Source organism: Leptodactylus fuscus, chromosome 11 (genome assembly GCF_031893055.1).
Source record: "Leptodactylus fuscus isolate aLepFus1 chromosome 11, aLepFus1.hap2, whole genome shotgun sequence".
In the NCBI taxonomy this organism is placed as follows: domain Eukaryota; kingdom Metazoa; phylum Chordata; class Amphibia; order Anura; family Leptodactylidae; genus Leptodactylus; species Leptodactylus fuscus.
Window position 1 is genome coordinate 57,395,792 of NC_134275.1, and position 144,179 is coordinate 57,539,970.

The 144,179-nt window shown below is 41.4% G+C and overlaps 1 protein-coding gene across 1 annotated transcript; it reads right to left on the reverse strand.

The window, feature by feature from the left end:
• Window positions 1-13,773: 13,773 nt before the first annotated feature.
• KLHL4 (kelch like family member 4) lies at window positions 13,774-108,140 on the reverse strand. Its single transcript, XM_075259257.1, has 11 exons — window positions 107,449-108,140; window positions 49,376-49,549; window positions 48,098-48,234; window positions 42,251-42,447; window positions 35,410-35,622; window positions 29,365-29,551; window positions 23,937-24,161; window positions 22,857-23,019; window positions 17,007-17,219; window positions 16,174-16,345; window positions 13,774-13,977 (listed from the first exon to the last, which is right to left on the reverse strand). The coding sequence occupies exons 1-11, from the start codon at window positions 107,865-107,867 to the stop codon at window positions 13,918-13,920; spliced, it is 2,160 nt and encodes a 719-aa protein (XP_075115358.1). The 5' UTR covers window positions 107,868-108,140; the 3' UTR covers window positions 13,774-13,917.
• Window positions 108,141-144,179: the final 36,039 nt, after the last annotated feature.

Genomic DNA, 144,179 nt, shown 5'->3' on the forward strand with positions numbered 1-144,179 from the left:
GGCGGAAATGCGTTGTTGATGCCAGAGGTCAGAGGAGAATGGCCAGACTGGTTCGAGCTGATAGAAAGGCAACAGTGACTCAAATAGCCACCCGTTACAACCAAGGTAGCCAGAAGAGCATATATATATATATATATATATATATATATATATATATATATATATATATATATATATAATTATAGTGGATGTGTAGATGGATATATGCTTTTACAGATTCCATATAACCTTTTTATATTCTGGCTTGTCCTGTGAGGTAATAGCATTGCTGAGATCAAAGTAACCTATGGCACTATAGTTGGGGTATGGTATGGTGCCACTTGGAGTAAATGTTAAGCGTACTACCAAATACTTTGCCTTGTTAGAAACACAGGTCTGTACATCATATAGAAACATTTAAGAACAGTGCACAAGTAATACTGCCATGTAAGACTATTGGGAATTTTACCTATTATGAGAGACTTAACCTTCAGACACCTTTGAAAATAAACACAAAAGACCTTGGTGTGGTTAAAGCTGGGTTGGCCACAGCGTATTTAATAATAATTTAACAAAATGAACAATTAGATTTACAAACTTTAACCCTTGCATGACCCGCCCCTTCCTTCAAACTTCTGGCGAATCCAGCCCACTGCTGGATATCGGTCATGTGGGCTAATATCATCCTCGAGCGGGGCATGTAACTTCCGCCATGCTGTGACAAAACTGCAAAACAAGAAAAGAAAAACAGCAAAAGGAGGAAAAAACACAAAAAACGCAAAAAAACAAACGCATGGGTAGGGTGGGAGGGATTTCTTCCCACCACGATCTGGCTGAAGGTGGTTGGCCCCGCCCACATACCCAAGTTAAATAGAATAAACTCCACCTCTTAACCCCTTCCCGACATGCGCCGTAATAATACGGCGCATGTCGGGTCTGTAATTATGGCGACCGCCCGGGAGCATGCTCCAGGGCCGACGTCACGTTGCCATGACAGCCGGGAGCCTTGTACAGGCTCCCAGGCTTGTCTGCAAATCCTCTCTTTTGCAGGCTGGTCTATGCAGCCTGCAAAAGAAAGGATGCTTTTTTGCAATGCATTGCAATGCATTAGCATTGTAATGCATTGCATTAGTGATCAGAACCCCTGGGGTTCAACACCCCTAGGGGGTCTAATAAATGCAAAAAAAAAAAAAAAGTTAAAAAAAAATATAAAAAAAATATAAAAAGAATTAAAAGTTCAAATCACCCCCCTTTCCCTAGAACACATATAAAAGTAGTTAAAAACTGTGAAACATATACATGTTAGGTATCCCCGCGTCCGAAATCGCCCGCTCTACAAATCTATAAAAATATTTTTCCTGTTCGGTAAACGCCGTAGCGGGAAAAATAGTCGAAAGTGCCAAACCGCCGTTTTTTCACTGTTTTGATTCTGATAAAAATTTGAATAAAAAGTGATCAAAGCAATAACATTTCCCGAAAATGGTAGAACTAAAAAGTACACCCAACCCTGCAAAAAAAGACGCCCTATACATCCCCGTACACGCACGTATAAAAAAGTTACGGGCGTCGGAATATGGCGACTTTTAGAAAAAAAATTTTTTAACACAGTTTTGGAATTTTTTTTAGGGGTCAAAATGTAAATAAAACCATATAAATTTGGTATCCCTGGAACCGTACCGAAACACAGAATACAGGGGACATGTCATTTTGACTGCACAGTGAACGCCGTAAAACCAAAGCCCGTAAGAAAGTCGCAGAAATGCATTTTTTCTTCAAATCCACCCCATTCTGAATTTTTTTTCCTGCTTCCCAGTACATTATATAGAATAATTAATGGCGGCATCATGAAGAAAAATTTGTCCCGCAAAAATTAAGACCTCATATGGCTCTGGGAGCGGAGAAATAAAAAAGTTATGGGGTTTAGAAGGAGGGGAGTCAAAAACGAAAATCAAAAAATGCCATCGGCGGGAAGGGGTTAACACCGCCCAAACCCCATGCCTTTCCATTTGCAAAAAGGGCGCGAACAGCTAAGGAAGAGGAAGGGGAGGTGAGGTGCATTAGATGTAGCAAAAAACCAAGATGTCTAAACACCAGTTCACCTAAAATCCATTTCCCAACAGTCTCTGCCCCTTTTCCCTATTTGGTTCAAGGGCTACCATACTAGCAAATGATGGCAGTGGTTAAAATCATAGTGAAGCTGCTGATTGGAGAGGGGCTGGTGACATCACTGATCCCTCTCCAGGGACCGTCTAATTGGCATCAGCGGTCACGTGTGGGGGAATGAGGCAAAGTGTGCGACCAAACGGCTGCGATGTCAGACACTGGAATGCTGGGGACAGATGAGCATTTTTTTTCTTAATGCTACTCCTCTTTAAGAATAATGTCCCATAGTGACCCCTCCACACAGTATAATGTCCCATAGCGGCCCCTGCACACAATATGATGTCCTACAGCGGCCCTTACACACAGTATAATGTCCCATAGTGGCCCCTAAACACAGTATAATGTCCCATAGCGGCCCCTGCACACAGTATAATATCCCATAGTGGCCCCTACACACAGTATAATATCCCATAGTGGCCCCTACACACAGTATAATGTCTCATAGCGGGCCCCCCACACAGTATAATGTCCCATAGCGGCCCCTGCACACAATATGATGTCCTACAGCGGCCCTTACACACAGTATAATGTCCCATAGCAGTTCCTATACACAGTATAGTGCCCTATAGTACATATATATTTTTAACAATTCAGGTTGTGAATATTGAGACATTATTACAGAATTTGTAATGAATCTGCAAAACATCACACAACATTGTTAGGGCCCCTTCACACGGTGTAAGCGCACTGCTCATTTAGACACGTATACACGTGTCCGAGCGTGGCGCTTCAAAACAGAGCCCATTGATTTCAATGGGAAGCGCGCGTATATCAGCATATACGTGTGCTTCCCATTGAAATCAATGGGCTCTGTTTTGAAGCACCGCGCTCGGACACATGTATACGTATCTAAATGAGCAGCGCGCTTACGCCGTGTGAAGGGGCCCTTAGATATAATGATCAGAAACTGAATCTAATCCAATGCACAGAAGACAGGAAAATATCAACATGAAGGTCTGTGAAGACTTCTGGAAATTTTATATTTTAGTTATCTTTGTAATTGATTTGCACATATTAAATGGGGTAGATTTTATTATTATTTTACACATTTTTTATGGTATAAAAAGTTGCTTTTTAATCATCAGTTGCTAGATAAATAATTGCATGGGGAGGGCAGGCCATTGGTCCCATTGGCTCCTGTAGAGTTTCCTAAAGGTGCAGGTCCCGGAGTAGGGAGACGCCTTGTTTAAAAGGAGGCTTGCAAGTCATCTCAAGACATACCAGGATATGAAGACTGACATTGAAAGAGTGAGGAGAAACTAAATATAATCCAAAGTAAGAAGAGTATAAAAGGAAGGGGGCGTGAATACTTTCTGAAAGAAGTGTATAGAGTTGCAAACCTGGCAAAAAGCCTTCATTGGAAGGTAGAAGATTGCAGGTAACCTCCATCGCCTCCATCATTTTCGAAATCATCAATTTTCATACCTGACAGCTTCCAGGGAGATTGCGGTCCCCTCCCAAAGAGCACAGCCCCAATCCACTGACAAGCCACTCATCCCATAGACCAATATTTGCTTTGTTGTGTAGGAGCTGCCCTTATACACAGAGCTGGACTCTGACACCTCGGAGGAATCTAAATACCAGAATCAGAGGAGAAGGTGATGACTTATACCAGTAATAACCATAATCTCTGAAGGGTCCTTTGTGGAAGCCGCAGAAGTCATTGAGGAAGAGAGTCACTCGGCACCGGACTGTTCAGAAAGGAAAAGATGACAAGAAACAGAAAATACCGCCAAATCGAGAAAGATATCTGAGAACACCTATTACAAAGATATCTCTTCATGAGCTTCTAAGATTAAGATTAGGACTATGTGGAGACTTGTAAAATGATTGTGAATTTGACTGCAAAGAAATGAAGAATATTGGAAATTTTTTTGGCTGACTTTTGCTTTTGCAAACTTGAACAATATTTAAAGGGGTTGTCCCATCACAAGGATCCTATCTATACTGCTAGTTTATGTGGATTTAAGACTTTTCCTAAATGCATTGCTTTATCAATACTACTTTGTTTGGCCGCTATCTTAATTTATTCACTTCATTGTTTATACTCTGTTTCTATGGCCCTTGGGATAATCTGCTCATTTGTCAAGTGATGTAGCTGCCTGCTCTCAGGGGGGAAGGAGGGGCTGGGAGCAGCTCTGAGCTGTTTGTGTCGTTTAAGTAGCAAAGCTTCTCAGAGAGCTCCGGGATTTCTGAGCTCTTATCAGTTGGTTTAATTGAATTTGGCTGATAAGGGCTGAGATAGGGAGTCCATTACCTCTGTATGTAATGCAAACTGACTCAAATCCAGCTCTGCTACTTCAGCTTCACACTGTGGTAATTCATTTACAACCAATCCTGTGCAAGTGAAATCACGCCCACCAATGTGCCGAGAAAAGCGGGAAGTGAAGAGAGCACAACAGCCTGCAGGTTAGTGAACAAGTGTCATGGGAATACCCCTTTAATATCATCACGTGTAGTTTAGCAGCAGGACATAGTGTGTTTGGCCACACAATATTAAAATCACAGAGTAAACCTCACTGTAAAAAATAAATTTACCTATAGAACTTGCCCATTACAAAGATGAATTCGTTATGTACAAGAAGATAAATGCTATAATACTGCCTCCTATGTACAAGAATATAACTACTATAATACTACTCCTATGTACAAGAATATAACTACTATAATACTGCTCCTATGTACAAGAATATAACTACTATAATACTGCTTCCTATGTACAAGAATATAACCACTATAATACTACTCCTATGTACAAGAATATAACCACTATAATACTGCTCCCTATGTACAAGAATATAACCACTATAATACTTCTCCTATGTACAAGAAATATAACCACTATAATACTGCTCCTATGTACAAGAATATAACTACTATAATACTGCTCCCTATGTACAAGAATATAACTACTATAATACTGCTCCCTATGTACAAGAATATAACCACTATAATACTACTCCTATGTACAAGAATATAACCAATATAATACTGCTCCTATGTACAAGAATATAACCACTATAATACTGCTCCTATGTACAAGAATATAACTACTATAATACTGCCTCCTATGTACAAGAATATAACTACTATAATACTGCTCCTATGTACAAGACTATAACTACTATAATACTGGTCCTATGTACAGGAATATAACTACTATAATACTACCTCCTATATACAAGAATATAACTACCATAATACAGCCTCTTATGTGCTAGAATATAACTACTATACTGTACACTAACGAGCAAAGGGTAACAATGCAACTCTTTCGATTGGGTTGTCTGGGAACTGTGAGGGCCAATCCAGCACCTCTAATCCATTGTCATTAAACCATTTCTTCCCTCATTTAGCTGTATGCTCTGGGTCATTTGACTGCTGGAACACTATATTGCCCTTTTCATACCCATAGTACTGGAGTGTACAGTACAAAGTAACTTGTCTTGTAGAATACTCACTTATATCTCAACATTGAGACCACCATCGATCCTGGTCAAGTATCCATTGCCTTTTGCTGTGAAACAACCCCGTATCATCAGGCTTCCTCCACCAAACTTAACAGTTCCTTAAGTTATGAGTCCTTTAGCCTTTAACTCCTCATAGCCTAGTCTATTGACTTTTGTGTCATTGCTCCAAATCACCTATTTCAAATCTTTTACTGTTCACTTTTCATACTTTTATGCAAACTCAAGCCAAATATTCTTAAGAAAATACTGAAGTTGAGCCATCTTCATATTTTTGCAGGCCACCATTCCAGACGTGTGTAATGCGTGTCACGCAGTGGTGTAACTAAAGTCTTGTGAGTCCGGCTGCAAACGTTTATCCGGGGACCCCTACACTTTGCCTAGAGTGAATTCTTGATTGTGGTAGTTCCAGATGCTGAAGCGATATCTCAGATACTTGAAAGGGATACAGCCTTAGTACCCCAATGTATGAGTGAGTGAGTGAATGAGCAGCAATAAACAACACTGGAACAGTATTACATTCTCTGCAGAGGACCTCACAAAGTGTTACATGCTCCACAGTGGTCCCCACACAGTATTACGTGCTCCACAATGGCCGCCAAATAGTATTACATGCTCCATAGTGGCCCTCAAACAGTGTTATATGCTCACCGTGGCCCCCTCACAGTATTATGTGCTCACCAGTGGCCCCCACACAGTATTATATGCTTCACAGTGGTCCCCATAGAGAATTACATGCTCACAGAAGCCTCCACACAGTATTATGTGCTAACAGTGCCCACCAGAGCCAGAAACCTCATCCCCATCTTGCTCACACACAGCCTACCCCCCTATTCCCCTAGTCAGGCCTCTTTCCATTAACAATAACAATAACGATAACATTAACAATAAGTATAAGTATAAGTGTATAAGTATATAGGGAACAAGGCTTTCATCGAACTCTGTGGTGAGGGGCCTGGCCATTGCCAGCTGACCTCGGGCCCTGTGCAACTCCAGGTGTGGTCGCACTACCTGCGACCAAGATTGGTATGACACTGCTTGTATGGATGTTTCTCATCTCACTATTACAAAACATATGAGCCATCTCCACTGTCTTGTTTGTTGCACAAAAACTGATAGACCTTGTTATGAGACGACTTGTTGATGCAGATATTTATTCCTGGATGTCACATCTTGACTTTTGAATGAATGGATGGACATACTTCATTTTGTATTCTTCCCACTGCCATGGCACTGACATATGTTGCTGCTCATATCTAAACTATTGCAGCCTGCACAATTAAAAAAAAAAAAAAAAAAAAAAAAAAAAAAATGGTTATTTAGGTGCTTTCTTTTTTGATGTCTTGCAGCTTGCACTAGAACTTTTTTAAGTACTTGTTTGTAACTTATACAACAAAACTAAAAAAAGACGCACACACTCTTAGAATTGTTGCCAATCACCAAAACTAAACAGTCTGCAGTAAAAGTATAACAGGAAATAAACAGGAAAAGAGGAAGATGAGGAAACTCTACAGCATGTAATAACAATAAGAATAATGGGTGGCAACAGCAACACTACATCTGGTTTTGATGGCATAGCCAGTAAAGACAAGATTGTTTTACTTCCTGAGAATGAAGATGAAGTTTTTGATTATTTTATTAGATCATCTCATTCACAGGAGGATATTAATATGGAGAGTGATGGGATCTTGAGTCAGGCTTTTATTTGTTGCTCCTTGTCCTACATAACATGTAAGTTATGGAATGACATTTCTTGAAAGTCAACCATGGGTTGACAGTTAACACATATCACCAACCCAAAGTAATTTTTCACTGACACAGATCCCTGGTAGTGATGTTTTATAGATGCAGAGTCTTAGTAGTGCTGACAGTGTCATACACTATGTTTTATAGATAGGTTCCTAGGAGCCCTGACAGTGTTATACACTATGTTTTATAGATAGGTTCCTAGGAGCCCTGACATTTTTATACACTATGTTTTATAGATAGGTTGCTAGGAGCCCTGACAGTGTCATACACTATGTTTTATAGATCTGTTCCTAGGAGCCCTGACAGTGTCATACACTATGTTTCATAGATAGGTTCCTAGGAGCCCTGACAGTGTTATACACTATGTTTTATAGATGGGTTTCTAGCTTTCCTGAGTGTTTTGTACAGTATGTTTTAAGCTAATTTAAGGTTCAATTATTATCTACTGAACTTACTCAACTCAAAACAAATTGAATCTTAATTGCCTCACCCATTTCTTTTGATGTCACTGTGCAGTGAATAAAAACAAACAGCTGCTGGCCTTGGTTTCCTAGCTGTGGGAGAATGAAGGGGGGCTGGACAGCACCGAAATTTAAAATCAGGAATGTGTACATGCCAGCACTGCACCTTGCATGAGGCGGCCTGAAGCGACTGCTTCAGGCGGCGCTATGCCAGGGCCCCAGGGAGGGCGGCATTTTTGCTTACCACCGAGCGGTGGATTGGGGAGGCCACTGGAGCAGCGCTGCTCCAGCGGCCAATCCTCACCCTCAGGCATAGAGCAGGTCCTCTCCCTGCCTGCGAACGCCGCTAAGCCCCGCCCCTCGCTTCGCCCCACCCCCTTCACTCCCGGGGGGGGGGGGGGGCTTTCTGTCGTCCGCATCGGGACGGAGAAAAGGGCAGGTTCACCCCTGGTACATGCTGGTAGCTGGGCCCCCTTTCCACTGAGTTGTGAAAGGGCATATGAAGGCAATATTTCCAGTAATGCCCTGATGATAGCCCTGTGTGATCCACATCCAAGGAGGAAACAAAACTATTTGTGTGTTTCTACTTATTATGAAATGTGTGCTTTCATCTCCAAATCAATACAACCGAGTGGCTCCACCCCTGGTGTGTGATGTCATTATTGTCATAGTAACCATGTAAATAGTAATAAACGCACAAACACATATAGGTATTATTTTAATTCCATTTTTTCATAAAATTTATTTCATAAAATCATGCCCAGATATCATTGAAGGAATGTAAAGAACTGTGATTTACAGAAGACATTTCAGAAACTGATAAGACGATCACTCCGTTGGTCAATATTTCATGGAATGAATATTAAAGGGGTTTACCCACGGACACACTCTACGCCACTCACTCTCCTATTAAGGTATGGGACATCCTAGAAGGAGATCTTCCATTTAGGACCTCCTCTAGGAGCCTTCTCTATTGGATAAGGTCCTGTTCTAGAGGAACCAACCAAGCATTACATGGATGTCCATGGAAAATCATCTGACTGTTGGGGGGGGGTGTGCAAAAAGTGTAACCCAGGCAAACATCTGATCTTTTTGAAAAGCATTGTCCCCTTTATTCATATAATTGTCCAAGAGACAACAAACACGCTTCATTCCATGAAATGCAGAAGTGATATTGTATCCCTTCTACAATGGGGTTGACTGCTTTGAGTAACCCAGCTTTGTTAGAAGGGTCCTTTTTAAGTTGGCTGATCACATGATGTGCTTGGAGGAACCAAGCGGCAAGTGTGCAATTTCCCTGCAACACCACCCCAGGTGAAATGGAAACTTTCAATTGTCTGTTGAAGTTAGTGGATTGTCTATAGAGGAGTACTGGGTCCTCCAGCGGGAAAGACACTCTTACTCTTTAGCTTATTGACGGAGATGTAGGATAACCCAGATCTCTTAAAGGGATCTAAACCAGACAGTCCCTTTAATTGGGCATCAGAGACAACATCTGACTTGTGCACCAGCTGTTTGTGTTTTCCTTGTGAAATGCACTACTGACCTAAAAAACAAGCTGCTAATAATAATTCTACCGAAATTTGTACAAAATAATCCTAGTGTCTGGTAACATCAGCCTTGGATGTGCAAACCTCATGCAAATAAAGGTGGATGGCAATTTTTATTATCAATGTGATATTTTTTGTCATTTTTTTCTCTGAATCTTCAAGTCACTGGTTGAATGTAAACATGCGTAGGGGATGCGGTTGTATTGTTCACAGTACAGGAGTTTCTGAGGGTTATGTACATCATCATGACGCAGTCAGCGATGGCACTCGTAATGTGAGGTCATAATTCATCATATATCAATGTGATATACCATACGTATCCATAACACAAGAGACAAAACAGTCGTCAAAAAGTCATACAGAGAAGAGAAATACAGCAGAAACATAAAGACAATACAGTGATTATTTTTTGTTACAATTTATCATGTGTTAAAATAAACAAAATCTGTTCCTGAATTTTTTATTTTTTTTTCATTATTTTTGAATATCTGTTTTTGTCCTGGTGGCAGGTGAAGCAGTCAGGGTTTACATTGTAGCACATAATTCACAGTATCTTACTAAAATTTAAAAAAAAACAAAAAAAAACAAAAACATTTTGTTAAAAAAAAAATCAGTAGGGATTAGTTTTAATTTTTTTTTTCAAAAATTTCTCAAAAATAAAAAATTTTGGGGGTAAAACTTAAAAAGTGTTGTGACTTCGGCCATTCTATGGTGTACATGCTGGAAAAAATAAAGGGTAGGGGGCAAAGTAGGCAGCAAAGCAGAACAGCCCCTTTTTCCAAAACACGATCATCTCCTGTACATCCATAAATGTATCCAGTTTTTGTGGTGGTGACCAGGGCCGGAGTCGCTGTACAAAGAGGGCTCATCTAAGTGGGAGACCTCCCTCTATTATATCCATATGTCTGATACATTCTTTAAAGGGATACTATGTTTCAAAGACATTTTTTTTCTAGCTAACAGGTTGGAATAGCCTTAAGAAAGGCTATTCTTTTCCTACCTTTAGATGTCTTCTCCGCGCCGCCGTTCGCTTGAAATTCTGTTTTTTCTCAGTATGTAAATGAGTTCTCTCGCAGCACTGGGGGTGTCCCCAATGCTGCCAGAGAACTCTCCAGCGCTGTCTCCATCTTCGTCAGCAACGTCCTCTTCATCCTCTTCTTCCGGCGCAGGTTTCAGACTTCTAGGCCTCGGGCAGAGCAGACTACGCATGCCCACAGGCCACAAGAAAATGGCTGCTTACAATACTGTGTAAGCGGCCATTTTCTTGTGGCCTGTGGGCTTGTGCAGTCTGCTCTGCCCGAGACCCGAGGCCTAGAAGTCTGAAACAAACCTGCGCCGGATGAAGAGGACGTTGCTGATGAAGGTGGAGGCGGCGCTGGAGAGAGTTCTATCGCAGCATTGGGGACGCCCCCAGTGCTGCGACCAAAACTCATTTGCATACTGACAAGAACCGTGATTCCAATGGAACGGCGACAACAAAAGGTAGGAGAAGAATAGCCTTTCTTAAGGCTATTCCGACGTATTGCTCAGAAAAAAAGTGTTTGTATGATAGGAACCCTTTAACAGAATAATGGTGGCCTAAAGTTTTTGAAATCTATTTTTTTGTAATTTTTGCAATAAATGTAATCTCTGTTCTCAGTATCCCCAGGACTGATTCATATTATATATTATATAATCTTCTTCTTCTATGTAGCATTGATAATACTGTTAGAATAACCAGAACCTTATTTATCAGATGTACCAACTACACAAGAAATTGTGCCATAAACTCTACATGGAATGTTTTTACACTATGACGGACATTTAGTAGTTCTGATGACCAGGCAAATTTAAAAAAAAAAAAAAAAAAGTCTAATAGAAAAATTGTTAATTTCATTCCATTTTGGTTCAAGTTAAATTTACAAATCACAGGTAAAAATTGTAAAACTGTCTTGAAAAATATTAAGAAAAGGTTAAATTCATGTATAATTTACATTACATGCCGAAGACGACAGTGTCATTTACTGTGTTTATATTTTTTTTAATTTTTTTTATTATTATTTTAGTTTTCAGGACGGATTCTGCTGGAAATGACATTTCTTTTTGGCCTCCTGGCAGTTCCAGTGCTGTCACAGTAGATTTGTCTCTGCACAAGCACCAACGTTAATTGGACTTCAATGTCATGAAAGAAGGCCGTGTGGAAGCACAATTAAAAGTTAGTGGGTTTTTTTGGTCTTTTTTTTTCACACTCGAATAAATGTAAGGTTTTTAAATGACACAAAGAGTTTTCAGTAATAAAATGTGACTTAATGGGAATGTATCATCAGAAAATTCTATATTTTATATAAAAAAATTTTTTTTGAAAATTCTAGTTTTCCCTGTTGACCTCTGGAGCCTGACATTTCAATGGCATACAGAAGGAAGCAGTTTCAGGGCATGTTCACACGTAAATTACGTGTGGCTTATTTTACCGTGTTTTTTGGAGCGATTTTTGGTAACGCCAAGCAGTTTTCCCCTCTCCTAAAGTGAATGGGCCGCAAAAAAGTGACGCGTTTTTCGCCTCCCATTCACTTTTATTGCTTTCTTCAGGCAGAAAACGCCTAAAGAAAGGTCATGTCGCTTATTTTTTCTGCTAGCGGCAAAAAACTGCTAGCAGAAAAAAGCAAGCTAGCGGTCTCCATAGACCACCATTCTACGAAGGCGGATTTTGAGGCAAAATCCGCCTCCTTGTCCCCGTGTGAACCAGCCTTTATGGTTAAAATGACCCCGTGGCTACCCACCAACCTAAATGATGATTAAAAGGCATTCGTCACCAGGAAATTGCCTATCGTTAAAATCCTGTTTTTTATGATGTTTTGTTTTTTTTTCATTTTATTATGATTTTAATTTTCCAAATTTAATATATATATTTAAAAAAATTCTAAAAATCATGCAGTTCCGACTTTGGACACTAAGCTGAAAACACTCTGTGACTTCCGTTTCATGGTTCAGTCTGGAGCAGTGGCTCCCATTGAAATGATTGGGAGGCGTTTTTGCAGGCAGATTTTGAGGTGGATTCCATATCGAAATCCGCCTGCAAAAAACTCAGTGTGAACCTACCTTTAAACCACTGAATATTGGCAGAGAGAAAAGACCTGCACAGACCTTTCTGTCCAACGTCCCCGTGTGACTGCTGTTGGAGCGGTTTGGCTCTCTGTCATTTGGGTCCCCTGGTGGACTAGAACAACAGAGACCACAACGCTAATGTGAACCTAGCTTAAAATGTGATATTGCCTATTTTTTGGGGGGATTATGCGTCTTATTTACATACGCATGATCGCTGTGATCATCAGTGTGCTGTAAGTGAGGTGACTGCTGCAAAGAAATCTCCTACAGAAAACGGGAGGTTTCAGCATATTATATAACCTAGTGCACTAAGTCAGAATTTAAGAATTTTTCAGATTTTTAAAAAATCTAAATCATGTGAAATGTTTTTAAAAACCTCACAAAGATTTGTTAAAAATATACTTAACGTAAAACCTGTTTTTTTTTTGTTTTTTTTTTAAAAAAAAGGGTAACTCTCTGGTGACACATTGCCTTTAAGGGGAACGGGGACCAGTTAACTAAGACATGCTTCCATCAGTACAGCCATTATAATGTGAGGTGGGCATTATACTGTGTTGGGAGGATACCCCAGACTTGATGTTTGCTTTTTCCCCAGGAACACCTCCCAACTGGAAAGTTCTGTGCACGCCCCTGAGGAACTTGCTAACCATCCTATAGGACAGTTGACGTAATTCAGATTAGGCAGAATAAACACTGTTTATACACACAGATAGGGCTGTGTATGTAGCCCCCCTGTCACAAACTGGTCCCTCCTGGAGACTGTAATGGCCCCCATTTGTTGAAGATGACCTAGAGCACCCACATCCCGCTACAATGTGAATGTAATACAGGAATGATCTGTTGTCTAAAAAAAAAAAAAATAATTGGCTAAAAACATTTAAGAAAAGGGCAAATATAATTTATTTTTTTTTCCTACAGACTAGAATTCTGCTGGTGAATTTATAATCTCCTACTGGACACATTCCCTTTAAGTCACTCTTTATGACATCATAGGATGCCTTTAATATTTCGAAACTTAGGGCTACAAATGGCAGAAAATGTCAGGAGAGGAAGATCTACAAAGTCCGATTCTATTCTCTGTTGTATTTCCTCTTAATATAAATCCCCCTATTTAATTCATTTATAGAATGATATATATTAAAATATAAGGCGCCGTCCCTTCCAGGCTTTTATGATATTCCATAAAATATATCTGAAAGAACGTTTTATTCTAGATGTAAAATGTCTCCAGTGGCAATTTTTGTACATTTTTTTTTTTTTTTTTCTTACACGTTCCTGTTTTTTTTTTTTTTTTTTTCAATTTTCTTATAATATTCGTTGTACATCAGCATTTTTACCCGCTGTATAAAAATGGCAGTTTTCTCAGTCCTCTCGGCCACGGCAATAGTCAATCCTGTGGTGTTAAGTCCATTAATGAATTCTGCCCTTCTTGTGCTGTCTGTTCCAGGGACACGTTAGAAATATCTATGGCAGCTTTATGACCACAAGGCATGCTCCGGCCCGTCCAATGTTCAGCGGGACTTCCTGCAAACGAGAGGACAACTTACGGTAAGAAGTTTCTACTCTTGGTGCAATCTTCATGTTGCCCATTAGAGGGCACTACGCCTTCACCATTTTGTGTGTATTATATATAATAAACAAGCCCTAATCTCGCTGTGCGCACCTAAATAAACACTATTAAAGGGATTCTACCATTAAAATAGAATTTTTTTTCTCGTTGACACGTAGGAATAGCCTTAAGAAAGGCTATTCTTCTCCTACCTTTAGATGTCTTCTCCGCGCCGGCGTTCGGTATAAATCTCGGTTTTCGTCGGTATGCAAATGAGTTCTCTTGCAGCACTGGGGGCGGTCCTCAGTGCTCAAACAGCACTGGGGGCATCCCCAATGCTGCAAGAGAGCTCTCCAGCGCCGCCTCCATCTTCTTCAGGAATGGCCTCTTCACACGTCTTCTTCCAGCGCGGGCAGTCAAACTTGGAGGCTTTGGTCCTAGGGCAGAGCCGACTGAGCATGCCCACAGGCCACAAGAAAATGGTCGCTTACTTACTGTGTAAGTACTTAACTACTGTGGAGGCGGTGCTGTAGAGTTCTCTCGCAGCATTGGGGACGCCCCCAGTTCTGTTTGAGTGCTGGGGCCCGCCCCCAGTGCTGCGAGAGAACTAATTTGCATACCGACGAAAACCGGGATTCATACCGAACAGCGGCGCAGAGAAGAAATCTAAAGGTAGGAGAAGAATAGCCTTTCTTAAGGCTATTCCTACGTGTCAATGAGAAAAAAATAGATTTTAATGGTAGAATCCCTTTAAGAGTACTCTAATCGTCACCAGTTTTTGGTTATTGTTTATCGCAATACATAGCGTATGTATTAACAGGACAACTTGGTGCCTCACTTTATACTATTATGGAACTTGTAACTGACAACATCTGAAGGTTTATTAGCAGAAAAGTTGCAGGGTTGACCTCAAGACCGTACAGAAGTCTCAGCAATCATGAATCAATTTATGTTTGCAATGATCACATAGTTGCTATTTTTTTTTTCTTTGTGTCACAGCATTGATGTATACTAAGCCAAGCCTCCAACCTCGCCCATGCCCATTTGGGCCCACCCAATTCTATGCAGATGTTTTGTGCTCCCATATGATATAATGTCCCTTTAGGGGCCCTGACTGGGTATAATGCCCCCTTGGTGCAGCCATACAGAGTAATGCCTCCTCATTGTTGCTCTCACACTGTAATGCCCCCCTTTTTGTGGCCCCCATGCTGCAATGCCTCTGCTCTCTGCTTTACCATTATATTCATCTACATAAGATGAAGCCGGGAAATACCTTATGCCACCCTGGATAGCACCCAAAATGCCGGACTGATGTGCTGAATCCAGCATGCTTCATCTAGAACATCCCTCATGTAATGTGTTACTTTCCAGGCGTCAGCTTCTTACATTCATAGGTCTAAACATTTTTTACAACCATTGATCCTCTGTGATCTAACTCCCTTATACCTGTCCATAGCTTGTGTCTGGTATTTCAAAGGAAAGAGCTGCAATTCCGCCTATAGCCAGAAGGGGGGCTTTTGTACAGTAAAGCAGTTGTGGTAAAATCCTAATTCTCTTAGCCTGTTCCCCAGGTGATATTAGATATTAGACCACCATGGGCTGCAGCATTGATGCCGCTGTGTGGCTGTCGCGGTCTGAAAGTGATTGGGGATTCTTCATCAATTTTAATGTTTTATTCCAGTTATTGTTTCATAAGACCTGTTCTGGGGTCCGAGCCGAGGACCTTCTGTATGGTAAGCAGGCACCCTAAAAGGTGAGGCTAAGACTCAACCAGTCTCAATGGTAAATCTTCTCACTGACAGTCGTTGACTGTGGCTCAACCCCTTTAAGGTACCTGCCGCCCATATGAAACGTCTTAGAATTGAGACCTGGGACAGACCTAGTGAAAAAAGAAATAAAATAAAACCTTGAATAAATGGGGATCCTTCTGTAATATATGTTGTGATGTTTCCTTAGTTTTACTAACGTTTAAAACAACACATTGCCTGTATGAGGCACCAACATTTCTGATTTGCAATAATCCATCTAACTGTAATCTTGAGATGTAAGTCATTCAGGGATTAGGGGGGTTTGTTATCACTTCTACTTATGGCTTGCAGGGATTAATGACCATTCGTGGGGTGTGTAAGGAGACCCTCTATCTATCACACCTCCTCACATATTACAGGTACCTGCGTCCACTCATTGGTCTGTGCATCATAAGATTCAACTGTATTAAGATATGTCTGTCCGTCATATCCGCCCACGGCATACAGTCTGTCACCGAGACAGCAAACACCAACTGCATCCCGAGGCACGCTCAACGGTGCCACTGTCGTCCAGCTGTCCGTTTTAGGATCATATCTGTAGAGAAAAACATGAAATTCTGTCATTTACAAAATTGCTAAGAAATTATGGAACAGGACAGGATAATCACATGCTGACAGTTGGGGTACAGGATGATACTTGGGGTTCAGGATGACACCCTAACACTTGGGGTACAGGATAATGACACTTGGGTTACAGGATAATGAAATGCTGACACTTGGGGTAAAGGACAATGACACATTAACACTTGGGGTACAGGATAATGACACTTGGGGTACCGGATAATGACACATTGACACTTGGGGTACAGGATAATGACACTTGGGGTACCGGATAATGACACATTGACACTTGGGGTACAGGATAATGACACTTGGGGTACCGGATAATGACACATTGACACTTGGGGTACAGGATAATGACACACTGACACTTGGGGTACCGGATAATGACACATTGACACTTGGGGTACAGGATAATGACACTTGGGGTACTGGATAATGACACACTGACACTTGGGGTACAGGATAATGACACACTGACACTTGGGATACAGGACAATGACACGCAGACATTTTGGGGGTACAATGGTAGAAGTATCCCAGATCTATCTCATCTCCTGCTACTGGAGACGTGTTGTCTCCTATAAATGCTGCTGCAGTGCCGGCTCTTCCTTCCTGCGGCAGGATCCACTCACCTCTCCATGCAGTCTGATAGCCGTGAGCACAGGTTTGATGCTGGCGCATCATGGCCCCCGACAGCATACAAGAATCCGTTGTAGGTCGCCACTCCCACGCCTCCCCGTCTCTTTGACATCGGCGCACACATGCTCCACTTGTTTGTGTGAGGATCAAAACATTCCATGGATTTAAGACAAGAGCTGCCATCTCTCCCCCCGACTGCATATAACCTGAGGGCAAGAGAGGAATACATACATGTTATATCTTACGTATCTGAGACATTAGAGGGGTTTTCTCCTAAAACCATTTATCCACTCTTCAAGGGAGAAGATTGTGATCTCTGGGGGTCCTCACATTTGGCCATCAGCAAAAAGGGCTCATATAAAGCAAAAAATAATTATGTAATGGAAAGTTCTGGTTCTTTCTCATATTTTTATTTCCATTTTTCACCATTTCAGGCTTTGTTCCTCCTTCATAAAATCTTCACCCACTGTGAAATAGAGGAGAGGAATGGAAGGAGGAAGGGCTGAGTGGGCAAGAAGCAGAGACATGGGGACACCTAGAGTCTGCTGCAGATGGCAATACGTTTTCTATCTCACCCCAAGTGCTTTATTCCCCCAAAGTATAGGTCAGGGGTCAGCAACCTTCGGCACTCTAGCTGCTGAGAAACTACAACCCGCAATGTGCTCCATTCACTTCCATTGGAGTTCCAAGAACAGTAGAGCAAGTGTGCATGCTGGGAGTTGTAGTTTTAGAACAGCTGGAGTGCTAAAGGTTGCCTATCCTTGGTATAAGTCATTACTATCTCTATAATGTCTTATATCATGCTGCTGCAGAGTGTGAGAGAGTTATGGAGCAGAAGCTCCTGATTTCTCCATATGCAGACATAGTAACAGCTAGTCTTCAGCAACCAACTCAGGGAGAACTGAGGATTAGGGACAGACTATGTAGAGGGGAAAACAGCCAACAATGCAGAATACAAGTCATGCAATGACCATATCTAATGTGCGCACATGGCGGCTTATCCTGAAAGTAATAATTTTAGGTTATTACTATGATGGGATTTTCGGATTTGCGCTTGTCGCAGTAGTAACCTTAGATAGAGGCAGATGGACAGAGTAAACTCAGCAGCAAATGAGGTCTATGTATATGTACCAGTGGTGAATGGCGGATGATTGTGATATTGTTCGCTACGCAGGGGGAGGAGTCAGGCGCCATAAGTGCACATTAAATCTGCAGCTGCTCACAAGTGATGAATGAAATGGTTTATATGCGGCAGAAAAAAAAATAGCTGGAGCTGCATTTCCAGAAAACTGCTTTGTGTAGGAATCTACCGCGGTTATTAGATACCCTGAAATACTCTGCTATATTTATCACCACTGCGGACTGCAGCGAGGGAAGTCTGTACAGTGTCCTATTCAGGAGGGAGGTAATTAGAGGATGTGACTTCTGACAATGAAGCTGATTCACCGCGTAATGACAAGTTCTGCAAGCGCCTCTAGACTTTTCAAGACATTTGCATCTTGTCAGTGCATTGTACAGGTCTAATACTTGTCACAGCTGAGGGTCTGTTACAGGGCATCAGTATAAGCAGTCCCATGTGAGCTAAACATCATCAGCATCACAAATCTCCTTCCTGACCTAGTCTGGCACTTGCCATAGCGGAGAGTATGTTACATTGTATCAGTGTGGGCAATAAGGTTTTAGATGAATAAGTGCAGGAGTTGAGCTACAGACTGATAACTTACACAGATTGATACATTTTAACAAACTTTCCAGCTATGTGAGCAGGACTAGATTTGGGTGGTTTTTTGGCTACTACAGGGCCGGTTTTAGAAAGACAAGTTTTCAGGGTTCAGTAGCAAAGATTTCAGTAGTCATACAGAGCACTCATACTAAGTTACTTTGCCTGACGACAAAGAGACTGTTGCGAGTGTTACATCATGGTCACACTATCCTGCTTATTGATTGAACTGAGTCTGAGAAAATCAACTTTCTTCATTGCTCCATGTCCTAGACCACCAAGTTCTTCACATACTCCTATCACAGCTATTGCTGATGATGATAAAACAACCTCCTGCTACATAGTTGCAATGAAGAAGATAGCAGCACAGCTCTCAGACTGTACACTGACCCCAGCAGGCAAAGATGGTACTGACTCTAGCTGTCCATGGGATACTGTACTTAGGCATCAAGGAATAGATTGCAGAGCACAGAGAGCGCTAAGATGGTATCTGCTCAGAGAGAAGCTAAACTACATAGCATGAGAGTGAACTATACATAGATACATACATTCAGTGCACTGCATGATAGGTGACAGGGTGCAGTGATGGAAAAAAAGAGTTTTGACTGGAGTATCGCTTTAACAATATCACTTTGAAAGGGTTAATGTTTATGTTCCAGAGCCCCACATACATTACTGTTAATCTCTTAAATCTCCTAAATCCCCATGGACGCTCTACTACAGCTACTGCTGAAGATTAGACTGTCTCCTGTCACACAGTTATACCGAACCTTCCCTGACTCTATACTACTTTATTTAGCAAAATGTAACAGAATTCTGGTGTAATTTGCACCGAACAACTATCTAACATGCCGAATACCACAGTTATCAAGCCATTTAGACACATTTTTGTAATTTTCCAGCTTGTACAAATCCAGGAAAGGAGCCTGGTGCTTTTGTAAAGAGACATGGCCTTAGTTGAGACTCCATGCACCAAAAATGTTATAAGCCAAATAACAAGTGGTGCAAGGCGACAGATTTATCAAACAGCTTATTAGCATATTGTCTATACTATCATTTCACCTCTTGTTCGTTACTGTGATAAATGTGGTGCAGTCTAGGACAGTCTAGTTTAAAGCTCCACTATGTAAAACTTAGATACTCCAAGGTCTCTTCGCAGGCAGAGATGGTACTAACTCTAGCTGTCCATGTGATACTGTGACAAGGCATCAAGGCAGTGTCAGACTGAGGTGACCGGCAGTAAAATTCATTCTGGAGCCACTATACAGCTTCATGCAAATATGACCTTCACAAATTCCTAAAATGTTGCCAGCCTAAATGTATTTTTCAATAGTATTTTGCTACCTAGTCTTTGCCTGTGATTGTTTCTGTCCTGGGGTCCTTTCAGTATTGTGCTGTCTGGTTCGTGCCTAGAACTATAGAACTAGGACCGTCTTAGGTCTGTCTAGCAGTGAGACATTGAAAGATGACTGGAGCCCCTGCAGTGTTATTGAGAAGACAGAGCCCAGGGAGGAGAAATACACCGAGATCTCTATATATAGTCTATAGTCTATAAAAATACACTTGTTGGCCTCCTAAATAACCCCTAGTATATTATACTGACACACAGTCTGGTTAAGATGCTGCACGTTCAGTAACTGTATGAAGTACAGTCGGTGTCCTGTGCCATGCCATTGTGAGCTGGGGGCCCACTTGGGGGATTCAATCAAGGGATTGATAGCAGAGTACAAAGAGATAAAAGCTAAGGACACGATCTTTAACCCCTAAACTAACAACGCCATTACTGTTACTAGGCATTGCCATTTACTCCTTCACTATTCTAGACCAACAGGGGCATATTTGATAACCCCTTCACTGTCCTAGACCACCATGAATATTTTCATAATGTCGTTTCATATAACTGGAGAAAAACTGTCCCTATATCTCTTATGTCCACGGTCCTAGTTCTATAAAACTGTCCAAAATGTCCCTACTTTGCTCAAGACCATGGTCCTATCTCTATAAAACCGTCCCTATATAAACAAGAGTGGCTTTAAGACATGAGATGTATTGTCAGGACAGGTTTTCCGTTGTCGTTTTCTGTCCTTTCACCACTAGGTGTCAGCATTGTCACTAACACACAAAGTGACATCCCAGCCCTGCTCCTGCCCAATATGATGCATTACTAGTCCTATTGGGCGATGCACCTTGTTATGGGCTTGGATTGTTACTTGTGATCTCTCTGCATAGTCTGGCCTCCTCTCGCGTGTTCTTTAGGTCTGATTTTGTATCAGGTATACCTGATGCCACCCCGCTCTGACCTCGGCAGAGATCTCATGGTGCAATTTTCACATTTGACTCCATTTGCCACAGTTTTAGTATGTTGCACAATGTTTTAAAGGGGCTCTATCAGCAAAATGATGCTAATAGAGCCCCACATATGCGTGAAAAGAATATGATAATCATACCGTATCGTGCACGCTGGGCGGGCATGCACGGTCTGACGTCATCTTTAGCCACATCTACATCTTCTTTCTTCTTGCAGCGATGTCCTTGGGTCCCGTTTTCCTAGTCTTCTTCTTCCGGCGTCATTGCTTGTAATCCCGCGCAGTAGCAGGAAAACTGAGCATACTGAGTATGCTCAGTTCCCCTGCTACTCCTCGGGTCCCGTCTTCCTCGTCTTCAATCCAGCACCGGCGCAGTAGCAGGGGAACAGTAGCAGGGGAACTGAGCATACTCAGCGCCGGGATTACAAGCAATGACTCCGGAAGAAGAAGACAAGGAAGACGGGACCCGAGGATATCCCTGAAAGAAGTAAGAAGTTGTAGGCGTGGCAAAAGATGACGTCAGACCGTGCACGCCCGCCCAGCGTGCACAATACGGTATGATCGTCTTATTCTTTTTTAGGGTATCATTTTAAAACGGGGGGGGGGGGGGATAGAGCCGCTTTAAAGGTGCCTGTTTTATTTGTGCCACAATTGGACCAAGATAAATGGAAATACTTTGTATGGCCTGAAGGGTTAACAAGAAGTTTTTACAAAAAATCCAACAAAGTGTAATTGTTCTGTATTTTCACAGTCACCTGTAGGTGGTGCTATAAGTTATTTTATCGAATAAAGCGTGTTGTTATTTGTAAGGTGTGTGAGTCATGTGACCTGTCAGCGGTGGATTGATGGCCGACCATCTGCCCTGGTCACACTCCTGTAGGCTCCTCCTGATGGCACCATTATTATCGTTATATACAAGTAGTGTTCTCCTATATCCATCTTATAACTCCCAGGTCTCTCCAGGCTGCAGATAGACCGATGTATTGTAATCCCAAACAAGAGCAGAAATTATTCACCTCTATCCTTACTGGACTACACTTCCCAGCATTCCCTGTTGTGTTTGATTATTGATATTAGATTATGTCTCACACACCTATAGATATAAGTTCTATCACAGTGAGGCGGAGGAGAGGAGAGTTTACTAACACTAACTATATCAGACTGCCAGGAAGACCAGCGAGAGGGAAGGGGCGGAGTCTATGCGTGACAAGGACCGAAAAGCTGAAATCTGTAGCACAGTCAATCCAACATGAGATTGTATAAAATGACTACAAAGGAGGAGGAGGAAGAGACAGAGGCCTGATCTGTTGTTGTGGTTAAAGCTCAACACTGTTGTAAACCTGGCAGATCTTTGGCACAATGTCATGAATCTCTGGTGTATCTAGTTCTGGCTAAAAAAAAATTTGACTTGGCTTACATGAGACATGATGTGCCAAGATTGTGTCATAAAATTCTGAATTAAGGTAAGTCGGCTAAAGGTGGTCTAGTCTATGTTTATACAGTCTAGAGATTTATCATCCAGCATCAGTCACTGTGATAAATCTGGTGTAGTATCAGGGTGTGTGGCTGCATCTATCTATTAGTAAATCTGGGCCAGTGACTGCAAATGGGAATGACTTCTGTTTAGTTCCCGTGTACTCCCTGTGTGCAGTCTCTTTCTCCTGTGCACTCTCTGTAGCAGTCTCTTCCTCCTGTGCACTCTCTGTTTGCAGTCTCTTTCTCCTGTGCACTCTCTGTTTGCAGTCTCTTCCTCCTGTGCACTCTCTGTTTGCAGTCTCTTCCTGTATTGTTATCCTGTGCAGGATGTCTGCACTTACTTGTTATTCAAAGCTGCCACTCCGACCGTGCTCCGGGGCGTTGACATACTGGCCACGTAATTCCACTGCCGGGCCTGAGGGTCCCAACGCTCCACTGTGTTCAGATAGCTCCATCCATCATGGCCACCTACTGCATACATGGGACCTTCCAGTACAGCCACCCCTGGTAAAGACAAAGAAGGGTTACTGGTGTCCCTCGTTCATCAATCACATCACCACTAATGACACGCAGCCATCTTCCCGCTCCCCACAGTCCGTCACTAATGATTGGAAGCGGTGTTCAGAATTTTCTTGTCTATATTCACGTATTGGTGGATTTATGTCCTGTAATATTTGTTGTGTATATTCTCCAATATAGCGGTTCAGCGGAAATGTAGGCATCATGACAGACGGCACCCAGGCCCTGCGAGAAGGGAATACAGGGACATCCTGCAGGAGCGGACTGGCCAATAATAGAGCCGGCAAAAAATCTGCTGACCGACTGAACGGAGGGAAAGAAAATCATCAAAGCAAAAATCAGAAACAATGTAAGAAAAGTGCAACACTGCTGAATCACACATGATAAGCTTAGATACAAAAGCAAACAGTATCACACATTAGGATGAGATACACAGCTCAATAAACGGTATCATATATTATGGGATTGGATACAGCAGCTCCACAGACAGTATTACATGTAATGGGAATAGATACATAGTTCAGCACATAGTATCACGCGATGGGATTAGATACACAGCTCAGCAGACAGTATCACCACATGATAGGATTATATATACAGTTTATACAGTATTACATATAATGGGATTAGATACGCTGCTCAGCAAATGTTTTCACACGTGATAGGATTAGATACACTGCTCAGCAGGTGGTATCACATAGGATAGGCTCAGAGAATGCAATTTGGTAGCTAATATTACACATAAGATTAGATACAGTAGCTCATTAAACAGTGTTGCACATGATAGGATTAGATACAAAGTGCAATATATGACACATGTTGAGCTTAGATACATGGCTCAGCAGATGGCATCATACAGAACAGACTTGCTTGAAAACACAAAGTAGATTATTCAGTCTTACCCAGTCCATGTCGGTGGGTTGACATTGGGGGCATTATAGTCCACACTTTGGTAATGGGGCTGAAGCACTCCACAGTATTTGATGTCTTTAGTCCGTCTCGTCCGCCGACCACATAAAGCTTGTTGTCGATCACGGCCACCCCAAACTGCAGGCGCCGACCATTCATGGTGCTGACCTGTATCCAGCTGTTTGTCCTCAGGTCATACTTCTCGATTGTTGTGGCCCCTACAATACAGAAGTAACAGCCATGTAAATGAGCAGAGCTGGATAGCAGGATGGAGTGTATGACAGCTGGGGGTGTAGCAGAGCTGAGTATGTGGCAGCAGATTAGCCTCCAGGCTGTGGGTGATATTAATAAATCATTGTAATCCTGTTGTTGCATTTGTGGTTAGTGGCTTGTGCTCTCTCTGCTTATTCTGCTGCTCCCCTGGGTCTCTGTAAGCTGGGGGTTGCTTCAGCTCCTGACTATTCTCCAAGCTGGGCCAGATAGATGTGCATGTCAGATTTTACAGAGGTGAGAAGGCTGGTGAACACCTAAAGTGCCAAAGGGATTATTCTGCAAAGCTTACAATCCAATATTCAGATACCATTAATACAGTTTACAGACGTAATTTATCTCTATAAATGGTCACTGTATATATAATGTACATCAATTGTACTGTATTATACTCCAGAGCTGCACTCAATATTCTGCTGGTACAGTCACTGTGTACATACATTACATTACTTATACTGTATAATACTCCGGAGCTGCACTCACTATTATGCTGGTGCAGTCACTGTGTACATATATTACATTACTTATCCTGTACTGATCCTGAGTTACATCCTGTATTATACTCCAGAGCTGCGCTCACTATTCTGCTGGTGCAGTCGCTGTGTACATACATTACATTACTTATCCTGTATTATACTCCAGAGCTGCGCTCACTATTCTGCTGGTGAAGTCACTGTACATACATTACCTTACTTATCCTGTACTGATCCTGAGTTACATCCTGTATTATTAGAGATGAGCGAACAGTGTTCTATCGAACACATGTTCGATCGGATATCAGGCTGTTCGATGTGTTCGATTCGAATCGAACATCACGTGGCAAACTCCAAAAAAATTCGATTCCCCTCCCACCTTCCCTGGCGCTTTTTTTGCACCAATAACAGCGCAGGGGAGGTGGGACAGGAACTACGACACCGGAGGCATCGAAAAAAATCGGAAAAAGTCATTGGCTGCCGAAATCAGGTGACCTCCATTTTAGACGAATAGTGGATTTCAAATCCGGGTCATATGAGAATGTGAACTTTGTGACTAAGAGACAGGGATAGCTGTACAGGAAGGGATAGCTAGGGATAACCTTTATTTAGGTAGGAATGTTATTAAAAATAACTTTTTGGGGCTCTATCGGGTGTGTAATTGTGATTTTTGTGACATAAACTTTTTCCCATAGGTATGCATTGGCCAGCGCTGATTGGCCAGAGTACGGAATTCGACTAATCAGTGCTGGCTCTGCTGGAGGAGGCGGAGTCTAAGATCGCTCCACACTAGTCTCCATTCAGGTCCGACCTTAGACTCCGCCTCCTCCGGCAGAGCCAGCGCTGATTGGCCAAAGGCTGGCCAATGCATTCCTATTGGTAGCAGTGCTGAGCCAGTTCTGCTCAACTACACCGTGTGCCGGTCAGCCCATCTGATATAGCAGAGCCGAGTGTGCACACTCGGCTCTGCTACATCAGATGTAGCAGAGCCGAGTGTGCCGGCCAGCCCATCTGATATAGCAGAGCCGAGTGTGCACACTCGTCTCTGCTACATCTGATGTAGCAGAGAAGAGTGTGCACACTCGGCTCTGCTACATCTGATGTAGCAGAGAAGAGTGTGCACACTCGGCTCTGCTATATCAGATGGGCTGACCGGCACATGGTGTAGTTGAGCAGAACTGGCTCAGCACTGCTAAGTCTCTGCATGGGACACTGGGACACTGTGCACACTCGGCTCTGCTATATCAGATGGGCTGACCGGCACACGGTGTAGTTGAGCAGAACTGGCTCAGCACTGCTACCAATAGGAATGCATTGGCCAGCCTTCGGCCAATCAGCGCTGGCTCTGCCGGAGGAGGCGGGGTCTAAGGTCGGACCTGAATGGAGACTGGTGTGGAGCGATCTTAGACTCCGCCTCCTCCAGCAGAGCCAGCGCTGATTGGTCGAATTCCGTACTCTGGCCAATCAGCACTGGCCAATGCATTCCTATGGGGAAAAGTTAGCTTGCAAGCTGACAGGGATTTCCATGAAATAAAGTGACTTTTATGCCCCCCAGACATGCTTCCCCTGCTGTCCCAGTGTCATTCCAGGGTGTTGGTATCATTTCCTGGGGTGTCATAGTGGACTTGGTGACCCTCCAGACACGGATTTGGGTTTCCCCCTTAACGAGTATATGTTCCCCATAGACTATAATGGGGTTCGAAACCCGTTCGAACACTCGAACAGTGAGCGGCTGTTCGAATCGAATTTCGAACCCCGAACATTTTAGTGTTCGCTCATCTCTATGTATTATACTTCAGAGCTGCACTCACTATTCTGCTGGTACAGTCACTGTGTACATACATTACATTACTTATCCTGTACTGATCCTGAGTTACATCCTGTATTATACTCCAGAGCTGCGCTCACTATTCTGCTGGTGCAGTCACTATGTACATATATTACATTACTTATCCTGTACTGATCCTGATTTACATCCTGTATTATACTCCAGAGCTGCGCTCACTATTCTGCTGGTGCAGTCACTATGTACATACATTACATTACTTATACTGTACTGATCCTGAGTTACATCCTGTATTATACTCCAGAGCTGCGCTCACTATTCTGCTGGTGCAGTCACTGTGTACATACATTACATTACTTATCCTGTACTGATCCTGAGTTACATCCTGTATTATACTCCAGAGCTGCGCTCACTATTCTGCTGGTATAGTCCCTGTGTACATACATTACATTACTTATCCTGTACTGATCCTGAGTTACATCCTGTATTATACTCCAGAGCTGCGCTCACTATTCTGCTGGTACAGTCACTGTGTACATACATTACATTACTTATCCTGTACTGATCCTGAGTTACATCCTGTATTATACTCCAGAGCTGCGCTCACTATTCTGCTGGTACAGTCACTGTGTACATACATTACATTACTTATCCTGTACTGATCCTGATTTACATCCTGTATTATACTCCAGAGCTGCGCTCACTATTCTGCTGGTACAGTCACTGTGTACATACATTACATTACTTATCCTGTACTGATCCTGATTTACATCCTGTATTATACTCCAGAGCTGCACTCTTCTTTTTTCTTTTCTTTTTTTTTTTTTGAAACAGATCTAAAAGTTTCCCAACATTCCCTTTGTTCATGTCTTCATGCAGTTTGTGATAGTGATTTCTATTGAGTACTATCATCTTTGCCCAATATGTTGTGTACAGTAATATGCCATCCCCTTCTGCGCCTACATCACAGTAGACCAGTCTGTATATATGTCTGTATATATGTTTTCAGACTGTTTCCAGTAGCAAGAAACATTCTGTAATTGTGAATGCAGCCCTGCAGTAAAATGTATACAGTCTGTCTGGGGAAATATATAGGATTAGACTTTCTCAGGCAATCATACTGGATCCAATCTCAGATTTATATTTTACCCCGTCTATATACTTCAGCCTTAACTCTACCTTTACTAGGATTCGGATTAACTCTTATTGAACAATCTGGTTCTCCAGTCCGTACTGCTGCAACATTAACCCTGTCTATGCCAGCGATCTCCCTATTCTCGTCTGTCTTATCTCCTGGTTTTGTCCATATGTCTGCAGTGGTCATCTCCCTGCCATGGGACTAAATCCATATCATCTCGTGCATTTCTTTGCACCAGACCATCTCAGAACTTCATGCAGCCTCCTTATAAATAAACAGGTACAAGAGAAGATCAGAGAGATTCTCCCTGCGTCAGGATAATCCCGAGATCAAACCACTTCTCGATTGAAGGGCGGACCATTAATATTCATCCTGCCAGCCTGGTGGAGACTTCGCGTCTTTCTGGAGATCTGGAATTAATACTAGGCCCCCTCACGTTTGTTATTCTTTATAAGAACAAGAGATCTGAAAGTTGAACCTAAAAGGGTCATTAACATGTCTAGTTTTTGGATTTTGCAATCGTCAGAGGTGGATTATGGCTCAGTTTCAGCAGTACGATAGACTTGAGGCCTCCACTTGGTATTTGAGGAGCTAGAAATTGGTTTTTGACATCAAAGAGTTTGTCTGCGGCCTCGGTGGGGTGTCGGAGAAGGATTCTGTTCTCGGTTGGGCTGAAGTGGCATTTATAAATATAATTCAGTGTAACCTGTAAGAGGTGAGCGGCGGCGGCTCCTTGGTGACATTGCATTGATTGTTTGCGTCTGTCTGTCACTTTGGATGAAGGTGACACCACTGGGGGAAATGAATAAAGCCAGGAATCGATGCGGGCACCGCCGTGGCAGTGTCTACTTCATAGGAGAACTTATTGTCTTGTCTTTTATGGACAGTTGCATACATTGCTCTTCAAATCACAATGAATATCGTCTCTGAGGTCTCCAGGACAACCAGACCAGTCCTGACCCATCTACAAAGGAGCTTTCAATAGGAACCGAGCAGGGAGAAAAAATAGAAAATAAACTCAATACCCTTCATATCTAAGTCTTCTAATCCCTAGCAGATGAAGGCCCCATGATCTCATTCACAGTCAATAGTCCCAAATGATACAAACTGTAATTTAAAGCAATAGATTAAGATAAAGTATCATCTTCCTCATCCTCAGCAGCTCTATCTCCCTGTCTGAAAGATCTCTATGAATGTTAAGAATCCTCTTCAGTCTCCTAGAAATCTGAATAGTCTATGAGAGTACATAGAAAAGGAGAAGAGGGGGATGCAGCTGCTCTCTACCCTTGCGTCTCTGAGACTGTATGCTGTGAGAGGGGAGGAAGAGCAGCACAAAACTTCACATTGTCTAAGAAAAGATGCCCACTCAACGGGAATTTAGACACAGCGTAGTAAGGTCAGAAATAGGGCTGGTTGGATCATGATTTGCTAAGTCACACACAACCTTTTGGACTTTTTTTTTCTAATTTGAATTTTGGGGGGATTATATGAGCACTTTGAATATACTGTGAAATTCTGGTTTATTTAAAGGGTATTCCAGGCCAAAGCATGTATAATCTGTCCATTGGAAACCCACTGGTTGCCAAAACACGACCCCTGATTTTTCCTATCCACAACACATCACCTAGTTGCAGTCTGAATAGAGAGACGTCCTTACGACTATAGCAGTGATGGCAATGGCCAAGCACTTTGTACACATATTGGCGTTGCAATCTATATTACTAATGTTGATTTTTGAGCATTATAGTCCGTACCTTTGGTAGCGTCCATTCCACCCACAGCATAAAGAGCCCCAACTGTGGACTTCCGAGGTTTTGTCCTGGGACTTTGCATCATGGATCTCCTTTCCGGCAACAGATGGTATTTCATGGCTTCCATCAGAAATTTCTGACATTCCAGATCATTGGCGAACATCGGGCTGTTTTCTAGATCTGCAAGTAACTGAACCCCAACATTTAGTTAGATGCAGCAAACTTAAACATCTCTCGTGAAGGTCATTCTGGGACCAAACTACTAAACCCACAATATCAGAATAGAGTGGAATTGGAGAAAAACTGCTGAGGCCCCACATTGCAGAAACAAAGCTTTTTTTTTTTTGTTGCAGATTTTGCTGCGATTTTTGAGCCAAAGCCAGGAGTAGAATATGCAGAAGGTGGAAGTATAAGAAGCTTCCTATATATTTCCGATTCCTTTTGTAGCCATTCGTGGTTTTGGCTCAAAAAACACAAAAAACGCAGAAAGATCTGCAACAAAAAAAAATAAAAAAAAATAATCAGTGTTCCCTTAAACGTGGGGTCTCAGCCTAAAGTAGGTTTCCTTTAATTGGGCTCACCTGGGAAACTAATTATCACAAGTGTTTGAGAGAGATTTCAGTAATTCAAACAGCTCTGAGACATAATAACAACCCATGTGTTTATTTGGAAAAACAAAAAAATTACATCTGATTTGCATAATTATATGGAATGCAGTGCATAGAACTGAGCAATGGATACAGTAATCTGCAGAGCTACTGTACATAACCAAGAGCAAATCCAGTGAGGTATAACAGTTATCCAAAAAGTACAGTAGTCATATTCTTGTACATAGGAGACAGTATTACAGTAGTTATATTCTTGGACATAGGAGACAGTATTACAGTAGTTATATTCTTTTACATAGGAGCAGTATTCTAGTAGTTATATTCTTGTACGTAGGAGTAGTATTATAGCAGTTATATTCTTGTACGTAGGAGTAGTATTATAGTAGTTATATTCTTGTACATAAGAGCAGTATTATAGTAGTTATATTCTTGTACATAGGAGCAGTATTATAGTAGTTATATTCTTGTACATAGGAGCAGTATTATAGTAGTTATATTCTTGTACATAGGAGCAGTATTATAGTAGTTATATTCTTGTACATAGGAGTAGTATTATAGTAGTTATATTCTTGTACATAGGAGCAGTATTATAGTAGTTATATTCTTGTACATAGGAGCAGTATTATAGTAGTTATATTCTTGTACATAGGAGCAGTATTATAGTAGTTATATTCTTGTACATAGGAGCAGTATTATAGTAGTTACTGTATATTCTTGTACATAGGAGCAGTATTATAGTAGTTATATTCTTGTACATAGGAGCAGTATTATAGTAGTTACTGTATATTCTTGTACATAGGAGCAGTATTATAGTAGTTATATTCTTGTACATAGGAGCAGTATTATAGTAGTTATATTCTTGTACATAGGAGCAGTATTATAGTAGTTATATTCTTGTACATAGGAGTAGTATTATAGTAGTTATATTCTTGTACATAGGAGCAGTATTATAGTAGTTATATTCTTGTACATAGGAGTAGTATTATAGTAGTTATATTCTTGTACATAGGAGCAGTATTATAGTAGTTATATTCTTGTACATAGGAGCAGTATTATAGTAGTTATATTCTTGTACATAGGAGCAGTATTATAGTAGTTACTGTATATTCTTGTACATAGGAGCAGTATTATAGTAGTTATATTCTTGTACATAGGAGCAGTATTATAGTAGTTATATTCTTGTACATAGGAGCAGTATTATAGTAGTTATATTCTTGTACATAGGAGTAGTATTCTAGTAGTTATATTCTTGTACGTAGGAGTAGTATTATAGCAGTTATATTCTTGTACGTAGGAGTAGTATTATAGTAGTTATATTCTTGTACATAGGAGCAGTATTATAGTAGTTATATTCTTGTACATAGGAGCAGTATTATAGTAGTTATATTCTTGTACATAGGAGTAGTATTATAGTAGTTATATTCTTGTACATAGGAGCAGTATTATAGTAGTTATATTCTTGTACATAGGAGTAGTATTATAGTAGTTATATTCTTGTACATAGAAGCAGTATTATAGTAGTTATATTCTTGTTAGTTATATTCTTGTACATAGGAGCAGTATTATAGTAGTTATATTCTTGTACGTAGGAGTAGTATTATAGTAGTTATATTCTTGTACATAGGAGCAGTATTATAGTAGTTATATTCTTGTACATAGGAGTAGTATTATAGTAGTTATATTCTTGTACATAGGAGCAGTATTATAGTAGTTATATTCTTGTACATAGGAGCAGTATTATAGTAGTTATATTCTTGTACATAGGAGCAGTATTATAGTAGTTATATTCTTGTACATAGGAGCAGTATTATAGTAGTTATATTCTTGTACATAGAGAGCAGTATTATAGTAGTTATATTCTTGTACATAAGAGCAGTATTATAGTAGTTACTGTATATTCTTGTACATAGGGGCACTATTATAGTAGTTATATTCTTGTACATAGGAGCAGTATTATAGTAGTTATATTCTTGTACATAGGGGCAGTATTATAGTAGTTATATTCTTATACATAGGGGCAGTATTATAGTAGTTACTGTATATTCTTGTACATAGGAGCAGTATTATAGTAGTTATATTCTTGTACATAGGAGCAGTATTATAGTAGTTATATTCTTGTACATAGGAGCAGTATTATAGTAGTTATATTCTTGTACATAGGAGCAGTATTATAGTAGTTATATTCTTGTACATAGGAACAGTATTATAGTAGTTATATTCTTGTACATAGGAGCAGTATTATAGTAGTTATATTCTTGTACATAGGAGCAGTATTATAGTAGTTATATTCTTGTACATAGGAGCAGTATTATAGTAGTTATATTCTTGTACATAGGAGCAGTATTATAGTAGTTATATTCTTGTACATAGGAGCAGTATTATAGTAGTTACTGTATATTCTTGTACATAGGAGCAGTATTATAGTAGTTATATTCTTGTACATAGGAGCAGTATTATAGTAGTTATATTCTTGTACATAGGAGCAGTATTATAGTAGTTATATTCTTGTACATAGGAGTAGTATTATAGTAGTTATATTCTTGTACATAGGAGCAGTATTATAGTAGTTATATTCTTGTACATAGGAGCAGTATTATAGTAGTTATATTCTTGTACATAGGAGCAGTATTATAGTAGTTACTGTATATTCTTGTACATAGGAGCAGTATTATAGTAGTTATATTCTTGTACATAGGAGCAGTATTATAGTAGTTATATTCTTGTACATAGGAGCAGTATTATAGTAGTTATATTCTTGTACATAGGAGTAGTATTATAGTAGTTATATTCTTGTACATAGGAGCAGTATTATAGTAGTTATATTCTTGTACATAGGAGCAGTATTATAGTAGTTATATTCTTGTACATAGGAGCAGTATTATAGTAGTTACTGTATATTCTTGTACATAGGAGCAGTATTATAGTAGTTATATTCTTGTACATAGGAGCAGTATTATAGTAGTTATATTCTTGTACATAGGAGCAGTATTATAGTAGTTATATTCTTGTACATAGGAGCAGTATTTTAGTAGTTATATTCTTGTACATAGGAGCAGTATTATAGTAGTTATATTCTTGTACATAGGAGTAGTATTATAGTAGTTATATTCTTGTACATAGGAGCAGTATTATAGTAGTTATATTCTTGTACATAGGAGCAGTATTATAGTAGTTATATTCTTGTACATAGGAGCAGTATTATAGTAGTTATATTCTTGTACATAGGAGCAGTATTATAGTAGTTATATTCTTGTACATAGAGAGCAGTATTATAGTAGTTATATTCTTGTACATAAGAGCAGTATTATAGTAGTTACTGTATATTCTTGTACATAGGGGCACTATTATAGTAGTTATATTCTTGTACATAGGAGCAGTATTATAGTAGTTATATTCTTGTACATAGGGGCAGTATTATAGTAGTTATATTCTTATACATAGGGGCAGTATTATAGTAGTTACTGTATATTCTTGTACATAGGAGCAGTATTATAGTAGTTATATTCTTGTACATAGGAGCAGTATTATAGTAGTTATATTCTTGTACATAGGAGCAGTATTATAGTAGTTATATTCTTGTACATAGGAGCAGTATTATAGTAGTTATATTCTTGTACATAGGAACAGTATTATAGTAGTTATATTCTTGTACATAGGAGCAGTATTATCGTAGTTATATTCTTGTACATAGGAGCAGTATTATAGTAGTTATATTCTTGTACATAGGAGCAGTGTTATAGTAGTTATATTCTTGTACATAGGAGCAGTGTTATAGTAGTTATAGTCTTTTACATAGGAGGTAGTATTATCCTATTAATATTATAAATGTGAAAGTTTGTGGGTTTGTGAGTTCGGATGTTTGTTCCTCAATCACGCAAAACCCGCTCGACCGATTTGGCTGAAATTTTCCACAAACATAGTTAATACACCCGATTGCGCGATAGGCTACTTTTCGTCACAATAGCGCACATACGTTTGTGCCAGGACCCCCACAAAACCCAAACTCACACCACCATCTATGCAATCTCGCACACTTTGGACCATAGCAAGCCACAAAATTCATATTGCCCTCTACAGCCTCGCCCCTAACCCCACACAATCTCATATACATATACTTTACCACTCTGCCCCTCACCTTAACGATACTCCAGGAGGCGCTCTATAACGCTCCGGAGCAGCCATGTTTGCCAACCCCCACCGCTCTGACAATCCGCGACACCGCCCACCCATGTCAATACCCCTAGGCGGTCTAATAAATGCAAAAAAAAAGTTTTTTAAAAAAGTAAAAAAAAATATAAAAACAAATAAAAAGGATTAAAAATTCAAATCACCCCCCTTTCCCTAGAACACATATAAAAGTAGTTAAAAACTGTGAAACACATACATGTTAGGTATCCCCGCATCCGAAATCGCCAGCTCTACAAAGCTATACAAATATTTTTCCTGTTCGGTAAACGCCGTAGCGGGAAAAAAGGTCAAAAGTGCCAAACTGCCGTTTTTTCACTGTTTTGATTCTGATAAAAATTTGAATAAAAAGTGATCAAAGCAATAACATTTCCCGAAAATGGTAGAACTACAAAGTACACCCAGTCCCGCAAAAAAAGACGCCCTATGCATCCCCGGACACGGACGTATAAAAAAGTTACGGGTGTCGGAATATGGCGACTTTTCAAAAAAAAAATGTTTAACATAGTTTTGGATTTTTTTAAGGGGTCAAAATGTAAATAAAACCATATAAATTTGGTATCCCCCGAATCATAACGAAACACAGAATACAGGGGACATTTCATTTTGGCTGCACAGTGAACGCCGTAAAACCAAAGCCCGTAAGAAAGTCGCAGAAATGCATTTTTTTCTTCAAATCCACCCCATTCTGAATTTTTTCCCTGCTTCCCAGTACTTTATATAGAATAAATAATGGTGGCATCATGAAGAAAAATTTGTCCCAGAAAAATTAAGACCTCATATGACTCTGGGAGTGGAGAAATAAAAAAGTTATGGGGTTTAGAAGGAGGGGAGTCAAAAACTAAAAACCACAATCATAAAAATGCCATCGGTGGGAAAGGGTTAACTTCAAATACTTCAGTCCCAAAGTCACTATGTAAAGTTTCTCACAACACCGTATATATAGCAGCTCAAATACAAAGTAACTTCAACACAAAAGTCTCACGTATTCTCTGAATTACAGAAACAACAAGATACAAAGTTACATTGCATATCCCATCCCTTATACACAGTACGAAAACCTTACCCGCACCTGTATATACCCACTTCTACAATCACCGCAGACGAAGTCGCGGGTACCAGCTAGTAGTAGCTATATTCTTGTACATAGGAGTAGTATTATAGTAATTATATTCTTGTACATAGGGGGCAGTATTATGGTAGTTATATACTTGTACATATGGGTGCAGTATTATAGTCTTATACAAGGTCTTACCTGAGGAGGCAGCAGCGGTAGCCTGATATAGGACAGGAGCATTCCCAGGTCCCTCTGCCGCGTCTGTACATCATGTTTTACCCACTGCATTAATGCTTGGAAAATGGTCTCCTCATCTGGGACGTTGATATCGTCACTTGATAGCAGTTTGGCAATTTCATTCGCCGGCAGGAGGAGAAATTCCTGATTACGGATGACTTCAATAAAATGTTCCTGAGAATAAAATAAAATATCACGGTGAGGCATAAAATAAGAATGAGGGTTGAGCATTTGTTCAGCCGCTTGACGTCTCCGCTTACATCTCACAATATCGACGTTTATCGCTTCTGCTTCACTAGAAAGAAAAATGAAGAAGTAAAAATAAAATGAAATTAAATTGAAAACATAAAATAAAAGAATCATCCTAAATGGAAATAAACTGCATGTAAAGAGCAGAGGAGTTCTAGATTATATCTCACTGCCAGCAGAACATACAGGGGTGTTTTGGTATTTGGTTTGTAGCCCCATTGTTATATCTGGGTGCCCACTAGCAGATGTCTGTAGCATGCTATTGAATGGGATCAAACCCAGCTACATTACATATTACATAGCTGATCTGCAAATGAAATAGCCGGCAGTGCCGATGTGTCCCCATGTCACACTGTCAGCTTCTTTTCCGTGCTCTGTGTGTAAATGACACATGTCACATATTCTAGTTGACGTGTATCAAGAGGTCAGACCTCTCTGCCGGCTGCCTGCCGTGTATCTCCTCGGAAGCCTGAACCTGGAGAGATCCCATTCACATCGGCTGACTGTAATCACTCGCTGCCTCTACATTGTTTCTATTCCTGCTGCGCTTTACTCACTTTATGGCATCTTTGTTGCATTTTACATGATAAATTCCTTGCATCCTTATTGAGTGAACTGAATATGAATGAAATCAATGAAGGGAAATGTATAAAATACAGGATTGTGAATATGAAATTCATACAAGGGGGCACATTTATCAATACTGACGAACTTTGTATCGTCACAAACTGATTCTTCTTCGTAGTTTCAGATATATTTATGACTCTGTCTTAAAGATCTTCATAAATATGGAATACTAGCTGGTACCCGCGACTTCGTCTGCGGTGATTGTAGAAATGGGTATATACAGGCGCGGGTAAGGTTTTCGTACTGTGTTTAAGGGATGGGATATGAAATGTAACTTTGTGTCTTCTTTTTTCTGTAATTCTGAGAGCACATGAGACTTTTGTGTTGAAGTTAATTTGTATTTCAGCTGGTATACGATGTTCTGAGAAACTGTACATAGTGTCTTTGGGACAGAGGTATTACAAGTGAATATACTTGGATATACGACATTGTATGATTTGTTATTTTCTGCCAGTACATGTAAGTTTTGGGAACAGGATACTCTTGAGCAAGCAACATAAAGTCTGGCCCTGTGCATGACAGTTTAGTAGCTCCATGCGCCTCTTATTAATAGCAATTAACCCCATCATGTCCCTCACATTAACCCTTGTGTAAGAGTTACTGATATGTGAGTACTTGGAGGTAATAATTAGGTATCTTCATTATTGAGGTCTTTTATTAGTACCTCCATATGTCTCACATATTAGTAACCTTTATATGAAGCACACAGGGGTTAATATGAGGGACATGATGGGGTTTATTCCTATTAATATGAGGCACACAGGGGTTAATATGAGGGACATGATGGGGTTTATTGCTATTAATGTGAGGCACATGGAATTACTAACACTAAACTAATAACCCCAAATGCCGGACATTAATGAGAACAGTTACCTATGTACCTGTGTGTTTTTCAGTTTCACTTTGCTAGCAGCTCTCCTTTCCTCCTCGGGGAATTTTTGCAGGATGCAGACCACTATAGCAGGCACAGACCTGAGAGATTAAGCTCCACCCACTGGGTTTCCTGCACCCCTCTCAAAGGGGAGTGTCCTTATGCCTCAGCTCTAGCAGCCCACTGAAGGGACCTCGGACTTCATGTAACTCTTGCTGGTCCTGTGCTGCTGGTGTGCCAGTGAAATATAGCAGGAGTGCCACTCTTGACACGTGTGCCAGGGGTTGCTGACCTCTGCTGTAGAGGGTAATATGAATTTTGTGGCTTGCTATGGTCCAAAGTGTGTGAGATTGCAGAGATAGTGATGTGAGTTTGGGTTTTGTGGGGGTCCTGGGAAAAACGTATGTGCGCTATTGTGACGAAAAGTAGCCTATTGCGCAATCCAGTGTAGTAACTATGTTTGTGGAAAATTTCAGCCAAATCGGTGGAGCGGGTTTTGCGTGATTGAGGAACAAACATCCAAACACACAATTTATAATATTAATAGGATTTCTAGAAGCTCCAAAATTCCGACTCAAGTACAATTCTACTAATGTGTCTGGCTTGACCACGAGACATATATGAGGCGCAAAATAATGTGGACAAAATATTTGGCCCCAAAATATGAGTTTGATACAATTTATCAGGGTAAGGTCCTATTCACTTCTGCATTCAGGTAGTTCACTTGAGGACCCCTGAATGGAAACCTATATGCATTAAAAAGCAATTTCCTAGGAAACCCGTGGACCTCATAGACTATAATAGGGTCCGTGTGGTTTCTGCTCGAAACATGTGAAAAGAAGTCCTGCAAGCAGCACTTTTCTCTCCATATGATTTGTGTGAAAATCACTCGGACCCAATTATAGTCTATGGGGTCTGCGGGTTTAATGCGTATAGGTTTCCACTCGGGAGGTTACCAAGTGGGCTCCCTGAATGGAAACCTGAACACAGATGTGAACCGGGCCTAAGAGTGTTTATACTGGTACATTGTATCAAACAGAAACTGCAGGACTACCTTATGGCCTTTCAAATGCACTTCTTAAAGAGGACCTTTCATGGTCCAGGACACAGGCAGTTCTATATACTGCTGGAAAGCAGACAATGCGCTGAATTCAGCGCACTGTCGGCTTTCCCGATCTGTGCCCCAGGTAAAGAGCTATCGGTCCCAGTACTGTAGCTCTTTACAGTCAGAAGGGCGTTTCTGACAGTCAGTCAGGTACGTCCGTCTGCATATCAGCACCATACTGTCAGGAACACCCTTGTGACTGTAAAGAGCTACAGTACTGGGACCAATAGCTCTTTACCCAGGGCACAGATTGGGAAAGCCGACAGTGCACTGAATTCAGCGCATTGTCGGCTTTCCAGCAATATATAGAACTGCCTGTGCCCCAAACCATGAAAGGTGCTCTTTAAAACCAGATAGAGAAATCTATCACTCTATAGTTAGGACATTTGTGACTTTAGTTATGACGACTCCAGTAGAGCATTGAGATCAGAAGCCAGACTGAGGAGTGACAACGAGGGAATTGGATGAGAGATAGGAAAATAGTTCAAGGTGGACGTGTTACTTCAAGAGTTTTAAAGCAAACCAGAGCTGTGAGGTAGGGCAATAGATGTCTGGAGAGGAGAGATTGAGGGATGGGTCAAGCATATTAAGGGGAAGATGCCCCTGGCAGGCCTCTACTAGGACTAATGTGCAATACAATCATAAAAATGGGAAATTTTCAAGCCCATTTTGCATCTGTGGGGCACCAGTTCTTACAGCTCTCATAGATTGAGAGTACTGAGGGAACCATGAATATGGACAAGATAGGACGTTTGTTACTTTTGAGGTTCCGTTAAAACCGACCATCAAAAATTGGTCATGTGAATAGCTCAATTCAGATGTGATGGCCATTAACGTTGTTCATCCGAATAGAGCTCAAGAGAATGATTGTAGAGATGGAATAAAGACTATGAGAGGTTGGGGGTGAGGTGGGATTGCCTGGGGTCCAGCGTACAGATGGTGAGGTGGGATTTTCAGATTAGGTTGGGGAGCTTTTCATTGGTGCTATATAAGTAACAGCAATACATAAAGGTTTCCTTATATGATGATGGAGCTTTATTCCCACTTGTCATGTCGGATCTGCAGGCTAGTGTTTGCTGTTCTCCCTGTAAGCTCGGCTTGTTAGTCTGATGGTGGGGACTGATGCGATAGATAGAATAATGGTGGATTTCATGGTGTTGTTTACTCTGCTTATTATATCGCTCACAAATAATAAGATCTGACTATAAACAGAATCCTCTATGTACGAGGTAAGCCAGGAAAACAAAGCATGGCCGCTCGGCGCATCGTGTGATTTCTCAAATGTCAGGGTGGTATTTAAGATTTTACTGTTCATCCTTGTGACATTTCGGGAAATGGAGACAAAGTTTCTCAATTTCCTAACTGGAAGATGCAGGAAAAAGTTCAGTTCTATCTGGAAACACAGCAAGGTTTTCTCTTCTCTGTTCTTCAAGTTGACTTCATACTCCTGGGCTGACCAAAGTAAAGAAATCTGTGACAGGAACCCAACTAAGCAAATACTGAGTCTGTATATCCTATTAATATTATAAATGTGAAAGTTTGTGGATTTGTGTGTTTGGATGTTTGCATGTTCGGATGTTTGTTCCTCAATCACGGAAAAACCGCTCCACCGATTTGGCTGACATTTTCCACAAACAGAGTTAATACACCCGATTAAACAATAGGCTACTTTTCGTCACAATAGCGCACATACGTTTGTGCCAGGACCCCCACAAAACCCAAACTCACACCACCATCTCTGCAATCTCACACACTTTGGACCGTAGCAAGCCACAAATTTCATATTGCCCTCTACAGCTTAGCCCCTAACCCCACACAATCACATATACATATACTTTACCACTTTGCCCCTCACCTTAACGATACTCCAGGAGGCTCTCTTTAACACTCCGGAGCAGCCATGTTTGCCGACCCCCACCGCTCTGACTATCCGCGACACCGCCCACCCATGTCAATACCCCTAGGCGGTCTAATAAATGCAAAAAAAAAGTTTAAAAAAAGTAAAAAAAATATAAAAAAAGGATTAAAAATTCAAATCACCCCCCTTTCCCTAGAACACATATAAAAGTAGTTAAAAACTGTGAAACACATACATGTTAGGTATCCCCACGTCCGAAATCGCCCGCTCTACAAAGCTACACAAATATTTTTCCTGTTCGGTAAACGCCGTAGCGGGAAAAATGGTCAAAAATGCCAAACCGCCATTTTTTCACTGTTTTGATTCTGATAAAAATTTGAATAAAAAGTGATCAAAGCAATAACATTTCCCGAAAATGGTAGAACTACAAAGTACACCCAGTCCCGCAAAAAAAGATGCCCTATACATCCCCATACACGCACGTATAAAAAAGTTATGGCTGTCGGAATATGCCGACTTTTCAAAAAATACTTTTTTAACACAGTTTGGGATTTTTTTTTAAGGGGTCAAAATGTAAATAAAACCATATAAATTTGGTATCCCCGGAATCGTAACGAAACACACAATACAGGGGACATGTCATTGTGGCTGCACAGTGAACACCGTAAAACCAAAGCCCGTAAGAAAGTCGCAGAAATGCATTTTTTCGTCAAATCCACCCCATTCAGAATTTTTTCCCTGCTTCCCAGTACATTATATAGAATAAATAATGGTGGCATCATGAAGAAAAATTTGTCCCAGGAAAAATTAAGACCTCATATGACTCTGGGAGCGGAGAAATAAAAAAAGTTATGGGGTTTAGAAGGAGGGGAGTCAAAAACGAAAATCAAAAAATGCCATCGGCGGGAAAGGGTTAACTTCAAATACTTCTGTCCCAAAGTCACTATGTAAAGTTTCTCACAACACCGTATATATAGCGGCTCTAATACAAAGTAACTTCAACACAAAAGTCTCACGTATTCTCTGAATTACAGCAAAAACAAGATACAAACTTACATTTCATATCCCATACCTTATACACAGTACGAAAACCTTACCCACGCCTGTATATACCCACTTCTACAATCACCGCAGACGAAGTCGCGGGTACCAGCTAGTAAATATATAAATGAGGATATACCACAGAGTCCTGCATCTTCTGAGCTCATCATGTGATAATCCATAGGAATGAATTAGCTGTACTTAACGTCATCCCTGTGTTACATAGGACTGCAGGTGACATCTACTACATTACCTGTACTCAGAGAGTTATCACTGTGTTATCTGTGGTGTTACATAGGACTGCAGGTGACATCTACTACATTATCTATACTCACAGAGTTATCACTGTGTTATCTGTGCTGTTACATAGGACTGCAGGTTCCTAGTCCCTGTTGTATTTTATATTGGGAGTCTCCATTATAAGTGTTTTCTTCTGTTCTTGTTTTTAGAGGTTACTGGTTTAAGAGCTTGAGGATATCTGGGATAGAAGCAGCGACCATGGAGATGTGATGTTGCTTCCTCTCACTTATCTCGCTCGGTCAGACACTTCTCTGCCTGATACAAGTGATTATTTTTATTCCTTTACAAAAGGATTTCACTTCCTGTCTTTATCATGGGATCCATGCGGAGAACAGGATGTGGTGGCCATATTTATCTATCTGATAAGTGTATGGTGACAGTATTTCCCAGCACGCTCCTCTGGTTACAGAAGGATGAAAACATTTTTGCTACTTCTCTGTTTAGGTCACAGTAATAGTATTCATTGGTTCATTGTAACCTCGAGCTATGTGTGACAGAGAAGGTCAGGGATGGGCTCTGACACATATATTTGACCAGGAATGAATATCAGGAAATTACTGAATATTTACTGTAGTGGACATAGTAATTTGTGATTAATGTGGCACCATACATCAGCCCTACCAGGTCAATGACCTAACCAGATCCCATCTGAGATTGACACAGTCTAAAAATGGGATCCAGTAGGTGCAACAACCCTTACTCTACAACTGAGTTCAGTCTCGATGTACAAAGGCTCTTCCAGAAATCTTACCATAGTGTAGCTATGAGCCACCCGCAGGAGCTCCACGCACCCCTGCGCGTCTCCGAATGACCGAATCCCCAGACAATTGGACGGATGAAGCTGCTTCATGAGAAAGTTACAGCAAACTTCTATAACTTGGGAAAGCTGAAGAAGACAAGCAGCAGCCAGAAGACTCTCTATAGTGTCCTCCTTCAGTTCTAAAATACCTGACAAAGAAAAAAGACAAATGTATGATTACTAAAAGCACTCTATATAGAATACTAAGGAGCACTATATACTGCAAGTGTGAATAGAAACAAATACACTCTGTAATGCAAGCTAGACTATAGGGATACTATGTATCTCTGGTTCTCATTGTCATAAGTAGTTTTATTTATTCTGTACTGATTCAGAGCTGCACTCACTATTCTGCTGGTGCAGTCACTGTGTACATACAGTACATTACTTATCCTGAGTTACATCCTGTATTATACTCCAGAGCTGCGCTCACTATTCTGCTGGTACAGTCACTGTGCACATACATTACATTACTTATCCTGTACTGATCCTGAGTTACATTCTGTATTATACTCCAGAGCTGTACTCACTATTCTGCTGGTGCAGTCACTGTGTACATACATTACATTACTTATCCTGTACTGATCCTGAGTTACATCCTGTATTATACTCCAGAGCTGCACTCACTATTCTGCTGGTGCAGTCATTGTGTACATACATTACATTACTTATCCTGTACTGATCCTGAGTTACATCCTGTATTATACTCCAGAGCTGCGCTCACTATTCTGCTGGTGCAGTCACTGTGTACATACATTACATTACTTATCCTGTACTGATCCTGAGTTACATCCTGTATTATACTCCAGAGCTGCACTCACTATTCTGCTGGTACAGTCACTGTGTACATACATTACATTACTTATCCTGTACTGATCCTGAGTTACATCCTGTATCATACTCCAGAGCTGCGCTCACTATTCTGCTGGTGCAGTCACTGTGTACATACATTACATTACTTATCCTGTACTGATCCTGAGTTACATCCTGTATCATACTCCAGAGCTGCGCTCACTATTCTGCTGGTGCAGTCACTGTGTACATACATTACATTACTTATCCTGTACTGATGCTGAGTTACATCCTGTATTATACTCCAGAGCTGCAATCACTATTTTGCTGGTGCAGTCACTGTGTACATACATTACATTACTGATCCTGAGTTACATCCTGTATTATATTCCAGAGCTGCGCTCACTATTCTGCTGGTACAGTCACTGTGTACATACATTACATTACTTATCCTGTACTGATTCTGAGTTACATCCTGTATCATACTCCAGAGCTGCGCTCACTATTCTGCTGGTGCAGTCACTGTGTACATACATTACATTACTTATCCTGTACTGATCCTGAGTTACATCCTGTATCATACTCCAGAGCTGCGCTCACTATTCTGCTGGTGCAGTCACTGTGTACATACATTACATTATTTATCCTGTACTGATCCTGAGTTACATCCTGTATTATACTCCAGAGCTGCAATCACTATTTTGCTGGTGCAGTCACTGTGTACATACATTACATTACTGATCCTGAGTTACATCCTGTATTATATTCCAGAGCTGCGCTCACTATTCTGCTGGTACAGTCACTGTGTACATACATTACATTACTTATCCTGTACTGATTCTGAGTTATATCCTGTATTATACTCCAGAGCTGCAGTCACTATTCTGCTGGTGCAGTCACTGTGTACATGCATTACATTACAATACTTGATGTATGATGTTGAGATTTCTTTCTACATTATTTGGGATAGAGTTATTAGACAGAATAGAGGTGCTGATGCCCTTGTGTGCAGTGTAGATGCTGCTCATGAATATACATTGGTTTAGTGACTTCCTTTACATCACATTGTAACCCAACATTCAGGACAGATCATTTCTTACTCTCTTCGGAGATTCGCCACTTCCTGTGCTGGTCAATAGGTTTCTTCCATCCTATACATTCTAATTCACAGATGCAATCTATATAAAAGGCCGTGGCCGGCGCTGAGTGACAGATGAATGCCGCACGCACTCGGCCTCCACATCTGGCGGCATTGAGTAACTTGTAAGAGAAATAATCAGGCGTCTTCCATTATATCCGCAGATTAAGGGTCTTCACCTCCTGAAATACTTCAATGTTTTAGTCTGTCTTGTGTGTAAAAGTGGATTTATATGGAAATCAGGTCCTGGGGTTTCCTGTGACCCTGAGTGTGTGGTTATACTTTATTTTACATATTGTATATTGTTGTTATTATATGGTTATAAGATTGTTGTTATATGGTATGTATATACAAATTATTATTATTATTATTATTATTATTATTATTATTATTATTATTATTATTGTGTTACATTTTAAGGTTTTTCTTTTCCTATATTTTATATTATTATGTATTAAATCAGATTGTTTACATTAAATTATTGCAATTTTTATTTTGCTGTATTATGTATGGATACGATTTGGTTACATAAGAATTTTGAAACAGATATTGTATTATTATGGAATCCACTCCATGCTGGAAATGATTGTTTTGGGATTATTCTTATTATACTATCGTTACACTTTTGGATCATTGTTGCCGTTTCCTTCTGTCCTTCCTTTGACCTCTTCCTGTGGGTTTCTTTCCGTCTTCCTCTCCATCAGTTGAGTGTTGAGAACAAGAAGTAATAATTTCTAGGTGTAAGAAAAGCTTTTTATCACAGGAGAGGAAATGTGTGAAGTCTCCAGAAGGTGAGAGTTGTCCTGTGGGGTCTCAGCGGATAGAAGGAAGCCTTTCCGAGTCTACCCAGGGGAATTAAACACTTAACTGGGATAGAAAATGGTGGGGAGGAAACGTTGCTGTACTGATCACGGTTATCGGTTTTATTGTGGATCCAAGAAAAGAACAGGAAATGTGTATTGCTTGTAAAGGTTAAAGGAGGACAACGCTGAAGAAACCAAACTCCATCTTGTAGCAGCTGCTTTGTGCGGTGTTACATAGGTCTGCAAATAAAGGTGCCGCATAGGATTGAGGGTGACGTGATGTATCTAAGTCACAATCCTGGAGAAACACAATGTAACTAAACTTATAACACCTGGACAGTTGCACCATTCATGTCTATTATTGAACATAGTGAGTATACATACACTGGAAGGAAAAAGTAAGTGAACCCTTGACTTTAACCCATTAACTGGTAAAAAAAAAAAAAAAAAAAATTCAATCATTTGGGAACTGCTCCGTGAAAATAACCTTGTGTGCGCAAGGCAATGCATGCACGTGATCAGTTTAGGTTTCCTATCATGAGCGACATCCTGTTGCAGCACATGAATGTCCTGTTTCTGTCCCTCAATGACTGATGGCATTCATAGATGGGTTAAAGTACCCGATCCCCAATTGGGCATCATGACGGTTAATGAGTTAATAACCTATAGGTCTCGCTTTAGCAGCAGCTGCTTCCAGCAAACCTGTCTGGGAGCCGAGTGCGCATGCCCGTGGCCATAGTTCTGACGTCACAATTGCGCACATGCGCAGTCGGCTCTACTAGTGTCTCACTGGCAGAGCCATCTGCGCAGGCGTTGGAGGTGATGCCGAAGAAAGTCAAAGAAAGAAGGGGAGGATCCAGCAGAAGATAGTGGCGTCGCTGGAGCCTGTTTTCGAGCAGCAATGGGGACGTCCCCATCGCATTTCCAGCGCTGGAGCCTGCCCCCATCGCTGTGAGAGAACTAATTTGCATATCGGTAAAAAACGGTATTTCTAAGGAACGGCGCGGCAGAGATCACATCTAAAGGTAAGAGACTAATAGCCTTTCTAAAGTCTATTCCGACGTCTTATCTACAAAATAAAAGGGGTTTAATGGTAGAATCCCTTTAATATCTAGAGCCATATTCACACTAACTTGACAAGTGGCCCAGTGACAGAGGTTTTGGTAACGGCCATCACAGGACGATTTTAGCCCCTTGGTGTTCGTCCGCTTCCATTCATTCCTATGCAGCGAGGTATTCGAATCTGGTATTAGAATCAACTCTAGTTTTCTGAGCTGGAGGCTATATTTGATATTGATGCCTTATCCTCCGCTATTGGAGAAGTCGTTGACAGGGGTTCACTTACATTTCCTCTCCACACTGTAGATTTGTACTCACTATCCTTAATAATAGACTTGAACATTACAACTGTGTGAGGGTTATTAGTTTAGATATATTGGGGGGACTTTATCAATCCCTTTACACCAGTTTTCTGGCATTGAGAGATGATATTGCGGCTCACATTTCTCAACGCAAAAATTCAGGGAAGTCCAAAGGGTTCACATATGTTCTGATGAGCGGTTGTGTCCTTACCGTGTAGAACAGTGAAGAATTTAGATTTGCTTGTGATTTCTCTTCCTTGGGGACCGTACAATTCGTGGTTATTGATCGTGTTGGGATGTGGTGGGGGTTGCGGGTAAATCTATGAGCGCACTGAATACTCTAAGCTGAAGCTGCGAGTTCTACATCACGTTCTCGCAGCCTTGGTTTTTGGGGCCTCATTATCACAACCTGGGGCGATTGTCTCCTGTGATTTTTTTTTTTTGGCTGGCGCTTTGAGCCTCGTCTTGATTTCCTGCGGCCGTTTGTTTAATCTGAGTCCTTTCTACTGATACAAATCCACAAAGGTTCAGTCCCGGGGAGATCCTGAATGGAATCTTTGATGTCGGCAATGGGAAGAGATATTTTTAATTCAAAAACAGCAGACGAGGCGCGCTCTGTCTCGTGTCATGTCTCCTGTGTCTTTTTATGAGTCTCTATGTTCTTCCTTTTCTTCTTTCATACTGTATATACAGATTCTACTTGGAATGGACATTAAAGGGAACTATCCAGAAATCCTAACTTGATAATTGCTGACAAGTCTCTTTAAAGGGATTTGAATGTTGATGGACTTTTCTTAAGATAAGTCATCCCTTCCACCTGACTTTCCCACGATCAGGATGGCGATTTCTTGGTTATCGGTCACTTGGCCTGTTTGCAGCTCAGTCCCATTCCATTTCATGGGGCTGTGCTGCAATACCAAGCACAGCCACTATACTTAGTACGGCACTGCACTTGGTAAGGAGCAAAGAGGTCACAGCATTTGTCCTAACACCTCAGCCCGATTGGCTAGGGTTCTAGGTGTTGATCCTCCACTAATCTCATATTGCCATCTTATCTTAGGGATACCATAACTATATTTAAAGGGCACCTCCAATTATAAAACCACTTTATATAAATTAATTGCACAGGTGAAAATAAAGAACTTTCTGATATTTCTTTATTAAAGAAATTGGTTTCCTTCTCCAATTATTAGGCTGCTCTCCTCCTCCTCTTTCTCATTGAAAGTGAGTCTCTGTATCTAGATCAGACACAGAAGTCTATGGAGAGGGGAGGAGGAGGCTATTAATTGCCTTATAATGTGCACCTGTAGAATCCTATCTTAAAACATAGCAATATTAGAAGAGATCCCTCACTTACAATGTAGTAGAATAGGTCTTTTCCATGAGCCTCCTCCACCCACCCCTCTACATAGACTTCTATGCAAAAAAGTAAGTCAACCCATTAAATGGCGAAGGAAACCGATTTTTTTAATAAGACATATTACAAAGTTTCTTCTTTTCGCCCACACTGTTCATTTATGAAAGGTTATTTAATAGGTAGACATATGCTTTAAGTCCTGTAAGACCCTTTTAAATCCATCACAAATGAAACAAAGTATCCTCCTATACTATATAATGTAAACCCTCTCATGTAGCCAGTCTGCCCCACCTATGGAACAATTGAGTGATAACTGATATGTGAATAAGCCAGCTCAGCGCTCATTACCTGTATAAGCATAGTGTACAAGGGCTTTAAGGGCATCGGGGTCCACTCCTTCCATTTTTATCTCTTCTTCTTTAGCTTCTCGGACGTCATTAGTGAACATTGCAGCAAAATAGTCTGAAACAGCGCTGAGAACCAACCTAGGGCAGAAATTCAAAGGAAGAAGTAAGAACGTGCTTGAAGGATAGAAGCTGAGTAAATGCACAAAGGTTAATATTAGGGACTTGCCAGTGACATGGATGAGACTTTTTAACAACTTCACGCTTATGAATGGAGTCCTCAAATGCTAGATTTAAGCAGCAGCACAAGGATCCCCCTGGAAAATCATGTTTGGAGGGTCTGAGAAGAGTCTCAGTGGAGACGTTTGGCCAATGACATGATATCTGCTCTGTAACTGTCTCAGAAATAGCCCTGGGCTCACACACAACTAGGGTTGAGCCGATCTTGAGATTTCAGGATTGCTTTTAAAATCCGATTTTCGATCATTTTCCTCGCTATCGTGAAATTTGCTCGATTGCTGATCAGGATCCGATCTTTCCCGATCACTCATCCCTACTCTATATTATCAGTTGATTAGGGTTAAGCCGATCTTGATATTTCAGGATCGTTTTTAAAATCCAATTTATGATCATCGCGATCGTGAAAATTTGCTCGATCGCCGATTGGGATCCGATTTTTCCCGATTGCTCAACCCTACATACAACATATACAGGGAAGTACTAATATGAGGAAAGTGCTTTGGTTGTGATAGAAAGTTTCTATTCAGCTCCAGCATTAGTCTAATCCAAGGTTACTTCTCTTATCTCCTGCACTTCCTGCTCATTCTTCCCCCACCCCTCTCCAAAGACTTCTAAAAACCTAAATCGTCTGAGTCATGTGACCTGCAGCATTTCCTTTGCTTTGCTTCCCTGACAACTTACAGATACCAAACATTCATTCCAAAGCATAGTGCTCTATATGCGTGTACAACAGCTGCTTTAGTGCACTGTAAATATGAAGCCACATAATGCAAATAGTGTAAGTGTGTCGTACGAGTTCTCCCTAGAAATATCTACATTTGTACACAGTGGAAAGCTACATATTAAGATGCTGTGTTATCACGAGTGCTCGAGGAGTAGTAACTTGCAGCTTTAGGACAACAAGATCTATCTAGCCAATGCCAATTACAACCTTGCTGGTGTATTATATGGTACCAGGCGTCAGCTGTGCCTAATTCTGTACCTCTTTGTCCAGATTATTGCCCTGTTGTACATAGCATGTCATTGTAAAATGGTTTCCTACCTGTGTGCTGGGATTTTGTAGTTTCCGGCGATCAGGAGGACGTCGCACAGCTGCTTCTGCTGGAGATAGCTCTCCATCTTGCGGAAGGTTTGCTCTGCATGGTTCAAGCTTTGAAAGTATTCATCAGAACCAGTGGCGTTCATTCTATTGGGGGAGCCACTTGTCACTGGAAGTCTGCGGAACCCAAACATACAACATGTTACATGGTCATCATGATCCAGGGGCGGCAGAGTCATCCACCGTGCAGATTTATCATTTCCATTGATTGCTATTAAAAGTGCAAATTACAATGTAATCGGGTCACAGGCAAGAAGGAAATCATCGTCTCTGGAAGTTTCACTTTTTAATTGGATTTTCCAGATTGAGTAATATCTGCCGCAAATGGACTGGAATTGTTTCCACTCATTACATTCTGGATATCTGTGACCTTAATCGTGGAGGCTCACCCTGTCTTGTGGAAATGAAGATCTGCAAATTTCTAAGGGACTTTGTGTTTCAATTCCTCACCATTGGAAACGTCACTGCTCGTAGTCTCTGAATACGGTATATCCAAACCTAAGGCCCCGTTCACATCCACGTTCTACGTTCGGGTTTCCATTTGGGGAGTCAGCTTGGGGACCCCACGAACAGAAACCAATACGCATCAAAAAGCGGTTATCTAAAGGAAACCCGCGGTTGCCATAGACTATAATGGGGTCCGTGTAGTTTCTGTATGAAACATGCAGAGAGAAAAATCCTGCAAGCAGCACTTCTTTCTCCCCATGTTATGTGCAAAGACCTGAAAGCAGATGTGAACCGGGTCTAAGCCTTCTTACAGCTGAGCACTTGTTACAGTTGTGTAGAGTCCAGGCAATCCTCTGTGAGCTAAGTAGATCAGAAGCTTTAAGCTCTCTCCTGTCCTGGGATTTTGTTACACTTTGCCTGCACTGATACATTGTATCACTATATGAGTTAGTATAGAACACAAGATGTTCAGGCAGAGGTAAACAATAATAGTGATATTCATTGAACAGTTACTTGACAACTGTCCTGAATTTTCTGCAACAAACTGGCAAATCTGAGCATGTTTTAGCCTGAAAAAGGGCCATGCACTAAAACCCTAACTGAAATGGCAGAAGGTTGTCCATATCTCACCAAAAACCAGTGTTCTAGCCAGATACCATTCTAAATCTCTAAACTGGAACATGGCTAAGTACTTGAAAGCAAGAAGAGTTTTTCAAACTATGTGTAATCGCAATGCTTCCTGCTTCCACCATTGCTAAAATTCTACAAACTTACATTCCTAGATCCTGTTTGCTCCACTAAATTGTGCCTAACGTTCTGGCTATATCTGGCGATTATATGACTTCTATTTTGCATTTTTAGCAACTTATCTCTGTCTCCGTTTTCTCTGAGCTGGTTGCTAGAGACTCCCTACTATGATGTCTCTCATAGACGGTACATGGGGAAAAACAGGAGATTCTGCTCCATAAAACTCACTCAGAAGCAGCAGCATGAAGGTCATTATAGAGCAGGACTGAATAGGTTAACTGCTAACCCATCACTATGAAGCTTTACTAGAGCCTTCAGCTCTGTCTCTGCCTATGTTACCATACTCTGCAGCTTCTCCACTTCACTTTCCATAGACTTCTATGCACAGAATGTAACCTGACCACCCAATGTAGTTAATGTCTCTTCTCTGACCCTCTGAACTATTTGCAAATATTCTGTGTAGGAGGAGCAGTAAAGGAGTCTGATAAGTGGAGAAAGAAGCATTTTTCTGTAGGATCATATATGACAAAGTTTGTTCTCAACACTTCTACTATTAATTTATGGGAAAATAATGAGATGACGGCAACTTTTTCAAGTCAATGAAAGTTGCGACATACCATGCAGAAATGTATTAACAGAAGTAATGGTACTATATAAAGATATAGAAGACATGTTTGCTAGTTTTCCCTATAGAGTTACACTCTCGGTGGATATCCCAAGGGTGAGTGATATGGGGTGCAGAGGAGTCTGATGAGTAAGGGGATCCTAAAGACCACAGTACAGTGACGATACATGTAGCACACAGGGTTATGTTTTTATGCGTAAAGGTCTCACTAAGGTTTTTGCTACCTACAATGTATTTTCAGACCAATTACTCTGGAGAAAAATGTCTAGAGCTTCTCCTCATTTCCTTCCATCCAGACCGCACAGAGTTCTTGCCCGTAATTTACAAAAGTGGTCATTTACATTAAAGTCTGCATTCAGCCCGCCACCGGCTTAACTGGGCGAGCGGTCTAGAAAACGATCGGCCGCAGGCAACATCATCATGTCTGAAATTGGAAACCTAAAATCAATTGGGGCGATCAATCAATTATTTAGCAGCCCGAGAAGCCGGACCATGGGTATAACGGATTATTGTGTTAAATAAGAGGCACTCTGTCCTCCTTCCTCTGGGTCACGGTGTAAGACTCCCGGTGCTGAGCCTTCATACAGAAGTAATAATGTGGAGAAGAAACATTCGATGTCTTGTTATTACAGGGGGAAGGCGTCCTCCTCCTAATAGATCACCTTAAGGCCATGTAATGAGCGCAGAGCATGCTTTGCAGTCCACTAATTACTTTGCCACCGTGTCTTTAAGCGGCCGCGCTCCTTTTTTGCTGCCGCATTGCTTTTTCACTGGATTGATGGCTCGGTGTCGATAAATATTTATTTGGTGTACTATGTGTTTGTGCATTGATGTGATAAAGCTGGAGGTCGTATTCCTAGCCCCGGCCTCAGGAGAAGCCCTATACACTAATATAATATGTAAACCTGCGGAATTTACATCAAAGGAAAGAAATCTGCAAATTCAGCAAAGTTCAGGTCATTAACAATGTATGAGAAGCCCTGAAAGAATCTGCGGAAAATACAAAAAATCTCCTTAAAGGGCCGGCGTCCAGTCCTAAGACACTGAAGCGTAGACCTTGTAATTAGAAAGAGTTCTGTAACTTTCTATTAGAGTCCTCATCATTTGTAAGACCTCTGCTTACTGTCAATAAATTGTAACACAGGCTAAAAATCCATCCTGACCGAATCCTGATCCAAAAGCTGGTTGAGCTAAACAAAGCAGCAGCACAAATCTATCTCCTTAGCCAGGCTGTCCAGGCTGATAGTTGTTATCTGTCCTGATACATTGTAACAAAGCCATAGAACAATTCATATAGAAGCTCCATTTGTAGTCTGTGCTGTAAGAGCTGCAGTTCTGATGCTTCAGAGCTGAAATCTCCCAGCATTCCCTGCTTGTTCACAGTCTGCAAAGAGCTTGTTCTTATGATCTGTTGGAGAAGAACACAACTGCCCCCACCAAAGGCCCTATAGTAGTCTAGCTAACTCATGTCTTATTCACAAGTTTGCTGACTGTTTCCAATAACCACAAAGAGAAATCTCTATCTGTTAACCTCTGTCAGGCTGGGGCCCCATGTGGCATAAATGCCACAGTTTAGCAGAGTCACCGTGGTATAAATAACGGCGTTGTACAGTTAGAGCAAAGTGAATGAGATTCTAGCGAATCCCATGCCCACTTTGCGGTAAAAACTGCTCTGTGGACATGCTGCAATTTCCAAAACCCACGCGGTTTTGGAAATCACATGTCAATTATACCTACGGACATGCCAGTGGTTTCCCCATAGGTATAACTGCAACACAAAGTCCACAGAGAAAAACGCCATAAACTTTCTGTCTAAATGCTGCAGGATAAACTGTGCAGCATTGCCGCCATGTCTTTTCCCACAGCGCTTTTTTGCTGCGAAACTCCTCTTTGGGCCTTAGCCTAAATCAGCTTATTGCAACAACTCACGCTAGGTTTCCGTTCTTCAGGTCTGCTTAGGGACTCGAAAAATAGAAACCTAATACACGTAAAATATAGTTACCCGTAGAAACCTGCGGACTCGGCTTGCAGGACTTTTCTCTCCATATTTACAAGCGGAATGGGGGATGGAATCCCCGAACAGCCACCGAGCATTAGTGTGAACATAGCCTTAGCCATTCATCTTTCGTAGTATATGTTGTAAAATCTGCATTGGAGATGCTGCAGATTTCGGAAGTGAGAACTCCTGGCGTCCCCTGCTGGTTCAGTGTCTGAACAGAGCTTGATCTGATGGGCTAAATTCTGGAAATTGCAGTCTATACACAAGGCTCTATATACTCCAACTGCCTCCCAAGGGTCCATTATAGTAGTTTAGCTAGGTTATGTCTTCACAAGCTTGCTGACTGTTTCCAATAGCCAGCAGAAAAATGCTCTACCTGTTATCCTCCCTACTAACAGCTCATTGTGACAGCTTTGCCATCAGTCTTATTCGCATCTGTCATCTACAACTAAGTACAAAAGCAGCAGAACAGATGACAGGCCAGCGTGATGAACGTTTTATTCCCATTTTATATTCACGCTGTTTCGCCACTCACTATGCAAGGAAATAAATTCAATCTACCTTGATTTTTCCTGGTTCCATTTTCTGCCACATGCTATTAGATGTGCGACTAGCGGCTCCTCGTAGGTAGAATTTATGTAGAAGAAATGTAAAAATAGTCGCTCATTTACATCTCCTCTGCTCCTCTGACACCGCTGCACCAGACATTTATAGCTGAACGGTTACTCATATATGAACAGCATCACCTGCAGCCGTCCTACTGCGCCATTTACCTTATTAAGTAATTTCCTACAATAAGTCTAAAATGTGTTAATATCGACTTCTGGTTCCTCCACTAAATGAGCGGCGTCATGTGATATATGAGAGAAATATTCAGGAAAAGTTCTCTGAGGAAGCAAAAAGAGAACCGAGGATAGAAAACCAAGTACCGGTAGTAATATTGTTGTACATAGTAGCAGTATTATAGTAGTTATATTCTTGTACATAGGAGTAGTATTATAGTAGTTATATTCTTGTACATAGGAGTAGTATTATAGTAGTTATATTCTTGTACATAGGAGGTAGAATTATAGTAGTTATATTCTTGTACATAGGGGGCAGTATTATAGTAGTTATATTCTTGTACATAGGAGCAGTATTATAGTAGTTATATTCTTGTACATAGGAGTAGTATTATAGTAGTTATATTCTTGTACATAGGAGTAGTATTATAGTAGTTATATTCTTGTACATAGGAGGTAGAATTATAGTAGTTATATTCTTGTACATAGGAGCAGTATTATAGTAGTTATATTCTTGTACATAAGAGACAGTATTATAGTAGTTATATCCTTGTACATAGGAGCAGTATTATAGTAGTTATATTCTTGTACATAGGAGTAGTATTATAGTAGTTATATCCTTGTACATAGGAGCAGTATTATAGTAGTTATATCCTTGTACATAGGAGCAGTATTATAGTAGTTATATTCTTGTACATAGGAGTAGTATTATAGTAGTTATATTCTTGTACATAGGAGTAGTATTATAGTAGTTATATTCTTGTACATAGGAGGTAGAATTATAGTAGTTATATTCTTGTACATAGGGGGCAGTATTATAGTAGTTATATTCTTGTACATAGGAGCAGTATTATAGTAGTTATATTCTTGTACATAAGAGACAGTATTATAGTAGTTATATCCTTGTACATAGGAGCAGTATTATAGTAGTTATATTCTTGTACATAGGAGTAGTATTATAGTAGTTATATCCTTGTACATAGGAGCAGTATTATAGTAGTTATATCCTTGTACATAGGAGCAGTATTATAGTAGTTATATTCTTGTACATAGGAGTAGTATTATAGTAGTTATATCCTTGTACATAGGAGCAGTATTATAGTAGTTATATTCTTGTACATAGGAGTAGTATTATAGTAGTTATATCCTTGTACATAGGAGCAGTATTATAGTAGTTATATTCTTGTATATAGGAGCAGTATTATAGTAGTTATATTCTTGTATATAGGAGGTAGTATTATAGTAGTTATATTCTTGTACATAGGAGCAGTATAATAGTAGTTATATCCTTGTACATAGGAGCAGTATTATAGTAGTTATATTCTTGTACATAGGAACAGCATTATAGTAGTTATATTCTTGTACATAGGGGGCAGTATTATAGTAGTTATATTCTTGTACATAGGAGCAGCATTATAGTAGTTATATTCTTGTACATAGGAGGTAGTATTATAGTAGTTATATTCTTGTACATAGGAGCAGTATTATAGTAGTTATATTCTTGTACATAGGAACAGCATTATAGTAGTTATATTCTTGTATATAGGAGCAGTATTATAGTAGTTATATTCTTGTATATAGGAGCAGTATTATAGTAGTTATATTCTTGTACATAGGGGGCAGTATTATAGTAGTTATATTCTTGTATATAGGATCAGTATTATAGTAGGTATATTCTTGTATATAGGAGCAGTATTATAGTAGTTATATTCTTGTACATAGGGGGCAGTATTAAAGTAGTTATATTCTTTTACATAGGAGATTTCTTCTTGTACTTGGGGACACTATAATAGTTGTTGTTTTATTGTACATAGTAGTTTTGTTCTTCCTTTTTCTACTGACTGTAGACATTTCCCCATTCCTTATCCATGGCTCCTGTAGTTTGCCCATACTTATAGTAATAGATGAGGCGCCCGGTTTTCCTATCCAAGGCTTTGCAGTATCTTCTGTTATGTGTGTTCTTGCTCAGGACTTCATGTGCTGATGTGATGTGGGGGCGAGCCTGACACGTGTTTCTGTGCTGCACCTACATGAACTGAGCTGGTGACAGGGAAGACAAGACGCCTTTCTCATCCTCTGAACAAACATTGTAAGACGATCAGATGTATTTGGGTGAAAAGCTTCAGTAATTACCGACACCTTTAATGTATAAACACATTTTGCTTGTCTGGAAAGGCAGAAGATGAGAAGTGATTTCTCTTTTTTGTAACCTTTCATTCTTACAGGATAAATATGAATTGCAAATTCATATCTGTTTACTAGCACTCGCATCAACCGGGGACATGTATTTGTGTTTCCAATGACTCATAGGCCAAATCTACAATAGAATGAATCCCAGGGGAATAGAATGGGGCGGCCTTGGAATGTAACCGTGCGCTACATCTGATATTTCGTGCCTTCTGAAAACCAAAAAGAATTTTACATGAATGATTTCTACTCATAGTGATAACGGGATGGAGAGAAGTCATGAAGGAGCAGCTTATCAGGACGAGGATGGCTGGAGACATTGTAGTGGGCACACTGAACTGAGAAAGATGGGACATCCAAAAAATTTTATTTTTGAAAAGCAGAGCTTAATATGAAGGGGATTAATCCAATTTGACGTAGATTGCAGGACATATTAAATTATGGGGAACTTTTCATGATAAACCACCATGTGTATACAGGAGGAGCAAAACTATTATTGACTATTATATAACTTGTATTCTGCAGACTATCTTTACTGGTGACTGGAGACTAGGTGATATATTGTCTCCCATACACTGCTCATGGGGACGACAGGAGATTCTGCGTTCTAAGTCTTACTGCCTGAGATACTATAGAGAAGTAATTCAAGGGCATATATAAGGTTTTCCGTGGGGTGTATGTTATGCATGCACAGTATATTGCTTCCTTTTTTGATCTCCATACAATATATTACCCCTTTTATTGATCGCCACTGACTTCAACACAGTGCACTGCCCATTTCTTCGTCTTCTACAGTCTTCTACAGTATGAAAGTCCCTATTGGTTTATTCCAACAGGTAATTGGTGACATTTATTCTTAATTCTTGCTCTTGTCCAGGTCACCCTTCACTTTGGCTCCATCCTGCTTCTGCTTACTGCGTCCAGATGACCAAAAGTAGGACATCGTGATGTTCCAACGTTGCTCAGCATCCGTGGTGTTTGTTGAGCCAATGTTATTTGCTTCAGTTGTGCGGCGCCCCCTGGTGCCAAAGCAGAAGCAGAAGTGGGCAGGAACATAGATTGGCAATTACACAGTCCAGTCCTATTAATGTGGCCACCGCCTACTTTTGACGTCAACGTTAAGTAACCAATCGCAGAAGGCGCGTGTCATCAGCCATCTGAGTGCACTCAGCATTGTGGATGTCACGATGGATCAAAACAAGTATGCATCTATCTTTGCGGACCATGGTCACCCCTACATGCTAATTGTTTTTTCCTCAGGATGATGGCATCTACCAGCAGGACAATGCGACGTGTCATAAAGCTCGCAGTGTACGTGCGTGGTTCGAGGAGCACCAGGATGAATTTACCCTACTCCCTTGGTCAGCAAATTCCCCAGACTTGAACCCAATCGAGAATCTGTGGGACCACCTCGATCGGGTTGTTCGCGCCATAGATGCTCAACCGCGTAACCTAGCACAGCTGGCCATGGCACGGGAGTTGGCATGGCTCAACATCCCAGTGATCATCACCACAACATCCCCTCTCTTCCTGCACGTCTTGCAGCGGTCCGCTCTACCAAAGGTGGTTATTCTGGATTTTGACAGGTGGTAACATTAATGTGATTGAACTGTGTAAAATTGGCCTTCAATGAGAGTTTCCATCACTGCTGATGGAAATGCTCATTGGTTACAAGGCCATCAATCAGAAGAGCAGTGACCACTTAGGAAGGAGTGAGAAAAAGTGGAATAAAAACTGGAGTGGAGAAAGAAGCATTTTTTTTCCTGAAAAGATATTCCTTTTGCTATTGATTTCCACAATTTTTGTTGGAAAATTTTTGTTTTGTCCTTGGCAGACAACTTGTCTTGACCAAATACTTCTCATAGCTGAGTATGGCTCGATTGTATCTGAAAATCTGTGAGCTAAACCTCAGCCTCATGAATATTAAAGGCATGTGTTGTCTTCATCTGTGGCAAACCATGCAGGTGATACTGGGGTAAAAAAAGACCAGCTAATTCCAGAAACCTTTTTAGGTTCCTCTTCTTCATAACCCTGTTCCTGGCACAAGGTATAAGAGATCATCGGGGGAGGGTGTGATGGGGTGAACATCCTGCAGGTAGGGGTGCTACTGTATACCATACCCCTTCCTATATACAACCCCTGCTTACCCAGTGTCCTCTGAAGCTGCCAGCTATGTAGTTTTACATGAACTGTACCTGAGCTCCATATTAATAGCGAGTTCCTCCTCCTCCTCCTCTTGGCTCTGCGTTATTCTATATTCAGCGCAGACGCTCGTGATACAAGACTCGCTCATCTCTGCCAAGTAAAATCTCATACAATGTGCTGGGACTAATAGCCGAGTCCTCAGCAATGGAACATAAAAGCTTACAACATTTACAAGGAAGATGGAACGAAAAATCCTTCTGGCTCATTGTCTGTTATTTTAACAATGGGCGATAATGGGGGAGGGGATTATATTATAGACAAATGACTAATTCTCTCTACGCGGGAGGGGAGACAAATAAACACGTAATCGGTGGTTTATTGCCGGCTCTGCTTGTGCTGTGAAGTCCTTGTCGTGCTGGGGTGAAGACAGTCCGGACAGTAAAGATAAAGCCTCTACATTGTAAGGAGATCATCTGTACACAGCCAGAAGCACCAGACAAATCCACAGATATGGGAAGTCAATGCCGATCAATTGTCCCCAGAAACTAAATTATAGGGGAGATAATCAGAGAAGAGGAAGAAGAAGAAGCTGCTTTATTTGTGATTGTATTAGAATTGTAATTGCCACGTAACACATTGTACAAAGGTGAAGTTCTATGTATGAGCAGAATGAGGAAGAAAGAGAATATGGGTTAATACCCTGTTTCTCCAAAAATAAGCCCTAGTTACAGTCAGCGCTTCCAGCAATAGATTATGTCACTGACGTCACAGAGATGGAGAATAGACATACCATAGCTCCCAACCGTCCCGGACAAGTGCCCTTCTACCTTCTACCACGGCAGGGCAAAATTCGCTCACCAGCTCCCAAGTCCCACCTCCCACCTCCCAAGTCCACCTTCCGAGCGCCATCTGCTGGGTCCTGCATCCTGGCCACTACTATGCTGTGGGCTTGGCTACATATGTAAGCAGACATTGTGCGCCACCCCCAAGGATGCAGCAATTCCATGACAGCACCTCCTCCTTAGTGTAAAGGAGAAGAGATATACTGTAGAAAGCACGGGGCGACTGCTATACAGAGTGTACAGAGAGAGAGAGCATGCCAGAAAGTATATATAAGAATATACTGACATATATAGTATGTACCGGTATATATATCTACTGATACTGCACCATCAATTGTGAATGTAACTCAGGATCAGTACAGGATAAGTAATGTAATCTATGTACACAGTGACTGTACCAGCAGAATAGTGAGCGCAGCTCTGAGGTATAATACTGGATGTAACTCAGGATCAGTACAGGATAAGTAATGTAACGTATGTATACAGTGACTGTACCTGCAGAATAGTGAGCGCAGCTCTGGAGTATAATCCAGGATGTAACTCAGGATCACTACAGGATAAGTAATGTAATGTATGTACACAGTGACTGCACCAGCAGAATAGTGAATACAGCTCTGGAGTATAATACAGGATGTAACTCAGGATCAGTACGGGGTAAGTAATGTATGTACACATTGACTGTACCAGCAGAATAGTGAGCGCTGCTCTGGTGTATAATACAGGATGTAACTCAGGATCAGTACAGGATAAGTAATGTAATGTATGTACACAGTGACTGCACCAGCAGAATAGTGAGTGCAACTCTGGAGTATAATACAGGATGTAACTCAGGATGAGTACAGGATAAGTAATGTAATGTATGTACACAGTGACTGTACCAGCAGAATAGTGAGCGCAGCTCTGGAGTATAATACAGGATGTAACTCAGGATCAGTACAGGATAAGTAATGTAATGTATGTACACAGTGACTGCACCAGCAGAATAGTGAGAGCAGCTCTGGAGTATAACACAGGATGTAACTCAGGATCGTACAGGATAAGTAATGTAATATATGTACACAGTGACTGTACCAGCAGAATAGTGAGCGCAGCTCTGGAGTATAATACAGGATATAACTCAGGATCAGTACAGGATAAGTAATGTAATGTATGTACACAGTGACTACATCAGCAGAATAGTGAGTGCAGCTCTGGGGTATAATACTGGATGTAACTCAGGATCTGTATAGGATAAGTAATGTAATGTATGTACACAGTGACTGTACCAGCAGAATAGTGAGTGCAGCTCTGGAGTATAATACAGGATGTAACTCAGGATCAGTACAGGATAAGTAATGTAATGTATGTACACAGTGACTACATCAGCAGAATAGTGAGTGCAGCTCTGGAGTATAATACAGGATGTAACTCAGGATCAGTACAGGATAAGTAATGTAATGTATGTACACAGTGACTGTACCAGCAGAATAGTGAGCGCAGCTCTGGAGTATAATACAGGATGTAACTCAGGATCAGTACAGAGAAGTCATGTAATGTATACAGTATATGTATGTACAGTATACGTGTACAATAATATCCAATATCAGTATAACTACTAGAAGGTACTTACAGTGTATTCTGCTTTGTGTGATTCAGGACAGTCTCTTGCTTTTCCTTCATGGTAATGTTACAATAAGTGAATAATTATAAGTATATCTCGCAGTAATGGAATATTTAATGACAGGGATGTAATTAGTTTTATGCTGATACAGTTAACACTACAGGCGATCTGTTATATTGGAACAATAAACGCAGAAAGTGGGGAGTCTCATAAACCAGCAGTGTGATATTATTTACAGGGGAGACTTTAGTGTTACAGATATCTCAGTCCAGCAGTCTACAGAAGATGATGATGCAGGAATCGCACTCCATTAATTACATTCATTGATTTGGTTAATTGTCTGAATCTGCATCTTAAAGATTTTATTTTTCTGTGTATGGTGACATTTAGCCTGAAGAGGAGAACCATGAAAGGAGAGAGCCGCTCGCTGCATATTTTCTCTCTGTCTCTTGCCTCTGATACAATTTCTGCATTTTTATTTAAACCTCGTCCTATAATTTGATCAAAATTTAAGACCCTCAAGGAAATCTGCATGTCCTTATTCTTAAGACTAATGTGCATGGAGGGTTATTATTCCAGAGATCGGAGATCTCTACAGCTGCTGCAAAACTTCAACTCTGACATTCATGGGCTGGTGAGCTGCAATAGTATAGAGAAATAATAATAATATACCACTACACTATAGTACGTGTATATTCTAAATAATGTCGCCATGTATCCATCTAGTAATAATACATTTACTACTATTATTTATAAAGTCCTCCCTTGAAGAGGTGATCCAGAAATTGGACAAATCACAGAGGAGGTCGGGGAAGGTGAAACATTACCAAAAAAGTCATACTCTCGAGTCACTGATGACATCAGGTCCTTTCCAGCCATCCCAGATGAAGCCAGTGAGCATGTGCAGTTCCGGACTTATGGTGGCGAAGACACGGCCGAACAGACAGTGTTAGCGGATGCTGGAGCGCCGGGGACAGGTTATTATGATTTTTAAGTTTTCACCTTCCTCTGAACCCCTCTGTGATTTGTCCAATTCCTAGACAACCTCTGTAATTCATTCTTATACGACCAACGGAAAGAGAAAATTCTGTTACTCGAAACTGGTCCTAAGCTCCAAGATGTCACCCACATGATATAAAAATAACATCAAGAATAAATAAGTCAATAACCATTACATATCCTAATGTTGGTGCTGCTTGATGATAAATGTATCAAACACCTCAACTAATAAATATCCTGAGACCCTTAAAGATCTGGATTTGATTTCTAAGACGTATTAGACATTGAAGACCATTCAGGTTTTTTTGTGGGAATGTCTAAGAGCAGGGGTATAATAAGAAGCTCTTGGTTCCCAATGCAAAATCTGTTCCAAGACCCCCAACTATAATGTATCATACTAATAATGAATAGTATATACTGTCACAATGTATAGCACTGGTGTCTTCATACTGAAGAGTCGTATGGTCTCCCTAAGGCTGGGTTCACATGGAGTATTTTGGACCAGTATTTGATGCGGTACCCTTCTCAGGTTCCAGTCCAAAATACAGGGTGTAGTGCACCAGCATCCAGTCGCGGCACTGTGATCCGGATTAGTCCCAAATGAATGGGCCTAGTCAGGAGTGTCTTCAGGTGGATTTGCGAGGTGCAATCCGCCTGAACAATGAGCATGTCCATTCTTTTTGTTTGTTTCGGCTCCCGGAAAATTAGAAACAACCGGCTCCCATTGATTTCAGTGGGAGCTGTCTATTTGATCAAGATTTTGAGGCGGATACGGCCTCAAAATCCTGACCAAAATAACTCGTGTGAACTCATCCTTAGGGTAAGGTCACACAGGGTTTTTTGGTTAGGATTTTGAGGCCGTAATCGCCTCAAAATCCTGACCAAAAAGACGGCTCTCATTGAAATCAATGGGTGGCGGTCAGTTCTTTTTCCGGGACTTGTTTGTTCCAGGTGGATTTGCCTCACGACATCCACCTGGAGATACTACCTCTTCCCGACTAGGCCCATTCATTCGGGCCTAATCCGGAGTGGAGTGCGCGACTGGATACCGGTGCACTGCACTGGCATCAAGTCGCAGCTACCTGTATTTTGGGCCAGAACCTGAGGCGGCCTCCGCCTTAGGTTCCGGACGAAAAAAACCTGTGTGAACTTACCCTTAGGCTTCTGCGCCCAGGTGCAACCACACCCTCTGCACCCTGCCTAAGACCACAGTAGAGCCCACTGCCTCCTAACATGTGCAGCAAAGAAGGACCCAGCAGCACCTTAGGACAGAATTTCTTCTTTCCGATACTTTCTAACCATGACTTTTTTTCCTTCCCCTGAAGTCGGGTAATCAGGCGTTTTACTAGCAGGAGAAGCTTTTATTATGAATAATAAATATCACCCATGTTGTTTCCTTACATATTTGATAAATCTTATAAAACTTTCACCAGGCTTCTTTCCTGAATAATGTATTGCAAAGGCAAATGTAATGTTGGGGTCCTGATATTTGATGTCTAACAAAAAGCAACTCCTGAAATCTGCAGAACCCCAAGAGGAGAATAATGGTGGATACTGATCAAGGAAAATGATCTCCATAGAATCAACTGAAAAGTCCTTTGTATGGACCAAATCCTGTACTGATCCTGAGTGCAGCTCTGGAGTATAATACAACATGGAATTCAGTATCAGTACAGGATAAGTAATATAATGTATGTACACAGTGACTGCACCAGCAGAATGATGAGCACAGCTCTGGAGTATAATACAGGATGTAACTCAGGATCACTACAGGATAAGTAATGTAATGTATGTACACAGTGACTGTACCAGCAGAATAGGTGAGCGCAGCTCTGGAGTATAATACAGGATGTAACTCATTATCAGTACAGGATAAGTAATGTAATGTATGTACACAGTGACTGCACCAGCAGAATAGTGAGCGCAGCTCTGGAATATAATACAGGATGTAACTCAGGATCAGTACAGGATAAGTAATGTAATGTATGTACACAGTGACTGCACCAGCAGAATAGTGAGCGCAGCTCTGGAGTATAATATATGATGTAACTCAGGATCAGTACAGGATAAGTAATGTAATGTATGTACACCGTGACTGTAGCAGAAGAATAGTGAGCGCAGCTCTGGAGTATAATACAGGATGTAACTCAGCATCAGTACAGGATAAGTAATGTAATGTATGTACACAGTGACTGCACCAGCAGAATAGTGAGCGCAGCTCTGGAGTATAATACAGGATGTAACTCAGGATCAGTACAGGATAAGTAATGTAATATATGTACACAGTGATTGTACCAGCAGAATAGGTGAGCGCAGCTCTGGAGTATAATACAGGATGTAACTCATTATCAGTACAGGATAAGTAATGTAATGTATGTACACAGTGACTGCACCAGCAGAATAGTGAGCGCAGCTCTGGAATATAATACAGGATGTAACTCAGGATCAGTACAGGATAAGTAATGTAATGTATGTACACAGTGACTGCACCAGCAGAATAGTGAGCGCAGCTCTGGAGTATAATACAGGATGTAACTGAGGATCAGTACAGGATAAGTAATGTAATGTATGTACACAGTGACTGTACCAGCAGAATAGTGAGTGCGGCTCTGGAGTATAATACAGGATGTAACTCAGGATCAGTACAGGATAAGTAATGTAATGTATGTACACAGTGACTGTACCAGCAGAATAGTGAGTGCAGCTCTGGGGTATAATACAGGATGTATATCTGGATCCAGATCTTTGGGATAGACAAAGTAAATTATATAAATTTTGTGCATCTTCCGTGATCTTTTAGCAGTATATACTAGATTAGGTAATTATAAGATAAGTGATTCTCTTTACATGATGCTTTGTAAGCTTGCAGATTGCCGCTTTCCTCCTGTGACTTCAGTCTTGCTTACGCTCATGCTAATGAGGTCACTTGTACTTTCATACATTTGCATTATTCACCGCGCCCTCCTCCATCTTTCGGCATCTAATATTGGGTTTCCCGCTTCAGCAATAAAACAAATGAGCATCAAAACCTGTTCTATTTACAAACCAATTAGCTACGTGAATTGATGAGTGCGCCATTGTAATCTGTCTGTGCAACTTCTACATCTCTATATATTTCTGCTAATTGGGTGTGATAAGTGATTTATTACCCGCCATGCTCATTTTTCTTGATAATTGTGTACCATGATTCCTGCACATGATCAGCCGGGGACCTGACGTTCCTTCTGAATTAACGGCTTGGATTCTCTAATTACTTTAATTTTACTTAGAAGGAATGTATACTATTACACTGCGCAAACAATTACCAAAGTAATGAAGAGTCTTGTCCAATACTCTGTAAATAAAGCTTAATCCATGTAGAATGAGAAGTTTTTGAGCAATTTTCTAGTAACATTTTCAAGATCACTGCTTGATGTCACAGAATGGAAACATTGGGGCCAATTTACTAATATTGTCTAAAAGGTAGATCCTACACAGTCTCTCATACTACATCAGGTTTATCACAGTGCCTATAGCTGGATGGTAAATCTATTCCATTATCTAGTCTAACTTTACACCTCTTACTAGTTGGCTTAGTATAGACCAGAAAGGTGATGCAAAAGTTTGGGGGAAGTTGTAACGACTTAGACCACACCCATTTCCAATAATCCATGCCCTTCCCATGAAAACATGACTTTTTGTACAATGCACAAATGTTTAACCCCTTCTTGACATCCGCTATAATAGTACGTTGAATATGGGATACTTCAATACAGATATTGCGTCCTAAGCGGCCTCAATACCGCTCAATAATAAAAAAAAGTTATGGGGTTTGGAAGTCGGAACCAAAAACGAAAATCCCAAAAATTCCACTAGTGGGAAGGAGTAGTGTTGAGTGAATAGTATTCAATCGAATACCTCGCCGACATAGGAAGGCGTGTAATCGGCCGAACATCAAAGGGTTAAACGCATCGAATTTGATGCTTTTAACCCCTTAGTGTTCAGCCGATTACACGCATCCCCTTTTTTTTTTTTTTTTTTTTTAATGTAGATTGTGAGCCCCACAGAGCTCACAATGTACATTTCTCCCTATCAGTATGTCTTTTTGGAATATGGGATGGAAATCCATGCAAACACGGGGAGAACATACAAACTCCTTCCAGATGGTTTTATGCCCTTGGCGGGATTTGAACACCAGGACTCCAGCGCTGCAAGGCTGCAGTGCTAACCACTGAGCCACCGTGTGGCCCCTGATTACACGCATTCCTATGCCGGCGAGGTATTCGATTGAATGCTATTCGCTCAACACTAGGAAGGAGTTGAAAAGTATCTTAAACATGCATGTGGTATAAGTTATATAAGACAGGTTTTGGCCCAAATTATTCGGGTGCATTTTGCTAAATAAATCACCCCATTGTTCCGAGATGGAACTAGTTCTGTTCCATTATATCCACTGTAGACAATGCTCTGTGAGTTACTGTAAGTACAGGGGCAGCACAACGATCTCTTCTGCCCCGTTCAAGAAGAATTTTCTAGACTGGAAAGAATATTAAAAAAATTCCATAATTCTGAATTTTTGTCCTCTAAAGCTAAACCCCGGCCCTTCCCATTCACTAACAGCAAGTAATGATCTCGTACATAGGAATGTAAATGTAATGTACGGTATATTACAAATTATTATGTTATGCAAAAAGTAAAGTGAGCATTGTGTACCACGTCCATTCATTCCTGACACAAAATAACAAATGGAGACAACAGATGAAACGGCCATTTTAAAGTTTTTTTGCGTATTTTGCATTCATAAATTTGTGGCGTTTCTGTATCGGTGGCTCTGTTGTGAGTTTCTCAGCTTTCCTGGGCTCCGGAATTGAAAAGCCTCTTAGTAATAGTGAAATGTATTATAGCATATGTAAACAGATTTGTTATTCAGGAGTCTGGAAAAGATGGATGTTGTTGTCACTTTAAGCTCCTCTCACCAATGGATATTTTTAGCTGGATGTTCATTTCTACGTAAAGTTAGATTTCTGCTTTGTCTACAAACAGTTAAGCCTGAGATCACCCCCCTTGTGATTCATAGCACAGGGTAGCTTTCTGGCCAGCGGTTCCATCTGCCGCGCTCTACTGCAGCCCAAGGTTTCTGACTCCTTCATGAACCTGTCATCGGGTCAACCAGGTGCCGATCGTGACAGTCAACGGGATGAGGGAGGCGTGTTGTTGTAAAGTTGCATGTAATGTTTTTATTTTCCTTCCCTCTCTTACTTAGTTTTATCTCGTTCTGGGAAAGCTGGGTGTCGGATAGGAATATCACCTAGATTCACCATAGTCAGTATTTTGTATGTAAAATGTAATGGGATGTGTCTGTAGCAAAAAAAACCCTGCATATTATAATATCTGCAAAATTAATGGGATTCTGGCTAATCCCATCCATGCACTGCAGAAAAAATCTGCAATGGAAACACTGCGATTTCAAAAACCGTCGTATATATGTAAATTGCAGCATGTCAATAATAGATATGGAAACTCTGGCACATATACAGAAAGTCCGCATAGGAAAACACAGACATTGTTTCAAAAACTCTGCAAATAAAACTGTAATGCATTTCCGCCGCAGTCTTTTTCTTAGCTACATGGAGCCTTAGTCTTAAAGGGGTATTTTACCTTGCACCCTTTGGATGTTAAGAAAATCTGTCCATTCAATGTCGGCAAGAATAGATGTAGAGGAATGAAATCTGAAATGAAAGTTGCAGAGCTTTACTTAATACGATGATTGAGCATCAGACTGGACACCGTCCCTCTAAGAAGTTGCTATTGTGTTGCATGCAGCTCCTGCTCCTTGCTGTGGTGCTGAAGGACAGCTCCTGATATCCCTGCCCAGTGCTGAACACTGCACATTCCTCCACCACGTGTCACCACAAACACATCCACGGACAGGTCACGTTTCCAGGATGTTCTTTGCAAATACTTTTCTTTAATGAGAATGAACTTTTTCTTCCTGTCACTTCCAGAACCAGATTCAACCTTTAAGTCTTCTGTGATTTCAGAGTTGTAAACATGTTTATGTTTCAGCACTCCTTGGTGTTGCAGTGGCTTATACAGACTGTGTATATACATGACCTATGGACTTCTCCTTATTGTCAGCTTAAAGCGAGTCCCTCGCCTCCCCCAGGCATACCAAAATGCCCCCACTGTGTTATAGAGTGTTATATTTGTACTTTTATGCAGTTGCGCCATTAGGTGCACTGAGGGCGGGCCATCAACTCCCTGGACATTGCTTTTACCGCCCGGACCCCTATCATCTCCTGTCTGCACCAAGTCATACAATAATGGATGATCCTCTCACTGCTGTGACCTCTCCCATCCTTCTTGAGTAGTAAAAGCAGTGCTCCCAGGGTTGAAGGCCCGCCCCCAGTGCACCAGCTGCCTCATGTGCACTTGTTTTTCTCCAAATCTACAAAAGTGACAGACATGACAAAGGCATGATGTTTATCCCTGTAATGTGCTCTATAATGTGGTGGTGACAGCTTTATACACCTGGGCGAAGTGGGAGACTCCTTATAAACTGTATCTTTGCAAATCAGGAATATCCCTTTAAATCTACAGAAATAGTTCCGTAGTTATTAAAACAAAATATTTAGTATATTCCATCTCTGCTCTATTCACATCCAAACATGCAGCTTATTATATGGGCACTTACATGATCTAGTCGCCCTTCAGTACGGTCATCTGGCCCTGGAAGTTGTTTAATCTGAATTTTGGTTTGGATGTGAATAGAGGAGAAGAAGCAGAGATCACCTCTGATAAATCTTCTGAGTTACAGTTCACACTTTTAGGTCTTTATTTCAGCTTTGTTTTACTTTCTCTCTTTTACGTCTTCATATTAAGAGGATTGTGTTCACATAACAATGTTCTCACATCTTCACCTGATTTATATTCGGGATTTGCAGCTCTTAATTTACCTTGAGATAATGAAGAGCGTGAAGCTGATGGCAGCAGGAAGAGCGCTCGCTAATGGCTCACCAGCTGAATACCGAGCGAGAGGCGCCATTATAGCCAGGAATGTAATAGAAACAAGAATAATAAAGTCAAATCTAACAACAACCAAGCATAGGTACAGTGAACACCGAATATAGAGAGTAAGGTCAGTCCCTGCTGATGTGACTGGGGACGCTCTATGAAGGTCAATGCGCTCCAGTAAGAAAACCCAAATGTCCGTAACAAACTATAAGCCAAATCGACTGAAAATAACACGTCCGAGGCTATAAGGTCTCCAGAGTCAATGTCACCTCTGATATCCATATACTATTTAACATACCTTTTAACTATATGAGACAAACATTATATTACTTATCCTGTACTGATCCTGAGTTACATCCTGTATTATACTCCAGAGCTGCACTCACTATTCTGCTGGTTCAGTCACTGTGTACATACATTACATTACTTATCCTGTACTGATCCTGAGTTACATCCTGTATTATACTCCAGAGCTGTACCCACTATTCTGCTGGTGCAGTAACTGTGTACATACATTACATTACTTATCCTGTATTGATCCTGAGTTACATCCTGTATTATACTCCAGAGCTGCGCTCACTATTCTGCTGGTACAGTCACTGTGTACATACATTACATTACTTACCCTGTACTGATCCTGAGTTACATCCTGTATTATACTCCAGAGCTGCACTCACTATTCTGCTGGTACAGTCACTGTGTACATACATTACTTATCCTGTACTGATCCTGAGTTACATCCTGTATTATACTCCAGAGCTGCGCTCACTATTCTGCTGGTGTACTGACTGCGCACACACATTACATTACTTATCCTGTACTGGGCTTTAATTCTATGACTGATTAGATTGATCTAGAACATACAGCATCACATCATGTGTCTGTATCATGTGATCAGTATTTGCGTCTTATTGGATACATTGTATTACTGCTTCTGTATATGTACTGTAAATTCTTAAAAATCCATAGATCAAGGTCTGGTGAATTGGTTGATTGATCATATATTTTATGCTAGTCTTGATGTCCCCTGCACCCCTGGAGGGTGCTCTTAATTCAAAATGTGGTTCTTCCCTCTGGTGCCCTTGTGCTGAGGTAGTATTGGCTATGTTGTAGATTCTGAGATCATTTACAGCATTTTTGTGGTGCCATTGATAAGAATTTCGTGCAGGTGGTGGCTTTGCCTATACCCCATCCTCATTCCCACCCACGTTCTTGAACTTGGCAGGGACAGTGCAAAAGCACTACTGGCAACAAGTTTCATTACATAGTCTCAATTTATGGTCACAACTATTTTATACCACAGAAGAAAATTTGATGAATCCCTCCCTTCACCCACAATGTGCCTAGATATTCAAAATACATTAAAGGAAAAAAAAAATCTTGCATCAAGAACACATTGGAAAAATTGTTGGAATGGAACAAATGTTTCTCTGTGTTTTGATAATTATGACATTTGTAAAGAGTTAGAAAAAATGAGAGGTTTAGGGATTGGGTCAAGGCTATAGGACCCTGTTGGGCACCTCAAGATTGGATACATACACTAAACAGGGCTTTTTTTTTATGATATCCTGCAGGTACCTAGAGGTGCACTACCCAAAAGTAGCCTTTTATTATAAGGCAATGGGGTAAGCACTTTTACCCCTCTCTAGTGGAGTGGCCACTGGTAATAATTTACTTACCTGCCAGAGACATAACTGCAGGCCCAAAGAGGAGAAGACAGGTGAGTATAAATGTTATTTTTAATATTTTTCCACGCCCCCGGACCTCCGCCTATTATACTCTAGGGTCGGAAATGGGTATAATAATTTTACCTCTGGTTCACAAGTGATGAACCCCAAAAAGTTATGAAACTTTTGGAAAATTTGGGAGGAATTCTGTTGGTTCCAAACCGGTTGTCTCATCTCTAATAGCCGGACACACAGATGACTGTAAGTCTATTCGACTTCTCTGTCAACAGCAAGTACGTGTTGCTGCCAACTCTGCATTTACAGCAGTAAAATATTTAGTTACAATATCTAAAAATCTGTCTGTTTAGAGACTGGCTGATATCTAGAGACTTTCTAGATCTAACTTAAAATCAGGGCACTTGTCGGTGTCTACACTTTGCCCATTATCCAGAAGAATTTTCCTCTATTACAATAACAGGACTTGTTCCACTCTTCTAGTAAATTGATACAATGTAACTTCTTCATATGCAAGGAATAATCTGTTACAAGTGTCTCCACATGTCCCTGCTCTGCTCTTATTGGCTACTATATAATTTAGGACTCCAGGCGTACGGCTCCCCCTGCCTCCCTTCTGTAACATTGGAACCATCGTCTCCGCCACCGCACTCTTGTAACTTGTTTTGTGCGCTATCTGCTGCCAATGACTTTGTAACAATGAAGGAAAAAATTAGAGATTTCATTCTGAAGTCTGTGTCAGATGTTTCTTTCTAGTTCTGTCCTCGGCTCCCGTCTGGTTTGTCGCTCGTTGCTATCAGTGTCAGCAGCTGCGAGGATTTCAATGGACACAATTAACGGAGGAAATTAGCAAAACGAGAAAGGAGAAGGAATAAAGACACTCGGTGACCTTCCCGGAGACGCCGGGGTTGTGAACACCACCAAAGAGTAAGATCGAGAAATGGAGAAAATTCCAGAACTTCCTGTGTGATTTGTGAATTTCTAGAGCTGAGATATAGTAAATTACATTTATCCAAAAACTTTCAAAACACAAAAAATGTCTCCATAATGAAGAGGTTTATGGGATTCTGGTAAATAAAACTCATTCCATATATAATAATGATTATCTATCTATCTATCTATCTATCTACACAGTACACAGTATAGTCTCTCCCTCCTGTGCGGTCCCTGTCTGCAGTCTCTTCCTCCTGCACAGTCCCTGTCTGCAGTCTCTCCCTCCTGTGCGGTCCCTGTGTACAGTCTCTCCCTCCTGTGCAGTCCCTGTGTACAGTCTCTTCCTCCTGTGCAGTCCCTGTGTACAGTCTCTTCCTCCTGTGCAATCCCTGTGTACAGTCTCTTCCTCCTGTACAGTCCCTGTGTTCAGTCTCTTCCTCCTGTGCAGTCTCTCCCTCCTGTGTAGTCCCTGTAAACGGTCTCTTCCTCCTGTGCAATCCCTGTGTACAGTCTCTTCCTCCTGTACAGTCCCTGTGTGCAGTCTCTCCCTCCTGTGCGGTCCCTGTGTACAGTCTCTCCCTCCTGTGCAGTCCCTGTGTACAGTCTCTCCCTCCTGTGCAGTCCCTGTGTACAGTCTCTCCCTCCTGTACAATCCCTGTGTACAGTCTCTTCCTCCTGTACAGTCCCTGTGTTCAGTCTCTTCCTCCTGTGCAGTCTCTCCCTCCTGTGTAGTCCCTGTAAACGGTCTCTTCCTCCTGTGCAATCCCTGTGTACAGTCTCTTCCTCCTGTACAGTCCCTGTGTGCAGTCTCTTCCTCCTGTGCAATCCCTGTGTACAGTCTCTTCCTCCTGTACAGTCCCTGTGTACAGTCTCTTCCTCCTGTGCAATCCCTGTGTACAGTCTCTTCCTCCTGTACAGTCCCTGTGTACAGTCTCTTCCTTCTGTGCAGTCCCTGTGTACAGTCTCTTCCTCCTGTGCAGTCCCTGTGTACAGTCTCTTCCTCCTGTGCAATCCCTGTGTACAGTCTCTTCCTTCTGTGCAGTCCCTGTGAACAGTCTTTTCCTCCTGTGCAGTCCCTGTGTACAGTCTCTTCCTCCTGTACAGTCCCTGTGTGCAGTCTCTTCCTCCTGTGCAATCCCTGTGTACAGTCTCTTCCTCCTGTACAGTCCCTGTGTTCAGTCTCTTCCTCCTGTGCAGTCTCTCCCTCCTGTGTAGTCCCTGTAAACGGTCTCTTCCTCCTGTGCAATCCCTGTGTACAGTCTCTTCCTCCTGTACAGTCCCTGTGTGCAGTCTCTTCCTCCTGTGCAATCCCTGTGTACAGTCTCTTCCTTCTGTGCAGTCCCTGTGTACAGTCTCTTCCTCCTGTGCAGTCCCTGTGTACAGTCTCTTCCTCCTGTGCAATCCCTGTGTACAGTCTCTTCCTTCTGTGCAGTCCCTGTGAACAGTCTTTTCCTCCTGTGCAGTCCCTGTGTACAGTCTTTTCCTCCTGTACAGTCCCTGTGTGCATTCTCTTCCTCCTGTGCAATCCCTGTGTACAGTCTCTTCCTCCTGTACAGTCCCTGTGTTCAGTCTCTTCCTCCTGTGCAGTCTCTCCCTCCTGTGTAGTCCCTGTAAACGGTCTCTTCCTCCTGTGCAATCCCTGTGTACAGTCTCTTCCTCCTGTACAGTCCCTGTGTGCAGTCTCTTCCTCCTGTGCAATCCCTGTGTACAGTCTCTTCCTTCTGTGCAGTCCCTGTGTACAGTCTCTTCCTCCTGTGCAGTCCCTGTGTACAGTCTCTTCCTCCTGTGCAGTCCCTGTGTACAGTCTCTTCCTCCTGTGCAATCCCTGTGTACAGTCTCTTCCTTCTGTGCAGTCCCTGTGAACAGTCTTTTCCTCCTGTGCAGTCCCTGTGTACAGTCTCTTCCTCCTGTACAGTCCCTGTGTGCAGTCTCTTCCTCCTGTGCAGTCCCTGTGTGAAGTCTCTTCCTCCTGTACAGTCCCTGTCTGCAGTCTCTTCCTCCTGTGCAGTCTCTCCCTCCTGTGCAGTTTGCAGTATATATATTTCCTTGAGCCTTGTCTGATGGATGTGCCAACAGATAATGTGAGGCTTCCTGTTTGTATCATGTTGTTGCTCTTTCCTGACATTTCCGGTGGACGGTTACTATAATTCCAGATCTGGCGGCCCCGGCGGTACGGCAATTACATTACATTTACTTAGCAGAGATTCCACTAATTTCTCTGCGGACAGAAGACGTTAACACTTCAAAAACTACCAAAAGGTCAAAAAAAATAGCGATTTGCTCTGATGTTGTCTTAACCATCTGCAGCTGTTACTGAACCGGCGAGATATTAAGGAACTGATAAAGGACAGATTGGAATAATCCAGAAATCAGTCCAATAAATAAGATGGTAAATTTGTCCCAGTTTTCCTTAAAGTAAAACCTCATTGCAGAAAACCTGCAGCAGAAATGATGGGGAACAATATAAGGATATATTCACAGAGCGTAAAACAGATAGGAATTTAGGGAAATTTTTTGCCCCTCCTACTATTTCACCTTGTGATCGCACCTTAAGTTTCTCTTTCTGTAGCAATGATCTAATCCTCTCATACATGTAATAGTGAATATTTCTGCTGCCTTGTGCAGCCACTAGGGAGTGCCCTGATCTGTCTGGAGGTCAAAAGAAGCCACAAAAACGTGGAATACAAGTTTTATAGTGTAAGCATCGGGCACAGAATATTTCAGGAGAGGAGTGTACTGTGATCAACAGCTATGTAATAGAGCAGAATCTCCAGCAGCACAGAGTATTTCAGGATAGCAGTGTGCTCATCTTCTGGGACTGGGTTACATAGTAGAAGGAGTGGGTTTGCACTTAATTTGTATAGGACTGATGTCAGGAAATTGCTTAAAAAAAAAAATAAGAAACCCAGAAATAGTCTTTGTGATTCTGCAGACACATCAGAGGATTATAGGTCTCTCGTCTCCAGTGTAAATGTTTATGGAGGCGCTCCACTCTCCAGATGTGATCTCCTCCTCTGAGCATATATAACTCAGGCACGCAGCACAGATGCTGCTATTATATCAGGAAGAGCTGAGAGTATACAGAACAGGGTGAAGATAAAGAGAACACTGTGAATATAGTGGCCAAGGTGGAACGTGTGCGGAGTATTATCTGATGTATTGTCAGTATAAGTCACTGACCTCATACAATCTCTGCCAGTGTCTGCAGAATAATGTATATATCATAGGGAAGCTTTTATTTCTCTGCACACTCAGGTGTCCGGGACAAACAGTAACACACGGAGAGATTCCAGCGAAACTAGAGAGAACAAAACCCATCAAAGCTAATGACAGGCGGTAATTATTGTCTACTGAATGTCACATAATTCTAAGGTTTCATATAATGTGTATGAAGAGGAGAGTATTCATCTGTTCTAAATATCTCCTCTTGGTACAGAACATAATTATTATAATACTGCCCACTTATACAGGAATATAAAAACTATAATACTGCCCCTGTGTATAAGAATATAACTACTATAATACTACCTCCTATGTACAAGAATATAACTACTATAATACTGCTCCTATGTACAAGAATATAACTACTATAATACTACTCCTATGTACAAGAATATAACTACTATAATAATGCTCCTATGTACAAGAATATAACTACTATAATACTGCTCCTATGTACAAGAATATAACTACTATAATACTGCTCCTATGTACAAGAATATAACTACTATAATACTACTCCTATGTACAAGAATATAACTACTATAATAATGCTCCTATGTACAAGAATATAACTACTATAATACTGCTCCTATGTACAAGAATATAACTACTATAATACTGCCTCCTATGTACAAGAATATAACTACTATAATACTGCTCCTATATACAAGAATATAACTACTATAATGCTACTCCTATGTACAAGAATATAACTACTATAATACTGCTTCTATGTACAAGAATATAACTACTATAATACTACCTCCTATGTACAAGAATATAACTACTATAATACTGCTCCTATGTACAAGAATATAACTACTATAATACTGCCCCCTATGTACAAGAATATAACTACTATAATACTGCCGCTATGTACAAGAATATAACTACTATAATACTGCCCCCTATGTACAGGAATATAACTACTATAATACTGCCTCCTATGTACAAGAATATAACTACTATAATACTACTCCTATGTACAGGAATATAACTACTATAATACTGCCCCCTATGTACAGGAATATAACTACTATAATACTACTCCTATGTACAAGAATATAACTACTATAATACTACTCCTATGTACAAGAATATAACTACTATAATAATGCTCCTATGTACAAGAATATAACTACTATAATACTGCTCCTATGTACAAGAATATAACTACTATAATACTGCCTCCTATGTACAAGAATATAACTACTATAATACTGCTCCTATATACAAGAATATAACTACTATAATGCTACTCCTATGTACAAGAATATAACTACTATAATACTGCTTCTATGTACAAGAATATAACTACTATAATACTACCTCCTATGTACAAGAATATAACTACTATAATACTGCTCCTATGTACAAGAATATAACTACTATAATACTGCCCCCTATGTACAAGAATATAACTACTATAATACTGCTCCTATGTACAGGAATATAACTACTATAATACTGCCTCCTATGTACAAGAATATAACTACTATAATGCTAATCCTGTGTACAAGAATATAACTACAATAATACTGCTCCTATGTACAAGAATATAACTATATAGAAAAGGATAGTAGGATCCGCTCGACCAGGTAAGTTAAAAAATAACTTTTAATCCGACATGGTTAAAAAACACACAAAAGAAAATAGATGTGAAATGACAAAAAAGAAGAAAAATGGTGATTAAAACCACATTCTGATAGCTCTAGCTGACGCGTTTCAAGACACAAGGTCTCTTACTCATAGCTTTGCATAGCTCAGAAGCAAAGCTATGAGTAAGAGACCTTGTGTCTTGAAACGCGTCAGCTAGAGCTATCAGAATGTGGTTTTAATCACCATTTTTCTTCTTTTTTGTCATTTCACATCTATTTTCTTTTGTGTGTTTTTTAACCATGTCGGATTAAAAGTTATTTTTTAACTTACCTGGTCGAGCGGATCCTACTATCCTTTTCTATATGCTTCAACTACAAAGTGCCTTAGTCAGAGGCCAGGATCGTGCACCCAGGAATTATAAGGACTTATCAAGCTAACTGGAGGTGGTGAGCTATATGCTTATTTTTCTTATCTAAGAATATAACTACTATAATACTGCTCCTATATACAAGAATATAACTACTATAATGCTACTCCTATGTACAAGAATATAACTACTATAATACTGCTTCTATGTACAAGAATATAACTACTATAATACTACCTCCTATGTACAAGAATATAACTACTATAATACTGCCCCCTATGTACAAGAATATAACTACTATAATACTGCTCCTATGTACAAGAATATAACTACTATAATACTACCTCCTATGTACAAGAATATAACTACTATAATACTACCTTCCTATAAATATGTAATGATCTGAATATGTGGATAGTTTTTATATTTCATCAGATTTGCTCTGGCTTTCTCTACCATCTGTTATACTGTAATGATGTAGAAGTTCCCGCTCCATTCTCTAGTATTATGTATACTGTATCCCATGTTTCCTCCTTTATATAAATAGTTTTTCCCCTGGGATTTTATTGATTTCAGTGTAATATCTGGTGCGCTGCTGGTTTTGTCCTTTGCTCTGTATTTTTATTACAGAGTTCCGGATTTATAAATAATCTTTCTCCATTTTCCCCTGGTCGATGGTAATATAATGAGTCAGAGGCGGAGCACTTCTTAAGGAATCGCCTTCTGTGGGGTCCAGACCAGTACAGGATGGATGAGGTTCACAATAAGAGGTTATAATGTGATTTTGCTTCAGGATCGTTGTATCTTGTTGATACATTGATTTCATTTCAGAATTTCACTTTCTATTAATAATACTGACTTCCTGCCACAGACACTTTGTCACTTTTTGTCTTTATAATGCTTCTATTGTTGCTTTCATTCACTTTTTGTCACCTTTAGTGAGCTGTGGTCACTATTTTTTTTATTGAGCTTTGTTAGGGTTTGTTTTTTGCAGGACAGACTTTAGATTTGTGAGGTTTTTCTTTTTGGATAATACATATTCTGGTTTTTACTTCACTATTATTTGTAATGGTAGAAAATTTTATGAAACTTCATTTATTTCAGTCCCACATTGGCATTTTACCATGTGTTCACTTGATCCTTTGTATAAGGCACTGCTATATTATGCATTATGCCTGTCAGTGTACAGCTGATGATCAGCATTCTATTAAGTTCTGATTTTGGCAGGTCCTGATGGGTTTATAAAGGTAACAGCCATGGGGAGTACATTAGGTCCCCCATAGCAACCATTCACACTCTCCATTTCGTCTTGTGGGAAGAGGGGGCACATGGGGTGAAATTTAACCTTCTAGACCCCTATGGCTTCTAAGTGTTTTACAGAAAGAGGGAACACACACTCTCTGTAAACCACTTAGAAGCCATGGGGGTCTAGGAGGTTAAATGTGGTGATTGTAGCTGCAGTCTTGCTGACAGGCTTCGGCTCCAATCACATGGGCACAGCTTCGGTGCGGCAGCACTTAAGGGGGTTTTACCATCTCACTGTTTCAGCAGTGTGCTTGTTGTCTCTTCTTCTCACTTCCTTTGTCCCCCCCCCCTCCCATGCTGAACGGGACACTGAAGTATCACAATACTTATGCAGATCAGATAATATGCTTGTAGAGATTCTGTAATCAGTGTGTTTATATAGAGCGATAACAGGCTCTGCTTTATCAGCAAAGTGCAATTAGCTGAACTGATTGTCCTGCCAGCAGAGCAGTGAGTGATGTCACTTGTTCTAACTCAAAGGTCTGTGGTTATGGAAACACTGTGTAAACAATGGGAGTAATAAGCTCACAAAACAGGCAAACAAAGCAGCATTTCTAAAGTAATATATTTAAGAATAGTCTTCTATTTAAATAAACTACCAGTATAGATAGGATCCTTGAGATTGGACAAACCCTTTAACTTGATATACATGTAAAGTGCTGCTAAAGCTTACATGTACGTCAAGTGTCAAAAAAAGATTTATGGTCAAGTCTTTCCTGTAAGCCCTATAATGCTTTTTTGGATCTGTGGATCTCAGTGCTCCTTTGTTAACCAGATTAGCTCTTCCTTGGATTCTAACACATCTTTGCATACACAGATGGTCTAGTCTTGCAGATTATACACTTAATATCCTTCATTTCTCTACCCTGTCCTACAATCTATCCTCTCGTGATGACTTTTAGTATCATGAGTTGTCACCCATCTTTCCTAGACTCCTAGATGGTAAAACAACTTGCGTAAAGGAACACTCCATGTAAAGCCGATCACTTGCATCATGTTCCGCTCCTTCCTAGACCCTGGGATGACTACAATGTGGCGTTTGCCTGAACAGTTCCTTTAAGCAGTGATACTGTACTTAACATACCAACAACAACCTGAGAACGAGAGCCATGATGGCGGCCATTGTTGTACTTTATTGAATTTGCTATAGGGACATGTAATTTGGTTTGGCATTCTTATCACCATTAGAACCAAAGACTAACCGAGCCAAGTGCACCAACATGATGACTGCACCAAAAAAAAAAAAAAAAAGTGTAAAGGCCAAATTTTCACGTATTTATCACAAATTGTGCCGTATTTGTCATATTATACTATGACTCATACCAATAAATCTTTCCCAATAAATCCTACAAATAAATTGCTGAAGATCTGAAATTGAAATTTTTGCACTTTATCGCCTGAATTTCCGATCTATATTACACACCTGCTTATTCTAGCACTGTATTATTGATATTAATCAGATCCACAAATAAAATCGAAAAATATCTGATTCTGAATTTAAAGTTAATGATTATAACTCAACTAAATGAAACACAAGCGCACAATCCATGAAAGCCACCGAGACCCATTTTCCCTGTTAGCTCCATCTCATACCTTCACCCAATTACGTCTCCCACGACACCCGAGGCGCAGACATTTAATCAAATTTACTAGCAGAGTAACGATCAATAAGCTACTTACTCTAAAGACGTCTCATATATTATTCCGGAGGAGGCAGAAGACTTGTCAGATACAAATATTTCACTGCGGTTCTTAGAAAGATCCAGAAATTGCCATCCATATATATAATGTATGGTTATGATGGTCGTCTAGTCTTAAAGGCATTAAAGGAGGACTGATAACAGATACATATGATGTAGATGTCTCTGGAAGTTATATCAGTACAGGAGTATTATAAGAGGATGACTGATATCAGTCACAAATGATGTAGATATCTCTGGGGTTATATCAGTAGAGGAGTATTATAAGAGGAGGACTGATATCAGTCACATATGATATAGATGTCTCTCAGGGTTATATCAGTACTGGAGTATTATAAGAGGAGGACTAATATCAGATACATATGATGTAAATGTGTCGGAGGGTTATATCAGTACTGGAGTATTATTAGAAGAGGACTGTTATCAGTCACATATGACATAAATGTCTCTGGGGTTATATCAGTACATGAGTATTATAAGAGGAGGACTGATATCAGTCACATATGATATAAATGTCTCTGGAGGTTACATCAGTACTGGAGTATTATAAGAGGAGGACTGATATCAATCACATATGATATAAATGTCTCTGGAGGTTATATCAGTACTGGATTATTATAAGAGGAGGACTAATATCAGTCACATATGATAGATATCTGTGGAGGTTATATCAGTACTGGATAGATATAAGAGGAGGACTGATATCTGTCACATATGATATAAATGTCTCTCGGTGTTATATCAGTAATGGATAGATATAAGAGGAGGACTGATATCTGTCACATATGATGTAGCTATCTCTAGAGTTATATCAATACTGGAGTATTATAAGAGGAGGACTGATATCAGTCACATATGATATAAATGTCTCTGGAGGTTATATCAGTACTGGATTATTATAAGAGGAGGACTAATATCAGTCACATATGATAGATATCTGTGGAGGTTATATCAGTACTGGATAGATATAAGAGGAGGACTGATATCTGTCACATATGATATAAATGTCTCTCGGTGTTATATCAGTAATGGATAGATATAAGAGGAGGACTGATATCTGTCACATATGATGTAGCTATCTCTAGAGGTATATCAATACTGGAGTATTATAAGAGGAGGACTAATATCAGGCACATATGATATAAATGTCTCTGGAGGTTATATCAGTACTAGAGTATTATAAAGAGGAGGACTGATATCAGCACATATGATATAAATGTCTCTGGAAGTTATATCACTACTGGAGTATTATAAGAGGAAGACTAATATCAGTCACATATGATGGATATCTTTGGAGGTTATATCAGTACTAGGGTATTATAAGAGGAGGACTGATATAAGTCACATATGATAGATATCTCTTGAGGTTATATCAGTACTGGAGAGATATAAGAGGAGGACTGATATCTGTCACATATGATATAAATGACTCTCGGGGTTATATCAGTACTGGAGTATTATAAGAGGAGGAGTGATATCAGCCACATATGATATAGAGGTCTCTGGAGATTTGCAAATGTTATAAATGTGTCCTTGTTTACTAAATATCAAATGTTCTCTTAATGTCAGTGCCCACAAAATATTGCAATTTAGTACCCAAATATACTGCTATTCAATGTCTCAGAAAAACCTTTACACGGTAATACTGCCATATGGTTCTCACATAAAGTAGCCATATATTTTCCACACTATCCAGCAGTTCGATTAATGAACACTATTGTAATACAATATCATAATAATACAGCCAAACAATGCCTAAATAATACCGTACTCCAGTCTCCAGTTAATAGTACCGTATAGCATTATATAATTTCTCACTCTGCTTTTCAATATTTGATTATGCAATGGAAAACTTGTATGTAAATAATACCGCCATACAGCTTACAATGAAAGAAAAAAAAATTTGAAGTAACTAAAACTGGTGTGTTTTTGGTATTCCTGGTGGGAGTAGATGACTTTTAGTGGTCAGGTCAGTTTTAGAGATCTCTTGTGGGCTTTGTAGTGCTAAGATGATTGAGGATGGATCTATAAGAAGTCTTGAGGACGATTGCTAATGTATCCAGACTATTACAGAGGGTCAATGTCAGACCATAATGTATCCAGGGTCTGCTCTTCTATGTGATGGCCATGGAGGGTTTGCCACATTGTCACACTTAATGTGATACAGCAGGAAAACTCCTTTTACTTCTATGGATGAACTCTGTAGCTGCTAAATCATCTGGATTTATGATCCTTAAAAGATTTCTACCTTCATGTCCATTTGAAGGAAAAAATACCCCAATAACTCAATATAGATGGATAATTCTACCAGTTTTGTATGGACAGCTCTGTGTCCGGACTGTACATGAACCACTACCCTCTCACAGCAAGAAATCTTAGCATGACCTCAAGGAACCATCAGTGAGTGCAGTCACTTCCAGTCAACCCAAAAATATCCAAGTACAGTACACAGCAGGTACTGCCACAATGACCGGCGGACATGCACGATGTAAGTGGGCGGAGCTTCCAGATGGTTACTTCGTGTCGGCATTTATTATAAGAGATTTAATAAAGTACAGATTTGGACTTTGGACACATTTCTTTGTAAACTGGTGATATGACAAGCCTTCATCTGCTGTGCAGACTGCTGACTATTACGTCCTATAGAGTTATGTGGCACTGTGCAAAAGTTCTAGGCAGAAAAATTGCTGCAAAGAACAAACACTTTCAGACATCGAAGGGTTAATAGTTTATTTTTATCATCAAAATGAAGTGAAAGAGGAAAAGAGAAATGTAAATCCCATCAATATTTGGGGTGACCTTTGTCCTTTGGAGGAGGAGTCCTGGAATTGATATTATGCCCCCCACCCACAGATATAGCCCTGATCTCAACATCATCCAGTCTGTCTGGGATGACATGAAGAGACAGAAGGATTGGAGCAAGCCTACATCCACATCTTAGTTCTCCAAGATGGCGGCAGGAACAACCTCCCTGCCTAGTTCTGCCAAAAACTGTCTTGTACCGAGGAGAAGACAAAGGGCAAAGGTCACACCAAATATTGATGGAATTTACATGTCTCTTTTCTTCATTCACCTCATTTTGTTAGTTGGTAAAAATAAACTATTAACACTTCTATTTCTGAACGTATTCGCACTTTGCAGCATTTTTTCCACACCTGCCTAATACTTGTGCACGGTACTGTACGAGGGCAGGATACAGACACCAGCAGATACAGTCCTATGAAAAAGTTTGGGCACCCCTATTAATCTTAATCATTTTTAGTTCTAAATATTTTGGTGTTTGCAGCAGCCATTTCAGTTTGATATATCTAATAACTGATGGACACAGTAATATTTCAGGATTGAAATGAGGTTTATTGTACTAACAGAAAGTATGCAATATGCATTAAACCAAAATTTGACCGGTGCAAAAGTATGGGCACCTCAACAGAAAAGTGACATTAATATTTAGGAGATCCTCCTTTTGCAAAGATAACAGCCTCTAGTCGCTTCCTGTAGCTTTTAATCAGTTCCTGGATCCTGGATAAAGGTATTTTGGACCATTCCTCTTTACAAAACAATTCACATTCAGTTAAGTTAGATGGTCGCCGAGCATGGACAACCCGCTTCCACTCATCCCACAGATGTTCAATGATATTCAGGTCTGGGGACTGGGATGGCCATTCCAGAACATTGTAATTGTTCCTCTGCATGAATGCCTGAGTCGATTTGGAGCGGTGTTTTGAATCATTGTCTTTCTGAAATATCCATCCCCGGCGTAACTACAACTTCGTCACTGATTCTTGAACATTATTCTCAAGAATCTGCTGATACTGAGTGGAATCCATGCGACCCTCAACTTTAACAAGATTCCCGGTGCCGGCATTGGCCACACAGCCACAAAGCATGATGGAACCTCCACCAAATTTTACAGTGGGTAGCAAGTGTTTTTCATGGAATGCAGTTTTTTTGGACGCCATGCATAACGCCTTTTTGTATGACCAAACAACTCAATCTTTGTTCCAAAATGAAGCTGGCTTGTCCAAATGTGCTTTTGCATACCTCAGGCGACTCTGTTTGTGGCGTACGTGCAGAAACGGCTTCTTTCTCATCACTCTCCCATACAGCTTCTCCTTGTGCAAAGTGCGCTGTATAGTTGACCGATGCACAGTGACACCATCTGCAGCAAGATGATGCTGCAGCTCTTTGGAGGTGGTCTGTGGATTGTCCTTGGCTGTTCTCACCATTCTTCTTCTCTGCCTTTCTGATATTTTTCTTGGCCTGCCACTTCTGGGCTTAACAAGAACTGCCCCTGTGGTCTTCCATTTCCTTACTATGTTCCTCACAGTGGAAACTGACAGGTTAAATCTCTGAGACAACGTTTTGTATCCTTCCCCTGAACAACTATGTTGAACAATCTTTGTTTTCAGATCATTTGAGAGCGGGCTGTCCATACCCGGCGACCATCAAACTTAACTGAACTTGAATTGTTTTGTAGAAAGAAATGGTCCAAAATACCTTCATCCAGGATCCAGGAACTGATTAAAAGCTACAGGAAGCGACTAGAGGCTGTTATCTTTGCAAAAGGAGGATGTACTAAATATTAATGTCACTTTTCTGTTGAGGTGCCCATACTTTTGCACCGGTCAAATTTTGGTTTAATGCATATTGCACATTTTCTGTTAGTACAATAAACCTCATTTCAATTCTGAAATATTACTGTGTCCATCAGTTATTAGATATATCAAACTGAAATGGCTGTTATAAACACCAAAATATTTAGAACTAAAAATGATTAAGATTAATAGGGGTGCCCAAACTTTTTCATAGGACTGTACATTGTATATTTTAACTGGATCTGATACATTCAGAAACTTCCTCGGCGTCTTGTTCCTAATTGGATACGAGTGACTCCCCCATCGCACTGTTGTCGCTCCTCGGAGGGTCACTGTGACCTCCAGACCAGACGCAGCCTCAAACCTTTTATCTCAATTATTTATTTCTTTATTGTTTTTCATGTAACAAAATTAACGGCAAAAGGTTCCAAGCGAGCAGCTGCTGCAAAGACATTCTGTGAAAAATGTGGTTTCCTTAGCAACTGCAATCCTCAGAAACGTCTCAAAATAGACGCGCTCGCACTCTCCAAACTTCTTTTTTTATATTTTTAAGATTTTAATAATTCACACGTCAATTCGCCGGGACGGGCAGGTGCCAAAGCTGGAAGAGTCCTGGGGGGATTGTGCCAAGGAGATGGTACCAGCTGGACCCCATAACCCGGATAATGTTGTCTGGCGAGAGAGTTACCCTCTTCGATGATTTGCTACCAAAAAGTGTCGAGGGTCAGAGGTCAAACGCAAGAGTAGCTTCAGGCTCAATTAGCACTGGTGGAGTCTTCAGGATCCGGACTGTCTCATCCCCAGAGATGTCTCTAATTCACTGTCCATTACTAGGATGCTTGTAGGATATGACTGTATACAGTCTCTATGATGATTGAAAGATATTTGGGGTGAATGTTCTGGAAATTTTCTACTTTTGCGCCTGCAGACAAGGCAAGGAAAAATAAAATGTGTTTCCCCTACAGCAAAGAAAACACTGAATAATGTCACCTGGTCCCAGATCGCTGTCACCTTCTGCAAAGTGATAAAACTGTAATAATGCCAGTAGGACCAAAGGATAATGATCACCGCGCTTCACCATATATTGATAATGTTATTGATGTCCAAAAATAAAAACCACTACGCGTTTTCAAGTGTGTGGATTTCTTAGGAATTCAATCACCAGCTTTTTAAGGAATTAAAGGGATCCTTCTTCTGACTGAAAAGGGTTGTCAGCAATTTGTGTAATAATGGGACAAAATTAAAAAACATGAGTAACTGAAGGTACGCATCACTGAAAAACCTCCAACTATGGACCTAGAATATCTGGGTGACAACCAGAATGGCAGATAACACCCCCACCCAGTTTGTCAGACGCCCCAGGACAGGTAGAGACTGAAGATATCCAAGTGGTAAAGGCGGCAACTCATATAGGTTCACTACAGAATAGCTGAGTCCTAAAAAGTTTAGTAACTTTGTTATAGTAACTGTATATATTTACATTTGTCATAGATACAATGAGCTCCCCCTAGTGGTGGTTACAGGTAGCAGAAAAGAGCTAACTTAGTTATTTAGGGACAGTGTGCTGCCAGGAGTGTTTCTTGAGGCATTCTGCTGCAAGTACTGTTTATTGAGGAAACTCTGTTAATCAGGGCACTATGCTCAGAGTACTAATTTTTGGGTGCACTTTGCTGTTAGTAAGTTTCTTGCTGACATTTTACTGCCAGTACTGTTTGTTTGAGTGTTATGCTGCCAGTGGTGTTTATTGGGTGCACTCTGATGCAATGCACTATTTATTGTACATTCTGTTTATTGGGTGCACTCTGTTATCACTGGTTATGTGATAATATAACAGTCAGTGTATTTTTTGTAGAAGTAGTTGTATGTGCTGTATATGATGAGCGTTCCCCTCCTATGGAGTTTGGCAGGTGCAGCCTCAGACACCTCTGGCACCTCGGGGAGGATTCTGCAGCTGCTCAGTCAGTGACTCTTCTCACTGACTTTGCTCCCTCTCTGCAGGTGGATTACTTGGTCTCTTGTAGATTGAGGTCAGACCCTATTTCAGGCTCCTTGGATGGCTGTGTTCGTCTGCAAGCAGAATTGACAAGTGACTGTTTCAGTGTGATGTGGGAGAGTTATTCAGTTGTCGCATGAAACATTTATCAGGATTGAAAAAGTGTTTCCCATTGACCACAAGACCTCAGCCCTGGAGCTGCACATAGAGAGCAGGATACTGGGTGACAACCATTAGTGGTCTCACATAGGCATCACCCAGCTTTAAACTGTATATCAATGTAGATTCCTAGACCATTCAGGATATCTGGAAAGTTGGGTAATTATCCCAACCTCTTCATTGTTGTGTTACATTGTATAACAATGAAGAGGTTTCTGCCATTCAGAGTCAGTGGAAAGTTTTTGCTTCCACCACATTTGATTCTTATTACAGGGCTCATAGGGTTTCAGCTTTCTAAAGGACCTGCATGGCATGTGTAACAACTCAGTTATACACACTCTGGCGACTGCTGTAAAGGCAACCGTTAGTGCCTGGAGTATAATACAGGATGTAACTCAGGATCAGTACAGGATAAGTAATGTAATGTATGTACACAGTGACTGTACCAGCAGAATAGTGAGCGCAGCTCTGGAGTATAATACAGGATGTAACTCAGGATCAGTACAGGATAAGTAATGTAATGTATGTACACAGTGACTGTACCAGCAGAATAGTGAGCGCAGCTCTGGGGTATAATACAAGATAAGTAATGTAATGTATGTACACAGTGACTGTACCAGCAGAATAGTGAGTGCAGCTCTGCAGTATAATACAGGATGTAACTCAGGATAAGTAATGTAATGTATGTATACAGTGACTGTACCAGCAGAATAGTGAGTGCAGCTCTGGAGTATAATACAGGATGTAACTCAGGATCAGTACAGGATAAGTAATGTAATGTAAGTACACAGTGACTGTACCAGCAGAATAGTGAGTGCAGCTCTGTAGTATAATACAGGATGTAACTCAGGATCAGTACAGGATAAGTAATGTAATGTATGTATACAGTGACTGTACCAGCAGAATAGTGAGTGCAGCTCTGGAGTATAATACAGGATGTAACTCAGGATCAGTACAGGATAAGTAATGTATGTACACAGTGACTGTACCAGCAGAATAGTGAGCACAGCTCTGGAGTATAATACAGGATGTAACTCAGGATCAGTACAGGATAAGTAATGTATGTACACAGTGACTGCACCAGCAGAATAGTGAGTGCAGCTCTGGAATATAATACAGGATGTAACTCAGGATCAGTACATGATAAGTAATGTAATGTATGTACACAGTGACTGTACCAGCAGAATAGTGAGCACAGCTCTGGAGTATAATCCAGGATGTAACTCAGGATCAGTACAGGATAAGTAATGTAATGTATGTACACAGTGACTGCACCAGCAGAATAGCGAGCACAGCTCTGGAGTATAATACAGGATGTAACTCAGGATCAGTACATGATAAGTAATGTAATGTATGTACACAGTGACTGCACCAGCAGAAAAGTGAGCACAGCTCTGGAGTATAATACAGGATGTAACTCAGGGTCAGTACAGGATAAGTAATGTAATGTATGTACACAGTGACTGTTCCAGCAGAATAGTGAATGCAGCTCTGGAGTATAATACAGGATGTAACTCAGGGTCAGTACAGGATACGTAATGTAATGTATGTATACAGTGACTGTACCAGCAGAATAGCGAGTGCAGCTCTGGAGTATAATACAGGATGTAACTCAAGATCAGTACAGGATAAGTAATGTAATGTATGTACACAGTGACTGCACCAGAAGAATAGTGAGCGCAGCTCTGGGGTATAATACAAGATAAGTAATGTAATGTATGTACACAGTGACTGTTCCAGCAGAATAGTGAATGCAGCTCTGGAGTATAATACAGGATGTAACTCAGGGTCAGTACAGGATACGTAATGTAATGTATGTATACAGTGACTGTACCAGCAGAATAGCGAGTGCAGCTCTGGAGTATAATACAGGATGTAACTCAAGATCAGTACAGGATAAGTAATGTAATGTATGTACACAGTGACTGTACCAGCAGAATAGTGAGTGCAGCTCTGGAGTATAATACAGGATGTAACTCAGGATCAGTACAGGATAAGTAATGTAATGTAAGTACACAGTGACTGTACCAGCAGAATAGTGAGTGCAGCTCTGGAGTATAATACAGGATGTAACTCAGGATCAGTACAGGATAAGTAATGTAATGTATGTACACAGTGACTGTACCAGCAGAATAGTGAGTGCAGCTCTGGAGTATAATACAGGATGTAACTCAGGATCAGTACAGGATAAGTAATGTAATGTATGTACACAGTGACTGCACCAGCAGAATAGTGAGCACAGCTCTGGGGTATAATACAAGATAAGTAATGTAATGTATGTACACAGTGACTGTACCAGCAGAATAGTGAGCACAGCTCTGGAGTATAATACAGGATGTAACTCAGGATCAGTACAGGATAAGTAATGTATGTACACAGTGACTGTACCAGCAGAATAGTGAGTGCAGCTCTGGAGTATAATACAGGATGTAACTCAGGATCAGTACAGGATAAGTAATGTATGTACACAGTGACTGCACCAGCAGAATAGTGAGTGCAGCTCTGGAATATAATACAGGATGTAACTCAGGATCAGTACATGATAAGTAATGTAATGTATGTACACAGTGACTGTACCAGCAGAATAGTGAGCACAGCTCTGGAGTATAATACAGGATGTAACTCAGGATCAGTACAGGATAAGTAATGTAATGTATGTACACAGTGACTGCACCAGCAGAATAGTGAGCGCAGCTCTGGAGTATAATACAGGATGTAACTCAGGATTAGTATATGTACCATTATATGTATAGTAAGCGATGATTACATTTTGACCTTCACTTTATACTTTGTTCCTTTGTACAGCGACTTTGCTCTTGACTGCAGTGACTCAGTTCTGCTTTATTTCAGTGTAAAATCCTCCCTTAATAAACTGATATTTCTGCTGATCTCCCGCTGGTCACACAGTAAAACCTTAAAGAATATAATGTAACAAATCGCGGATTTGGTCTGAGGTTCTCTTCCATCCTGCCGGGTTCACATCTATTCTCCAGGTCTCGCTCTCTTCAGCATTTTCATTATTAAAGAGTTTTTCTTTGATTCCAGTAGATGGATGAATGTCCCAGTGTCAGGATCTTAAAATGTCCAGGTCCTCACACTTCTGTAGCAAGTCATTTGGCCCCATCAAGGATATTACAGGGGCCATCCGGATTACACTAAAGCAGGAAATGTTGTAAAATAACTTTTGTTATTTTTAGTCTTATTTCCTTGCACCGCACAGTCATGTGACTACTATAGCTAAGCCACTTTAAGGACAATGCATAATAATCCTCCCCCATTCACATCCATATTTAGCTGGGACTTCTTTTGTTTCACTATACACATACAGGTTAAGGGGATATTGTCATCCTTAGGGAGAGACCACTATATAGGTGTGTGGAGACTTACCAAGCCATTTGTACTCCACTGTGAGGGATCATGGGAAGAATATGCAAATCTGTCTCCCATTATGTTAATATAGGGAGACAGTGCCTCAGTCATGCAACCCACTACGGGGCTGTCCCTTTAACATCATGCCTGACCTTCCCAGAGGCCTATATTAACATCATGAGAGACAGAATTGCATATTCTTCCCATGATCCCTCACAGTGGAGCACAAATGGCTTGATAAGTCTCCACACACCTATATGGTGGTCTCTCCCTAAGGAGTGACAATATCCCCTTAACCTGGTCTGAAGCCTCTCACCTCTGCCAGGTTAGTTGTCTCTGCGCCGGGCTGAAGAGATCCAATCAGATTGAAACAACTGTCCTTGGCTGAGAGACTGACTTGGTAAAATCCCACATCATTGCACCAACGGCCTCTGGGAAGGTCGGGCATGATGTTAAAGAGAGCGCCCCCTAGTGGGCTGCATGACTGAGGCACTGTCTCCTTATATTAACATCATGGGAGACAGATTTGCATATTCTTCCCATATACACATACAGTATTTGTATTTGCTTTGCACATTACTGATTGTTTGTTGCAAAAGTATTCAATCCTTATCAAGTATCCTGGGAATCATAAATAACCAGCCCAGTCATGTAACAGATTCTCCATTTCATTCAAGCCCGGCCTTTCGACTAGTGCAGTTCATAGACAATGTAGATCTAGAATCCATGGACTTCTATGTGGAGTTCATGAATATGAAGTCTCTAGGACCAGATCTAGACTCCATAGACTTCTAAGGGGAGACTCTGGCTGTGAAGTCTGTAGGACCAGGCAGCATCTGCGGCTAATCACCTCTCCATTTACTCATGTCTCCCTACTACATGGTCAAGTGCTCAGACCAAGGATGAAGCCACTTTATGGGTCTGCTATACTGGAAAGAGGCAAAACAATTGCAGCGGTGATTAAACAGCAGTGACGATTCAGCGCAGAAACTCCGAGAGTGAATATATTTAAGAATAATGGAAAACAAGATTCCATTTGTCTTGTAGTATATGACAACTGAGCTGTAGGATAAGGAGGAAATGTCTGGGGGAGAAAGGCGCGAAAGTGTGAAGAGAGCGGGAATACATCTCATATACCGAATGGAAAGACCATTATCAACCACAACCATAATACACAGACCACCCTAACCACTACTGTAACACATAGACCATCCCAACCATAATACAGTACACAAACCCACAGACCCCACTGCTCATAACCGTTACACACGAACACACCAAACCACTACCATAACACACCGACTACCACAACCAGTACTGTAACACACCAACCCCACCACCACATCTGTAATATACAGACCCCCAATGACAACCATAATACATAGACTCCTCAACGACAACCATAATACACAGACCCCCTCTACCAAAATTGTAACACACAGACCCCCAACCACACCTATAACACAGACCTCATAACCAAAATTGTAGCACACACATACCTCTAACAACCAAAATACACAAACCCCAAAAACATAACCATAATATACAGAACCCCAACCATAGTACACAGACTACCACAACCATAATACAGACGCCTCCCAATCACAACCATAATACACAGATCCCCCCATATCATAACCATAAACACGGACCCCCAACCACAACCGTAATACACAGACCCCAATCACAACCATAAACACAGACCCCCCCACCACAACCATAATACACAGACCCCCCACCACCACATCTGTAATACACAGTCCCCCCAAACCACAACATTAATACACAAACCACACAACCATAATACATTGACCCCCCCAACTACAACCATAATACATCGACCCCCACCAACTACAACCATAATACATCGACCCCCCCAACTACAACCATAATACATTGACCCCCCCCAACTACAACCATAATACATCGACCCCCCAACTAAAACCATAATACATTGACCCCCCCCCCAACTACAACCATAATACATTGACCCCCCCCAACTACAACCATAATACATCGACCCCCCAACTAAAACCATAACATACAGACCCCCTAACTATAATTGTAACACACAGGCTCCCCCAAGCACAACCATGATGCATAGATCCCTTAACGCAACCTTGATGCCTAGACCCCCTCCCAACCACAACCATAATATACAGACCCCATCCACAACCATAAAAGTGTGTGATCTACAGATATCCTATAAAAGTGCCTCATCTACTTGGTCAGCTCCTTAAATTGAGAACGGAGCCACCTTAAGGGTCTGCTATACTGTAAGGGTGCATGCACACTACGTAACGCCGGGCGTGTATGAGAGCCGTACACGCCGGCATTACGGCAGACTGCCGAACACTTCCCATTCACTTCAATGGGAGCGCTCGTAACAGCGGCGTTTACGAGCGCTCCCATTGAAGTGAATGGGAAGTGTTCGGCAGCCCTGCTGTAACGCCGGCGTGTACGGCTCTCATACACGCCCGGCGTTACGTAGTGTGCATGCACCCTAAAGAGGCGAAACAATTGCAGCGGTGATTGAACAGCGGCGACAGTTCAGCGCAGAAACTCCGAGAGTGAATATGTTCAAGAATAATGGAAAACAAGATTCCATTTGTCTTGTAGTATATGACAGCTGAGCTGTAGGATAAGGAGGAAATCTCTGGGGGAGAAAGGCGCGAAAGTGCGAAAAGAACGGCAGTATAACATCTCATACGCCGCATCGAAAGACAATTATCAACCACAACCATAATACACAAACCCGCTCAATGACTACTATAACACACAACCACCCCAACCATTTTCGTACCAAGCAGACTGCATCAACCACTACTGTAACAGACAGACCACCTCAACGACTACCATAACACACAATCACCCCAACCATTACCGTAACACGCAGACCCCCTCAACCGCTACCATAACACACAACCACCCCAACCATTACCGTAACACGCAGACCGCCTCAACCACTACTGTAACAAGCAGGCCCCCTCAACCGCTACCATAACACACAACCTTCCCAATCATTACTGCACCATGCAGACCGCCTCAACCACTACTGTAACATACAGACCACCTCGACGACTACTATAACACACAACCACCCCAACCATTACCGTAACACACAGAACCCCTCAACCGCTACCATAACACACAATAACCCCAACCATTACCGTAACATGCAGAACCTCTCAACCACTACTGGCTTTCTGCAAGGGCCCCATAGTTGTCATACGGTCTGTCGCTATAGTGCATATGCCCTTGGATGACAGCAATACTGATATATATAGTAGTGGATCACCCAGCACATTTACAGCCAGCTCCTGACCGCTGCAGTGAAGTTCTCATAGTCTGACTAAGGACTTAATGAAGTGTCCAGGTCGAGCAGATATCTGCAGTGTCAGCTTTCTGCTGCGACCATCTCATCCGGAGAATATGAAGAGCAGCCACGACATGAACATCTCATTATGTGGAGCTCAGAACCATCATATGACTCCGAGGAGGAGAACAAAACTCAGACTGAAGGCAAAGGGTCAGAACTTCAAAGATAAGAGACGCCCAACCCAGATGGCTGTGATGTCAGAGTCTATCTATCTATCTATCTATCTATCTATCTATCTATCTATCTATCTATCTATCTATCTATCTCTATATCTATGTAGCAGTGCGGTTATTCTGGTTGGACTTTCTGTTCTAGAAGTTTCTCTGACTTTCCCAGTATACAGAATGATGGCTCCAGCGTTGACCTGTGCCCTATAATACTGCGCCTTCATTCTCCTTTTTTCCGTCCTCTTTAATGTGCTGCGGCTGATGGACAGATTGAGCAGGTCATTGCGCCTTCCTCTTATAAATCTCCTTGACACATAAGGTTACCAGGACTCTGATAAGATCCCGATTCTCATATGAAAAGGGTTGGTGACAATAAAACAAAAAAGATATAAGAGGGGGCTGACAATGTCAAATAGAATAACCCGTTCCTTCCTTCCTTCCATACAAAATCGCAGCTAATATACTGTAGGTCTGAGCAATATGGCAACTCTATACAAGGGTTGACACCTCGGTGGTCTAGTGCTGTAACAAGGTGGTCTTGAATAGTTAGGAGGTTAATTTCTGTATCTATGATGGACTTGCTCGGGGAAGGTGTTAATGTAAGATTCATTGGTGATCTAGGGCAATGTAGAGGTTCTTGTAAAGGGATTAATGTCAGTATACCAGATGATATAGACTATATAGGTGCTATATGTGGTGGTCTAGGGCTTTGATGGAGTTAGTGTCAAAATTCCTGATTGCCAAGAGAATTGGGGTTTATTACAGTATCCCCAGGGGCCTAGAGCAGTGAAGGGGTTAACATTGGAATCCCTGGTGGTCTAGGGCAATACAATGATTTTACATGAGTTTATCTGGTGCTCTGAGCCAGTGAGGGGATTAATTCCAGAATCTTGGTGGCCATGGGGAATTTTTATATCCTTGGTGGGGAGAACTTGGTGTCCAGTGATCAGTTGTCTCCCCAGACTCCAGTCTTGTCCTAGCTGTATTAATGTTTCCTCCCTGCAATGATTACACAGACATGAGTGGAGATGAGATAGAGAGGACTGTGCAGCTGTAAATGTATGACACAGTTCTCACTATGACTGGGCAAAATCCTCATATGGAGAATCAAGGACAAGTTGTAGAGTTGTAGTAGCTTCAATCGCCGGACAGATTTAATCACAGGGTCGATATGATTACATTCATGCCAAATAAATGCCCAGAAGTGGCAGATTATGGATTCTAGCCTTCAGGAGGAGTTGGGTGCTCAGCCGGGCACCCACTTCACAGAATGCGGAAGCCTCTGCCACATACCGATGTAACCATCGGAATAAGCTCTGGTAGTGACCAACATACAAAGTCTAGGTGTCAGTCACTAACAGGTTAATGCACTGCTAAGTTTCAATGCAGGATACTGGAAAAGCTGAACAGCAACTCCAACGTGGAATGCTTATCAATGGTGTCACTCAGCTTTCCTTAAAGGTACAGTGTGTAAATGAGCCCCCTGCCTGTGCTGTGCTGCGTATCGCCACATGTGCTGCTGGCAACTAAATTCAGCTAATTGCTCGGCTCTCTGAGGCTTCGGTGACATTTTGCAGCTCGCTGACATTAGGCGGTGTTTATAGATGGGTCATTATTTTACTGTTTTTGTACCAATTATTCTGTCAGTGATGTAGATGGCACTTTTTGCACTATTCAAACACTGACTCTTACGCTGATCTGTATGACTGCGGTCTATGTGCACCTCTTTCTTTTTGGGGTATACGGTCGATGGCAGTAGGCTGTACCCAACGAGTCTCATAACCAAAAAGTTACGCATCGATCACAAGAATCCCAACGCAGCCCGAATTCTCCAGAACGTTACAAGCTCATGAAGTAAGATGGCCACAATTTACTGGGATACATTAACAACTACTGTAAATATTATCTTCAAGTTAAAGCCAAAAAACAAGATTTTTTTTTTCATAAAAGGCAACAATTGTTCTTCGCAGCATGTATTAAATATGTGAACCCCACAAGTATTCTGTAAGTCTTTCCTCTCTCCTCCCCTCACGGATGTGGAGGCCCTGTTGAGTGGAACCGGTTCCCCCCCCACACGCCCTCTCTCTTCTGTATGATGTCCTACTGAAAGCCGCTGCCCCCCCTTCGTTAGATCGTGGGAGTCTTATCTGGGGTCAAGCCTCTCTGCTGCTGATTGGGACCGTTGTTTTCTCCTCTCACATAAGCTGCCTTTACCTTGTAGTGCCCAGGAAAAGAACTTTAAATTGCTGTCCCGATGGTATCGCTGCCCTACCCTCCTCCACAGGAACTATCCCTCGGTCTCTGACCGATGTTGGCGCTGTGGCTCAGCAGAGGGTTCTCTCCTGCATATACGGTGGGAATGTGAGGAGATCAAGCCATTTTGGTCGGCTGTGTTCTCATTGTATGAAAAGGTTACCGGCCGCAATCCTACTCCTTCCCCGCAACTGGCCCTCCTCTCCCTTATCTCTGGCAAGATTTCTAGGGTTAAGGGCGACCTTATACGTCACTTCCTCACGGCTGCCAGGATGGTCATCCCCTGCCATTGGCGCAGTTCTACCCCTCCCTCTCTTCTGGAGTGGCTGCAGGAGTTTCTCCTTATCCGCAGGATGGAGTTCCTTGTGGTGGAGGACGTGCCTGACACTTCCAAATTTAATGCCCTCTGGCAGCCGTGGGAGGTGTTCCAGGAGTCGTCAGACTTCTCTTCCCTCTTTGCCTGATATCCTAGCTTTTTTTTTTGTCATTTGCTCCGAGTTTTGCCGTTTCGGACCTTGCCTTCTCTCTGAGCCTGCCCCCCTTTTCTCGTTGTTTTTGTAGCACCTTTTGTCCATCCCACCTTCCTTTTGTGTCTTCGTCTCGTCTTGTCCTCCCCCCTTGTCTTTCATGTTACAAATTTTCTGTTTTGGTCCATGCTCATTCTGATGGGGTTTTCCCCATGTTTTTCTTTGCCTTCTTTTTCGGCTCTGCATGGTCGCATTGTTTGCTTATTAGACGTGTTTCCCCCTTCCCTTTAGTTCCATTATTTTGTGTGTTTGTTTAACCCTTTATTGCAAAAATCTTAATAAAATCTGATTACACCTAAATATGTGAACCCCCTCAGGATTTCACAAAAGTAATTCACTCAGAGGTGATAATGGAAGACGGTGACCCTGAGACATAAGTATAAAAATGTCATATGTTCCTAGAAAATGAGTCAAGAATCCAATTTTTTGTAGTTAAATGTTTAGGAAGATCTAGAGAGATGGATCTCCTCCGAGGGGTCGCCACTGACAACAGCTTTATTTCTCATTTGTATGAAATAATGCAGAGACTACAGTGTTGAGCGTGTATACTATCTAGCAGAGATGAAGTTATTATTTTGCTTTTAGGTAATTTATAGTGTTAACAGCAGCAACTTTTATTATGGGATTTTTTTCGATCTGTGTACTTGTATCTGGAGAGGTTCAGGCTGTTCTATGATGTTGGGCAATGTCTGCTTTGTTTTATTAATTTCCTGGATGTAATTTTGTAAAGTGCTGGCTGTAGATGTGCGTGTTCAGAGCTCAATGGGCATTCCCTGCTTGTGGAGCTGCAGGTTCTGAGCTCAATAGGTGTATTCTGATTGTGGAAGTGCAGGTTCTGAGCTCAATAGGTGTATTCTGATTGTGGAGGTGCAGGTTCAGAGCTCAGTGGGTGTATTATGTCTGTAGAGCTGTAGGTTCAGAGCTGGGAAATGTAGTCAGTCCACAGTTACTGCATGTAAATAACAGTAATACAGGAAGTCTCAAGCAAAATAAAGCCAAGAAAACTGAACATTGAGTATTTAGCACCACTGTAAATGTATTTGTAGACAATTTTTGGAAGCTGGATAACCCCTTTAAGACCATTCTGAAAGCTTCTTACGTTTCAGTTTTGATGAAACGGAGTATGAATACTGTTGCAAAAGTGGACACAGCCTTTAAGCTTTGTACATAAGTGATTACTTCTGGTATCTGTTTACTAGAAATGTACTATTTGGTGCTGACTCTTCCCAGTCAGAGGCTTCAGCTGCTCTTCGGTCCCTCCTCTATGCTTTATACTGCATTTCTACTTGAACTAATAAGCTGCTGTCTATATAACCAGGAGCTCAGCAGGAAGTCAGAACACGGAGAGATGATTTTTATTACAGGAAGAACAGAATGATTCTAGTCTGAAGTAACAAAATAGAAGAATGGCAAAGGAGGGAGAATAGGGAGAGAAGTCAGGGCTGGTCGACCTGCAGTCATATATAATACCGTAGATTATAAAGGATTATACTGTACCCTGCTGCTGTGCCACATGACAATATCAACTCTACTATATCTCTGTCTATCTATATATATCTCACGTTCTCCTACACAACTTTCCTGGTAATGAGCTCCAGACTGTGCACTGCTGCCTTCCTGCGCTCCCCGTGCACCTGTGTTCTGATCTGCTCCGCACCGCTCTCCTCTCCATTGCTCCTTCGCATTTCACAGTCTGTCTGATGCTCCAGGTAAAATGTTCTAGCTGAAAAATGTTGATTCTTTATTTTATTTTATTAAAAAAAAGTGGAAAAAAAAATCATGTGGCATGTGGAGGACCTTCCAGGTATTTATACAAGAGCTATTCCCAATCTGCAGCATTTGTATGTTGCAAAGCTGCATGTCAATGTGCGGGGGAGGGGGGACCCTTCAGCGGATCAGAGATTTTTATACTATTGCTCGGTTTTATTCACTCTGTATCCTATGATTTGCAGCTGTCGCCTCCACTGAAAACCTCTAAAATACCTTATTTCATTTTCAATATTTCTGCTTGATATCAGTTTTTTTTTCTCTTTTCTTTTTTTTTTTTAACAACCAAAAATAATCCCGCCTCCAAATAGAAACGCTGAATTACTGTACATCTCGGCCTCCAGTTCTATCTTGGGCTCAAATGTACAGGATTACAGGTATAGTCTGATTAGACATTGTATCTGGCCACTAGAGGGCGTTAAAGTATTTCCATCACTGTCCTATAAAAAGACTCCTAGAGGCAACTTTTGGGTAGTGTACCTCTGATTGAGAGATCATTGATGGGTAGAGATGTCTCTACAACATATTCAAAGGCATTTTTCTCAGTTGATAGACTTTGAGAGGGGGCATCATTGGACTGAGAACAGCAAGGTAGTCATTTTGATAAATTGCTGCCACCTAAGCCATACTGAGGTGCTGAGATCAGTGGTTACTTAAGGGCACACACAAGATGAACAGGCCTGGATGTCTCAGATTGCCCACCAGTATTGTTTCATCCACTGACTAACACAAACAGTTTCCTTATCCACCATCCAGACATAGGAAGCGCTTTCATTACACCCCTTGTTTTTGTCCCAATCATTTGCAGGCACTTAGCAGAAGAAAATTTGGTGTCACCTCAGCCACTGTTGCCTTTGTTTGGTGTTGTCATGAGCTATAATCTGGAACTATAGCGTCTTAAGTGATGGATCCAGGTTCTCTTTGGGATCTGACAATGATCTGTTGGAGTATGGAGACCTTCAATCCTGCCTTTGCTGTGGCAGGATACACTGTCCCCTTCTGGTTGATTATGAACTACAAATCAATACAAATGTAATACTTCTTACAGCTGAGGGTTTGTTACAATTATATCCAGTAGAGATACAACCTAATCTTTAGCCTGATACATTTTACCTGCCGTGAAGTATTATATCAAAGTTATCAGGAGAGGTGAGCGAGTTCCAAATCCTGAATATCTCCAAGTGCAACAGGATTGCTGAAGACACAGGGAAGCTGCTGTGGTTTTTCTGATATACATTTCTGTAAACCGGAATGCTCCTATTCTATGACAACAAGCAGAGATCTTGAAAATAATGGCCATTATAAAGTGCGGACAGTTCCTATATCTCTGCTCTCCTGCCATCCACTCCTCATCCTCTTATGGAATGATTGCTTCGAGGGTCAATGTGCAGACTGAATGGAATGAGGGATAATATAAGCGCTATACATTGCATTTCGTGCCTGCGATGCCGGCGCTTCTCTCTGCCAAAGCAATTACAGAGAAGTACGTCTGCTCTATTCCGCCTTGGCACTCCAGCGCATTGACATTGACACGGTGTCGGCCGTGGGTGCCTGGACTGTTGATTACCAGCTGAAGCTGTGTGTAATGAGATGCGCCGTCCTGCCGTCCCTAGTTAATAGTCCAAACCCTCTCACCAAATCCACCAACTGTTCAGTTCCTGCGACCTTTAGCATCGTCAGTTTGAAGCAAAGCGCCACTTTATTGTATGACCCGGCCCATCTGTCCGCTCTCAGCCCCCTTATATCTGCAGCCAGTGATGGATTATAATCACAGGAACAGCCCAAAATTTGCAGTGTAGTCACATCCAGGATCTGCAGCTGGATTTTATGAGAGCTTTATATTATGTTTCTATTACTAATATGATTATAATCCAGGGTTGTATCAATTGTTTCAAAAGTATTACCACAGACTGATGATATAAGTCCAAAATGACTACATTCCAATAAAAACATTTAGAAGGGTTCTGATTTGGCTAAAATGGACCCGGGGACTTTTTGCATTGAAGTAAATGGTAGGTCTTCATGATGATAGTGGTGAGAAGCGGTACTGCAAGAAAAAGGGAATTTACTCTGGTCAGTCAGTGCTCCTCTAAATAAAGACCACTGATTGCAAGTGATATACCCCTAAACATCCCTGTGCAGTCTCTTCCTCCTCCTATAGAGTCCCTGTGTGCAGTCTCTTCCTCCTCCTGTACAGCAACTGTGTGCAGTCTCTTCCTCCTCTTATGCAGTTCCTGTGTGCAGTCTCTTCCTCTTGTGCAGTCCCTGTGTCTAGTCTGTTCTCCCTGTACAGTCCCTGGTTTCTCCCTCCTCCTGTGCATCCTGTGCAGTCCGTGTGTACCATCCTTCCTTCCTGTACAGTTCCTGAGCACAGTCTCTTCTTCCTGTGCAGTACCTGTGTGCAGTCTCTTCCACCTCCTGTACAGTCCCTGTGTTCAGTCTGTTTCTCCTGTACAGTCCCTGTGTGCTTTCTTCCACCTCCTGTACAGTCGCTGTGTTCAGTCTCTTTTTTTTTCCCTGTACATCCCCTATGTGCTCTCTCTTTCTCCTGTACAGTCCCTGTGTTCAATCTGTTTCTCCTGTGCAGTCCCTGTGTTCAGTCTCTTTTTCTTGTGCAGTCCCTGTGTTCAGTCTCTTCCTCCTGTGCAGCCCTTGTATGCTCTCTCTTCCTCCTGTGCAGTCCCTGTGTACAATCTCTTCCACTTGTGCAATCCCTGTGTATAACCCCTCCCTCCTATGCACTCCATGTATACACTGTCTCCCTCATGTGTAGTCCCTATGTTCTCTTCCTCTTGTACAGTCCCTGTGTTCAGTCTCTCCCTCCTGAGCAGTCCCTGTGTTCAGTGTCTTTTTCCTGTACAGTCCCTGTGTTCTCTTCCTCTTGTGCAGTCCCTGTGTTCAGTCTCTCCCTCCTGTACAGTCCCTGTGTTCAGTCTCTCCCTCCTGTACAGTCCCTGTGTTCAGTCTCTCCCTCCTGTACAGTCTCTGTGTTCAGTCTCTTTCTCCCGTGCAGTTCCTATGTTCAGTCTCTCCCTCCTGTTCAGTCCCTGTGTTCAGTCTCTTTCTGCTGTGCAGTCCCTGTGTTCAGTCTCTCCCTCCTGAGCAGTCCCTGTGTTCAGTGTCTTTTTCCTGTACAGTCCCTGTGTTCTCTTCCTCTTGTGCAATCCCTGTGTTCAGTCTCTTTCTCCTGTGCAGTCCCTACGTTCAGTCTCTCCCTCCTGTTCAGTCCCTGTGTTCAGTCTCTTTCTTCTGTGCAGTCCCTATGTTCTCTTCCTCTTGTGCAATCCCTGTGTTCAGTCTCTCCCTCCTGTACAGTTCCTATGTTCAGTCTCTCTCTCTCCTGTTCAGTCCCTGTGTTCAGTCTTTCTCCTGTGCAGTCCCTGTGTTCAGTCTCTCCCTCCTGAGCAGTCCCTGTGTTCAGTGTCTTTTTCCTGTACAGTCCCTGTGTTCTCTTCCTCTTGTGCAGTCCCTGTGTTCAGTCTCTTCCTCTTGTGCAGTCTCTGTGTTCAGTCTCTTTCTTCTGTGCAGTCGCTATGTTCTCTTCCTCTTGTACAGTCCCTGTGTTCAGTCTCTCCCTCCTGAGCAGTCCCTGTGTTCAGTGTCTTTTTCCTGTACAGTCCCTGTGTTCTCTTCCTCTTGTGCAGTCCCTGTGTTCAGTCTCTTCCTCTTGTGCAATCCCTGTGTTCAGTCTCTTTCTCCTGTGCAGTCCCTATGTTCTCTTCCTCCTGTACAATCTGTTTCTCTTGTAACCTTATCTATCTGTGTTACAGATTTCTGGATTAGATAGGACAATATCTATCATTGTCAGCCATATGTAATGGAGCTAAATCTTCTGTCACCCATTTCTATCAGATAACTTGACTTTTATGAGTTTAGAAAAATCAGAGTATGATGAGAAGTGTATCCCAATGGTGACATTGTATATGGAGGAAGTAGCTAACTTCCCCTTCTATACAAATAGATATGCGGTAACTACAACCTGAGACCTTACTGCAGGAAACATAGATAAGACCTAGGATTTACATTGGGCAGATGGATTAGCTTTATTGTCCTCCTGGCCAGTTTTTCCTCATATCTTTGGCAATGCACATAAACACAGGCCACCGATGAGAACCTAAGGAAAAGCAAGAGATCTTACAGGGAAATACAAATCCTTCAGCCCGATCGTAAAGACGACTTTTCTGTGCAATGAAGGAAGCTGTACGGAAGGTCTTTACCGCAGACAATGCTTGGTGTGGCTTCTGTTCCCACAATGTCACCCTCAGGGGAGTAGCGGCTGCGGCACGTGACCGGTTTCTTGTCTTTTTTTTCCTTTTTTTTTTTTTTTTTTGCTTTCTTTAAAGAAAACAGGAATTTACTGAGTGCCAGAATCTGGGATCTTGACCTTTTAGAATAAGCTCTAGTATAATACATATGTGATATATTCCATGATCACCTACATGACCTAAACGATCACAGCTAGTGACGGGCGAAACTTGTGAGATTTCACCATGAAAATTCATGGTGGACCAAACTTGTACTGTCCGAAGTGTAAGTGCATGGTAAAGATGATCATTAGTAAGCGGGGTATCTGTAGGCTCTAGAGCAGAGGTCTGCAACCTTCGGCAATCCAACTACTGTGAAACTACAACTCCCAACATGCTCCATTCATGTCTATGGGAGTTCCAAGAACAGTAGAGCAAGTGTGCATGCTGGGAGTTGTAGTTTTATGACAGGTGGCGGGCCGAATGTTGCCTACCCCTGGTCTAGACTATAACTCCGGAGACCAGGGAGGGGGAGTAAAAATAAGAGAAACTTTGCACACTTCTCCTGGGCTCCATCGCAATGTCCTATAAGACTCCACTTTTTTTCTCCCAAGTTCTATGCCATCATCTTCGGCCACTTTGACACTACAGCGTACGTGGTGATTCTGTAACGCCAAAATATGATGACATCATTGCATCCCATGTGAATACCTTCAGCGGTAATGGGGGGGGGGCAGATGAAGACTGGGAATGGCGGACAATGATGCAGCCAAGCCCAAGAAAGATGTATTTTATTTTATTCTTCTTTAGTTTTCATTTATGTTTACACTTCCCATATGTGTTTCCATACTTACAGACTACAAAAAAAACCTCTGTAGTCAGATTAAGAAGTCATGTGCAGGGATGTGTTAGCTGGTTTGTAATGTGTCGGGTTCATTACGAATTTTCCAAACAATTATGGGTTCAACCAAACCTCACATTTTGGGGGGTTCACCACCCAGAAACCACTAATATACTCTGGGATCTCCTTAAACTCCAGTGTATAATAAGTGGGGGCCCAGGGGAGGTGAGTAAAAATAACACACAGTCTCACTTACCCCTTTTGGGCTCTGTTCTGGTGTCCGGTGATCCCTTTGCATCCTCTTTGAGCCTCTTCTGACCTCCAGAATGACGTCCGCACACTCCATGTGTCCAATGATGTAATTCCGGAGACCAGAGAATGCCTGAAAAGGACGTCAAATGATAATCAGACGCCGCATGGGGCCCAGGGGAGGTAAGTGAAACTGCTTGCTATGTTTACTCCCCACCTGGGCTTCTACTTATTATAATTTGGGGTCTAAAGAGAGTTCTGGTTCAGACTGAACACGTTTGGCCTAAAATAAAACGGGTGGGTGAGCCCATATGTATCCATTTGATAGTTCTGTAGAAGTTGGTTGGATAGGTCCTTTTCTGTATAGTACCATATGTATATGGTGAAACTGATCTTGTGAGGTTCACCCATCTGTAGTCGTGTGTTAATGTGGTCGGACATACGTGTTATTGGTTGGTCATTGAAGTTTAACATTCTGGACAACAATCCCAAACAATGTAACTAAACCTGGTAAATCACATCATATAAAAGTCCTGATGGTCGGCAGAAAAAAGGTCTAAGCTACATTTTTGGCCAAAATCTGTAATGTGTGGCATCTTTACCCCATTACAGATGATAGAAGAGAAGGAAGGAGTAACACAAGCCAGTAAGATCAGACTGTGCACAAGGTTTCTGTATCAATTGTAACCATGGAGACACATTGGTCTGCACAGGAGCTGTAACCACAAAACGGCAGGAGATTATCAATCCAAGACTGTTACAAAGTTGCAATATGTTTTATAGTCTATGCATTAGAGCAATAAAGACTGTTGTCAGGTTTGCTTGTTGCCGTAAGCAAACTCCTGATCTGATTCTTATTGACACTTGAAACAATTTTCCTAAATTTTCATTTATTCGGTTTACAATATTGTCTATGGAAATTTTCTGCCTCTCAGCATGAAACCTATTATACCAGTCCCTTGTTGCACAGCCTGTCGCGCTGTGTAATATTGCGGCTCAGCGTGCTGGAATCTACTGTATGCGGTCTCGGCTCTATTTACCGCCTGGTAATAGTAAATATCTGTGTGTGAATCTCAGCCTATTGCCTTGTAACGTTCCACGTCCTTATCTACACAAGGCAGACAGGTCTATCAGCCTGAAGCCTCGCAGCAGCCAAAACCTCTTTTATTCTCCTTGACAAGATCCTCTGACCCCTGACTCGTATTCCTGCGCTCCCTGCGGAGATATCAGCCGTGGCCGGATCCATTCTTTAATCGTACAAGAAACTTCCTGTTTCCAATGTCCTCGTGTACGAGAATCTTTAACTGGGGTTTTCCATTTTTATGTAAATAAATCGACATTTTATAATGGAACGGTCCGATTTCTCACTATTTGCAAGATCCCTGCTTGGTTGGGCATTACCCAAAGACTATAAAAACGCAGGATCTAGTCCTGTTTACAGATGAGAGTTTGGTACAATGTATCCTTTACGGGCAATTCTCTGTAAACTAAACGTAGTAGCAGCAGAAACCTCTCTCTCTCTCTCTCTCTCTCTCTCGTCCTGATGCTGTTACATTTTACCTGGACTGTTACATTGTATCAGTCTGGAGTCTAGACATTTACTCACTGATAACTGTAACTAGGTATAATAGGTGCAGAGTTTGACCCTATATTATGTAAATATGGTCAATACATCATGAAATGCAACAAATTCAAAGGGATATGAACCTGATGCACATTATAAAAAATACCAGTCTGAGTAAATATGGATCAAAGTTTCTGATCACTGACAGCAAGCAGAGAAACACAAAGGGGAAGGAGGAATACAGTGAGACTGGCGTATTGTATGTCCCAAGCGCAGACATCAAGGTAACAATGAGGCACATGCTTTGTCATTACTTAGGCACGTCTTCCAGGAGTCCATGCACCTTGGATGAAATCAATGCCAGCATCTTAGTGAGTCCGGTGAGGCCAATGGAAAAAGCTGGTGAGGATGTCATAAAAATGCCACTTTTTTGGCACCTTGCAAACCATCAGTTTGCTACTTTTTTACGTCAAAATCTGTAGCAAATTCTTAGTGAATTTTTCCCAAAGCAATAGAAATTTGAAGACTTTCCCACTATGCAAGGATTACGGTTCTGGCTGATGTGTCATGTAAGGGCAAAAGCACAGAGGATGTGATGTAAAATCCAGAATTTTGATGAGATTTATTTAGGATATTTTCTGCACTTGATACACTTTCTTATCCTGTACTATATGAAGCACAATCTAGGATGACTATGGGAGATTCTATAAAGGTCTGTCAGAGTAAACGTACAAACCAATATGGGTGCTGTGTAGTCGATGATTCTTCATGTAACTTCACCAAACTATGATAAGACTTACAGGTCAGCATTAAGTCCCAGCACACCACAGTTTACCTGTCCATATAACCACTTTGTATCCAGAACAGTTTCCACATTACAGTTATATTACACAGCTCATGCATCCATCTAACAAGAATTATATACTTTATAATATACAGCCGCATCTCTGGAAAATCCTTGGACAAACACTGTTGGCGAACCACCTCCAAATGTCATTGGAAGGACATTAAGTAAAAAAAAAAAAAGTAAAACATTATAAACCGCTATAGAACCACAACTGTGATCCATTAAAATCCTTTAAAAATTAGGACCCCAAACCTGACAGTCTCAGTCCCATTCCCATCTGTTTCCTCTTTATGAAGTTGATGAGCCAAAGAGGAATCCAGCTTACAATACTCCAATATCACCATATAGTGCACAGAACATGTAATATACATCTGAAATATCAATGCCCAATAACCAATGCCAAAGTCTATTCATTCTAATATAGTAAGAACTGTTGGACCCCACTGTGTGGCATTTACCATCTCTATCACATTAGAAGTAGCTGCCATCTCTTCTCTCCTGATAAAGCCTGTTTAGTTCCCTATAGATCCCGCACAATATTCATTTTACCCCCTGCCTGTTTTCTTCTGAGTTACAGAGATAAAGGCAGCAGGTGCGCAGACATGAAATACATCCTCACTTTGACCCTATAGTCTTGTATAACACTGTGAATCCCATTAAGTAAGCGACAGTATCAATACCTATAAAGCTCCTGTCACTGCTAGAACATAGGACGACACAAGACCAATGTGCAGGTCTAGAAAGCAATAGCTGTACCAGAGCAGGGAGCAAACTTTATAATAGGGCTTTATTGTAATACTTTCCCGGTGTATATTGCTCAGGTTCAGCACATGACAATGGCACTTTACCTGAACAAATCATTGTAACCTTGTGTACAGCAGGAGCATATCCGACAATAGCTTATTTAGTTCCATGAGCTCTATTAACCCTTTATAGAAAATGCAGAATCCCTTTCAGCAGAACCCCCCCAGGAACTGTCTGGAATGGAGACTTGAAAACTTGGAGCCATTGTCTTGGCCGCTTCCTGCCTGACCCTGCATCCTGTATACTAGCAGCTATATATATATATGCAATCTATATAGTGTTTTACTCTTAGTGAGATTCTACTACACTGTACTCAGCTTTACAGAATATATCCAGTGGCCCAGATTGTAGCTATCCCTGCACATAAACATAGCACGTAGTCACATAGCCCTAGCCCTGAGTCTCTTCTCAAGGGTCCAGTCTCCCACAGAATACACCGTATACAGTCCAACCTGGCCTAGAATCCCATCACATGCTATGAATCACTTGGCTGAATGTCTGCACTGAGAAAGGACAATGTGAACAGCCTTGTGCTGGATATGGAGCTGGACGTGCAGCTTAGATACCCAGAACGGCAGCAGGAGAGAAGTTGTGTCATATTCATGGCTCAAGGTTAATGGAGCTGATGGAGATGAATCAGATCCCTGCAAACAATCAGTCCTCCATCTTATACCTTTTTGTGTTTTGTTAGATCGGATACAGAAGTTGGATTTTTTGTTTCTATTAATAATAGATATGATACAAAGTAACAAGACATTGAAAAGAGAATAAGAAGTGGATATTAAGTAACAACAAATAGAACGTTCAGAGGTTGTAACAACAAATAGAAGGTTGTGGTCTCGCTGGATACAACGACTGCAATCAATAACATAGATACAATGTCTACACACGGAATGTTTTGATCTCAGCAGATACAAAGTAACAACAAATAGAACGTTGGGATTTTCTATCCAAAAGAACGTTATGCTCTCAGTGGATACAATGTAACTACAATGATAGCAATCAATAAAGTGAAAGGAATCAGGGAAAGGAGCATTATAAAGTGGTGAGTGCTCTATCAGGGAGAACGCTCTGAATCTCTTACCTGTCCGCAGGTTCCTCCTGGTTCTCCTGGGAGGTGGTGGAGACCTCCTGGACACTGGTATCCTCTTCTTTGCTCAGTTTCTCTTCAGTGCTGTTGGGTTTGGGGATCTCCTCACTGGCTTGCAAATGTTCTATCAGGTTCTGATGCTGCCAGGACGGGATGGACCGGTGGTGCACAGGGGTTGGACCTGGCACCGGTGCCAGGATGTTGTGGACAGGGCTGCTGTTCTTCTTTAGTCCATTCCTGTCCCGAGAATGGTTTTTGAGCCTATTGTGAACCGGAGTCCCCCTGTGCTCATATCCTTCCTGCTGCAGGCACCCCCCAGATCCTGGAGAACCTTGTGAGGGGTGGCTGAACCACCTCCAGCGCAGCCTGAGGATCTGCTTCACATCAAACTCTTTCTTCCCAGATACAGACATTTTTTTTTTCCTTTTTGAAATAAATAAACTCAAGGAGAACCAGGAAATGTGCAAATATCTCTGAATCCTTCTAGTCCTTCAGTGCATGAGGAGCCGAGAACTGGAGACTTGTCCCTGTAACTGGTGCATGCTGCAAGCACCTCCAGCCCATGCTCTGCTACTGCTGCTAACTGTGTAGGTGGGATTCCATACTGACAGGATGATGAGGTCAGACCTTAAACAAGTAAATCAGCTTAGCACAGGAAAGTAGCAGCAAGCATAACACCAGTCAGCTGCTGGCTCTATTACAGACACCGAGCCCAGGCTCACATGATCTCCAGAGAGCGCAGGCTGCAAATGAAAATGCAAGAAAGCACAGCGAAATATAGCAGCTCAAGCGATGGTGGCAAAGGCTGGATACGTAGAAGATTCTGCCTCCAGACAAGCTGCTATTCTTCCCAGCCAAAAACCAAGCAATAGATTCCTCGCAGCGTCTTCCATGATATCATAATCTGGTCTGTTCTTCAGCTTTGTATCAAGTCGAATTAGAAAATTAGAGATAAGAGGTTAGCTATAGCAAGAGAGAGAAGATATTGCAAGAGGCTGAGAGTCTGTGCTGCTTCTGGGCTGTGGACACGTTTACCAGTGACACGTACTGTACAATATAAGTTATAGGATAAATTATAGGACCATATACAATGGGGAGGAGGTAAAAGGTCACAATAGTAATCGATCCTTCTGCTATTAAAGTAGGTTAGACAGATTGATCTTATGCATTTGAGATTGGGCTCAATGAATGGAGCCAAATAATCTGCAAATCAATTGGATTGTAGTAGAGAGGAAGGAAATAAGACAGGAAGGTAAATCCTAGTAAAGGCCATTCAATAGTATAGTGAAACAAAAGCGATCAGTAATTGATCAGAGTTGTAGATTGCAATATCATTTAGTAAAGCTGAAATATATCCTATATTATCCACAAGAGCTGCACTCACTATTCTGCTGGTACAGTCACTGTGTACATACATTACATTACTTATCCTGTACTGATCCTGAGTTATATCCTGTATTATACTCCAGAGCTGCACTCACTATTCTGCTGGTACAGTCACTGTGTACATACATTACATTACTTATCCTGTACTGATCCTGAGTTATATCCTGTATTATACTCCAGAGCAGCACTCACTATTCTGCTGGTACAGTCACTGTGTACATACATTACCTTACTTATCCTGTACTGATCCTGAGTTATATCCTGTATTATACTCCAGAGCAGCACTCACTATTCTGCTGGTACAGTCACTGTGTACATACATTACATTACTTATCCTGTACTGATCCTGAGTTACATCCTGTATTATACTCCAGAGCTGTGCTCACTATTCTGCTAGTACAGTCACTGTGTACATACATTACATTACTTATCCTGTACTGATCCTGAGTTACATCCTGTATTATACTCCAGAGCTGCACTCACTATTCTGCTGATACAGTCACTGTGTACATACATTACATTACTTATCCTGTACTGATCCTAAGTTACATCCTGTATTATACTCCAGAGCTGCACTCACTATTCTGCTGATACAGTCACTGTGTACGTACATTACATTACTTATCCTGTACTGATCCTGAGTTATATCCTGTATTATACTCCAGAGCTGCACTCACTATTCTGCTGGTACAGTCACTGTGTACATACATTACATTACTTATCCTGTACTGATCCTGAGTTATATCCTGTATTATACTCCAGAGCTGCACTCACTATTCTGCTGGTACAGTCACTGTGTACATACATTACATTACTTATCCTGTACTGATCCTGAGTTATATCCTGTATTATACTCCAGAGCTGCACTCACTATTCTGCTGGTACAGTCACTGTGTACATACATTACATTACTTATCCTGTACTGATCCTGCGTTATATCCTGTATTATACTCCAGAGCTGCACTCACTATTCTGCTGGTACAGTCACTGTGTACATACATTACATTACTTATCCTGTACTGATCCTCAGTTACATCCTGTATTATACTCCAGAGCTGCACTCACTATTCTGCTGGTACAGTCACTGTGTACATACATTACATTACTTATCCTGTACTGATCCTGAGTTACATCCTGTATTATACTCCAGAGCTGCGCTCACTATTCTGTGGGTAACTCAACCAATAAGTTTTGCTATATGTTTACAAAATGATGCCTCTGATTTCTTAGATTGATTCTTGGGGGATAGAATATTAGGAGTATAGTGATGGGAATTTACCCTACAGTGATAAGTATTATACAGCTCTGGATTTCCTGTGCTGGAGCATTGTGGTGTCAGCAGAATGTCCCTGATGTTTGACATCACATTCTACTCACCTGAACATGATAAATCTTGGTGATGATTATGAGACTCGGCTGCTTGTGTTTGATGCATCAGTTCACATGACATGATGACTTTACAGTTCATCTAAAGAAAAAAAAAAAAGTGAAAAGACTTAAAATAGATCTGCAATTAGAGGCGATCAGTAAGATGAAGAAATCGTCTGCGATGAATAATCAGGAATATACAGCAATACTTATAAGTGATATAACCTCTGCTTCATGGCTGCAAAATTCCATGTGAATGTCATGTTAAATTCTGAACTATAGTATAGAATTTTATAATAGTAACACAGCTTGTTAGGTTTATTGTATGATTTCTGTAGTGTGAAGCAGTAAAAACCTGAGTGTTATGCACTTTATATATAGAATTCAGCGCTATAACAAGATGAATCACTTTATAAATGCATGACACTTCTTATCCTGTACTGATCCTGAGTTACATCCTGTATTATACTCCAGAGCTGCACTCACTATTCTGCTGGTATAGTCACTGTGTACATACATTACATTACTTATCCTGTACTGATCCTGAGTTACATCCTGTATTATACTCCAGAGCTGTGCTCACTATTCTGCTGGTATAGTCACTGTGTACATACATTACATTACTTATCCTGTACTGATCCTGAGTTACATCCTGTATTATACTCCAGAGCTGCGCTCACTATTCTGATGGTACAGTCACTGTGTACATACAGTACATTACATTACTTATCCTGTACTGATACTGACTAAAATCATTATGAAGCTGTTCCTTCATCACCGGGCCACTAGGGGCACTGTTAACTTTAATTTTCTACTGTTTTGTGGATTTTATGATGGCACACTTTGTATATTTTTATATGTAGAATAATTTATGACTATATCTGAATTTTCTACTTAATTTTTCACAAAATGTAAGTTATTTGTGCTGGAATTCCGTATTACGTCCAGTTCCAGTTAATAACGTGAAACTATAACACTCGGCATTTTGTACAAATAGCATAAAGAGCTTTTAGATAAAGGTGAGAGCGCCTCTTGGGTCCCATGACAAGATCACGCTATTACATGCTGTTCTGGTAGACACTGCAGACAGGACTTTGTCACCGCTTGTTACTTTCTGCTTAATTTTTCTTCATTTTGATTTTGCCTGAAGCATTTATTGTACAGACCCCCCTTATATGACAGCTGCAGGTCCACTGTCATTGTGGGAGTTACGTTTTATATCACCTTTCACCTATCACCTCACTATTTATAAGCACTGTATAATTCTGTTCATCCTGGGCTTCCTGGTTCATTAGTAGACTTGCAGTGATGACTGATACACATGGATGTACGTGGCGGTATACAGGTTTTCTGTGGTATCCTGTGGCACATTTGCCCACAGGTGTTACAGATGGACCTATAGATACAGCACACTTGTTGGTTGGGTCCCAGCTGGTCCCATAAATAGTCTTGTGACGACAAATCCGCCAGCCTGGCAAGCCAAGGAAGTGTTGTAATAGAATGAAGACTTTCCTGGGGAACAATTGCGTGTTTGTGGGTGAACATTATCCTACTGGTGCCAGTTGTCAGCCCAGCCACAGGGGGCAGTGTGTCACTCTATAGTACAGGCCGGATTGATGCGCTCACCTTGAGGCCTCCGTTCTCCAACCTGACCTTCATCAGATCCCAAACAGAACTTGGATCCATCACTACATACATTATGGTTCCAAACTGTAGCAGTCCAGATTTTGTATCTACAACAAGATGGCAAACAAAGGCCACTGTACCTGCTTGTCAATGACCGGACACATAAAGGGTGCTGTGACACCATGTTTCCTTCTGCTTTATTCCTGGAAATAGTCCTAGTAGAGGCGAGAATCCAATGACAGCCATCTCCCACCAAGACTTACACTACCCAAAAGTAGTTTCGGAGAGCCTTATTATAGAGCAGTGGGAGAATACACTTTTACGCCCTCTTGTGGCCAGACCTCAGCTGAAATAATTTACATTTCTGCCTGAGACAATGTGATAGCTGAATAGGTGATTATCCGACGTTACATCGGAGGTCATTTCTTGATCTGGCTATGGGAGTGCCCCTGTGGACTATGGACCTTCACCCCTATGTTGCTATAGAGATGAGACCTGGGTACTGTGTATTTGTCTTGGATTCTCAGCGCTCTGCGCAATTTAAATCTCACCAAAAATATCCCAAGCCAAAAATATTTCATCGGATTCAGCTCAGTTAGGCCTTGAATCCTGACGCCAGCGCTCTGCCGCATGCAATAGAAGAATTAATCATCATCATATATTTAGTTTCTGCAGGAGCTAAAGATCTACAGAAGGTTCTATTCCTGCTCCTCGCGTCAGGGTCTGGGGGAGGGGCACGGAGCTAGGACCGATATTAACACAATTTGGTGAGCGTACAGTGATGGTATCCGAGCCTGCCGCAGTGTGTCGGGCTCATGTGGCAGCCGCTCGTTAGAAAAGCAAATCAGGTGAGACGGTAAATCCTGGTTCATGAATTTTCCATGATCTGGGGGGAAAAAAAAACAAGAAAACATGCAAATAGGGCGACGCGAGATACAAAGTTTCTGTCTCTCCACTGTCAATCCATAACACGAGTTACAATGTATTCATCTCTCCACTGTCAATCACATATCGCTGAATGAAGACAATGCAAAGATTATACTCTAATGTGGCGAAAGGAAAAGTTGCGTTTGGCATTGAGATTGAGGTTAAATATCAAACACTTAAAAGCAAGGGGCATAACAAGTGACCGTGGGGTCCCAGTCTACAATGACCACCCTCAGCAGCAGGGTCAGAAATTGTGAATTGTGCAAATGTTTTGAGCTTCTTTATACACAGGGAACGTGTTCATAGTGATTTGATGGTGTAGGTAATGCACACAGTGATGTCACAGTACAGGGATAATACACACAGTGATGTCACAGTACAGGGATAATACACACAGTGATGTCACAGTACAAGGATAATACACACAGTGATGTCACAGTACAGGGATAATACACACAGTGATGTCACAGTAGAGGGATAATACACAGTGATGTCACAGTACAGAGATAATACACACAGTGATGTCACAGTACAGAGATAATACACACAGTGATGTCACAGTACAGAGATAATACACACAGTGATGTCACAGTACAGAGATAATACACACTGTGATGTCACAGTACAAGATAATACACACAGTGATGTCACAGTACAGAGATAATACACACAGTGATGTCACAGTACAGGGATAATACACACAGTGATGTCACAGTACAGAGATAATACACACAGTGATGTCACAGTACAGGGATAATACACACAGTGATGTCACAGTACAGGGATAATACACACAGTGATGTCACAGTACAGGGATAATACACACAGTGATGTCACAGTACAGGGATAATACACACAGTGATGTCACAGTACAGGGATAATACACACAGTGATGTCACAGTACAGGGATAATACACACAGTGATGTCACAGTACAGGGATAATACACACAGTGATGTCACAGTACAGGGATAATACACACAGTGATGTCACAGTACAGGGATAATACACACAGTGATGTCACAGTACAGGGATAATACACACAGTGATGTCACAGTAGAGGGATAATACACAGTGATGTCACAGTACAGAGATAATACACACAGTGATGTCACAGTACAGAGATAATACACACAGTGATGTCACAGTACAGAGATAATACACACAGTGATGTCACAGTACAGAGATAATACACACTGTGATGTCACAGTACAAGATAATACACACAGTGATGTCACAGTACAGAGATAATACACACAGTGATGTCACAGTACAGGGATAATACACACAGTGATGTCACAGTACAGAGATAATACACACAGTGATGTCACAGTACAGGGATAATACACACAGTGATGTCACAGTACAGAGATAATACACACAGTGATGTTACAGTACAGAGATAATACACACAGTGATGTCACAGTACAGGGATAATACACACAGTGATGTCACAGTACAGGGATAATACACACAGTGATGTTACAGTACAGGGATAATACACACAGTGATGTCACAGTACAGGGATAATACACACAGTGATGTCACAGTACAGGGATAATGCACACACAAAAAAGATCACTTTGTTCACGGTTACATCATATCATATGAAGTAAGTAATTATAATGATGTCCTAGTAAAGTAATGGGGTCACAGTTAGTTTTCCTCATCCCCTTCGATCATCGATAGTTATCACTCATTACACCTTTGGTCTTAGGAAATGGGCTGCCTTAGACGTTGTACCCTACAGCAGTTGCCATGTTTGCTACCCTAGTATGCCCATGCTTATAAGAATTTGGTGGTATAGGACTTGTCTGGTGTCATGTACTTGAAGCTTAGTCCCATAGTGGCTCCTCCATGCAGTATAATATCCTATAGGGGACCACACATAGTATAATGTTACATAATGGCCCTTTCATACCGTATACAAAAAATAAAATTACTGATCCGGTTCTCGTTATGAATTTTCAAAAAATTTGGTGATTGTCCGAACTTGCATTTTTTTTGTGGTTTGCCAACAAGCTACTATAGCACTCCAGGGACTTTCCAGGCCCCAGGTTATAATAATTGGAGGCCAGGAGGGATGAGTAAACAGTGTTACTCAACTCTCTTGGTCTTAGGTGGGGGTTTGTGTACATAAAGGCCAAATCACAGACCTTAGTGGCCTCTGACATCATTCCAGAAGCTGGAAGAGATCCAACAAGGAAGGGAGCCCGCATTAGAGAGTTATATTTATTCACCTCTCTGGACCCTCAGATTATTATACTCTGGAACTTGAAGAGACCCTTGAATATAAAAATGGCAATTCCAGTTCAATAAATACTCACCTCTTCCTAAATCACTGAAGGGTGATTCCCATTTGACTAATAAATAAATTCCATTATCACTTGTATTTTTTAATAGCAGGGGGCGCTATCGAGTGCTGAGGAGTTTCCACACCTGAGCAGCTGTATACAAGACCGGTGTGCAGTCCAATGCCAACCCTGGACTCTGGAGTCACCAAACACCCTTCTCTATCTGGCGTCTGATGGACCAGTCTGGATTTGGTGAATGCCAGGAGAATGTTCCTGACCTGACTTCATCGTGCCAGCTGCAAAGTTTGGTTAAGGAGGGATGTCCTATGCATATTTCAGGGGTCGGCCCTTAGTTCCAGAGAAGGTAAATCTTAATGCTTTAGCATACCAGAAGTTTCAGAAAATTACTGCTTCCTGACCTTAACCCCCATCCTCCACCCAAGAGAATGGAGATGACATCAGGCCTTCTCAATGTCCAACCGCACAAATGCTCTTCTCCATGAACGGGCAAAATTTCCCAAAGACACCTCCAAAATCTTGTTGGAAACTTTCCCAAAGGAGTGCAAGAAAGGGGAGAACAACTCATATTAATGCCTAAAGATTTAGAATGAGAGGTCCTAAAAGCTCCTGGAGGTGGAATATTGAGGGGGCACATACTTTTCTCCATATAATGGATATAGAAATCTCTACTCCTCCTGCCTATAATCCTCTGCCTATATATAGGTCTGTATGTACAACACGACACTAAAATATGACATTTTTGGATCTTTAGAATAGATATTTCTGGACAATTCCCTTTCATTACTCTTCATTCTTCTCGGTTCTATTGATTCTGATTGCAATAATTTATGAGTCGGAATACTGGCACCCGGGGGTGCAAAGCATCTAGGAAGGGTTTAGGCACGTTTGCACCTCATGTGATAGGGACATGACCTGTAAAGGAAAAGTAAGTAGAGCCGGACTGGAAGAGTCTTAAGATGTAATAAATGTATCGTCTAGGATGAGTCTTGTATTAGGTATGACTCGTATTGTCTACTTCTAATCTGTCTAAGGCCCAGTTCACATCTGCGTTGGGGCCATTCTGTTTTGCTATTGGCATGAAATACGAGGAGAGAGAAGTTCTGCAGGTTGCACTTTTCTCTCCACATTTTTCATGCGGAAACGGAGCGAAAACCACACGGACCCCTTTATAGTCTAAGGAGTCTGCCAGTTTCCTAAGGTAACCGCTTCTTTCTGCAGATAGGTTTCCGTTCAGGGGGTCCCCAAGCAGAAACCCGAACACAGATCTGAACCGAGCCTAAATTGCCACATTGTCTTCTGAGTAAAATTTGTGATGGACCATCTGCTTCTTGTCTCCGATTATTGATTCAGGTTGGTTGCCTGGCCCCTTTTTAGTGTCCTCATTATTTGAGGTTCTTGATAACAAACACTAAGTCTCCAGAATATATTCCATAGTGTTCATTGATATGAAGAGATCTGGGGATGTCTTGCAAATTTTGGTAAAACACTGATTCCACTTGTGAGGTTCAGTGCAACTATGGTGTCCCAAGGACTCTTGTCGGTGACTCCTCCAAGGATAGTATCTATATAAACTTCCTGTAGTCCCCTCAAAGAGGTCCGGCAGTAGAATATAATACAGGCTGATTACTTTATCGAAGACTCTGGCGCAAGAACATGTTCGCGGCTTAACCCTTTCCCATCGCTTCCAGTTTTTAGGTTTTTGGGTTTTTTACTTTGTTTTTTATTCATCATCTTCCAAAAGCCATAGCTTTATTTTTCTATCTATGAGCGCTTTATTTTTCTACTTTGTAGTATTATTTAATATTCCATTCAATGTTCTGGGCAGCCAGGAAAAAATTCAGAATGGTGTGGGATTGGAGAAAAATTTCATTCTTATGGGTTGTGTTTCTACATTGTTCTTGGTGATGTGTTACCTATAGTCAGCGGATCGGCACAATTACAGCGATACCGAATTTATTTTTAGACCCCCTAGGGCCTCTATTACAATATACTGCAATGCTAAGTCACACAAGGAAATTTTCTTGCTGATGCAAAAAAAAAGGCGGAAAGTAAATTCCTGAATGAGATCCGGCGGCTGAACATATGTTCCCTCACTAATGTGACAATTTCTGGGAAACGTTTGCTACATAATTACCGTAATCCTTGACATTTTGGAGGTTTAATCATAATTTAGGACTAAATTAACCGAGGAAAGTTCTCAAACCACAAGAAGTTGCCTGTAATGATGGCATCTGCCCCGCACTGTCTTCAGGGATGAGGTGGCGGAGTCTTGCAGCCTGCAGCGTCTCCGGTAAGTGGAGCGAGCCCTGCAGATTGTGTTTATTTCCTGGCCCAGATGAAAGTAAACAGGGAGTGCTGCGGACGGACTCCAGCGGGATCCAGCGTCCTAATAAGTGGAGCTTCATTAATAAAAGTGACAGCCGGCAGCCGCACATCTCACTGGGAAAATAATAAAACTTCACTGTAATCTCTATGGGGGACGAAAGGGAGCATGTGGTGAGCGAGTGAGCAGGAGGAGCGCAGAAGAAGTCCTGGTGTGCACAGAGACTTACAAGAAACTGGAAGGAGAAAGGAAAACCCTCAGAGACACTCAGAGAAAATGTCAGAAATCAGAACCTACCAAGAGAGGGAAAGAGAAATGACATGAAGCTTCTATGCAAGCCATACTGTACAAGTCTGAAAATGTGCACCCTGTATTACAACACCCTGCACACAGCTGCACCCTACCCTATAGTACAACACCCTGCACACAGCTGCACCTCACCCTATAGTACAACACCCCACACACAGCTTTATCTCACCCTGTATTAGAACACCCCGCACATAGCTACATCTCACCCTGTATTATAACACCCTGCACACAGCTTCATCTCACCTTGTAGTATAACACCTGCACAGTTTCCACTCACCCTATATTACAATATCCTTCACACCTCCTACACCCTGCACACAGCTCCTTCACCCTATATTACATCACCCTACACACAGCTTCCTCTCACCCTATATTACAACCCCCATGCACACAGTTTCCACTCTCCCTGTATCACTACACCCTGCAAACAGCTTCCTCTCACCCCTCATTACTACACCCTGCACAGTTTCCACTCTCCCTGTATTACAATATCCAGCACAGTTTCCTCTCACCCCACATTACTACACCCTGCACACAGCTGCTTCACCCTGTATTACTACACCCTGCACAAAACTTCCTCACACCCTATATTACAATATCCAGCACGCAGTTTCCTCTCACCCCACATTACTACACCCTGCACACAACTGCTTCACCCTATATTACTACACCCTGCACACAGCTTCTTCACCCTGTATTACTACACCCTGCAGAAAGCTTCCTCACACCCTATATTACTATATCCAGCACACAGTTTCCTCTCACCCCGTATTACTACACCCTGCACACAGCTGCATCACCCTATATTACTACACCCTGCACAAAGCTTCCTCTGACCCCACATTACTACACCTTGCACTCAGTTCCTTCACCCCATATTACAACAACCTGCGCAGGGACAGCGTCCAGGGGCAGGCACAGTGCTGTACATCCTTCCTGCGCCTTTTCATCAGATGTATAATTCATGTGCTCATCCATTATTTAGCCTTGGCTTCAGGAGCCGTGCAGGACGCCACTTTCATGTTTTATATCAATGTGTAGGTTTTTAGGCTGCAGACCATTCTGGGTAAAAAAAAAAAGGATTTTTCTATAATAAATGTCAAGTTTAAAGTAAAAATCCTCAGTCTGTTATAGGCAGCGCGGAGATTCCCTGTGTGTACGGTGCTGATAAATAATGGATGGGCCCCTACATGCAGCACAGGACGCGGCTGCTGCGACATCTCATCTATCTCTTCTCTTCAACTGAGGATCCGATTTTTCTCTGAAAATGTCATTGTTTATAGACGGCGCATTGTAACAAACAAAAAAGGGTAGAAAGTATATGGTTATTTATATACAGTATGATCTAATAATAGGACACAGTCTGACCTAACAATAAGACTTCATATACAATGTATTTATATCCAGTCTGACCTAATAATACGACTTCATATACAGTTACTTATATATAGTATGACCTAATAGGACTTCATATACAATGTATTCATATACAGTATGACTTAATAATAGGACTTCCTCTATAGTGTAGTCATATACAGTCTGACCTAACAATAAGACTTCATATAGGGTGTGTTCATGTACAGGTGGAGGGGGGTGGAGAAAAATTTCCAAATGTTCCTGAATAAATGGCGCAATAAAATGGTGTAAAGAGTTGGACATGTTGGAGGGGGTGAAAGGTCCTCTTTAACTGTGATCTAATAAGACTTCACATACAATATATTCCATTTAACAAGGTGGTGGTGTGTGCTGACCAGTGTAATGGAGTCTGGCTGTTGACCTAAAGTATAGGTCCTGTACAAAACTTTTGAATAAACCCTGTGAACATTTTCCATATTCCACATCCCTCAATAAGCCGTACACATTCCTGCCTTTAGCCATAAGTGTCTCCAAATTCTGCCCTTGGCTCTTCTTTCCCCAGGCCCATGAAGCTCGTTGCCTTGTGTTGTGCAGGGTGCTCTCGGTCCAGTTATGGTCTTCTGGCTGATGTAGTGTTGGGTCTCCAGGTCATGAAGTCTGGGATTAAGTCCTGCTTTCTATTCAGCATTTATAGACCTGACCCTCCTTTGGTAGTGGGGTCTGTGTGGCCCCCTCCTGATCTGAGGCAGCTTGTTGCCCCTCTACTATATATATTTTTTCAATATGGTACCTGTTCGAGATCCTGTCCTAATGTAGGAAGTGATCAGGTGGCAGATCCATATGGATACGAGCCTGGATGATTGGCTGAAAGTCACCATATCAGTCTCCATGAGCTGCAACACTCTGAATTCTAAGGTTTTTTACTGTAATGTTACATCTATATTGCTCATGGTTGCTAGCTTAGGAGGAAGGGGAACCATGGGGCTGATCACAACTGTGACTACAGCGTGTTCTTTAGTAACACCTCTGGTCCTGACAACGTCTTTCCAGGACCTTTTCTTTGACCAGGAGGACATCTGCATGAAGTTTAATTTCAGATGAAATGTCAAAAATGTGTTCCCTTATAATTGGCTATAATTTATGATGTTATCGATCTGACTCTTCCAGTCACCCAGCTTACCAAGACTCTCTCACCCTCCATATCTGTCAGTCTTGCGTGCATTTCCTGACAGACTCACTTCTCTGTTTGTCTTTTTGGAATTGGCCACATCCATCCTGGAAACAAATAACCAAAAATACAGATTAAAGGTAACCTAGAAAGCAATATTGTACTATTGTATATAACTTATTGTGAATCTCCTTACCCCGAGCAGACCTGATTTTCTATTTTTCTGCTTTTACGCTTATAAAACGTCTTTAAGATGAACGACTTACAAATTTCCGCGTTGGGTCTTAGGACAAAGTTGTGATTAATCGGCCCTGGGTCTAATTCTTTGCTCCTGAATACATTCCTTGTAGCAGATGCTTTGTTCAGGCCACATTTACATTTTTATCTCTGTGGGTGTATATATATCATTATGGTGTATAATATCGCCGGCGCCGTCAGCGGCCATCGATCACCCGGGAGTTTGTCATAAGTCAGCGGATTATTAGCCAACAGCGCCACGTTGTTTGTGTAGTGAAATATGGAGGGGACGTATTTCAGCTGATATTCTGTGACTCTTGTATATCTGATGAATTGCAGCACAGCGCTTCCATCACTTCAGGTTAGGCTCCTCGGCTTTCCTTCTAGAGGCTTGGCCCTCTTAAAGGAGAAGTGCTCCACTTACCATAAAATCTGCATTACACGTCCACAATCTACCTTCACGAATTCTAGATACACCCAATATAACTGTCCCCTAAGATTTTGTAGCACCTCCCACTTGCAGGTATTGCCGGACATATTAAAAGGGATATTATACCTAGAAATGACACTTTTTTTGTTTTAAAGCTAAAAAATTAAATTTTTAAACTAGACAATTATCTGTCCTCAATGTATCCTACACACTCCTTAAAATAACAGTAGTTGGAGCCTTCTTTGTCTGCTCTTCTTCATGTTTTTAGTGATGAGTAGGAAAGGGGCGTGGTTTAAAGGGGTTGTCCAGGATTATCAATGCTTTTTTTTTTGTTTTTCAATGCCACATTCTATGTGATATTGTTGCTCAGCCTACTCACTTCTAAGGAGTGGAGCTACAACATTGTTTCCGGAAGAAAGTAGACATGTCTTTATAGACCTGTACAATCCCTTTAAACAAGTGGGTGTGGTTTGGTTTTACTTGTGATCAGTTTGAGTCAGAATTTATGCATCTTAAATCCCAGAGGCCAGAAAAAGGGGCAAAATATGTGGTACACTGCAAATTTACATAGATAAGCCATATATCTAGCCCCACTCATGCTCTCTTTGACACAGTGTAATCCCATCCAGTTCCTTGTGTCGCTATACAGTATAATGTTCCCTTAGTTCCCCCATACAGTATTATTCCCCCAGTATAATGTTCTACCACTGGCCTTCACACACTGGATTGTCCCTCTTGTTGTCATCATACAGTAGGATGCCTCCCATGTGGCCCCCATACTGCAGTTATTCTTATTAACCACACACAGCAGAATGTCCCCCTTGTGGTCCCATATTTCAGAATGTCCTCCTTTGTAACTGACATATAGTAGAATGTCCCCCTTTGCAGCCCACACATAGCAGAATGTCCCTCTTTGCAGCCCATACATAGCAGAATGTCCCCCTTGTGGCCCCTACATAATAGCATGTCTCCTTTATGGACCAGGACATTGTGACAGCACCTTAAATCCGAGACTGTCCCACTGAATGTCGGACGGTTGGGAGGGAAAGTAGTTGCGTTCAATGCCAGAGACATTATTTGAAGTTTCTAGACCCCTATTACAAAATCTGTACCAGGGCCCGACCAAACATGTGGCCTCCATAATACTGACGTTGTCCTATGTCACAGGAATGTCTTTGGTACTCCTCAAGCATTAGACTGAAGATATAACTGAACCTAGGAGGCAGCCCCTGTATTTTAAAACTGCTGAGGGTCTTGGGCAGGGATCTTAAAGGAGTGACAAGGACTTCGTAAAGGATTGGTTTTTAATGTTTTCCACCAATTATGAGCTATTGCTTTAAAAAAAACTGCTATACCTACTAACTATTAAGTCCAGTCCTGTTGGACAATTCCTATACAACCCCTCATATATAGTAATAGTTCCATCCAAGCTAAAAAAATAAAATAAAAAAATGTGCCCTCAATAATTTCTTACTATACAAATCCAATACAATAATGCCCCCTAGTGGCCATATTATCATGAATAACAGAAAATTATAACATGATATTGCTTTGTGACTTTGTAGGTTACATTGTAGTTATTTTACAATAAAGCCACATTCAAGCAGCAGAGAATGACGTACTGATATTGTAGCGCAGAAATACTGCAGGTGATCTGTGGGTTTAATAAGACTTTTCTGCTTACATTTCACCATTACATTGTCATGATAATTCTCAGAGTATTCACAATCGGCCCTGGCGGTATAATTTTCTGCCGCGGTCATTGAAAGTGCTGGTTATGTTCTTAATAAAGGTATTATTTACTCATCTGCGCTTCTGTCAGAGCTAATTCTCCAACTCTGAGAGCCAAATAATCTCAGTCCCATCATGAAGGCTCAATAGTTGTCTGCTGACACCTACTGAAGGGCAAATTGTAAACCAAAAAATACTCTGATGATACGTGGAGCGGTGCGAATGAGAAACGCCACACTGGCAATGGATTTGCTGGAGATTATAATGAACAATGAACTGTGTAAAATCATAAGTCTAACTGCAATAGCAACAGCTCTCTACTGCCACCTGTCAGCAGACAACACATGTATATATTACACCTGGAGAGAGCCTCCAGTCATAATGGAAAACACTACTATTTAGTTCCATAGACTAGTCTATAGGGGCGTTATTATAGCAGTTATATCCTTGTACATAGCAGTATTATAGTAGTTATATTCTTGTACGTATGAGCAGTATTACAGAAGTTATATTCTTGTACATAGGGGCAGTATTATAGTAGTTATATTCTTGTACATAGGAGGTAGTATTATAGTAGTTATATTCTTGTACATAGGAGCAGTATTATAGTAGTTATATTCTTGTATATAGGAGGTAGTATTATAGTAGTTATATTCTTGTACATAGGGGCAGTATTATAGTAGTTATATTCTTATACATAGGGGCAGTATTATAGTAGTTATATTCTTGTACATCGGAGCAGTATTATAGTAGTTATATTCTTGTACGTAGGGAGCAGTATTATAGTAGTTACTGTATATTCTTGTACATAGGAGCAGTATTATAGTAGTTATATTCTTGTACATAGGAGCAGTATTATAGTAGTTATATTCTTGTACATAGGAGCAGTATTATAGTAGTTATATTCTTGTACATAGGAGCAGTGTTATAGTAGTTATATTCTTGTACATAGGAGCAGTGTTATAGTAGTTATATTCTTGTACATAGGAGCAGTATTATAGTAATTATATTCTTGTACATAGGAGCAGTATTATAGTAGTTATATTCTTGTACATAGGGGCAGTATTATAGTAGTTACTGTATATTCTTGTACATAGGAGCAGTATTATAGTAATTATATTGTACATAGGAGCAGTATTATAGCAGTTATATTCTTGTACATAGGAGCAGTGTTATAGTAGTTATATTCTTGTACATAGGAGCAGTATTATAGTAGTTATATTCTTGTACATAGGAGCAGTATTATAGTAGTTATATTCTTATACATAGGAGCAGTATTATAGTAGTTATATTCTTGTACATAGGAGCAGTATTATAGTAGTTATATTCTTGTACATAGGAGCAGTATTATAGTAGTTATATTCTTATACATAGGAGCAGTATTATAGTAGTTATATTCTTGTACATAGGAGGTAGTATTATAGTAGTTATATTCTTGTACATAGGAGCAGTATTATAGTAGTTATATTCTTGTACATAAGAGCAGTATTATAGTGGTTATATTCTTGTACATATGAGCAGTATTATGGTAGTTATGTTCTTGTACATAGGAATAGTATTATAGTAGTTCTATTCTTGTATATAGTGGCAGTATTATAGTTGTTATATACTTGTACATAGAGGCAGTATTATAGAAAAAGGTTTAATCTCTGGAGGAGATAAGGCATCTTTCCTGTAAGGACTTTGAGTCTGTAGAAAGCTTACCCCAGGAGCTGACTCCATACTTTAAGAAGGATGAATCTGTGGAATAGGTTACCCCAGGAGATGGTTCTATACTGTAAGAGCTGGGAATCTGTGGAATAGCCTACCCCAGGAGCTAGTCACAGCTGATAGCTTCAAAAATAGGATTAGATAACCTTTTACAGCAAAATATCATTGATGCTTATAGAAATGTACATAATACTTATTCCCTTAAGTCGTGCCCTCTCCCATCCCCTGGTTGATCTTGATGGACATCTTTTTTTTTTTTCTACCATACTATCCATGTAACTATGAAACTTATCTGTGTAGAAAGCAAGCATTGGCTGTAAAATAACAAAGGGAACATGTCAATCCTGCATCTGGGCAGAGAGGATTATATCTCCAGCGCTGAGATATCACTGGACTCCTAATATTATCAGTTTAGAAATGTTCAGATGACTAAAGGAAACGTCTGTTTTGTGATCTCCCCAAATTCCTACATTTCCTGTTATTCTACCATTTCTGCCTAATAAAGTAGAATTAGAAGAAGCAAAATAAAGCGAGAGGTGATATAATGGAGCAGGGCTGTGAGATCAGGGCTGAGATGACAAGCTGCTGTTGTGAGATAAGACGATTGTGCGGCAGAATAATAAGACAAGATACGAGATGATTTACTGCTCTGAAGCACAAGGCTGTGATGTAATAACTCGGTCCTAAGACAAGTAATACAATACGCTAATAAGTCTGTACTATGAGATAACTCAGTGCCGCGAGGAAATATACTGCTCTGTCAGCCCTGTGACATCATCATCACTCCTATGAGCTAATAAGTCAGTCTGTATTCATATTTGCTGTTTTTGCTTTTTCAAAAAATTTCTGTATGGATATATCCTGAAATATGAAATAATTTACTCTGGATATGTTAAGACATGATGTGAGATAGTAAGTCAGTACTATGAGATAATACATTGGCTGTGAGATAATTCAGTGTTAGGAGATCATGCAAAAGTATGAGTTATTGATGTGGGATATTGGTGGTGGTGGTGGTGGTGGTGGGGGTATTAGTCTATTCCCCTCTGGTGTCAGATAAGTCTTTTCACTTTGGCTTATCACAATTGGTTCATACTCAGGGTGAAATCTACATCCGCTAGTAAGGGGTTGGGGTAGATTTCAGACATTATTGCCAGTTTTCAGGTGCAGAGGCGATAAATTCATTCATCTCCCTGCTCAATCATGTAAACTGCATAATAAATCTCTCTTCTAAGAAGTCTGCGCTGTGATCCAGTAAGACGATAGATCTCCCTGCAAGCATAAACGTTTGTCCTATGAACTAATAAGTGTGTTCTTTTAGCTAGTAAGCGTAAGATCACAAGGGTTTTTTTGGACCGGAACCGTTACGGTCCAAAATATGGATAGCTGCGACTGGATGCCGGTGCAGTGCACTGGCATCCAGTTGTGCACTTCTGGCCGGATTAGGCCCAAATGAATGGGTCTAGTCGGGAGGGAGTGCCGTCAGGCGGATGTCTCGAAGCGACTCTGCCTGAAAGAATAAGCATCTCGCTTCTTTTTCCGGGAGCCAGAATAAATGGCTCCTGGAAAAAAAGAATTAACCGGCTCCCATTGATTTGGGCTCCCGTGATTTCAATGGGAGCCGTCTTTTTGGTCGGGATTTTGAGGCAGATACAGTCTGAAAATCAAGACCAAAAAGACCCATGTGAACTAACCCTAAGCCTGCCCTGAGAGCTAATAAGTTTGTTCTGTGTTCTAATAAGTCTGTTCCTTGAGCTAATAAGCCTGCCCTGTGAGCTAATAAGCCTGTATTGTGAGCTAATAAGCCTTTCTTGTGAGCTAATAAGCCTGCCCTGTGAGCTAATAAGCCTGCCCTGTGAGCTAATAAGCCTGCCCTGTGAGCTAATAAGCCTGCTCTGTGAGCTAATAAGTCTGCTCTGTGAGCTAATAAGCCTGCTCTGTGAGTTAATAAGCCTGCTCTGTGAACTAATAAATTGGTTCTCTGAACTAATAAGTCTGTACTTTGAGCTAATAAGTCTGCTCTGTGAGCTAATAAGCCTGCCCTGTGAGCTAATAAGCCTGCTCTGTGAGCTAATAAGCCTGCTCTGTGAGCTAATAAGCCTGCTCTGTGAGCTAATAAGCCTGCCCTGTGAGCTAATAAGCCTGCCCTGTGAGCTAATAAGTCTGCTCTGTGAGCTAATAAGCCTGCCCTGTGAGCTAATAAGCCTGCTCTGTGAGCTAATAAGCCTGCTCTGTGAGCTAATAAGCCTGCCCTGTGTGCTAATAAGCCTGCTCTGTGAGCTAATAAGTCTGCTCTGTGAGCTAATAAGCCTGCCCTGTGAGCTAATAAGCCTGCTCTGTGAGCTAATAAGCCTGCTCTTTGAGCTAATAAATTGGTTCTCTGAACTAATAAGTCTGTACTTTGAGCTAATAAGTCTGCTTTGTGAGTTAAAAAGGCTCCATTCAGATCACATTTTTACATCTGTTTACTGATCCATTTAATGAATGGAAAAAAAAGGATGCAAATGGATACAAATAGTTGTCCATCCGTTTTCATAGAGATAAAAAAAAAAACTGATCCATTTTTGTCTGCTCTTTTTTGATGGACACCATATGTATATACAATATCGTGCACCATACTTTTATGTTCAAAAACTAAACAGAAACGGATGAGTTGTTATTATTATTATTATTATTATTATTATTATTATTATTACATTGATTTCCATGGTGGTCGTCCATTTGCCTCCATTTTTTGCTTCTGTTAAATGAATATACAGTAAAGCACATAATCTGAATGGAGTCTAAGTATGATCTGTGAGATCGGACTGCCCGGTGAGGCAATAAGCCTGTTTTGTGACCTAATAAGTCTGCATTGTGAGTTTTTACGCCTGCCCTTTAAGCTAATAAGTTTGCCCTGTGAGTTAAAAACCTAATAGGTCTCCCCTGTGAGCTAATAAGTGTGCGCGGTGAGACGCAGTAGTCATTGCTTCTGTGCCTACCAGTTGCTCCTTCCCCCACAATCTGCTGGACTAATAATTAGAGAACATTATAAGACTACTTCATTCTGCTGCTCCGCTTTACCACTGCTGCGAAGATTTTGCAAATGACTTGTAAGTTGTCCAGTAAAAGGGAGTTAAGCCAGAAGATGTCTCCCAAGACTATGGTGTTGCAAGGCTGTGCAGAAAAGCGCTGAGATCCTGATTATTGTGACGTCCTGAGATAAGACACAAGATTAGCTAAATGTAAACTGCAGGAAGCCATCTCTCATCCTTCCACAAGTACACAGGTTCCTTCAGAAGACCAGTGTTTATTTGATGACTTTAAATAGCTCCAAAGGCGTTTCTGAAAGCCCCGGCAGCTTTTCCTCCTGTCTTAGTGTCAAAATATTTTCACCATGACGCACGTGTTGTGAGCGCTGCAACGATCTGTTTACAGTAGAAAGGATACCTTAAAGAATGAAGAACCGAATCCTGGAAGACGCAATTATCCTGAGAATAAAGAGGAAGGTTCGCAGATAAACATCCAAGAGAAAACAGCCAACATTATCCCAAGAGTTAGGAGGAAGGTTTACAAAGAGACAACCAAGAGGAAGATGGACAAGATTATCCTGAGAGTATGGAGAGACAACAAAAAGAAGACTGCAACGATTATCCTGAGAGTAAGGCGGAAGACTCATGGATAGACAATCAAAAGGAGACAGCTAAGATTATCCTGAGAGTAAGGAGGAAGGTTTCTGGAGAGACAAGCAAAAGAAAACAGTCAAGATTATCATAAGAGTAAGGAAGAAGGATCATAGAGAAGACAAAGTAGAGGAAGATAGTCAAGATTATCCTGTGAGTAAGGAGGAAGGTTCAAGGGGAGACAACCAAGGGGAAGATTATCCTGAGAGTAATGAGGAAGGTTCACATAGAGACAACCAAGGGGAAGACATCTAAGATTATCCTGAGAGTAAGGAGGATGGTTTCTGGAGAGACAAGCAAAAGAAATAGAGAATCATAGAGAAGACAAAGTAGAGAAAGATATTCAAGATTATCCTGTGAGTAAGGAGGAAGACTCATGGATAGACAATCAAAAGGAGACAGCTAAGATTATCCTGAGAGTAAGGAGGAAGGTTTCTGGAGAGACCAGCAAAATAAATAGAGGGTCATAGAGAAGACAAAGTATTATTGAAAGATAGTCAAGATTATCCTGTGAGTAATGAGGAAGGTTCACATAGACAACCAAGGGGAAGACAAGATTATCCTGACAGTAAGGAGGGAGACTCATGGAGAGACAGCCAAAAGAAGACAGCTAAGATTATCCTGAGAGTAAGGAGGAAGGATCATGGAGAAGACAAAAATAGGGGAAGTTGGTCAAGATTATCCTGAGAGTAGGGAGGAAGACTCATGGATAGACAACCAAAAGAAGACAGCTAAGATTATCCTGAGAGTAAGGAGGAAGGTTCATGGGGAGACAACCAAGGGGAAGATGGCCAAGATTATCCTGAGAGTAAGGAGGAAGGTTTCTGGAGAAACACACAAAACAAAACAGTCAAGATTATCCTGAGAGTAAGGAGGAAGGATTATGGAGAAGACAAACTAGGGGAAGATGGTCAAGATTATCCTGAGAGTAAGGGTATGTTCACAGGGTGGAATTTTTCCCAGCTGAAAAATTCAGCCTCAGTAACTTGAAGATGAAAGTTCTATCTCAAATCCTGCGTCCAATTCCGCACCTGCCAGGCAGAGTTTTCTCTGTCCATTTCAGTTCAACGAGAGTTATCAGGTGGAATCCACCTGAAGATTGAGCATGACACTAAATAAAAAAATGAACTAGATAAAAAGATCAGCATCTGTCTCCCAATTAAATCAGTGGATTTTGGTTTCAGGCAGAATTTGGAGCTGATTTTGAGGTGGAATTTTACAAAATGCCACTGTATTATGAACATACTCATAGGAGGAAGGGTCACAATGAGACAACCAAGAGAGATTACTAAAATTATCCTGAGAGCAAGGAGGGAGATTCATGGAGAGAGAGCCAAAGGAAGATGGCAAAAAAATTCCTACATTTTTAACATTTCTATTTTTTTGCATCTACTATATGTTTTGTAATGTATTTCAGAGATAACTGGGTGAGGCCCAATAAGGCCACCGTTTCAGTACCCACAGACTACAATCCAGGAGAGACTGGATCATTACGCAGGAATACAAAAGTAAGCGATGGTCGGCCATAAAAGCCTCATTACCACCAAGGTAAATAAAGATCTCCAGAACATGAGTTATATCTTTATTGTTAAATTGTCGGTAACTTGAATCAATAGAACAAGCAAATATACATATCTCAGAAAACCCTTTAATGCTAGGTTCACACTAGTGTACTGTACAGGTTTTCGCTCTTTGGGTCCACTTGGTTACCTGCGGATCCCATAGACTATAAAGGGGTCAGCTGAGGTTTCCACCAAAAACAGCTTGCAGGACTTTTGTCTCCACCTGTTTTAAGTGGAGATGGGAGACTGAGACCCAAACACTAGTGTGAACCTGGTGTAAGTTGAATTCTTATTAGACTGATGAATGTTTATAACCCCTTAGTAGAATCCATAAGGGTTAATGGTCCTTGTCATGTGACATCACCGCTACAGCCATTCGGTATACAAACAAGGCAATAGAAGTCACAGGCAGATTAGTACAGGAGGAGAGGATGCAGGTGAGCATAAAGGCATTTTATTTTCTACACCTTCCCTGCCACCCGCAGTCACGTTTCTAACCCCAGACAACCCTTTTTAGACCAAGGTATAAAATAACGGTCTTGTGAATTTACCTCCATGATTAGATATATCCCAGAATTTTAGAGAGGAGAGTTTGATCCAGGGATTTATTCTGATCGCTAATATTCTCATTCAGGAAGGGAAGGAACCCCCTCCCCCCCCCTAATCTGGAGTAACTGGCCCCCGGCTCATAGATGTTTTTCCCTTCTTCTTGATCAATAGGATTATTGGTAGGATGGGCAAACCGATTCGGATAGAACTGGATTCAACTGGAATTTTACAAAAGTTTTGGAAATTTTTTATACTTTGAAATTTTCTTTCTCTGGAGTGTGAGGAGACTTCACAGTATACTATTCGCACTTCTGGTTTGTGTTTAACAAGTTTGGGCTGAGCCTAATGTATTTTTTTTTATTAACAATGTAACTGCATACAGCTCATCTTTATGTGACTTAAAGAGGTATTCCAACCCAACGCATTTATCATCAGTTGGTTGGATAGGTAATATATGCAAGAACATTGGGGTTTGCACCAATCTCCTAAACAGGGGACCACCGTTATCCATATCTTTTCCCGATATGAGAATTTCAATGGAACCTGAGCCCTGTCTCCATTGTCATGGCGAAAACAACCGGTCACGATGGTCACACTCTCACCGATCTACCTCTTTAAGTGACCACTTACCTGTTCAATGATATTCGGAGTGTCCTATTACCTGGGGTCGATACTTATACATTCAAGTATGTTGAGTTTAGAAGTATCAGGAGTTACCGCTTTGACGTTCCACTTTATTCTGTGGATAAAACCTAATTGAATCCTCTGTGAATCAATGTAGTAGCAAATAAAACCTCTAAAAGCCCAAGTGGGGTGAAGACATTTTATAGGCCTATAGCATTAAAAAATTATACTAACCATATAAAGTGCGGACTCTTGAAAGACGAGGGATAAACCCTCCAGCTCATTAAGACCGGCAGCCAATAATCCCGTCAGATTGATACAATTTATGACACATAAATAAATGATGGAATTTCTCCGCTGGGTCTCGTAATATTTTTTATAGTACAACACATGAATAAAACAGCAGTGCACGGAGCTCTTGTATCCAAAGGGGTAAATTTGTCATCTGGTAGTTTACATATTGCTGCCGTAGAGACTATCAGCTTGGCCAAAAGATTTCATGTAATTGGACCCTTCCAATCGATCATCGTGAGCAATCTCCATCCAGCCAACACCCTGTACACATAGCGACAATGTGTCAGGTATCTGATATTATATGGCGAAGCAACAATTCTAACTATGGCTTAAAAGGATTCTACCATTAAAACTTTTTTTTTTTGTGGATAAGACGTCAGAATAGCCTTTAGAAAGGCTATTCGTCTCTTACCTTTAGACAAGGTCTCCGCCGCGCCGTTCCTCAGAAATACCGATTTTACCAGTATGCAAATGAGCTCTCCCGCAACGATGGGGGCGGGCCCCGGCGCTCAAACAGCGATGAGGGCGTCCCTACCGCAGCCAGAGAAGTGTCTCCAAGCGCCGCCTCCTTCTTCATCCGCCGCGTCATCTTCAATGTCTTCCGGCGCAGGCTCATAACCTAACAGAGCAGACTGTGCAGGCGCACAGGCCACGGGAAAATGGCCGCTAACAATACTGTGCAAGCGGCCATTTTCCCGTGACCTGTGCTCCTGCGCAGTCTGCTCTGCTCTGCTAGAATATACGAGCCTGCGCCGGAAGAAGACTTTGAACATGATGCGGCGGACGAAGAAGGAGGCGGCGCTGGAGACACTTCTCTGGCAGCGGTGGGGACACCCTCATCGCTGTTTGAGCACTGGGGCCCTCCCCCATCACTGTGAGAGAACGGCGCAGCAGAGACCACGTCTAAAGGTAAGAAATGAATAGCCTTTTTAAAGGCTATTCCGAAGTCTTATCCACAAAAAAAATGTTTTAATGGTAGAATCCCTTTAAATGAATTTTTTAGCCAATGTTATCACATTTTTAATTTTTTGAAATGCTCAAAAATTCTCATAGGTAGGTGCATAAAATATAAAAATTCCAGGAACACTTCCCTTAACACATTCTTTTTCCTACTGTAGTTTATGTTGTGAATAGACTATCCCGTATGTCTACCCAGGAGACCTCAATCCTCCTCTCCTTACTATAGATCTCCAATCAAACCAATCCCTGGCTGGGAGGAAACTGAAGCAGGAACCTCTCCCCACTTGTCCTAATGTATAAGGCTACATTCACATGTTGGAAATCGAGAGGAATTTGACACGGACACTCCACCATTGCTTTTGGCCGATGGTTAGGCCCAGATAAATTTGCTTAAGCTGCGTGGAGTTTGCACCGTGGCTGAATCAGCTATGATATCTGAGGCCACGGGGAGCAGTGTTCTTATATTTTCAGCGTCCTGCTCCGACCTCTTCCTCCCATTGTATTCAGATTGCAGGATTGAGGCAGAATCTGCCACTGATATGGGAGCGGATCCATCTGAACATCAGCAGCAGATTCCACTGTATGAATAGGTCCTAAGGAAGCAGCTGTATGGCACTAGATGAGCACTCTGTGCAGAATGTCACATATAGATACAGTATGGCAGTTGTTGAGCAGTGCTTGGAACTAGTTGAGCACTGTATGTACAGTGTGCAGCACATGGGTGCATTATGGACAGTGTATGCTACATTTTGGTAAATCTGTGCACTACTTATCTGGACACAGACATAATCACAGCCAGGAGTGTCAGGGCATCTTATTATCCCTTTCTACATAGTTTGCACTTTTACTCCTTCCAGACTTGTGAACTTTATCATAAAATAAATCTTAGAAACTTATTTAACCTTCATTGTAACTGGAAACATGTTATCGAACCCGACAGTTCTGTGTTCTGCGTCGTCCCCTGCGCCATCTTTATTACAGTACATCAGATGTGATATATATTCTGTATACTGCTGCTATGTTATTAACTTCACATTCTCTGGAGGCCGCACGTCTTCTATTACTTCATAAACAAGGCATTATTATACTTATATCTGCCGCTATTATGAGAGGTAGAGAGCGGATGTCTCTGGGTAACCATCGCTACGTTCTGTATGTGCGCACCCCTATTATTAATTCTATTATTACCTTTGTGTCCTGAGACCTGATCAGGTTGAATACTAGTGGAGCAGACTGTTACTTGTATCACGTAAGACTATTCCGAGACTGTGCTCCTGTGTATGTACAATGTATAAGACTAGGATCACACCTGTGCTGGGATCTGAATTGTTCGGGGCCGACGTGAGCACCAAACGACGTAGAGCCCATCCCCTAAAACTATAATGGAGTCCATTGGGCTTCCGCCATTTTTATACTGAAACTGGTGGAGAGAAAAATCCAGATTTTTGGCAGTTTCTGCAGCGGAGTCTCCAACGGAGACTATGAAACTGGTCTAATGTGATTTATAGACTGACAATATGTATAGTAATATTACTGTGCCCTGCTCCAGTGTATATACAATGTATGTAATGCAATATACAGACTGACAATACCTATAGTGATATTACTGTATTAGTGTATGTACAATGTATCTAATGTAATATATAGACTGACAATACCTATAGTAATGTTACTGTACTAGTGTATGTACAATGTATCTAATGTAGTATATAGACTGACAGTACCTATAGTGATATTACTACACTAGTGTATGTACAATGTATCTAATGTAATATATAGACTGACAATACCTATAGTGATGTTACTCTACTAGTGTATGTACAATGTATCTATTGCAATATATAGACTGACAATACATATAGTAATGTTTCTGCACTAGTGTATATACAATGTATCTATTGCAATATATAGACTGACAATACCTATAGTAATATTACTACACTAGTGCATGTACAATGTATCTAATGCAATATACAGACTGACAATACCTATGGTAATATTACTGCACTAGTGTATATACAGTACAATGTATCTAATATCATACTGTTACATAATAACAATCAACACAAGCTAACAATACATACATTTGTAACAGATGTTAACATAACAGACAAATTGTTCTAGCGCTGTGTGCCTCTGATTTCCTGGCATGTTGCCCAGCTATTCATTTGAATTACAGGAGCCACCCGGCAATTGTAATGAATAGCCACCTCTTGTGATCTCCTCACATCCCCCCACCCCCCAAAGGTGCACATATAATAGACAATTCATCATAAATAATTGATAAAATGACAAAAGGTCCTCCTTTTTTTTTTTTCATAAACCATCAAGGCAAAACCAACAACTGCAGGCTAGTATTATCATGATGGGAAAGTCCATTATTAAATATATCAATTTGTGGCCACCCAGATGGTGAGGTTCTGCTGGTACCTGGCTCTTTCTGGTCCCCTTGCTGCAGTCACTGATATAATAGTACGGGGGGTTAGTGTTGGCCACTTTTTGGTGGATGACATTGAGTTGCAGTCTGCGTAAAGGAATGCGGACTATCAGAACTATTTAGGACTGTGAACCAGAAAGAGAAATTGGAAAACAAAGTTCATAAGAAAGTTACAAAACCTCTGACTGTACAGTTCTTAGATTCTAATGACATAAAATCCACCATAGCCCCACAGCGAGGTGCAATGTGTGTGATAATCGCCCTGATCGGACAGTAATCTGCAGTGGCCGCTCTCTGCAGCTATGGGGGCAGTGCCCGCTCTTGTGTGATGATTCGGGTAATTCTCAGTTAATGATGAGACAATGCGCAAGAGCTCAGGGCGATCCTGAGAGGTAGAGAAATACTGAGCAGTGATCTTTAATTAAGTTCCATAGATTTTACTCCTCCCGCGTGGAAGAATAAAAAGCTGAAAGAGAAACGCTAAATATATAATAAACCAGCTCTGGTTCCAGGCGATGTGCAGACATGGCCTTATTATGAACAAAATGTAACAGAGGCCGCACCGAAACTGGGAAATGGAGGAAGGAGGAGTGAGACAAAAACTTATTACTGTCTGTCTATCATAAGATAGAGACAAAGCAGAGCAGAGGTTGACGGAGTATAGCCGTGCTGCTGTGTTTTATGCCCTGTTCACATCTGCTTTTGTATTCCGTCCGGTTAGAGTCCGCATGGAGACCCCCCCCGAACAGAATACAAACGCAATTGCAAGCGCTGTGCTGTAAAAGCACATGGACCCCATAGACTATAATGGGGTCCGTGTGCTTGCCTTGCACTGCCCGCACAGTGCTTGCAATTGCATTTGTATTTCGTTCGGGGGGTCTCCATGCGGACTCTAACCGGACGGAATACAAAAGCAGATGTGAACCAACCCTTACATAGGACTGCAGGTAACATTATAACCCTTTACTGCCTGGCCAGTTGTATAATCCTGGAGATGGCTTTGCTTTGTGATGAGGCAGCATTCCTCTTGCCTGGTTATAGGTCTCCCATGGCAGATTTGGCATCTACAGTCTTAGTGCAGTCTGGCATACCGTTACCATCTATAAAGTATCATATGATCAGTTTATTAGCGTTTAGTGCAGCGGCCAATCTGCCGCTCGTTGTTCAGAATTTGCCACCAGACATCGCTTATCACGGTTTTCATGAGTCCACAGAGCAGCTCGTCCTCGGCACTCCTGGCTCACGATCAGACTCTCTTATTCTTACACTTTTAACTCTACAAATGCTGATACAGCTTGCACAAGGAGAATGGGGAGAGCAGTCAGCAGTTCTCAAGGTGATCTTCAGGCACGTGGAGTCAGTTCATCCTCACCATGAATACTCATCATCTTCACGTGGCACAGTCTCCTCTTCCACGAAGTCGGATTTTCAGAGATATTCAAAAAATCTATACGTGCCATGTGTCTTGTGCAGGAAGGAGAAACTGATACAAGTGTCACTGCCTTTCCTTCTTTCTGCAGATACAATAATAGGCAAAAGTTTTAGGCATGTGTGGCTAAAATGTAGCAAAGTAAGAATGCTTTCAGAAATAGAAGTTTTTGTCAATTAGCAAAATGAAGCTAAAATGAAAATGAATAAAGAAAAAGAGAGATGTAAACCCCATCAATATTTGGTGTGACCTTTGCCTTTTGGAGGAGGAGTCCTGGAATCGATGATATGGCCCCCGCAAACTTAGCCCCGATCTCAACATCATCCAGTCTGTCTGGGATGACATGAAGAGAAGGATTGGAGCAACATCCACAGAAGATCTCTGCTTAGTTCTTCAAGATAGAGGCGGGAACAACCTCCCTGCCGAGTTCTGCCAAAAACTGTCTGCAAGTGCCAAGAGGAACTGATATTATATTATATATATTAATAGGATTTACATTATTTTTTTCATTTACTTTATTTTAATTCATAACAAACTATTAACCCTTCTATTTCTGAATGCATTCTTATTTTATAGCATTGTTCCCGCACCTGTATGACCCAGGCTGCAGCCATGATCTATAGCCATGTAGATGGAGAAGCTAGCTCCTTCCTGCCTCACTAGTATCCCTGAGAAGGCGGAGTTATCTCTGATTGGCTACCAGGAGGACTTCAGGGATGGAGTGTGCAACCATACTTATTATATTGTAAATGCACAGACACAAAAGCACAAGCATGTCTGGTGTGGCACATACACAGATGCATATTCACAATTCCACCCGTGTATATACACATCGCCCCCAACACCATCACCACCACCGCCATGTGCCATACTGGTGTTTACACCTGTGCTAGGGGATTTTATGAAGCCGTGTATGGCACCAGTATGCAGGCTCAACTCCTTCCTCCTTAACCTTACACCCCGAGGATCACCAATGACTGTGTATTAGTTACTCTGCAGGGTCATTGATTCCTCCATGAGGCCTCCTTTAGGCAATATCTGCTGAACTGAGGGATTGTCGGTGAGCGCAACCAAATGTTTATGGCCACAACTGAACGTTGGCTCTCATAGTAAACCCTGCTGGGTTCAGTTTGGAATCCTATTGCCCATGTAAGAGGATCTTTTGGCATTGTCCAGTTTCCTGACTACTTAATCACCCCAAGTAACTCGTCTTCTGCCACCACCACCAAGTTCCTTGAGTAACCTCTTCTTAGGCCTCCTTGCTTGTCCTTTTTATGTTCCAGACCCCTAATCCCACTCTCTTCACAGTATTAGTGTCTTTCCCAGCAGCTCATTTTCATCTCCAGTCGAGGTGGTCTCCTGACACCGACACATCAAGGAGCGTGAAGTTTTTCTCACTCGCTTGGTCACCTTCAGACGACTCCTTCAAGCTTCCTCCTCTGCCTTTTTAATGCTAGTGCTCGCAGGAACAAATCGATCAGCCTAATACTTACAGATAGTACATCCACCAGTGGGATGAGGATAATGAGGTCCACAGGGGCGAGATGAGGAAGACATGCCGGGGAGAGAAGAAATGCGCTGCTTAACCTCCACTATTAGGTCTGGGGCTCCTTCACTGCTAAGAGTCTTTTATCTGCCTTGGGTTGCAAATAAAGACAGATGACCCCCCCCCCCCCCCCCTTTCCCCATTACATTTGGGTCCAGTGCCTAACCAGTTATGAACGTCCAGTTATCTTTTTTCTGTATTTGGCTTTTTCATTAGATGGTGCCATATTGCAGACAATTAGCAGTTCTATCAGGTCTGACATTGAATGTGGCTGCTTATCGGCTCGAGCATCAGGAGACCGGACCCCAGGCTGCAGCTCGATTAACACGATAATGATCATTAACTGGGGAAGGTTTGGTGCAGCTACAGGTCCCTCTACATGTAGGCCTGATATTAAAGGGCCAGTGCAGTCCTATGTAAATAGGTGGAGGCCTGATATTAAAGGGCTGTGCAGTCCTATGTAAATAGATGAAGGCCTGACATTAAAGGGCCAGCATAACCCTATGTAAATAGGTGGAGGCCTGATATTAAAGGACCAGTGCAATCCTACGTAAATAGGTGGAGGCCTGACATTAAAGGGCCAGCATAACCCTATGTAAATAGGTCGAGGCCTGATATTAAAAGACCAGTGCAATCCTATTTAAATAGGTGGAGGGCAAATATTAAAGGGCTGGTGCAGTCCTATGTAAATAGGTGGAGGCCTCATATTAAAGGGCCAGCGCAGTCCTATATAAATAGGTGGAGGCCTGATATTAAAGGGCTAGTGCAGCCCTATGTAAATGTGTAAATAAATGTAAATACACAAAGTCTGTATTAATCCTCTAATAATGGGCTGTTAGAGGATTAATGCAGACCTATGTAAAAATGTGGAGGCCTGAAATTAAGACTAATTGCAGCCCTACGTAAATAGGTAGAGCCCTGATATTAAAGAGTCAGAGCAGTTCTGTGTAAAAAGGTGGAGGTCTAATATTAGCAGGGAAGAGCAATCCTATGTAAATAGGTGAATCTAATGGGTGAGCCCTAATGATGCTTACCCTGACATCTGACAGGAAGGTTGTAGAGTCACTACTACACCTGAAGATGTGCCAAGTCTGCTGCATTAAGTTAGGATTGACCCACGAAGGATCCTACAAGTGGTTATAGTCCACGTTCCAGCTGTATCCTGTGAAGCAGAATCTTCTGTAGTTGTTGGATAAACCTTTTGGTGATCAGTCTGCTTATACCACTGAAGAAGGTCTGGGGGTAAGAGCCACATTGTGTGTTGTGGTATATGGTGAACAGTGCAATAGACTGCACCTCATCCCCAAGTGACTGGAGAGTGAAGATTACCATAACCATCAAGCGCGGAGCACGATATGGCATCATAATGCAGTGACCCCTCTCATAATACAGGAGTGTTCCGAAAGAGTGTATAAAGACTGTGCAACTGTGCAGAGCTGCAAAGCATTGGATACACTATATAAAGAGTTGTTGTTGCTACTTGTTGCACCATCTTTGAGAAGCTATTGTGACCACCAAGCTTGCTGCCCTGTGTTCTGTTCTGGTTAAGCTCTTGTGTTTGGCTCCATCCATGGTACAGCCCCAAGATTGCCTTGTGAGCCAATAACCCTGGTAAGATCTGATTCTTTATATCTTATGTCTAAATTGGTGGATGATCTCTCTTAAACCCATCAACACACATGTACTGACTGTAACCATCCGGCATGTTGCCTCCTCGTGAGTTATGTTCCACCAGCTACTACTGGCTGCTGAGTGGGTGCACCCACTCCAATATCTAAAGGTTACATTATCCTATACATAAGGGTGCACCCCTACCCATGTAGCCCTTGTTACATATAGACTTTTACAGGAGGGATAATATAGGATCCAAGGTTGGTCCTTCTGCCAGCACTGCATTTTTGCTTCTGTCGAACTCTTAAGTCTTCGAGTCTTGAAAGGGTTAAATTCTGCCCTTAAATCTGCAATGAATGTCATGATATAAAAAAGAGAAGTGAGAAGTTGTTCTGTATTTCATCCATTTCCAATTTCAAATGTAAAATGAGATTATGTTCACCCTTCATGGCCGAGCTCCCAGAGACCCCCGGCCCCCTCCCCTGTGCCACCAGCTAATTGATGAGCCATTTTATTGGTTTGTTCAGTGCTGGAGCTCTGTGCGGGTTTTCTTTACCCTCCTATGTTTGATATAAGGCGGCGAGTGCAGGGCAATCAGATCTGCATCGCTGCTCCACTAAACTCTGCTGCAGCCCCGGAGATCGCAGAGTAAATACTTAGAGGCGATAGCCGTATATTTTATGTGAGGTTCAGCCAATGCCACGGCTGAAATCCGGGATGGGGCTGCTCTTAAAGTGATATCCAGAAGTTGGTGTGTTATGATGTTACCTCCAATGATCCTAATACTGGCCATTCACATGAGTAAGGACGTGTGTACCAAGTGTGCATGTGTATGCTGGAGTAGGGTGTGAAGCATTGAGCCTGACAGCTCCCTATAGTGAGTTCTCTGTACTCACCTAACACTTAGAAGTCTACGGAGAGGGGAGGGGTGCTGTTATTTGATTTATTGCTTTGTTCTGTGCCATGCTAGAGCCTTATGTTGAAAGACATAGCAGTGTCTGAGCTCCCTCTGTTTCAGAGTAGCAGCTGCAGTTATTTGTCTTTTTCAGTAGCCTTCTCCTCCCCATTTCCTTCTCCATAGACGTCTATGTAAAAAGTAACCCAGCCTGATAAGTGGAGATGGAAATAGATTTCTTTGATAAAATGTATTTTTTCACCTCCATTAGTGGTTTTATAGTTAGAGGTTCACTTTAAACTGAAGATCTACCCACTGAGGACTGTGTTTCTTCTTCAATACAGAGCTCCAAATTCCCCGCATGAATAGAATCACGTGATAACATGTTGTCTATCTGGGGGAATTCAATAACCACATGTAGTAAACTCACAAATATTTTGCAAAAACAGCCCAACTACTCAGTATATTATAATAGTCAAAGAAAAAACACACTTACATGCCCCGGTTAGTAAAATCGCAGGAGTGGTGAAAAGGTGCACGGGATGTCTTCCCCCGCTGGAAGATCAGGATCCATAAGGAAAAGCCAAAATTGAAGTTTTCCCAGCACGAAGCACTCCACAATAACTGTTTATGTAAAACTTAACTTTTATTCTGTATCATCATACAGCCAATAAAAGAGTTCCTGCCACCATGATGTTGGAGTGGAAGAGGGTCCGTACCCTTACGCCTACGCGTTACCACATGTAGTAAACTCCATAAATTGTAGATGGCTAGAACGCCAGCAGATGGACGGACACCAGTCAGTGCATTACTACTGATTATGGAACACCCCTTTAAGCTACAGTCTAATAGAAGTGAAGGGCAGAAGCAACGTATAGTCTTCTAGTATGGTTGGTTCCCATTCGCTTGTACGAGGCATCAAACATGCAACTTCACCAAAGTAAACCAATGGGGGTAACTGGCACAAAACTGCCCTGGGACCACTTGGAGTAACCCAGGACACGCCAATGGTTACATGGACCATTATGGAATACAAAGGGCATATGTCCACTGGGCACGATTGAGTCCCTACTTCTATATGGGACCTATTTTAGAGCGCTGTAAAGATAATTGGCACCTGTAATAACCATGTTCACATTTACCTTCAGTGCATTACTTTTTCTAGCGCCGTCCCTATGTGAACCCGGCCTGATACCTTCTTCCTATAATTCCATTTACATCCATTTTCCCGGCTCTTACAATGAGCAGAAACTTGTGCAAATAGAAAAACATGAAAGTATTGATTAAAACCTGACCCCCTCCCCTGCACCCCCCCGAAGCTCCATGAAGAACAGCCAGGAATCTAATTACAGCGCGGGACGCTCACTGTTTGTCTTCAGAGAGGATGTCGCCGCCTGATATTGCGGTAATAAGCGGCCGCGCTTACTCTGCATCTATTTTGGTAATTGAGTTGGGAAATGGTGTGAAAACTGAAATTCACCAATTACACAGAAATCCAAATTGGCTGCGAGGAACGCCGGCATATATCATGGAGGAGTCTTCATTGGATTAAGCCTTGTCAGCAATGTGCAGGACGCTCCGGAAGACGTTGCAATGGAAAAATGAGGGTAATTAGAAAATCTCTACATCTACGGAAATGTGGCGGTGATATTAGACGCCTCCTAAACACTGCAGAAATGGTTAAAGGGTGCACCAAAAATATCTGTTCATATACTGCACCCTATTAGGACATATGGACACCATGGAGGGGTATAGCCCAACCTGAGCCCTCTCTATAAGCCATTAACAAGCAGCAAGTGGAAATCTTGTTCAGAGCTAATATATCTCACCCCTGAGTCTTTGCTACATTTGTATCCAGTCTGAATACTAAAGCAACTTAAGCAACTTAAAAGGAAATGTATTGGAAAAAATTAACTTAAATTTAGAGAATTTTCACTCTGGCCACTAAGCCTAATAATAGACCAGCACTTGCCAATTCTGTGTGGGGCTTTCCTTGCAGCAATCACCTCATTGACAACACAGACAGTATTACAATAGAAGTTAACAGCTTTATAGATAACACCACTGCGTCATCATTGCCTCCACTACTAACAATAGACAATGTCACAGTATATCTATTCCACCTCATGGCATGGTTATTGACCTTTTCCAAAAGCAACTTACCCTACCCCACATTACTACTAGAAGGGATTGGCCCAAAATATGTATTGATGGAATATGTATGGTGGACCAACGATGGGGCCCTGGCAATGTTGAGAGTCCTGGTATAGAGGGGACTGTAATCCCTTCATCTAAGGTGGGACCCTGCAGACCAGACGCCATTACTGAACGTAACAAAACCTGATATGATGATGATTGATGGGTCCAAATGATATATTTTTCCTAGATTTTAGATCTATTCTTTCATGTTCCTGCTGTTCTTGATTATTGTCACTTCCGAGTAGACCCATCATTACATGGCTCTTATATAGGAACGTCCATGCTGTTCCCTCCAGGACTCCAATAAACCTTACTTGACCTGATAAAAAAAAAATCTTCCTCATCCATCAAAAGTGAAATAAGTTCCAGCATTAAATATGGAAATATTAATATTCAGTAAGGAGGCGCAGTAAATTCACCGTGTAAACCACGGCCACATTCTATCCATTTCATTCACTTTGATCATCCCAAGGTTTTGCGACAACGGCAGCTGTACCTGTCCACATTCATTACTGTCAGGTGCGGCTAATTGGCGACCTTCGTCTTCCTCTCTCCCAGCAGAAGACTGTTGTGCGCTGGCGCCCTGGCATGGTGTCATCCTTCTGCTGATACATTGTGTCTCATGTAATCATGTCCCATTCTTCTCTTATGACTCTATTACAATTCTTCGAAGCTCCATCGTTATTTAATTTGTGAAGCAATTTCCCGGCTCTGTGGCGGAGTCTTTAGCACAATGCACTTCCTGAGCGGCGGCCGATTTCAGGCTTATTGCAGCCAAATGTTTATCGCAGGAAGAACCGTAATAAGTGGCAGAAAAGGAGGGCGATCTGAATAAATGGGATCCGGTTCTGGCTTATCCGGCATACCCGTATAACTTGCAGTTTTCCCCTTAAGCAGTCATTCATTGTCTTTGGTTTACTTACTTAAAGCGAAAAAACAGCGGTTTGGCACTTTTTTTTTTTTTTTTTTCTGCTATGGTGTTTAACGTACAGTACAGACCAAAAGTTTGCAAACCTTCTCATTCAAAGAGATTTCTGTATTTTCATGACTATGACAATTGTACATTCACACTGAAGGCATCAAAACTATGAATTACCACATGTGGAATTATATACTTAACAAAGTGTGAAACAACTGAAAATCTGTCTTATATTCTCGGGTTCTTCAAAGTAGCCACCTTTTGCTTTGATTCCTGCTTTGCACACTTTTGGCATTCTCTTGATGAGCTTCAAGAGGTAGTCGCCAGAAATGGTCTTCCAACAGTAAGGGTTTCCCAAAGATGCTTAGCACTTGTTGGCCTTTATGCCTTCACTCTGCGGTCCAGTTCACCCCAAACTATCTCGATTGGGTTCAGGTCTGGTGACTGTGGAGGCCGGGTCATCTGGCGTAACACCCCATCACTCTCCTTCTTGGTCAGATAGCCCTTACACAGCCTGGAGGTGTTTGGGGTCATTGGCCTGTTGAAAAATAAATAATGATCCAACTAAACGCAAACCGGATGGAATAGCATGCCGCTGCAAGATGCTGTGGTAGCCATGCTGATTCAGTATGCCTTCAATTTTGAATAAATCTCCAACAGTGTCACCAGCTTGGCCCCCCACACCATCACACCTCCTCCCCCATGCTTCATGGTGGGAACCAGACATGTAGAGTCCATCCGTTCACCTTTTCTGCGTCGCACAAAGACACAGTGATTGGAACCAAAGATCTCAAATTTGGACTCATCAGACCAAAGCACAGATTTCCACTGCTCTAATGTCCATTCCCTGTGTTCTTTAGCCCACACAAGTCTCTTCTGCTTGTTGCCTGTCCTTAGCAGTGGTTTTCTAGCAGCTATTTTACCATGAAGGCCTGCGGCTGCACAAAGTCTCCTCTTAGCAGTTGTTGTAGAGATGTGTCTGCTGCTAGAACTCTGTGTGGCATTGACCTGCTCTCTAATCTGAGCTGCTGGTAACCTGCGATTTCTGAGGCTGGTGACTCGGATGAACTTATCCTCCGCAGCAGAGGTGACTCTTGGTCTTCCTTTCCTGGGGCGGTCCTCATGTCAGCCAGTTTCTTTGTAGCGCTTGATG

What these genes read in the sequence shown, in the direction of transcription:
- KLHL4 (XM_075259257.1), bottom strand. Translation starts at nt 107,867, where the DNA reads ATGTCTGTATCTGGGAAGAAAGAGTTTGATGTGAAGCAGATCCTCAGG. An exon ending in TGGCTCATAGCTACACTATG is followed by an intron (nt 35,623 to 42,250) that starts GTAAGATTTCTG and finishes TTTTATTCTCAG; the next exon opens with GAACATTTTATTGAAGTCAT. An exon ending in GTGGCAGCTTTGAATAACAA is followed by an intron (nt 17,220 to 22,856) that starts GTAAGTGCAGAC and finishes TCTTGCCCTCAG; the next exon opens with GTTATATGCAGTCGGGGGGA.